Here is a 144,179-nt window from a genome sequence, read left to right as displayed (position 1 = left end):
ACTGCTCAAAGCCAATTCTAGCTCACCCTCTTCCTCCTATTTACATATAATGTATTGCTCACCCAGTGCCATTTGTTCTACTCTTGATCAAGGCTGAGCAAGTGAGTGTGTGAGTTAGATTAGAATACTTAGTGTGGAAACAGGCCCTTCGGCCCAATAAGTCCACACTGACCCGCTGAAGCGCAACCCACCCAAACCCATTCCCCCAAATTTTTACCCCTTCACCTAACACTACAGGCAATTTAGCACAGACAATCCACCTAACCTGCGCATTTTTGGAGTGTGGAAGGAAACCCACGCAGTCACAGGAAGAATGTGCAAACTCCACACAGTCAGTCACCTGAAGCAGGAATTGAACCGGGTCTCTGGCGCTGTGAGGCAATAGTGCTACCCATTGTGCCACCGTGCTGCCCATGGAAGTGCAGAGGCATGCTGTGACAGTACTTGCTCAGGAACATCTCTCCCTGCCAAGGAGATTGATGTTGCCTGAGTTGAGCCTCTCTAAGATCTGCAGCTGATCCTTTCCTGATAGGGAGGACTTGACCTACTCAGCAAGTGACACTTCAGATCCAATCCCATTAAGTGACAATGGGTGTAGAACAACAGTGTATATTGGGCAAGAGTATCCACCATACACTTCACCTGGAGGTTGAGCTACTAAATGACACTGTTTGTCAGAATCCCAGGGTGACTCATCACTCACCTTTCAAGACCTTATGATATCATTGAATTGTTTTTTGCACTGGATCCACATCAACTGTTGTTGACCTCTCTTAGCACTTCTATCTCGCCTCTCTCGGTATCTTCATGCATGTTTCTTCTTCTAGATGCTAAGAAGTCGTAAATGGCAAGACTCAACATTGGTGCCATTCACCTTTTTGAAATGGCTCTTGGTACCTATATCTCACCTCCATACTCCTCCCGTGCTTCCAATGGGGACAAAACCCATCCCATAGACCATTTAAACACTTTGCAAATGAAAATCATGTCAATTCTGCTGTTCTGATGCAGGGTTAGTGCTCAGTAATAATTCAGGCATCAGGTCTGCCATCCTGGGGTGAAAATCTGGTGAGTCTCTCTGTTAATCCTAACACTAAAACCAATCTGCTGTTCCTGTTCACTCTCGCCTCCTGCAGAAACACATCTAATGAACTGTATTTGAAGATATTAGGAGGAGGCTACAAAGGAGACATTAGAGGTAGGTTCTTTACGCAGAGAGTTGTGAATGCATGGGATGTGTTGCCAGCTGTGGTGGTGGAAGCAGAGTCATTGGGGACATTTAAGCGACTGCTGGACATGCACATTGATAGCAGTGAGTTGAGGGGTGTGTAGGTTAACTTACTATATTTGACATTAGGATTAAATCCCGGCACAACATCTTGGACCAAAGGGCCTGTTCCGGGCTGTGCTTTTCTATGTTCTACGTTCTATGTATTTCCCAAGCATCTGCACAACATTTTTTCTGGACAGCAAGTATCTTACCTTTCCACTCTCACTGTATTTTTCTAACTTTCTTGCTGGGCAGAAAAAAATAATCTGATTCCCACTTAAAGTTTCAACAGCCAGATGTAAATCTCACTAGTGAGCAGTGACTGATCTACTTGCATGTAGAAACATCACATTATGACTTCATCTCACCTCATTTATGTGTAGCTGACTAATCTCTCAGGTACCAGTGAGAAAATAGACAGTGCCAACCCCGACCTAAAAGTCAGAGTCGTAACTTGGTGACTGCAGCTTGCCCACATCTTTTCTGGGTATCCATTAAGGTGGCATTCCCTAACACCTCAGGGCATGCTTCATGGACAGCGACTGCCTGCACCCCTCATTCATAGAGGTTGGCATCAACAAAGTACCAACCTCACCACATTCACTTGGAATTGGAGTGGCTCAATGGTTAGCATTACTGCCTCACAGTGCCAAGGACTCGGGTTCGATGCCAGTCACGGGCAACTATTAGTGTTGAGTTTGCACGTTCTCCCCGTGTCTGCGTGGGTTTCCTCCAGGTGCTCCGGTTTCTTCCCACAGTCCAAAGATGTGCAGGTCAGGTGGATTGACCTAACCATAGTGTCTAGGGATGGAGCAAAGTGGGTTGGCTGTGGGAAATGCAGGGTTACTGGGATGAGATGGATTTGGTTGGGGTGCTCTTCAGACGGTCGATTTGGACTCGAGGGGCTGGATGGCTTGCTTCTACACTGTAGGGATTCTATGTATTTGGGGCAGCACAGTGGCTCAGTGGTTAGCACTGCTGCCAGGGACCTGGGTTCAATTCCTGACTTGGACAACTGTCTGTGTGGAGTTTGACATTCTCCCTGTGTCTGTGTGGGTTTCCTTTAGGTGCTCCAGTTTTCTTCCAAAGATGTGCAGGTTAGGTGAATTGACCATGGCTATATTGCCCATAGTGTTAGGTGCATTAGTCAGGGGTAAATGAGTTTGGGTGGGTTGCTCTTCGGAGGGTGGGTGTGGACTTGTTGGGCTGAAGGGCCTGTTTCCACTCTATAGGGAATCTAACCTAATCATACAACTAAAATACAGTTCACCATTTCAATATTGTAAGTTGGTTCTCATCGACTCCTTATCTTATTCTGCTGCTGCCAGGGCACAGGGATAGGTATCCATCTTATGGATTAGAACAGGACTATCTCAGCTTTCTCTCTTCATGCTCACTTACTTTATGGATGCTCACAATATCTCTACTTTGTCTTGCTTTTTATCCCAGGTAGGCAACTTGTCATTTGTGCCAGTAATGAACAGTCAAGAGGATGACATTTTGCTGCATGGTACTGTGCCACATCAATGTTGCATCTCCAACATGTGTCAGCAGTTTACATGGAAAACATATGGAATGTGCTCCAATTAATCATGAGCCATCCTCAGTCTCAGCAAGTAGTGAGGTGACCCAAATGAATGAATAGGAAGAGCAGAGGGCAAGAATGTTTAATAATCTAGGGACTGGGTTTGGGACAACCATGAAGGAGAGATGCTGAATGCAGTATTTAGACTGATAGGCCTGAGGCTTTGGTGGGACATGGGCACGTTAGCAGAGTTAGAACAAATATAAGGTCACAGGAAGAAGAGAGTGGCAAGTTTTCTTGCAGAGCATAGAAGATTCTTAACCTCTTGTAGCACTCCAGGTCATGGTCACTGCACTAAATTGAACTAAACTGTGTGATTACTTCATAGTCTGGCAGTGTTTAACTTAATTTGCATCCAGGATTTAAATATAGCACTTGCAGCATGAATGCTTGAAGGCACTGCACATTTTTTCACCACTGCTGAGTGCAGGATTGCACAAAAGTGATACTGTGGACCTGGAATGCTTACTTATTAACAAAAGCAAAATTGTGTGAGAAAAGTCACCAGGTCTCACAGGGGGAAACCATCCATGAAATTCCCTGAAATTGACACTTAGCCAATCTTGGGAAAATGCAGCACCATGTTCTTATTAGCCCAAAATACTGCTCTACACCAACATTGTCAGTGCAGTCTCAATCAATGGGTGGGAATCAGATAGCTTCCCTGTAAGATTGGGAATCAGGCAGGGATGCCCCCTCTCACCCGCCTTGTTTGTGTGTTGCATAGAGCCATTTGCCGAATCCATCAGGAAGGATGCGAGCCTGAGAGGGGTGACTATTCCTGGCAGCGGGGGCCTGCAGGTTAAGGCCTCCCTGTACATGGATGAAGTCGCTGTATTTTGCTCGGATCCGACGTCCGTGCACAGACTTATGTGCATCTGTGACCAGTTCGAACGGGCCTCGGGGGCCAAGGTAAACCGAGGCAAGAGCGAGGCCATGCTCTTCGGGAACTGGGCCGACCAATCCTCGATCCCCTTCACCGTCAGGACTGACCACCTGAAGGTGCTGGGTATTTGGTTCGGGGGGGCTGAGGCGTGCGCCAAGACCTGGGCGGAGCGGATCAGGAAGATGAGACAGAAACTAGGCAGATGGGGGCAACGGTCGCTCTCCATCGTGGGAAAAAACCTGGTCATCAGGTGTGAGGTACTCTCAGTATTGCTGTATGTGGCACAGGTCTGGCCTATCCCCAGGACCTGTGCCGCCGCAGTCACCCGGGCCATCTTCCTATTCATTTGGAGATCAAAGATGGACCGGGTCCGAAGAGACACAATGTACAAAGACCGATGCAATGGGGGAAAAAACACACCCAATGCCACCCTCACCCTGATGGCCACCTTTGTGTGTGGCTGCATCAAGCTGTGCGTGGATCCCCAGTACGCAAACACCAAGTGTCACTACGTACTGAGGGTCTACCTGTCCCCGGTGTTGCGAAGGATGGGCCTGGCCTCGCTGCCGCGGAACGCTCCGAGTAGTTGGACCGTTCCGTATCACCTGTCCTTCGTGGAGAAATTTATGAGGAAAAACACCTTTGACCACAAGTCCATCAGGAAGTGGTCAGCACGTAGTGTCCTTGAGACCCTTCGGGAAAAGGAGAGGGTGGATCCTGTCGAGCGGTTCCCTGAGCAGACTGTCAAAGCCATTTGGCAGAATGCCTCATCGCCAGAACTTTCCAACAAGCACCAAGACGTGGCTTGGCTGGTGATGAGAAGGGCTCTGCCTGTGAGATCCTTCATGCACGCCTGGACTCTCTGCCGCACCGCACGCCGCCCTCGAAGTGGCTGCGGGGGGGACGAGACTGTCACACACCTCCTTCTGGAATGTGCCTATGCAGAGGAAGTCTGGAGAGGAATGCAGTGGTGCTTGTTGAGGTTCGTCCCGAGCAGCGCCGTGACGCGGGACTCCGTGCTCTACGGCCTGTTCCCGGGGACTCACACCGAGATGAACATTAACTGCGCCTGGAGGATCATCAACTCAGTGAAGGACGCTCTCTGGGCAGTCTGAAACCTGTTGATCTTCCAGCTGAAGGAGTTGACCCCGACTGAGTGTTGCAGACTGGCACATTCCAAGGTCCAAGACTACGTGTTGAGGGACGCGCTGAAGCTTGGGGCAGCTGCCGCCAAGGCGTGGTGGGGAAAGACCACCGTGTAAGATTGGCCTGCCTAAAGAAGAACAGGGGGCCCATGCGGACGTTTTTTGGGCTCTGCTGATGCCTCAGCCAAAATATATGTGCATAAGATTGAGAAATGCACAGACCTGTATATAGCAATGATAAATTCTGATCTGTGTATGCAAATGTTGACATATGTATGGCATGACCAAATGTACAGACCATCAAATCATTTTATGAATAAAGTATATTTTTGAAAAAAAAATACCCTGCATTTGATCTCTCTTACCCCAAATTAAACTAACCACCTGAACATTCAATTCCTTGAGTAATGTGTGTGTGCAGTTGTCAGTTTTGCAAGGCTGCAACCCTTCTGGTGTCAACCTTAGACATAGAGATGGATCATCTGATATTTTGGCTCACTGATATTTTCATTAGGTCTCATGGAGGGTTTCTCTCATGAAGTCCAGCAAGGTTTCTTGCATGATCATCACAAACCTACTTCATTAACTACCTACCCTGCCCCTATGACACCTTCTAGCCCAATTCTCCCACTCACTAGAACTGGAAATACTCATCAATTCCCTGTCACCAGTGCCAAGTCTGACTCCCAGATATACATTATCAAGTGTTGGCTATCAAGAGTTGCCCCTCACCGTCAATTTAATCAGAGAGCATCCACAAGCCAACACTTCTCATGGCATAGCAGACACTTCCTTGTACATATAATGGGACCTTGCTCCACCTACAGCATTATAAACCCCAAGGAGCTAGGCAGGCTGTAGAAGGACTTGGATAGGTTAGCAGAGTTGGCAAAGAAGTGACAGGTGGAGTACAATGTGAGAAAGTGTGATGTCATGCACTTTGGTAGGAAGAATAGAGGCATAGATTATTTTCCAAATGGGGAAAGGCTTTGGAAATCTGTAGCGTGAAAGGACTTGGGATTCTTAGCTCAGGATTCTATTAGTGTTAACACATAGGTTCAGTTGGTAGTTAGAAAAGCAAATGCAATGTTAGTATTGATTTCAAGAGGGCAGAAATACAGGAGTGGAAATGTACTGCTGAGGCTGTGTAGGGCTTTGGTCGGTCTGAGTTTGGAATATTGTGGAGAGTTTTAGACCTTGGAGAGATATATACTGGCCTTGAAGGGAGTCCAGAGGAGGTTCACAAGAATGATCCTGAGAATGAGGTCTTGTGATATGAGGAGCAGTTAAGGACTCTAGGTCCGTACTCAATGTAGATTAGAAGGACGAGGCAGGAATCTGATTGAAAGCTACAGAATACTGAGAGGTCTGGATGCAGTGGACTTTGAAAAGTTGTTTCCACTAGTAGGAGAGATTAGAACCTGGGAGGCACAGCCTTGGAGTGAGGGGATGACCTGTTAGAACTGAAATGAGGATGACTTTCTTTAGCCAGAGGGTGATGAATCTGTGGAACTCATTGCCATAGAAGACTTTGGAGGCCAAGTCATTGAATGCAGTTAAGACAGGGATAGATAATTTCTTGATTAGTAGGGGGATTTAAAATTGTGGGATAAGGCAGGAAAATGGAGTTGACAAACATATAAGCCATGAGCGAACGGCACAGCAAGCTCAATGGGCTGAATGTCCGAATTCTGCTCCTATACCATATGGTCTTATGTACTTTGACCTTGCTCCTTTTTCCAATAAAAATACCACTAGTCATGTCACAATGAAACAGTGAGACTTTGCAAATGTGGTATGAGCACTGGAGCCTTCCACTCCTAGTCCCACATCAACTATGAAAGATATCTTTACAAAAAGACTATCATACATTATATCTATTGATCAAGTTGAGAGAGAACCAGTTCCATGTCTCTCTGCAGCCTATGCAGATTTTTATTTGTTTTGTACTTTGTGGCCCTCAGGTGCCTCTTTTAAAGTTGCCTGGGATTTGTTCTGCTTTACAGAGATCTTTATCATCATTCTGCATGAACCAATGACATTGTCAATATTGCTAGTGATCAACATTTGTACCCCACACAGTTGTACACTGAATCTCATAACATCACACGACATGACTTCAATCTGCACTCTGCAAGTACATAATAGATACAAATGCCCCTTGAAGAACCACTCATCATTCACAACTGAAACCCATGCTACGGGGGCAAAAAAACAGCATAGACCATACCTACTCTGGGAATGATTGCAGCTATTTTCCATTTGTAGGGTGCACTTAGAAATGAAGATCTTGTGGAAGATAATGCAGGGCACACTAGGCATTGTGTGTCCTAGGTTTGGCTTGGTCATTATGCAGCTTCCCTGCATCTCTATGTCTTTTTCTACCCGTTACTCTCCAGATAGCCCATCCCAGCTGACCCCTCATTTATTCTCACCTGCCACCTGGAGGTACAACAGCAATTTTCATCCATATCCCCTGAGCCCATCCCTGCAATTTAGTCCTGCCCACCATTGTGTTGTGCATTGCTCCTGCAAAGCCATGGGAGTTAACCATAGCCCATAACACCCCTCCCTCAGCATCCCATGTACTATCAGCTCCTCCTCTTAGATGCTGAATTTTCTTTCATCAAAATCCTTGTTCCCTTCAGTGCCCCAGATTGTCACCTCCAATCTCAAGCCTTAATTGCACCTATTTCCCAACCACACCAGTGTTCCCTGTTACCAATTCCCTGCTTGATATTCATTGAACAAACTCCCAGACTGACTGTGGAGCACCACTGTGATTGATTTGGATGCACTGCCTGATTAATGACTGACCATACTTCTTAATGTCTCTGTGTAGATCCACAACTGATGAAATACACACCTCTGACTGCTTGTACTGGATCTGCAGGACTAACTGACCAATTCCCTAGACTATTGTGAGATGGAGATCTTAGCCCTGAATGCCCCACGTGAATTACTGACTATGGACAAGCCCCTGGACTGTCAGTGAACATTGCCTTTGACTGACTGTACCAGAACTCTCTGATTGACAGTAGCCCCCTTGATTTGACCACTTCCCTTCATGTAAGCTGTTGGCACAAAATGTAGCAAGGTGCCATGCAGCAACATGTTCACACTCCATAAAGGATGAATGCTGAGAACCATAACAGGTTGTTTGGATTTGTGTCTGCAAGACAGACTGTGAGCCTGGAAATTCTGGCTGACGGGGCAAAGTGCAAAAAGGCAATGAGGCAGGAATGCTGCAAATATTCGGGTTCACAGAGCGTGAGTGTGCAGAGCAGAGTGACCAGCCCTGAGATGCTCTCTGGTCCAGTCCTTGAACTGGATGCTTATCCAACATGGCACAGTGTCCTTCCAGCAGCAATGGAATGAGAAGTGCCAATGTGCTCCCAAGTGCAATACTAAATGCAGAGGGTGCAGTAAGTCAATACAGTATCTGTACAGTAAGCAGAGAGGCTGGCACGTATCAGATTCCAGCATCTGCTACCTAAGGACAATGCCCCAAGATGTTGTTGCCATGTGTCCAACATGGAGGCTAGAGTTGCCAGGAATGCACAGCGTCTATCCAGGCTGGAGGAAGAATGGGAGCCTGTATATTAATGAGGCAAGATTAGGTAGCAACGTGAGAGATCGTTAGTGATAATCTCTGTTCATAAGCCCCATGCAGTTCACTACAGAATCTGATCTGGACTTTATTAGACTCCGTTAGAATTGCACTTTTTTAGTCTGGATCTCGAGAAAGGCCTCCTTGCACATCTCAGAGTGTTCTCCCAAATTTCTTATCATGGTACACTTCCTGCAGGGTCAGTGAAGATTCCGCCTCTGGCGTTTAGATCCTTCCCCTGCGATGAAACAGGAGGACTGCTTCAAGATGGGCAACTGTTAGGTCAAATTCACGTCGGAATATCATTAGAATCGGGGAAATGTGCTGGTCTTGATTTGCCTTCATTGCACAAGTCACCACCAGATTCCAGAGACCTGATTACTAGAGTTTTATTAAAGATCCAAACTGCGCGGCTCAAACCACATTTCATTCAATTTATGAGGAATATAGAGCATGAGATCGAGTGTGTAATATGGTCGCTCGCAGTCATCGACTTTTCAGTATCACTTCTACAACTGGAAGCTGGGGATTTATGTCAGGTGTTGCGAGCCCGTTACTATTTCTGGCGATCTTATAAACGACTCCAGTCTAACGTGAAAATATTACACAATTCCAGCTGATTGTATTTTAAATCTGCAAATCGCCAGAAGAATGCGGACTTTTATTGACGTGTGCGGGGTCAATTCCAATAGGTTTATGTGTCACTTTCTCAATTGTGCTGCATTAAATCTCGAGGAGTCTCTTGCAGTGAAGTTTAGCAATAGGATACAGTAATTTTTCGACACCTACTAATGCACTTTCAAATTCCAAAACTCCAGAATGGCTTGACCTTCACTCACTCTTTTGGGATGAGAATCTTCAGCTGAAATCTCTATGGTGCCTTAAACAAGAGGGCCTCTTCGATTACCAATAGTTCTGCTGCGCAATTAGTAACCATGACTAAAATACTGCCTGCAAACACTGTCTCAAAGGCACTGATTTGGATGTATCGACGTATAGCATGTGCTTTTACTTTTTTCACGTGGACGTTCTGGCTGGGCCAACATTTATTGCTCCTCGCTAAATGCCCGGGAAAAGGTGGCGGTGAGCTGACCTCTTGAACCGCTGTACTCTTTGGGGTGCAGTGCGGTTAGGAAAAGAGTTCTTGGATTTTGACACGTGACAATTGGAATATGTAAACAGGTGAACATTAGAAACCCAATGAGTTGCTTTCCATGAGAAATGTGATAAAGCAATGGGAGGGGGCGATGGATGGTGATGGGATTAATGAGGACAGTACCGGTACAGCTCTCTCTCTCTCTCTCTAGCTCATTCAGTTGTAACGAGACGCTTTGGGCATTCATAACCATTAAATGATGTTGCATTCTCGTTTGGAATTGGTAAATAAATATTTGAAAGAAAATCAATAAGATGTAACTGTTTTGCAAATGGAAGGACTATTTTGTCTGCGTTGAGCCATGAGCATTTAGCGTCTATTCTCACACCACTTAAACTAAGGAACGGTGTTAATTTGGAGACAATTAGAGGAGGATGTCTGAGATTATCTATGAGACGGAGGAATTGTCTTATGAGCAAAGGTTAAACAGGGTTGGGCTCATGGGAATTTTGAAAAATGAGAGATGTTCTCATTGAAACGTTTAGGGTCCCTTAGGGCCTTGTCAGAGTAAATGCTGAAAGGATGTTGTTTCAATGGGAGAATCTGGGATCAGAGGGTATTGTCTCAGAATTATGGGGGCACCAATTGAAAGCTGCGATGACGAGGAATTTCTTCTGCCAGATGGTTGTGAGTTTGTTTGGAACTTCTTGCCACAGAAAACTGGAAGGTGAGGGGTGAGGCAAAGTCCTTGTGTACGTTTAAGGCTGAGCTAGCTTCTTGATCAGTGGGAAAGTCAAGGGTTATGACAATAGGGCAGGAACGTGGACGGGAGGTGTATCAGATCAGTCATGATCTTACTAAACAGTTTATTCCTATTCCTATTTCCTACTGTCTTATGGTCTGAAATACCACTTACAGCAAAGAAATAGCTAATTCAAGCCTGACAGTGTTTATGACCCGCACGAGAATTAATCCACTGTTTATTCCATCTCACTCTCTGTGTATCCATCGCCTTGTCTCTTGTGTTCTATCCAACTTTCCCTTAAATCTGGTCCAAATTCAACACAGACATTTGAAATGGATATGGTTCGATCTTGTGTGAACATTTTGAGTTAGGAGTTAACATTGTGAGGGCCTCCATTGACCTCACACTCCCAGGGCCGCACGAAAACATGCCACTTTAGTACCAAAACCTGTGACTCTCCGATACAGATAGCCGTTTTGCCACGAAAACGTTCCATTGATCATCGAGGGAGTTACCGTGTTCTGACGGCTATGTGGGCCACCGCTCATTCTCTGCAGCTACAAAACCTTTCAAGATTCACCAACTGCAGGCTCGGAACAAGGGTTCGCAGATCTTCATCTTTTGGAAAATCGTTTCCAAGTTATGAGCAGATTTGGGGGAGTGGAGAGTATTTGTGGTAAACCAATCGGCGGAAACATCTGGCGGAAGAAGCGGGGTTGGAGATGAGGGGTTGCACCGAGCGGTGAGAGAGAGAGAGGGAGCCCCATGATACAGGACAAGACGAACCCGAGCCTCCTGCTTTAGAAACACTTGTGGCTGGCTGAACCAGTTGAACATCGTTTCAAAGCTCTAATTGGTTTCAAATTTGTATCTCACAGCCCAATCGCCGATTGTTGTTTGGTTTGGCTGTGCTATTTATTGACTGACAACATAATTTAATACTCCTTATATGTTGAGTGGAATAGAATTTCTGAATGGTTTTCACCAACCCCGTGGCAGATCGTGACCGTTTTGTAAGTCGCACCGCAGTCTGTTTCTAAACCTAAAGAAAGTGGCAAGTAAACTGATTCCAGCCGAATGTCTTTAGCTTTACGCGCCTCCGACATTGAACAGAATACTCAGTCTACCTGGGCATATTAAGTGTGATAATCTTGTGGGTGAGTGGAGCTTTATCACGAGCTGTAGTGACACTAGATTGTTAATTGCCTCGCTTTCGTATTAGAGCTCTTGTGCTGCAATGGTAATGTCCCTCCCTCTAAGCCAGGAGGCCCAGGTTTAAGTCCCATCTTGCTTATATGTTGGCCATGTCTTAGATATCATGATTTCCTTCGCTCCCACACTCTGGAATTGCGTTTTGAAATCTTTTCTCTCTCTCCCTTTTCCATATTTTGTTCCCTAAATCCTCGGACCTTGACCGAGCTTTCAGTCATCTGTCCGAATGTGGCTGCAGTGATGCTCCACCCAGCGGGTATTTCCCCATATTAAATGGGGTGGTCACGGTGACTCAGTGGTTAGCACTGCTGCCCCATAGCGCCAGAGACCGGGCCTCGAGTTCCACCTCGGGAGACTGTCTGGGTGGAGTTTGCACATTCTTCCCCTTTTGGCCATGGTGCCTTACTAAGGGGTAAATATAGAGTAAGGGAATGGCTCTGGGTGCGTTACCCTTTGTAGGGACTCTAATCTAAATGCTCTAAAGGAATGTCTGCAGTGGTTCGCGTCCCAGCATCTGAAACAGAAACTTCGAATTCAAGTCCCATTCTACAGTTGACTGTCAAGGAAGGATATTCGTAATGTGTCGAAAAGTGTGGCACTGGAAAAGCACGGCAGGTCAGGCAGTACCGGAGTTTCGCGCATATTCCCTTCATCAGGAATGGTGGGGTTGTGGGAGGGGGTTGAGAAATAAATAGGAAGGTAGGTGTGGAGCAGGGAAGGCCATATGGATTTGGGGGCTGAGAGTGCTAGGTTGGAGCGGAATAGATGGGAAGGAAGATGGCCAGGAAGGACAGTTCAAGAGGGCGGTTGGAGGGTTACAGGGATCAGGTGGGGGAGGGGAGATAAGGAAACTGGTGAAATCGACCTTGATGCCGAGTGGCTGGAGGGCCCCAAGGAAGAAGAGGAGGGATGTCCTTGGCGGAGGGGGGAGTTAGAGTGGGGCGTTGGAGGAGGCTACAATGTGGCCAAACTGTAACTCCTTCCAATGTCCGCCAATCGTAACTGGTAAGAGCCGGAGAGATTCCTCATCAGCCATGTGATAGAAAGAAATTGGAGCCGATACCAACCACGTAACAGTGTTTAATTGCATCAGCCGGTCAAAATCCTCGACGGGCTGGATGCCGATCAGACTGGTGTTCGATCCCTATCCGGGCAGCTCTCTCATGATGGATATTATGACACTGTGGGTCAAATCTACCTTGAGGTGAACAGGAGAAGGTGTATTAACAGAAGGGGAAAATATCACTGCTCATGTTAAAGTTACCATCCAGCGTAAACGTGTGAAAATGGGAAATCCTGCGAGTTGATGGAGCATCTTTCACGCTATGGCCATGTCAGATAACTGACAGGAACACATTCATCTGCTCGGAGGTGTTGATGAAGGGATATTTGTTGATCAGGATACCATGAGAAATCCCCTGCTCTCTTTCAAACAGCACACGACACCAGGTTATATCAAACGGGTTGATTTTTGAAAACGCTAGGTTTTGGAGCGCTGCTCCGACGTCAGGTGCTAGCGAGAGAGGAAGATGAATTTATAAGGCGTGTGATTTTTGACCCTGTCCAACCAACCCAACCCCAGCACTTCGACATCATCTCTTTCAAATAGTGCCGTGAGATTTATTTTGACCTGGTTAATTCCTCGCCGCAGCGACGCAGTGAGAGAGTGGGGTGGCCGGCCTACCCGCTGTTCTCCGGTTCAACCTGCAACCCTTTGGGACTGACTGAAACACAATGAAGCCAGCCCACACACCGAGAACAGGGTGTTCTGCCCTGAGATCGGCTCCCTGCACCCACATTCTGGCTCAGCCATTCCTCACCCACGCCGTTGTTACATTGACACAAGACTATTCCTTCGAGAGTGTGGCGCTGGAAAAGCGCAGCCGGTCAGGCAGCATCCGCGGGGCAGGAGAGTCGACGTTTCGGGCATGAGCCCTTCATCAGGAATCCTTTAATGAATGGCTTATGCCCGAAACATCGGGCCTCCTGCCCGCGGATGCTGCCTGACCTGCTGTGCTTTTCCAGCACCACACTCTCGGCTCTGATCTCCAGCATCTGCAGTCCTCACTTTCTCCTGCAATACTATTGCTTCCCAACTGACCTCAACCTCTGCACGTTGCATTGGGAGCAACCAACCCTCTGCTGAGCAAAGACCGAGCCGCGGAGTTCCTTTATCCGTCACCCCCAATGTTTGCCATTGGCTTTCTGACCGGCATCTCCTTGATCTTAATATTCTCAGTCGTGCTCACAAATCTCTCCAAGGCTTTACCCCTCAGTACTCCCGCTGTGTCCTAGCCTCTCAGCCACCCCGAATGCGCTTGAGCCCAGTTACGGTGGCAATGCCTTCTGATGCCAACTTCGCCTTGAAGATTCCTCCCAAGACCGCTGTCTCTACTGGTATAATTGAGTCCTCTGAACTTTGACGAAGCCTGTCTCTTTGCGTGGCCAACTGTCACACATTATTTGTGAAGCACGCTGGGCTATTTCTGCCATACTCGAGGCACTATCCTGAATGCAGGTTATTGCACGTTTTCTGAGAAGACATTGAGATAAATATTTCGATTAGATTCGGGATTGAGAATTAGGCTGTGTTCAGTCGGGTTGTGGCGTTATTAAAGTGTCCCCCAGTCCTTTTTACCCGATGTGGGAAGATTAGTAGCTAGTTGGTTATTTGTGTCACGTTGGAGCGGCTTTATCCATAACAGCAATTTTGTGTCAGTGTCAGTTGCACTGTTCCATCGGATGTTCTAAAGCCGCTAGATTTATTCCCCCAAATCCAGTTTCCTGCCAGGGTTGTAGGTTTGAACCCATCCGGAGATCATTTCTGAATCCTGCTGATCCAGGATCTCTATACCAAGAATAAGACACAAATACCACGCAACAACGAAGCACTGAAAATATGGCATATTCTATATATTACACCCGACAGTGAATCATCATCGGTACGTCTGGCCGAATAGCTGCAAAAGCGCTTGGTGTTAGTCTCCATTGAAACAGCTATCAAGTGTTTCCGTCTGTCGGAAACCGTCAGCAGAGCCGAATGTCTGCGTTTTGGATAGTCACTGAGCACAACTTTGTCAAAATGCCGTCAAAGGACTTCAACGCTTGGAGCGAGGACAAACCAATACCTGTGTGCTGCAGCTCTTTGTGTGCTACCTGGGTACTGGATTAAATAATCGCACGTTTTACACTTACACAGAGTTTGCTCTTACATCGTCTGGTAACCCTATTGCTAGAAAGAAGCCGAGTCATACTTTCCATTAAATTGCTGACACGTGCCTTCGTTTTAGCTCCAAACCGCTTTCTTTTTGTTGCTACTGATTTTACTGCAATTTTACTTTTGCTTTTTTGCCATATCCTATGGTCCTTGAGTATGGTGGTTGGTTGGTTGGATGCATATCTAATCTAACGTCCTCTCCATTGCTGCTTTAAAATACCAGTGCCCAATGAAATAAGTCACCAAGTAGCCCACCTTGTCATTCCAGCCATTGACTACAGGGACAGGGTTTTTCTTTGTGTAGTAAAATGTGATGTTTAACTTGGAGAGCGCCCTTGTGCCCTCAGGCAGGGCGTACTTAGCCAGCTCCCCCGGGCGGCAGCAGGCACACAGCGGCCTGGGTCTCCCGGGGATGGTACTGGCGCTTGTTATACTGGGCCAGGCGGGAAATCTCTACCGCAATGAATATGAAAATATCGTAGACCAACGAGTTGATGACGCTGGTGACTTTGGAGGAGCTGTCGGGGTGACCTTGCTTCATCACTTTGTAGATGTGGATGGAGGGCCTTTCTTTCCTTGGACTGACTCCTCCGTCTTGCCGCTCTTGGCTGGCGCCCGCTCTCTTAATGCCCCTTCTTGGCACTTGTCCTTTCTTTCCCTCCGCCATTCAAACTCAAACGGCACAGGAGGCCGTCAGCACATACTGCCCGGGCCTGTGCGACCCAGTTAGACACGGTCCCCTGAACGTCTTCTTTTAAGCATTTTAAGCCTTTCAACACGACTCCCCTTACCAAATTGTCATATCGTCTGTCCCCACCATAGCTTTATGGAACGCATTCAAGATCATAACTTAATCATAACACTACCTTGGTCTCCCTTTTGTTGGTTCTTTTGCAAACAATATTGAATCTGTCCATCTGTGTCCTTTGGTTCTCCTCCAGGAGAGATTGGTTTATTCTAATTGATTTTAATTCTAATTGATCGAATCGATGAAACGCAGGAATAAGGGGTAGTCATTCACCTCCCGCAGCCTATTCTCTCATTCTACAGGATAATAGCGGATCTCGGTTGTCATTCACTTTGCCCACCCTTGTTCCATATTTCTGAATCCACAAGTCTTTCAGTTTTGATTTTAAAAAAATACATGGCTGACAGTTTTTTTTTGTGGCGGGGTGCAGTTCTTTCCAGATATCATTCTACCCTCAGTATGAAGACACGCTCCCTGACATCCCACCCTCATTGCAGTAAAGACCATTGCGATGGAAGACAGATTTTAAAAATCGTTACTGGAGGGATCGAGCATTTCCGATGGAACAACGGGACATTTGGACTTGTTCAATGCTGATGCATTGCCAACAGTAAACAGTCTGCTTTTTTAGATCTACATTGTGAACGTGAGAATATAGGGCTATCCATTTAAAGAAATCCTATCTCTTGGAGTCACAAAGGACGCGGACATTGGATGTGGATGCGTGCCCTTTGGAGTGGTGGAGCAATTTCCACGCAGACGGTTTCCAAAGCAGCGGTTATAGTTCATGAGAATGTCGAGCCTGGGACGGGTACAGCGTGACCCGTGTAATGGGCTCGATTCCGAATTTGTTACCATGAAAGAAGCGTGAAACAGACAATATCACAGATTCTCCTCTCTGGGGCACTTTCTGCGCAATTATCAGCTGTACTTCCCCCGCCTTTATTTTGTTTTGTAGAGGGGGTGAGAAGGGAGTTGAGTACTTCTGTTTCATTTAACAAGAGTCGGTAGTTTCACACTGACTATTTAAGGCCAGCAACATAATTTTATTTCTGCATATGTGATAATTATGTATACCTTGAGAAATGCATACATTATGGAGGGATATGTACATATCTGCTCAGACAAGGGCACAATATGGTAATTACAGACATACATGTGGGAATCATACCTTTACCTTTCAGCCAACATTCGTTAACCCTTTAAATAGTGAACAATTTCATTTACAGGGTATTGGACTTGGTGTTCTCTATGTTACGCGCAATAATGTACTAGGGGGCATCACTGTGGCTGTATATTTTTTCCGGTGGCTCGATTCACTGTGATATTACAATTTTCGGAATTGATTTTAAAACAAGAAATTCCCGTAAGTTTGTTTTTTTTTCTGCCTATGGCACAATATGGACGTTTGGATTGTCGTTTGGAATCGATGCCGAAAACATTTACAAACGCCTATCTTCCTTCTCCAAATTCCATCACTCGGCAAAGGAGGAGGATCTGGGTTGCTAGGACATCTGGGGTCTGTGTCCTCAGTCTCCCAGTTTTGAGTGGGAGCCGCACCTCTTTCTACTGTGAGAGAAAGGTCAGGAACCCGGGAGACTCAATCCTCCAGACCGCTCCTGAACAGACTTGCGCAAAATAAAAACATTAAAGGAAAATACTGTAACCAACAACTCGTAAAAGACGCGTCAACATTTAATAGTCATTAAAAACATGTTCACGAACGGCGTGGGTGCGGAATGCAGCAGTTTAAACAACTCTATCAGCAGCATTTGGTCAAATGTATTGCGTGAATTTAACAAATTGAGAAATCTGGGTAGGAAACAGTCCAACCAAACTAGATATCCCAACCCAATCCAGTCCCACCTGCCAGCATTCGGCCCGTATCCCTCCAAACCCTTCCTGTTCAAAACAAATCGGGTTAAATACCATAGTGCACGTGTTTCTTAAAATACGATTGTATTCCCATAGCCGAGAGTGTGCTGCTGGGAAAGCACAGCAGGTCAGGCAGCATCCGAGGATCAGGAGAATAGACGTTTCGGGCAAAAAACTCTTCATCAGGAATGGGCTACTTAAAATCACCACATCACCAGGACTGAGTCTGATGGTCGTGAGGAGATTGAGGAAGTTAGGGTGAAATCTACAGTGGCACTGCTGATAAGCTTCCAAAACCCTTTAGATATTCAGCTAGTGCCAGAGAACTTAAAAATTGCAAATGTTCCTTTGCTCAAGAAAGGCTGTTAGGATAAACCGAACAATTACATCAGCCAAATCACAGATGGAAAAACATTTACAAATAATGATCTAGAACAAAACTAATGGTCAATTAGTCAAACATGGATTTTTTTTTTAAAAGTTCGTATGGATTTGTTATGGGCAAATTATGTCCAACTAATATGAGTTATTTTGTTGAAGTAACGGAGAGGTTTGATGGGGATAATATGGTTGGTATGACACATATGGACTTTTCAAGAATCAGTTGATAAAGTGGCCATATAATAGACTTGCCAGTGAATTTGAATCCAATGGAATAAAAAGAATCGTGGCAGCATGGATATAAAATTGGCTAAGTAACAGAAAACAGATTAATAGTATATGGTTGTTTTTTAGATTAGAGAAAGGTATGTTGTGGGGGTTAGCAGGCGTCAGCATGAGGACTACTGCTTTACTTGATAAACCTTACTGAACTTGCACATTTGCAGAACTTGAACGTATTGTGGACAGAATTGAGGATCGTGATAAATGTCAGGTTGGTGGGATGGGCAGACAAATGGCAGATGAAATGTAATATAGTGAAGTGAGAAATTGTACATTTCGTGCGGAAGCATGTTAAAGGTAATATAAAGCAATGAGTACAATTCCAAAGAGTTTAGAGGAGCAGATGGATCTTAGGATATTTATGTATTGAAGGTGGCAGGACAAGCTGAGAAAGCAGTTATTAGGTTATACAGGATCCTGAGCTAAATAAACAGAGGCATCAAATAGAAAGGCACAAGGCTTGTGATAAACCATTATAAAACATTGGTTCAACCTCAGCTGGAGTATCATGTCCAATTTGGACATGACACTTTAGGAAGGATGTGAAGGCATTGAAGAGGTTGCAAAAAGATTTCATGGTTCCCTGGATGAAAGACTTCAAGTATGTGGGTAGACTGATGAAGCTCAAGCTTTTTTGCATTATAATATTTCCACTTGTCAATTTTTGGTTGCTTCAGTATCTCCTCTTCACTCTGACTTTGGCAACTTTTTTTCATTTATAAAGAGAAATGCGAATGAACAATTTAATACCTTAGCCGTGCTCTCTGCCTCCATGCATATACAACCCATATGGTGTCTAATCTGCCTTCTCCTGCTTTTGCCATTAAAATTCCCCTCACCTATCAAACTATCAAACTTCCATTCATAGAGTCATAGAAATGTACAGCATGAGAACAGACCCTTCGGTCCAACTTGTCCATGCCAATTAGATATCCCAACCCAATCTAGTCCCACCTGCCAGCACCTGGCCCATATCCCTCCAAACCCTTCCTATTCATATACCCATCCAGATGCCTTTTAAATGTTGCAAGCATACTAGCCTCCACCACTTCCTCTGGGAGCTCATTCCATACTCATACCACCCTCTGCATAGAAATGTTGCCCCTTATGTCTCTTTTATATCTTTCCCCATGCACCCTAAATCTATGCCCTCTAGTTCTGAAATCCCCCACACCAGGGAAGAGACTTTGTTCATTTGTCCTATCGATGCCCCTCATGATTTTATAAACCTCTATAAAGTCACTGTTCAGCCTCCGGCACTCCAGGGAAAACAGCCCAGCCTATTCAACTTCTCCCTACAGCTCAAATCCTCCAACCCTGGCAACATCTTTGTAAATCTTTTCTGAACCCTTTCAAGTTTCACAACATCCTTCCAATAGGAAGGAGACCAGAATTGCATGCAATATTCCAACACTGGCCTAACCAATATCCTGTACAGGACCCTTCATCAGGGCTCCTGCCTAAAACATTGATTTTTCTGCTCCTCAGATGCTACCTGACCTGCTGCGCTTTTCCAGCACAACTCTAATATTGACTCTAATGTCCAGCATCTGCAGTCCTCACATTCGCCTAACCAATGTCCTATGCAGCCGCAACACAACATCCCAACTCCTGTACTCATACTCAGACCAATGAAGGAAAGCATACCAAATGCCTTCTTCACTATCCTATCTACCTGTGACTCCACTTTCAAGGAAATATGAACCTGCACTCCAAGGTCTCTTTGTTCAGCAACACTCCCTAGGACCTTACCATTAAGTGTATAAGTCCTGCTAAGATTTGCTTTCCCAAAATGCAGCACCTCGAATTTATCTTAATTAAACTCCATTTGCCACTTCTCAGCCCACTGACCCATCTGACCAAGATCCCATTGTAATCTGAGGTAACCTTCCTTGCTGTCCACTACACCCTCAATTCCAAATCATTTATACAATTGATGAAATGTAATGGACCCAGCATCGATCCTTGTGGCACTCCACTGGTTACAGGCCTCCAGTCTGAAAAACAACCCTCCACCACCACCCTCTGTCTTCTACCTTTGAGCCAGTTATGTATCCAAATGGCTAGTTCTCCCTGTATTCCATGAGATCTAACCTTGCTAACAATCTCCCATGGAGAATCTTGTCGAACACTTTACTGAAGTCCATATAGATCACATCTACCACTCTGCCCTCATCAATCCTCTTTGTTACTTCTTCAAAAAACTCAATCAAGTTTATGAGACATGATTTCCCATGCACAAAGCCATGTTGACTATCTCTAATCAGTCCTTGCCTTTCCAAATACATATACATCTGTTCCTCAGGATTCTTTCCAACAACTTGCCCACCACTCACGTCAGGTTCCCTGGTCTATAGTTCTCTGGCTTGTCCTTACCACCCTTCTTAAACAATGGCCAACCTCCAGTCTTCCGGCACCACACCTGTGACTATTGATGGTATCAGTATCTCAGCAAGGGGCCCAGCAATCACTTCCCTAGCTTCCCACGGAGTTCCAGGGTACACCAGATCAGGTCCTGAGGATTTATTCACTTTTATGCGTATCAAGACATCCAACACTTCCTCCTCTGTAATCTGGACATTTTTCAAGATGTCATCATCTATTTCCCTACATTCTATATCTTCCATGTCCTTTTCCACAATAAACACTGATGCAAAATATTTGTTTAGTATCTCCTCCATCTCTAGTGGTTCCACACAAAGGATCATTAATCCATACTTGCTCCCATGTCCTTTTTTCAAACACACCCCCATGGCATCATGTCCCTTACCATCTTTGGAAGATATTTTCAAAAAGAAGTTAATAATTATCCGAAGGAAGAAGATTTGCCAAGATATAAACAAAAACATGGGAACTAACTGAGCAGCTCTTATGGACAGCCAGCATAGACATGACAAATTGAATGGCCTCCTGAATTACAACCATCTTATCATCTTAAAATACAAATTAAGATACAGGCAGCAGTGGTTCTATGAACATATGTTTGCTGGGGTTGCTGGGGCTAGGTCAGCTAGAGGTATATTGAAATAGTCAACATGATTGTAACAAATACATTGGTGAGGATGAGCAGCACATGATAATGGATAGAGCCTGAAATGGTTAATGTTACAGAGATGTTATAGCTCATCTTGATAATGGACAAGATATTTGTTTAATAATGGTTAAATAAAAAAGAGGGTGTAGGTTTAAGATATAAAAGGGACCTAAGGGGCAACTTTTTCATGCAGAGAGCTTTGCATATATGGAATGAGCTGCCAGAGGAAGTGGTGAGGCTGGTATAATTCCGACATTTAAAAGGCATCTGGATGGGTATATGAATTGGAAGAGTGTCGAGGAAAAGGGTCAAATGTTAGCAAATGGGACTAGATTAATTTAGGATACCTGGTCAGCATGGACGAGTTGGACCAAAGGGTCTGTTTCCATGCTGTACAATTCTATGACTCTCTAAGTTATCCGGTTTAGCCATTGACTGTGGTCAGGGAGAATAACAGACCCAATGGCTACAGGACAGAATTATGGGATGAAGCAAAGCTAGTTGTTTCAGTTTTCCCATGCTTAGTTGGAGAAAATGTCTATTTGTCCAATACCTAAAATCAGGTGAGTAGTGCCATAAAAACAAAAGTGCCATAAAACAAAAGGGGTTAGTGAGTTCGCTTAACATGTTTTTGGATGGTACTGCAGAGTGGCAGAATGGAAGAGAAATAGGAAGAGCAAGGAAAGGTTGCTTAGAATGTTGTAAATCAAAAAGAACAATTGTAAGTGATTTTCTTGCACCTTTCGGACTGATAGGAATGAAATCAGGCAAACGCATCCCATAAATCCAGCCAAAGAAAGAGAGCAGTTGGAGGAAGATGAAATGGTCAGTAATGCCAAAATGTACAGGCAGGTTAAAAAGGATGAAAAATGACCATTTGCTGCACCATATTTACACAAACGTAAATATATATGAACAAATGAATTCGGAACAGCAGGGCACTTGGCCACTTGAACATGCTTTGCCATTCAATAAGATAATGGTTGATCTCATTACTCCTCATTCCTGCACATTCCCATAACATTTCACTCCCTTGTTTATCAAGAATCTATCCACCTCTGCCTTAAATACATTTTAAAACTCTGCATCCATCGCCTTTTGAGAATCTTGAGAACAAAACAATTCCTCATCTCTGTCCTAAATGGGCAAGCCCTTATTTTTAAACAGCAACCCTTCATTTTAGAGTCTCCCAAAAGAGGCGTTCTCTTTGTCTGAATCCACCATTTCAAGTCCCCTCAGGATCTTATGCATTTCAATCAACTTAACTTCTACTCTTCTAAACTCCAAAAGGATAAAGACCTACCCTGTCAAACGTTTCTTCATAAAAATAACACATTCAATTTATATGTTTAGTTCACCTGATTCAATTGATTTTTTCCCCTGATACAATTAGAGACAAACCGAATAAATTGCTTCCAATTTATATCCTTCCTTAAATAAGGTGACCAATACTGTACGCAATACTCCAGGGGTGGTTTCACCAGTACCCTGAAGAACAGAAACTCATATACATGTCACTTCAATACCTGGACATAAAATAATCAAAACTAATTGAAATAAAAGAACCCAGGGTACATGAGGAAAATTTATTTTACCCGCTGCTTGAGGAGGAGGCGCCTTCAATGCCGACCCACAAATGAACTTTAATCTGAAGAAAAATCAAATCCCAGGGAGTGACTAACTGAGTTGCTCTTGCACCGAACCCATATCAAGACAACGGGACGAATGGCCTCCTCCTACGCTGTTACGCTTCTATAATTTTAGGTATAATATGCCGCGCACGGATGATGTGATTGAACACGATTAATTAAAAAAACGTATTTAATTGTATGAGCAATAAACTTATCAAGTACTCCTGCTTGTCGACATGTAGGTAGGTATTTTTAAAACTGTCCATTAATACTCCGAACGAGGTGTCACTTTATTGTACACGAATAAATTGATAGGTTCCCATCTTAAATACACCATTCGGATTCAGAATCTTCCAGTTGTATATTAAATGCCCCAATTCCGTCGCCACGCGCTGCGGAGACATGGCTGGGAAAGAACAAAGTGTTTGGGTTGTTGAGGGCTGGGGGTGGGAAGTGAGATTACATTGCTATCCTCCATGATCTAGGAAGACGAGCAAAGCTGTAGAAGTGAGACAAATCTTCTAATTTGCTGTCCCTGTTCGAAAATTGTACATGATAAAAACGTTCCTTTAAAAGCCTGATTCAATTGATTTTTTCCCCTGATACAATTAGAGACAAACCGAAATGAATTGATTTCTGAAAGCAGGCTCCAAGACACTCAGAAACTATGATGTAATGGACACTGATAGAAGCTGTGACAAGAAGCATTCGGTTTTAAATGGGACACTACTTTAAAGTTATATGCGTTACGGACACACCTTTCAGAATGGTCTGAAATGTGATTATTTGCTTCCTTCAGGTCTGAGCTGAATGTTTGTCCATAACAATAATGATAGGGACAGTGTTGCAAAACTTCAAACGACATTAATTAATGCAGAATTTGAAAGTACTACTGTTTTTATGTATGGATTGATCATTTTTAATTTACTATGCTCTCATAAATGGGATACAATTTACAAAGTCGAGCTGTCTTATCATGAAACTCAAATCGATGGTCGGTATTTTATTGCATCTGTACTCTGCAGACAATACTAATTGATTCAAGAACTCCCACTTTCATACTCAGGCATCATTCTAATCTTTTTTTTGTCAGCCCAGCTTTACACAGGGATTTTATATCTGTCAACCTTAACTTGGAGAAAGGACTGCAATTTCTCTGTAACCTGAAGTTAAATAAGAATTACTCCGAGACCGAAAACCTACGGTTTTCCCCAATTCTAACACCAATCTAATGATAGCCTTAAATGAACAGCGAATTCTAATAAACAAGATGCAACACTGAACCTAAAGACTTCTGCATCTCCTAAGAATAAACGTAAATAAGAACTAATCATAAATCTAAACAAGACCTAACCATAAACATAACTAAACCTAACCCCAAACTTTAGGATGGCAACACCTCCGAACCGAAATCTAAATAAAACATAAAGCTAAACGCTCATTGTTGTAAACCAAAATAACTCTTAACCATAAACCGAAACCCACACCCCCACCTAACACAAGGCCTATAGAATTAACTCAAAAAACCTATACAGGAACTTAAACAAAATTAAAACAGTGTTTAACTCTATACCTAAACAAACCTGATTTCTAAACGTTGGGATGACATCTTCACCTAATCGTAAACTTAAAGAAACCTGTAGGTATCCCAAACCTAACTTTACCCTAACTCTAAACAAGCGGAAACTTCACCTAGCCTGAACGAGGAATAACCCTAACCTAAATAAACCGATAACCTCAACTAATCTGAAGAAGATTTGACCATAACCTAGTCAAGCCACAACCTCAACTATTCTGAACAAGGAATTATCCTAACCTAAACAAGCCGGCAGCTTCAACTAACCTGAACAGGATATAACCTTAACCTAAACAAGCTACAACATCAACTAACCTGAACAAGATATGACCATCACCACGACAAGCCGGCAGCTTCAACTAACCTTAACAAGATATAACCTTAACCTAAACAAGTCATAACTTCAACTGACCCGAATAAGGTATAATCCTAACCTAAACAAGCCGGCAACTTCAACTAACGTGAACAATTTATAACCTGGACCTAAATTTAAAAAAATAACCCGGATTTAAACAAGGTCACAGATTCTACTTGCCCTCGTCATGTGCTAATTCTGATGTGTTAAGTTTCTTTCGATGCAAAAACCTAATTAGCTACTGACAATTCCAAAGCAATTTAAGTTTACCCTAACACTTGCTTTAAATAATGCTGCGGGAAAGCTTCGCTCTTTTGTTTGCGCTGCTAACTTTTACCTAATTCTATATTTTAGTAAAACTAAGTCTAACTTTTGACTCCAGGTGCTATATTGCTAAAATCTGTATATTTTACAAGGCTGTGGTGTTTGAAATGCATCAATGCAGACATTGTGTCGCTCAAGTTTCCAGATGAAACATGCGAAGGGCGATGTTGATGCCTGAAATTTAGAATTATTTTTGTTAGTAGAAATTAGGTTCAGACTGTGTATTTCAGAATTTGCCAATGTTATAAGATTCACTACTCCACTGCAACAAAATCGGCCTACTTTTTCTGTTACCTTTAACCGTTCCTGAATAAGGTTAGCATTTTTGCTGTTCTTACCCCTAAATAAGCAGTTTTGGTCATCGTTCATTTGAAAGTGGGGAGGGCAACTACGACATACCAGCAATTCGTGACTATAACTACACATACATCATTAAAATGTAACTGTTTCGCTCAACCTCTGGCGTGGACGGCATCACTGATTTTCAGGCCTTTTTGGAGATATCACTTAAAGTCGCGCACTCCCTCTAATTTGCTTCCTTTATTCCACAGAATTCCCTCGAGTGCAATCGAGGACAGAGCTCGAGCACTGAAAAGTGGTCGCCATCTTTTACTTGTGGACGGTTACAATGACTGAAAATCTATTCACATTTGCTTCTCCTGCTATGTTGGTGAAAACGTTTCTCCAAAAATTTCTTCCGTCCCTTTGGAATCTCGCAAGTCCTGTGAAAGAGAGCAGGGATCCTGTCTACTCAAAAAGCTTATTTTCACATATTCAGATAAGAATTTGCGCCACCCCTTTTCTGCCCGATCCGCGTTTAAAGTCTGCCTCACAGTCTGGCCGATGCCACGCAAGGTCTGACCCTATAACTTTGACCCTCTTAGGTCAAAGAAATCTTTCTCAAGACGTAACGTCATGTTCATTCAACAATATGTGTTTCTCGCACGGCTGTAGTTTATATCTTGTTAGCACTTTTATTGCAATCATCTTGGATATGTTTCCTGAATATATTTTACGCATTCTGTTGTTAGAAAATGGATCCCGCTCGTATTTTTGCGTGCCGAAAGCGGGAATGCTTTGTCCGCTTTGCCGTGATGTTACCCACTCCCCCTCCTCCCCCCCACCCCCAAATCCCCCTGGAACATTCACTCGGACTGCTGCTTGCTGGGGCTAGAACTGTTCTGCTCAAAAGGTTTTAATATTCGTGTAAAAGACCCTCCCCCCTATCCCCATACTCAATTGTGAAGGAGCGTATTCACTCTTTTGTTGTAGTTTGTGTTGGGGGTGGGGAGCTAGAGGCGACAAGAGGAGTTTGGTTTTGCCTGTTCGAGGTGGGGGTTGGGTTCATAATAATAATTGAAACAAATGTATCCTTATAAATCAAAGACAACTACTGGTACATGTGTAGCGTTTTAAAGCATACGAATGATATTTTTCCCCTCAGCAAGACGATTGTAAAAGTGAATTGCTGTTTCAATTTCTAAAGCAGTTATGTCGCATTCACTTGCTATAGTCCACTGAAACCCTTGCGGCCTCCGTAGCGCTCACTATATTGTGCAGCTTTGTGAATAGCCCCATATCCAGTTGCAGTGCACAGACTACACGTTGTTGAGATGGCATTACCTCTTTCTGGTCCAGACTATACAACCTCCCCGCCCCCACCTCCTCCCCCGCCCGTCTAATCGCGGACTTCCTGGGAAAATCAGGCAGCGTTCATCCTGAAGTGAGTATTTAAATTACAGGATTTGACGAGCTCCGGATGGGAAAGTAACCCCCGAATGCCTCTAACTAAACTCCCGTCTTGGATCTTAACCCCTCGGCTTCACATCTGTTTCAATGGAGAAGGGCGCTTGGACTCAGAAACGGAAGGCAGATTATGTGAGTGAGACATGGCGGACATTTCTTTTTGGGAAAAAAGCTTTCCCTGAACTATCGTACGTAAGCTCACATTTTGCATCTCCTGGTTAAGAATCTCATCTCTAATTTAAAATGTTCCCATTTCAAACAACTCTTCTCTATGCCACAAGAGTTAAAGACACCACTCAGACAACATAGAGAGATGCGTGGCATGTTTATTTAGAAATTGACAAGAATAAAGTGAAAATTAACATTTTTACTGACTTTTTTTGTCTCCCCCCTCGCATACATAAAAACATAGACAGTGCTTTCGTGTTGGGATTTTAGAACTTATTTGCTAGCTCGTAATTTTCAGTGTTTGGAATAATGTTTTGGATGTTTTAGTTACGTTTGGTGCGTAGACACGTCTAGTGTACGTAAACTAGTTTTTAGTAGATTGGCGCTCAATCTCCTTCCCCCGTTCTCTTTTGTAGTAAAACAGGGACTCGGTGATTAGGGTTCAGTTCCAGCTGATTTTATTTCCTTCTCTCAGAAAAAAAAAGACTATTTACAAGAGTATATCAACAATCTGACAGGCAGTGACTTGACACGATTAGCTGGCATGACCTTCAAAAAAAAATTGTTGAGGCATGATCATCTGACAGACTATACACAGTATATTGCACAGGATGGATGAAAAATTTAAAAATAATTAAAATAAAAGATTTTTTAAGAACCCCTAACAATCGGGTAGCCACCAAGATTTTTTTGTTTTCGTGGTAGCTACCTTAGTGCCTGTCACGGTAGTTTGGATACAGAAGAAACACACAGTCCTTGTGTTTTTTATATAATACAGATTTAAATGTACAAAGGTGTTCTCACTTCTCTTGCAAACCCCTCTCCCATCAAAATAAAACACAACAGCTAAACCTGATTTCGGAATTATATATGCTAGCTTCATGCCAAAACAATATATTCAGCCGACAAGTTAATAATAATTATCATTATTACAGCATGAGAAACGCAGCATAGTGTCGCGGACTCAAATCAACATCTTACATCCAGTAGTTGAGCGCTATTTAAGGAGCGCCAAATAATTGGTGCGAAGTTGCAGCATCCTTTTTTCTTTGTGTTGGTGCTCAACTTCAGAAGGATCGTAACAATTACAAAATCACTGTTCACCTACTCCCCTTAATATTTTGCTACTATTTATATATACGTGGAAGATGACTGCAGCTATTAGAAATTGTAAAAGGAAGCTTTAATGGTCATCTGTTTCTGGGTAAAAGAATGGGTTCCCATTTTAAATACTATCAAGTTGGCATTTTTTTAAAGGCTACAGTGGGCGGGAAGGGACAGTGTAGGTTTTAACATCAAATATAGTCCCAACATAAAGGTAACCGCAGCCTACAAAACCTGCACACTGAAGTGTAAACATGTGGAATAAAAAAAGAGGCATCGCTCTGGCATCGACCTCTTTGTTCATAATCAGGAAATCCAAACAGCAATAAACACCGATTAACACCCCCTTTATATTTTTTACAAAAATACACTGAGAAAATAATCAAACGTCTCATCTTTCTCTGTCTTTTTTTAAAAGTGTCAAAGTCTACATTTAAATATAAAATTAAAAGTTTAACTCTAGCCCTTCAGTGAAGGAGATAAAACGGTGCAGGTAATTAACAGGCCTACGAAAAAAAAGTCAAAATGTTTGGCCAGTATAAATACATCCATATAAAATGGTTTCTGGTTGCATTTACAAGGGAAACAAAACAAACGAGGATGAAACATCGGTGATAAGAAGTTCATGTTTGTTGTAAATTGTTGTGGAACATGGAACTTTTAAGGAATTTTGGTCCAGAAAATATAGTCCAGCGCAGATTGGAGTAGGGTTAGTGATAAGGGGTAAAAGAGCTGGTGACTTGGTAGGAATCATACACAGCGCCATCTATCTGATTTGATTCGCCCTAACGCTAGTTAAGTGTTCAAGTCTGTACAGAATCTGGAACGATACAGCACAACATGGTATGAACCCAGCGAAATACAGTAATCCATCGCCACCATTCTTCTCATGAAAAACTCTTCGCGTGTAGATCTCCTGACTTCGCGTGTTTGTCTCTACCAATATAATTTGATTTGGCGATTTCATTTAACCCCACAGCTTTAAACCTTCTGTCTTAATGCGAAGCCCACGTTCCCTCCCGTACGTGCAAATCAATTTCAGGTTTTCCTTTTCAGTCCAGAATCGAGACTGGGCATTTTATTTTCAATGGAATCTCAGTCGCTCCTAAAACACGTCGGCACATTTTCTTACATTTTGCTGAAGACTTGCGATCACACGTTAGAATCACGCAATTTTGCAGCAGTTGGATCACAATTATTTTATCTCACGATCCCTTTTTCTCCCCCTCCAAGATAAAACAGCAACAGTCCGCTTCTTTCACTTGTCGCTTTCTAATACGTGAACACTAGGTTTGAAATACTCGACTCCAGCCAGTCGCCTGAAATCATTTCGCTCACCTCTGGCGTGCAGTAGTCTGGGAACTCAAAGTGAGACGCAGACTCCTGCTCAAAATTAAACTCCAGATCTCGATCCAGGGACGAACTCAAGTTGCCCAGAGTCATGCTCTCGAAAGTGGGGCTGGAACTAAGGTCCATGAGGTCGTCCTCAAATTCTTCGTCGGAAGACGAGGCCATAGACGAAGACGAGCTGGAGTGGGAGGTGGAGGGGGTCGGTGAGATGGATCGCAAATTGCCAGGGTGCTTGCGCTGGTCGACGGGTGAATCTGGGACCCGCACCCTGGTCCCACCTACCAGATCTTCGTAGAAACTGACCGGGTCGCTGGGCTCGGCTGAAGAACTGAGGGTCGGGCTGGCTGGCACGGCGGCTGGAGAGGTAGTGCCCTGGCCCCTGAACGACCGCCTCTCTTTCAGTTTCTTATCTACAAGGTGCTTGGAAGCGGGGCTCGTCCGCGCTTTGTAAACCGAGTGTTGGTTGGTAGTGTTTATGCTTGTAGTGCCTGACTGCGAATGCTGGTGAATGATCGGAGACTTGCTGAGCGCACCCAGGATGATCTTGTGCGTTTTGCTAGGTTTGCTAATGCTACTATTGCTGCAACTGCTCTTTTTAGCTGAGGGTTTAGTGTTGATCTTTTCGCCTTTCTCTCCGGGTTTGCTGCTGGCACTTTTTGCCTTCTTTCTCGGTCTGTATTTATAATCTGGATAGTCCGCCATGTGCTTCAGTCGCAGTCTTTCGGCTTCACGGATAAAAGGGATCTTATCACTGTCTTTCAGTAACTTCCAACGCTTCCCCAAGCGCTTCGAGATCTCAGCGTTGTGCATGTCCGGCGACTGCTCCATGATTTTCCTTCTCTCGATCTGCGACCACACCATAAACGCATTCATGGGTCTCTTGATGTGCCCACTGGCGGTCTTACACCAGCTCGGCTCGTCCGTCTTCTCCCCATCCGATGCCACTGAGTCCGCCGCGGGTGAACAAGCTATGCCCAGATCGGAAGAGCCGGAGTCGGTCGACTCTCCGGCAAGCACTGCTTCCGTGTTCTCTGCGTTGTTCGTTTGCTGCACCATGCTTTCTCTTTTTTTTTGTTTATATATATATAGAGGGCACTGAGGGGTAAAGAAAAAGGCTTTTTTTATACTGTAGCAGTTTGGTTGGCTTGTACTTTTGTTCCCTGTTATCACAGAGGCTGCTGTGCTTTGAAAAAAAAAGCTGCTCCTCGCGTTCGCAGAGAAGAACCTAGTTTCTTGTATAAAATGTGTATGTACTTTGGCACAACCTTCCTCCCCCTCTGACCATGCGGGAAGACTGTGTTATATAAAAAACTTGTGTCTGCTGCTTAAACCAGACTCGAACTCGCTTCCCCTTCTTATCCAGTCCCAGGCATTGTGACGTCCGGTTAAAGGTGTCCCGGTCCCAGCCAATCAGAGGCCGTCGCTCACTCGGATCGCGTCTGTTTCCAACGCTTCCATCAGCCTACCCCGCCCCCGCGCACGCTCATTGGCTGATGCCCTCGCGGCGCGTGCAATGAGAAGCGCCGTGGCTGACCTCATTCGAGTTTACACTAACAACTTAAAGGGGGCATGGCTGTAAAATGCACTCCCCCACCCCCCCCTCCTTCAGTCTTCCCTCCCTCTCTCCCTCCCCGCTGGCATTACATTAAAGCTGCATTATGCCTTTTTCCTCTCCCCCAGACTGGCATTTGTCCGTCCTACCGACTCAGGCACGAATCAGCCACAAGCTGGATTCCTTTTTTTGTGTGTGTTATATTTTAACACGCACACACAAGAGTTTTCTACCTGGATGTCTCTCTCGCTTTCTTGCACACTTAAATACACCCTAGTCGGCTGATGTTAAGTTTCAGGCAATTGACACGATACTGTGTCTGAGTTGCTACGCTGCAGTTTCGCGTGAGCGAATGCCAGACACTGAAACTGATTCACAAAACACTGCTGAGGGAGACTTGCCATTATCTCGCTATGCCTGCGTGTATGTCTCCCGTTTTGATTCGCGAGCCCGCTCAGTCACTCTTTGTACAAGATTCATTTCTGCAGTCCAGTATTATATAGTATGAAACATCCTGAGCACGTTGGCTTAGACATCTGTGGATTGATCCATCTCCGCCGTTCCGTATAAGTGGAGAAACGCTGGCAGTAACATAAGAAGCACATCATGTGGGCTGGGCATGGTAGAAGGGGCTGGTCAAATACATTCGGGTGACGACCACCTTTTACCGTATTGACAGTTGCAAGATTAAACTAAGGTACATGTGGTGTGAATATATATTCGGTAGAAACGAATATATATATACTGGTTTCTTTCATCGCACCATCGAAAATAATAAATATGCCGAATTCTTTCTCGTAAAAATATGTTTAGGGCTCCCGATAAACGAACCAATTCGGATTCAGATTCTGATCCAAACAGAAGCCTATGTGTTATCCACATGTTTAACTTACTCTAGAAGTTACATATGTCGAGCTATATTAACTAAGGTTTCAACTTGTTTGTATATAAGCACAGGCACGTAAAAAAAATTGAATCGAGAATGTGATACATTGAGATTGTACATATCTTTTAACACTTAAGTTGCGTTGACTCCAATATACAACGCTAGGTGGCGGCACTGTAACTATATAGTTATCAGGCAGTCGTGGTTATTTTGGGGAGGGAAAATAAGGTGAGCTAGCGATGCTTTTTGTGTTGCCTTATGAAACCAAAAGACAAATAAGTAGCTTCTTCTGGATTTTCCCAATTTACCTTTGCTTGCCAGCCACTCCTCCTTTCATTGTCACTATGGTTTACAATTTATGTGGCATTCTGTGTTAGCTAGGTTTGATCAGAGCTGCTTTGTTTATGCTATGGTCTTGCTCTTCAAAAAAGGTGAGAGACGGGCACGTGCACGTGTTGCTCTAAAATAATCCTCGGATCTCTCGAGGACTGTACCTACCAGAAGAAGGCTGCGTTTTCCCTGTAGCAACAAAAAGCAAAAACATCGCCCCTCAAATAAGAGGCTGGTTCCTGCTGATTCAATCTTGCCTGTAAAACAAGTTGGTCCTTGCCTAACTTGCCAAAGCTATAGCGGAGATATTTGCCAATATTATCATCAAGTAGATCTAATGATCCGTACAGCCCAATAGAGCACTCTTGAAAAATAACAGGTGCACTTGGTTCGGGGTTCAATCTGAAGTGATAGGGATGTGTGAAAAATCCATGCGCTGATCTGAACGGACTCATCTATAAACACGTTTTATTAGTTAGACCGCGAACATGTTTCAGTACAATGTGGTTCTCGACTATTAATACGTGTTGATTGATGTCTTTAATGGATCAGCACTCAGCAATTTAAACAGCACGGAAAGAGTTAACGTCTCGTCCGAACCCCACAGGTTGAAAAGACGAGCAGAACGTCTTCAGGGCTTTTTGTTGAATGGGGTCTGATCGCGGCAAATGTGGTCTACAATATTATTCAGAGGCGCGTAAATCAAACAGGGAGGTGAGGAATGTTCCCGGTGAAGGAAGTAGATATTGACTCCGAAAATATCAGCAAGGTTGTCGGAGATTAAGAGGGATATTTGCTAAAACTGAAGTACATTTCGCCTGTGATAAGGCGTGTTCGTTTTAACACTAACACTTAATTATTAGCCTTAAAGGTTATGGCAGAGAATATCGGAGCGGGGGAGTAGTAAAATATGATTACTCTGCTATCACACAACAGTGATTAAAAAGAACTGGGAATGAAAGGCTGACATTTATATAAAACAGTCATCAGAATATCCCAATGCCTTTTAAAACCAAGAAAGTGCTTTTTAAATGGTACACACTGTTTCAGTATTGGAAATGTGATAACCGATTTGTGCACAGTAAGACTCCACAAATCAACAATGTGATGATTTGACAACTGAGTAGTTTTAAAACGGCCTTAGATTTATGCAGTGCTGTTCATAATCTCAGGATATCCCAATAAGTTTTACCGTGAAAAAAACATTTTTGAAGTGTTGTACGAAGTAGGGCCAGCTCACACAAACATCAGGACGATAATGGCCAGATAATCTAAAGAACGAAGACTCCCCAAGCCATTACATGACAAATTACCCTCTATTCTTCAAATGTATCCTCAGCGCCTTTGTTGTGGACAGCCTGAATTTAAGATTCGTCGAAAACATTAAACCTCTGTCAGTACAATACTCCTTTAGTTTTACACTGGGAAACCAGCCTAGATGAATTCTGCAATGGGGTTCTTTTTTATTCTTACATGGGAGACGGCCATCATTGGCAAGGTCATTTGCTTCCTCTCCCTACTTGCTTTTAAGCTGAATGGTTGACTAGGCCATCGCAGAGGACAGTTAAGAGTCAACCACCTTAATGTGAGTCTGCAGTCACATGTAAGCCAAGCTGAGCAAAGATTACAGATTTCACTCAAAGACCATTGGTGAATTAGGTTGGGTTAAGGGCCTGTGTCTGTACAGTATGACTCTATGACGCTATAATAGTTGCCTTGATATCTATTAAAGAAATGGCTCTATATACCAGATTTATTAATATAATTTAAATTCTATATAATTTGAATCCATGCCCTCAAACTATTGGACTCCTCGATTACTAGTACACATCAGTACAGCATCACCATCTCCCCAATATGCCAGTGATCATGACCGTTATTGTTGTAAAAAGTCATCTGCGTCACTAATGTCTTGTAGGGAAGGAAATTTGAAGGGCTTTTGCCCTAAACATCGATTTTCCTGCTCCTCGGATGCTGTCTGACCTGCTGTGCTTTTCCAGCACCACTCTGATCTAAACTCTGATTTCCAGTATCTGCAGTCCTCACTTTTGCCCAAGGAAATTACCTGCCCTGGCCTACATATGATTCCACACCCATAGAAATGAGATTGACCCTTAAATGCTCTCTGAAATGTCCCAGTGATCCACTCAGATGAAGGTGAATTATAAACCAATAGTCAGTGCTGGCATGTCCCATGAAAGAATAAGCAAGTATGGCACAAATGCCACTAGGGTCACAATCAAGAGCATAATCAAAAACTATTGAAAACCTCCATCAAAATTAGAAACACTGCTCTGATGATTATAGACTTGCAACATATATATAGAATTATGTATAAATGAAGAAATCACTTTAATAGGATCAACCTGGAAAGTTATTCTAAGTTAAATTCAAATACTTTGAGGAAAAGTGAAGGAGCACAGTCACACTGAGACTGTGTGTTGCATGCTCACAGTATTTGCACGGTTACAGAACGTGTTGGCAGCTCATTCAGAGCATACATGCAATACTTGCCTTTGTCAACAGGGACATTGAATACAAAAGCAAAGATATCATGATAAAACTTTCCAAATCACTGTTTAGGCCCCAGTCAGAGTTTTGCGGCCAATTAGGGACACCATACTTTAGCGTGAATATCAAAACTTAAGAGAGGATACAGTGGAGGTTTACATAGATGGTACCATGAGAAATGTTGGTTATCTGAAGACATTCAAGAAGTTGGGATCATTCTCCTCAGAACAGAGAAAGATAAGGGGATCCCTGACAGAAAATTTCTAAATCATGAGTGGTTCTTCAGAGCAGAGCATGAATAAGGATAAATTCTTTCCACTGGTAAATGGATTTGTAACCAAAGATCAGTGGCATAAGATCCAGACATAAATTTAGAAGGATGTTTTCCACACAAGAATTGTTAAGATCTAGAATGTACTATCTGTAAGCGTTTTGGAAGCAGATTCAATGGGGGTATTCAACTGGCAGTGTTAAAAATCACACAACACCAGGTTATAGTCCAACAGGTTTAATTGGAAGCACACTAGCTTTCAGAGCGACGCTCCTTCATCAGGTGTTTGTCGCTCTGAAAGCTAGTGTGCTTCCAATTAAACCTGTTGGACTATAACCTGGTGTTGTGTGATTTTTAACTTTGTATACCCCAGTCCAACACCGGCATCTCCAAATCATGACAACTGACAGTTGGTAGCGACTTTGAAGAGAACCAAATTTGCAAAGTTATGGGACCAAAGCCGTGGCTTTGGTCCCATAAAAAAATCCACATTATAGGCAGTCAACAAAAAGTTTTTAAACATTCCTTTCAATCAAAGAATGGTTGTTAATCCATATGAATGAAACCTTGAGATACAAAGTGAATCTTGCCTTCAGTCAACTGGCTCGTCCTCGTTCCCGCCCCCACTCTCCCCAGCTGTAACTAACCAAATTTTAGCAGGTGAAAGCATTGTGGACCACCCACATTTGTAACTGTATATCCAGAGTATATTTTTTTAAAACCAGAAACCTTATTTCGGTGTTTCTAACTGCAAGCAAGTAATGATCGAATCATACCAATTGTGTATTCATGGAGAAATATAAGTACGTGGAGTGTGTTGCCGTTCAAGGCTCAATAGTTCATGGGAGGACAAGCGCATTGCTGCTTTTGCAAATCAACCCGAGAAACGCCAGCAGAATTTGCCTCAGGCAGCATTTGATATCCACAAAGGATGGACGGACTCCTGGTAAATGCGATAAAGAAAGCAATTTGTGAGCTCAAAATGAACGAACAACCTCAGAATTGGCTCATTCTGGAGCCTTTTCTTGAAAGCTCAATCAGAGCCGCGCGCCTCTCCAGAGAATGCTGATCACTAACAGTGACTTATCCACAGTCAGAGCAATGACCTCCAACCGAAATGACAATTAACAGGCAAGAAATACACTCCCCGCCTCCAGCCCCCTCCCCCCGCCACCCCCACCATCCGCCGACCCCATCCGAACCAGAGAGACCGCGAACAAATTAATTCAACCCTTAAATTCACATCGCTTCCTGCAAAGGCAGAGCCATGCCAAGAAACCTAATGCTGCTCCAGCAAGCCAGAGTAATGAAACTGTAGCGTGGATTCAAGTTGCATGCATAAATGTAAATTCCGGAAAATTGAATGTTTTTCAAAAAAAAGACAAAACACAAATGTCAGAAGAAGAAAAATGAACGAGGGCTCGGGGCTAACTTTCAAAGAGAACGGTTCACAAACACTTGCTTTTTCCATTATTAAATGGCAGGATATTAAACAAATGTCAAGCAGTTATAAGCTCCAGTTATTGCCGCTAAGGTGGATCACTGAAGTGGAGGACATCGAGAGCTCGGGGCAGTTAGCAGATATATCCTGGCAAGGTGGGAGGGTAAATCAGAACCTGCTTGGTGAGATGGTATCCTTTGCTGGTAACAGTTTTTTAAAAAAATTCTGGTTATGAAGGATGCTTCTGGCGAAGTTAGTAAATTGGATTATCTCGAAATAACAATGTCACACTGCATCTGCGAGAATTTGTATTTTGGAGACATGCCTGTCCATGGTGCATTAGGAGGGGCAAATCTAAGAGATGCCAAACGAGTGGTTTGATACATCAACGTTGATTTCCTATTCAGGGAAACAAGTAACTCCTGGGTTTAAGAAGCACACAGAAGTTGTTTTTAGAGTTCTTTGAATTCAACCCTCAATCAATTTATATTGCCTCTTACAAATTACAGCCCGACAAAAGGATGGTGGGGAAGCAGGCGCTTGGCAGACAATGGCAACCTTTGCTTGCGGTTGCCGAGCGCCCTTGTGTTCAGCTGTTGCTGCTTGTGTGTGTGTGTGTGTGAGAGAGAGAGAGAGAGGAGCAACAAGAGGCTGAGCGGCAGCTGACACGCGAGACCTGTCAATCAAAGAGGCACGTGCGGTCCAAGCAGCGACAGGTGCGTAGCGCACGGGGCGGGGCCAGCAGGTGCGGTGCTGCACGTGCCAGCGCGCGCCGCTCGCCTCACCTGGGGACTCAGCCGGCGGCGCCCGCCAGCTCAGGTAAGCAAGCAGTGCCCATCTGCTCGGGGCTTATCTGCTGGAGTCAGAGGTGTTCATTTGTTTTAGATATTTACTCGCATTTTTTTTTAAACAGCCGCGTTCCAAACAATGCTGTGTCTCCAAGAGATGAGCTCCCACTCCAAGGTGCTACCAGAGTAAATGCAACGCGTTAGGCGTTTAGATCTTAAAAGTACTGAGTTCATAAGAAAGTGAGAGTACTTCTGTCCTCTCCCCCTCCACCCCAGCTCGTGCAATAATATTTAAAACTCTAATTTCTGAACCTTAGAGTTACAGGCTCTCAAAGTAGCATTTTGGCCATTAAATCAAAAATCACTAAGTTGGTGAATTTCCTAACCATCAGACAGAAACAATGTTATAGCTTTTTTAAAAAATGCTTTTCTCTCGGTCGTGTACTGATGTGTGCAATTTGCAGAGAAAACACGGTTTTTCCAACCTTTGTATTATTGGCGATCTTTGTCTTCTGCCTCAGTACATCTGTTGCAGAGACCCACACTTCTATGGTTTGTGGGCTTTCAGATTCTCTGCTATCACTCTGGCATCCCTTCCCCCAACTCTCATTCATCTTTAGTTCTGTGACCTCTTCCAAAAGCCCTCAACACTGTGTCCAATAAACCTCCAAGTTCTCAACACACTTGACAATTTTAATGTTGATGCACCTCCCAATTTCAATCTCCTCCCTACTGGATTTGTGTACATTTGTGTACACCTTCCAAGAATAGTGAACTTGACCTGATGAAGAGGTTTGTGCCTTCAAGCGACCCCTTGAGTCATGCCATCAGGAACTCCTTGATACCGGCTGGGCCATCATGGAGGCAAAAGTGGGTGAGGAAATAGGTAAAAGAGCAGTTCAAAAGATCCTCAAGAACTGAACACAAGAAGGAAGACTCTGTATCTCACAGACACCATAGTTTGAAATATCAGCAAAATCTGATCACCATCCAGTGAAAATAGTATTGACAATGACAGTGCATCAAGATCTGCATATTAAATTAAGTTTAAACAAAACGTGCGCAGGCATCTACCAAGGCCCATTTACCAAACTGTTTGGTAATGGAGAATTGGTGACAGGGATAGGGATGTGAACCACGGAGTTCCTTGTCAAGAACCTGTATACAGACAACAGATCTTGAAAGTCACTGATCTGTCTAGACTGCAAGCTCAGAATTCCATCTCTAAATTTCTCAGCTTCTCTCCACCTTTAAGATACTCAGCTTTTGGTCATTTATTCTCCTTCTTTTGATGTGACTTCTCTTTTTCTGTAGCATGATACAGCATGTTTTTTTTAGATTTCACTTTTAAAATGTTCAAATGTTCCTCCTGTTTCAGTTACCATCAATCATAATCAGTTATCTTGACTACATGGCAATTTTCCTGTTAGTTTGTGGCATTTTCATTGATAAGTACTAACAACGTAGGACACAGAACAATAAAACCATTATGTTTCTGTAACTTCTTCCACAATATACAACCCTAGTATTGAGAATGCCACTAATGATATTTAAACTTATTAGAAAAGTGTCTCACTACCTTCAAACCAAAGTCAAACAAATCTTAAGGATGCATTTCTAACATTTTTCTCATTATTTATGATTGCAAATGTTTTAAATAAATAGACAACTCTGAAATGGATAATTAAAATGGAAAAGTTACATTATTTCCAGTGAGTCAGTTCAAGGCATGGTCCATAGTTCAATATTAGATGACCATAACACCACAAGAATTTGGAATAGGAGTCAGCTGTTCAGCTTATTTTGAGTGTGTTCTGCTACTCAATAAGACTATGGCTGATCTGATAATCCTCAATTCCACTTTCCTGCCTTTCCCCCATAATCCTTGATTCACTTGTTAATCAAAAATCTGTCTTTCCTCATCTTATATCTACTTATTGACTCCGCCTCGATAGACCCACAGTGATAAAAAAATGTCATAGTTGGCCTAAAATGTGAGATACATAACTTCTCCTCCCCTCTATAATAACTGGGTGACCCATTACTCTGAGATTGTGCTCTTCTATTTGCAGTCTTCTACACCTAATTGAGTAAAAGCCAAAATTACTGAATGTCTTCTCATAAGACATTAATCCATACCTAATCAACCTCGTGAACCTTCTTTGGACTGCCTCCAATGCCAGTATATCTTTCCTTAGCTAAGGTGATCAAAACTATTTGCAGTCTTCCAGATGTAGTCAAGCTTTTGCCTTGCATGGTTTTAGCAAGCCCTACCTATTTATACTCTGTTTACTTTGAAATAAAGGCCAAAGGGTTGGATGTATTGGATGACTGGTCAAGATTGTTTTGCATATTGTTTGCCTTAAATAGATATGTCCCATGTTATGTGATTACATTCTATAAGTGTTGTATCCAGAAGTAACATAATCAATTTTCTATTTGGTGATTGATAGAAATCACATCCTGTGCCTGTAAGTTATGGCACATTCTACTGAATTACATAGCTTAGTGTGTAGATAATCTCAAATTGTTTTGGACAATCTTCTGCATTTTAGTCTCTGGCAAACATAATAAAGTATATGTAATCCCATTTATACATAGAACAATTTTTGATTCTGCATCTGTACTACTAAGCACAATACAAATGCATTACAGTGAGTCCTCAAGTAAAGATATAGTTATATTCCAGAAAAGTGCAACTTTAAGTGAAATTGCTTTAAGCAAATCACATAATCTTACTAAGCTGATGTAAAAGCTAAGTAAGGTCCACGAGTACTTCCCTGATGAGAAAATGAATACAGTAAAATAATATATGCTGTATGTTGAAATGCTTTTATCACTAACTTACACCTTGGAAAATCAAAAACCCCTGTAACATGTAAAATGAAATAAAATTTTAAAAGTATTTAAAACATACACTCTAATAGCTTGCTACTTACCACAAATCTGCTCTCGATCTTGCTTCCAGACTCTTGTGTTCACCACATATCCTGCTTTCTGATGCCCTGTCCTTTGTAGAGCCTTTCTGTCACTGAGCCATGATTCACAGTTTCTCCCAATCCCGAATTCATTCTCTTGAAACTGAGTCTCCAATTGACAGACTTTCCTGCACTGTAACCCAGTGAATCCACCTACTTGCTGCAATCCCTTCAACTAGTGGCCTCTACCAGTTCCTGACTCACCCTCTTTCTCTCATCGAACCTCCTAATCCTGGACTGACACATTCTCAGCTTTGTTCTCTTGAACCATTGCTGTGAGTGAGGGCTCTGGAAATGAATGGTGAGAAGCAAAACAGACATATTTGAAGCTCTCAATGAGTGTTTGGGAAAGTGAAACATCAAATGTGAGAATCAGGGAACAGGAGGTTCAATGAGAGGCAGGGTCAGCAAGACTGTGAATTAGGGAGCAACAAAGGCTGCAAGTTAAGGCCTCAGTAGCAAGAAGGAGGGTTTGGGAGTGGAAAATGTGACAAGCAGAATGTTTAGTAGCAAGAGAAAGGATCTTTGACCGGGGAAGACCATAAGTCATAGTCTTGGTAACAAGAAGATGGACGAATGATTGGGAGAGGCTGTGAGTTGGCAGATCAGCAGCAGGAGAAAGATACTTGACCAGGGATAGTCACAAGCCAATATTGGCAGCAAGAGGATAGGTTAATGAATGGGGGAGACCACAAGTTGAAACCAATCGTGTGGAGATGGGTTAGGAAGTGGGAGAGGCCACAAATTGGAAGGTCAAAAGCAAGAAAAAGGATGAGGGAGCAACCAAAATGGTGAAACTGTCAATGCTAAATGAGAATATAGGCCCCATTAACTGGTAAATGCTAAAGCAGAACAGTGTGAAACAGGGCAGTGAAAAGCAGAACTTGATCAAAAATTAAATTTTAATGTGAATAATTATATTAAGCTGTGGCTGTGGGAAATTGGCGTAAAGTGTCAGAGGAATCACAGATATATGTGGGCAGGGACTGAACCTTGGGAGAAAAGACTGAGTCAAGGTAGGCTACTTTTTGTATACTTTACCCCAAAATTGTATTTTGACTATTCATACTATTTTTGATTTAGCTGTGCAAGTTTTGATTTTGAACTAAGGGTATAATCACATATAGTCAAATTCACCAATATCAATTTGTTCTACATTTAGCCATCGCTATTAACTGTGTTCACACTTTCTTTGCTAGAAACTTCTGCTATGCATTGACAAGCAAAGCCTGAAGATGTTTCCATGTTCAATAGCACCAAAGTGATAACAGCCTTAATCACATCCTGCACCTCACCCCAGGAAAATATGAATATAGGCATTCTGAAATTAAGGCAGAAACTGTAAATGCTGAAAAAAATACAGGGAGTCAGTCAAATCTGCAAGTTTAGTTTTAATCCTTTATTAATCTAATAAAATAAGCTTGGCAATTTCGTTTATCATCACACTGTCAATTAATTGATCATTTAATACCATCAGCAGTTTCAGGTACTTTGCATTATTTCAGCTGTTAGGAGTGATGACATCTAATACAGTGCTAGTACTAGGGTCTATCATTGTTGAAGATAAGTAAGTTTTGAGTTTATATTCAGTGTCACTGATCATCAAATGAGTATAGATATACAATTTGCAACAATGGTTCTGCATGCTGATTGGAGAGCTGATGGAACCCCATGTTGCTTCTTTCTGGGAGGTCAAGGCAATTACAATGTAATCAAATCGTCACTTGAGCAGCCTTGCCAATATGGCTGGCAGCTCTCCAGTGCTGCCAACATCACTGGCAGTAATGCTGCTGGCTGTATTGAGCTCACTGGATCATCACTGAATCCTGAGGTAGATGTGGGTATGGGCAGGATAGGGGATTGCATGGTCACCAGCAAGGGCGGGTACGAGAAGTCAGAAGCCAGAGCAAGAATTGGCTTTCAGGGGGTCACTTCCCTTCCTTGTACTGGGTCCCTTAATTAACACAGTGCCTGTGGGTGAGGTCACCAACCCTCCTCCTAAACTCCCACGAGGTCGTGGGCAAAAGGATTTACTAGTTGGGCTTTCCATAAGTTCTCTGCCTGCTCCTGATTGAATACTGAATGGGAGGAATACCCTCCATCCTTCCTGCCTGAGTTCAGTGTACAGAGGTGGGAAGGTGGCAAAGTCCCCAACCCCACATCCTCCCATCCACTCAAACACACCCTTTGTCTCCAAATCTGTACATAATTGCAAATTTAATTTTATATATTTTTAGACAAATTCTGCATTCCGTTCAGATGATATCTCCTCTTAATGGTTTCTGATTCTCAAGTTTTCAGCTTCCCCTCCCTCCATGTTTCAGTCCTGTTAGAGGGTTGTTGTATATGTGGTGAATGAACAAATGGCAAGAAGATTTAATCAGATTTCTAGTGAAATATTATGTCCAAAATTTTCAGATGCAAATTCACTTACTGTCTGTACTTTTATTTTTATTTCAGATTTCTGGGCTTCACAGTTTTCTTCTTACTTGAAGCCATTCACTGGTGAGTTCAGGAACAAAAAAAGGCAAATATAATTTCTTATCCATTTAGCAAAATTGTATTTTTATAGAACTGGGCTATCGACCCCTGTTAGGACAATTAAATGTTAAGCGCTCCTGCAGTTATTCAGCTTTTTCATGGATCACTAACTCAGGCATTCAAAATAAGTTGACAAGCCAAATCCAAAAGTGCATACAAGTTCTGTCCATTTCACTGCAGTGGTTCCTTAACAGTGGAATAAAAACATTTGACAGTGAGCATAATTACAATGAGCTAATATGTTAATTATTTTTCATCTGGGAGACAGAAAGGGTGTTTATGTTTAAATTTCTGTTTTGCAGAGAGTGAAGGCGGGCTTGATGCAACTGAATAGGAACAAAACGTCTTATTGTGTTAGGGAAGTCAGGCTGGAATCACACTGAAAAGAACTCCTTGTCACGAAAAGTACTCCATCTGCAATCAGATGAATAGGCTGCATGCGTATGTGTCTCAGCCTCAGGTCTAATAGACTGGCAATCTGATTTTAACTTGTAATTTGTGTTTTCTTCTGTTGCCAGAACTGGCAGATGCAAGAGGGTGTCCGTTAATGTTCAAGTTCATTACTCCCTTCCAAAAGACGTCTGAGCTGATCATAATTGCAGAAAGAGTTTGATCTTGAACTCTTTATACCTGCATTACAGCTTGCCTTCATAGCTTGGTACAATTGTGGTTTTCTTTTTCAGCTTTTTTAAGACAGAAACTGCTGCTTCAAAGTGAAGTGTTGACCATCACTTGCTAAATCTACAATGTAGCAATAATGCTATATATTGTTATAAATAATCTATATAAAGTTTTTTTTGTGAATTGTCAGAACTTTTATTGACATTAAAACATTTTGAAATCAACTGCATAAAATGAGTAATTTAGGTATGCAGGTGTCTGAAGGATTGGTTTCCTATATTTAATACCATTCATAGCTAGCCCTCTTCACTTAATTGTTACCAGAATCATTATAACCAAAATCAATTTAACCTGTGTACCGAAGATCAAATGCTTTAAAATGTAGAAGTAATTTTTTTTACCATTGTGGAGGCAAAAGAAAATGTCAAGTGCTAGGAATCCAAAATAAAAATTGCACGTAGAAGAAGACAAAGGTAATCCAATCAGAATGCATGTTGAAGTTACATATTCAGTTAGCTTTTCTTTCAGATTTATTTTTATTCAAGACCATTTTTTATTTTTGATTGTATTGTTTTCCTGTATGCTGCGATTTTCTGTAATTAAGTTTCAGTTCCCTAGCTTTGATTATTAAAAAAAGTGTTTATACAATATTTTCATATTCACAAAAAAAACTTTTGAATTGTGGTAATTGTTTTGGTAAATCTGGCAGAAAGTCAGCATGCAGCCAGATCAGACAACTAGCACAAAAAAATCGTGGCCAAGGTACAGGAGACTTCTCTTCTTTGAATAATGCCATAGTGTCATTAACATCCATGTAAACAGGCAGACAGGGCCACAAGTTTTAATGTTTCATCCAAGTGTCAGAAGCTCTAACAATTCAGTATTTCCTCAGTACACCTCTCAATAAGGATCTTGTAAAATTGCAAAAATTGATAACTGCAAAGTGATAACTGAGAACTGACAATTTATACACATGTGTTAACGACAAAATAACAGGAAACAGTGACAGGGCTAGGTTTGACTGATGTAGTAGAAAAGGAACTGAGCTGTGAATGCAAAAATGTCAATTTACTCAGCCTAAAGATTGTGTAAGGAACTAAACCAACCTGGATGCAGAGATGATTGAGGGTCAGGGTTGCGTGGTATAATAGAAGTTGCATGAAATATAATAAAAATGGTCTTCCAAATCCATTTTGACTGATCTCAAAAAGATCAAAGGGAAGGTGGAGGAAGGGGATGTAGGCCCAGGCCTTGACATCCTCCCATCCACAACATTCCCACTTGCACAGCCACTGAAAAAGTTTGGTAATCTTTTGAGTACTTAGAAGGTGGTGGTGAGCCACTTCCTGGGACTGCTGAGGTATATGGGGTGTAAAAGTGAAGCAGCTTGTAACATTTCAAAGATGTGAAAAGTACTTCAATCCTCTAATCAGATGGAATTATTTTAACATATATTATAATGAAGCTACGCAATACAGAGAAGAACAGTCTAGTGTAAAATTATTTATTTGGAGAGTGGCTAATTGCAGTGGAGTGAGATCATAACTCTGCCAGGTAAATAAGATTAAAAGATTAACAAGCAGAATTGTAAAAGAACTATAGGTTCTCTTTAAAAAGGCTAAAATTCTGGTTCAGTTAAGGTTCATTCCCATGAAGGTGACAGATGAGCCAACTAAGAGAAAGTGAGGACTGCAGATGCTGGAGATCAGAGCTTAAAAATGTGTTGCTGGAAAAGTGCAGCAGGTCAGGCAGCATCAACCAAGAATTCTGTACATAACACAAAAGGTAGAGAATAAGATGAAGCAGAAAGAGAATGCATATGACAGATGCCAGTTTGGTAATTAAGGTGAGAACCAAGTTCATTACAAGAACAGAGGAAAAGTGCAAAAGTGAAACAGGAGAGGCTGATATGAGAAGAAAATTAGCAGCTGACATAAAAAAGGAATCTGAAGTTTTCTATAGGCATTTAAATAGTAAAAAAAAGTAGTAAGAAGAGGGACAAGAGTGATTAGGAACTATAAAGGGGATCTACACATGATGGCACTGGATGTAGCTAAGGTACTCAGTGAATTTATTGTATTTGTCTTTACCATTGAAAAACTACCTTGTTTGTACAACTGAAAGTCATACACAGAGACCTCCCACCTGCAAACTATGAAAGCTCTGACTCAACTAACATCCAAAAACCAAAGAAAAACAAGTTATTGTTACAATCTGAGTGAAAACACAAGCACAACATGAAATCTTAATGTCTTCCTGCAAATACTACTGAATCAAAGTGAACTGTGAATGTAAACTCTTAAATATAATAATTATCCAGAATTGTCTTCTTTGCAGTGCTTGTCAAGACAGTGGTGACTAATTATACAAATCAAAGAATGTTTGTATTTATAGTATTTTAAATGCTAAAATTATACCTTTAGATAAAGTACACGTATGATCTTGAATTCTATTTAATTGGCATATGCTCATTTTTGTGACCTGACAGTTCAATTGATATATTTATTAAAATGGAAACCAAGTTTTAGAACTTGCAGGATTGAAAACCCACAACCAAGAATCCAGAATTGATTTGATCTAATTGTACACAAACCCCATAAGGTCATTTACTGGCAGCAACTTTGTAAAATACCTGTGATTTGATTGAATACTTTAGATTTCCATACTCAAGTGTTGATACAAAACAATTAGAGATCAGATTTTTGGGAAATATTGCATGTCACTTAACCTACACTCCAAACTTACTCGAGCATTATCAGATCATGGAATAGTTTCAATTCAAAGTTTGTGACAAGATTTGTAGCTCGGGTGCTCGTTGTGGTTCTGTTCGCCGAGCTGAGAATTTGCGTTGCAGACATTTCGTCCCCTGTCCAGGTGACGTCCTCAGTGCTTGGGAGCCTCCAGTGAAGTGCTTCTGTGATGTTTCCTCCGGCATTTATAGTGGTTTGTCTCTGCCGCTTCTGGTTGTCAGTTTCAGCTGTCCGTTGCAGTGGTCAGTATATTGGGTCCAGTTTGATGTGCTTATTGATTGAATCTGTGGATAAGTGCCATGCCTCTAGGAATTCACTGGCTGTTCTCTGTTTGGCTTGTCCTATAATAGTAGTGTTGTCCCAGTCGAACTCATGTTGCTTGTCATCTGCGTGTGTGGCTACTAAGGATAGCTGGTTGTGTCGTTTCGTGGCTAGTTGGTGTTCATGGATGCGGATCATTAGCTGTCTTCCTGGTTGTCCTATGTAGTGTTTTGTGCGGTCCTTCCATGGGATTTTGTACACTACATTGGTTTTGCTCATGCTGGGTATCGGGTCCTTCGTCCTGGTGAGTTGTTGTCTGAGAGTGGCTAAAGAACTACAGCAGAAACTGAAACACCTGATCAGTGGATCCAGACACTCTATACAATCAACACAGGAATTCTTGGACATCATCAGAAATATACACATAGACAAGGAAGAAACTATGGTCTCATTCGATGTAACGGCACTGTTCACCTCTATTGACAAAACCCTAGCCAGAGAAACAATAGCCAACCTGCTGGACATACAGAACAGACAACAGGATGGTGAACCTACCCACAAAGACGCAATACTCAAACTACTGGACCTGTGCCTCACAACACACTTCACATTCAACAACCAAATATATGAACAAATCAACGGCACACCCATGGGCTCACCTATCTCTGGACTCATAGCAGAAGCGGTAATATAAAGATTAGAACAAACAGTCTTATCGCAAATTCAACCCAAACTCTGAGTCAGATATATGGCTGACACCTTTGTAATCATTAAAAACACAGAAATAGAGAACACACCGGATCATCAACGCCACACTCACAGGAATCCGATTCACTAGAGAGGAAGAAAAGGACAACCAACTCCCATTCCTAGACATGATGGTACAGAGAACACCAAACTGAGAATTCACCACAAAGGTATACAGGAAAGCCACACACACAGACCAAGATCTGAACTACGAAAGCAACCACCCCAACACACACAAAAGAAGTTGCATCAAGACACTGTTCAAAAGGGCTACAACACACTGCAGTACACCAGAACTGCAAAAAGAGGAAGAAGAATATATTCGCCAAAAACGGATACCCGCGCAATTTCATCAACAGATGCCTAAGGGAAAGACAACGGAACGAGGACATGCCACACCCCAAAGGACTAGCCACACTACCATACATCAAGAGCATTTCCAAACTGACAGCCAGACTACTGCGACTACTAGGACTCATGACAGCACACAAACCAACAGCCACTCTCAGACAACAACTCACCAGAACGAAGGACCCGATACCCAGCATGAGCAAAACCAATGTAGTGTACAAAATCCCATGGAAGGACTGCACAAAACGCTACATAGGACAAACAGGAAGACAGCTAACGATCCACATCCACGAACACCAACTAGCCACGAAACGACACAACCAGCTATCCTTAGTAGCCACACACGCAGATGACAAGCAACATGAGTTCAACTGGGACAACACTAATATTATAGGACAAGCCAAACAGAGAACAGCCAGGGAATTCCTAGAGGCATGGCACTTATCCACAGATTCAATCAATAAGTACATCAACCTGGACCCAATATAACAGCCACTGTAGCGGACAGCTACAACTGACAACCGGAAGCGGCAGAGACAAAACCACTATAAATGCCGGAGGAAAGATCACAGAAGCGCTTCACAGGAGCCTCCCAAGCACTGAGGATGTCACCTAGACAGGGGACGAAATGTCTGCAACACAAATTCCCAGCTCGGCGAACATAACCATAGTTTCAATTTGGAATCAATTTAAGAATTGTTTAAAAATCTTCATCATATTTCTAGATTGCATCAGCTCATTTTCATCAAGTACAACAAAGTATTTTGTCATATGTTTTATGCACCATATAATAACATATAGTTGCAAAAATACAAGTACTTATATAGCACCCTAGACGGCAGCAGAAAGGAAAGTTTGGGCCTTAAAACAATGAGGTGATCCTATTAAAACATATAAGATCCTCAGGCAAATAATAAAGGGATGTTTCCCCTTGTGTCAGAGACTAGAACTAGGGATTGCAGTTTTAAAACAGAATAGTTTCTCATTATAGATAGAGAGAAGATTTTTTTCTCAGAGAGTCGTTTTGTGGTTGGATTTTAATTTCGCAAAGATCCGTGAAAGAAGATTCATTGAATGCCTTTAAAGCTGAGTTGTTTAGGTTCTTAGTTGAAAAGGGAGTCAGGGTACAGACATGTAGAGGCCTTAAACAATTCAACCATAATCTAATGGAATGGCAGAGCAAGCATGGGGAGATCAAATAGACTCTTCTTGCTCTCAATGTATATGTTTTTAATGTGCACAAAAAAAAACACAACATCGACACAAACAGCCAATATGAGTTGTATTGATACACGTCATCTGCAGGCATGGATTCCAGCACTATATACCCATTTTATCACACCATATTTCAGCATAAAATAGGATTATAAAAAAGACAACTGCTGCCAAGCCTGTAATACAATACAGCCATTGTACGAAAACATTATCGCATATTGATGCATAAATCAACCCAAATAAACAGGCAATCAAAACTATAAATGCTAAGTCTTCGTATGTAATAACCTTTGAATGAATTTGGTCGTAGAGTCCTACACCATGGAGACAGGCCCTTTGGCCCAAACTGGTCCATGCCAAACAAAATTTACGTTTACCCTAACACCTTTTTCCTGCACCTGACCCCTATCCTTCTAATCCTTTCTTATCCATGTATTTGTCCAAATGCCTTTTAAATGTTGTTAATGTATCTGCCTCAACCACTTCCACTGGCAGCTCATTCCATGTGTGTACCACCCTCTGATTAAAAATAAGTTGCCCCTCAGATTCCCTTTTATTTTTTTCCCTCTAACTTTAAACTGATGCCCTCCAGTCTTCGATTCTCCAAACCTGGGAAAAAGATTGAGTGCATTCACTCTATCCATGCCTCTCATGATCTTTTATACCTCTATAAGGTCCCCCTCAGTCCCCGACGCTCTAAAGAAAAAACGTTTTAGCTTGTCCAACCTCTCCCTATAACTAAGACCAATGAGTCCAGGCAACATCCTTGCAAATTTCTTCTGCACTCTTTCCAGTTTAATAACATCCTTCCTATAGCATGATGACCAAAACTGAACACAATACTCCAAGTGCAGCCTCACCAACATCCTGTATAACTGACATAACTTCCCAACTTCTATACTCAATGCCATGACTGAGGAAGGCCAGTGTGCCAAAAGCCTTCTTCACTACCCTTTGTACCTGTAACTCCACTTTCAAAGAACTGTGAACCTGAACTCGAAGACTCCTCTGTTCCACTACACTCCTTAAGTCCCTACCATTCACCATGAAACTCCTACCTAGAATTGACTTTCGAAAATGCAAGACCTCACACTTATCTATATTAAACTCCATTTGCCATTTCTCAGCCCACTTCCCCAGCTGATCAAGGTCCTGCTGCAATTTCTGATAACTTTCCTCACTGTCCACGAGACCATTTATTTTAATGTCATCTGCAAACTTAGTAATCATGTCTTGCGCATTCTCATCCAAATCATTGATATAGATTACAAACAGTAATGGGCCCAGCACTGACCCCTGAGGCACTTCACTAGTCACAGGCCTCCAGTCCGACAAGCATTCTTCCACTATTACCCTCCGCTTCCTACCATTAAACCAATTGTGTATTCAATTTGTCAGCTCCCTTTGGATTCCATGCGATCTAACCTTCCAGAGCAGCTTACCATGTGGAACTTATCAAAGGCCTTACTGAAATTCATATAGACTCTGTCTACCACCTTGCCCTCATTAACCTTCCTGGTCACTTCATCAAAGAATGCTAACAAATTTGTGAGGCATGATCTCCCACTCACAAAGCCATGCTGACTACTCCGAATCAAACCCTGTTTACCCGAATGCATGTGTATCTTACCTCTCAGAATCTTCTCAAGTAACTTACCGACCACAGATGTTAGGCTTACTGGTCTATAGTTCCTAGGTTTTTTTTTGCATCCCTTCTTGAATAATGGCACAACATTCGTTATCCTCCACTCTTCTTGGATCTTGCCTCAGAACAAAGATACTGATCACTATTCATCACTTGTTCTAAATAACAATTTTTCAACGAAGAAATAATTAATAAAATTTGAGTAACATTAACAACATTTAATATATGCCAACTTTTCAATGTTTTATGATGTCTACTGTAATATTGATTTGGCCTGAAAACTTACTTGAATTTGTAAAACTGTCTTGCTAAAATGTTGTGCTCAAATGATCCTTCCCTTCCTCACTTTTCTTCAGCTCAGATACTAGCAGTTGGCTTTGAATGAAAGAACATAACAATTTGCAAACAAGTGGTATATTATAATCCAACCATCATTGTAGGTTATAGCACCTTTGTCATAAACAGAGGATCCTAAGTTCAAATCACAGTGGTGCATCTCTCACTGTCCTTTGAAGAATGGATTGAAAGGGGCTCCTGTGACACAGTGATAGCATTGCTAACTCAAAGTATTACCTGCCCCGGAGATATGTCTGAATGGATTAACTTAAAGTTATTTTTAATAATATATCTGTTAGTATTTATATAGCAGGAATCTTTTGTTCAAGTATACAAGTTATACAAATCAGATGCATATGATGGAATTTAAGGCCCTCCACTGTGGTGAGTTTAGTGTTGAAGGTTTTAATTAGGTGGGAGAATGACCAGTGTGGTTCCCATGTTTTTCGTGCCTCTATTGAGAATATTTGTGCATGGCAATTAATAGCACTTAAGGGCTACAACCCGTAGCTGGTGATATTAACCCAGTAGTGGGCAAGAGGGCTATTATGTGGACAGCATGACAAGAAAACCCATGCAATGTTGCTTGTGGTCTTCTGGGTGGGGAGAGTGAGTGTGCCTTTATTCAAAAGCACTCAGTGCATAATCAAGGGACCCTGTCTGAGGAGGTTGGTGCACCTACTGATAATCTCCCCAAATCCCTCTCCTGCAAATATCCTTCTGTTATCACTCATCTACTGCTTGGGATTCAGAAACAATACTTGGTCTTGGGTCGCTGCAATATTCGCAACAGCCACTGTTCCCCAGTAGCAATGTTGAACAATAAAACTGGGGGCTTCTGGTTTGCTAGCAGCACTCAGGGTTTGGGACTTCCACTCCGGAGTCTTGGATCCTGGGGAAAGGCTGGCAGTGTCTTGCCTGATTTGCACTTAATATGGTAAGCTTTCCTTAAAGGAGAAATGTAGGGGCCTTGCTGGCTCTCCAGCCTATGGTGTGATCCTGGCCACCTCCATTAAATATGGCCCATGTACTGCTTGATCACTTTGAGCTTTTCACAGTGTTTTCTATTTCATTGGAAGAGGAATAGGCTATTTAGTTAGATTATGTTTAATCTGTACCTTAACTTGATCAATACTCCTTTCTCCTTTGGATCTTAATACTTATCCATATTGTTACACTTTATTAGTTGTTAAACTGGCATTTACTCATAGAACTGTCAATGAATTCTGCAATTCTTTTGTGTTATTCTCAAAACAAATCCACAAAAATACAATCTACTTGGAAGGTTGAGAGTTCAAAGCAATGAAATTCCATGTCGAAAGGAGGTTGTGTTCTCCCATTTTTCAGCCAGAAACCTTGGACTTCTTAGTTACAGGAGACATCACATATCCAATGCGGCTCAAATATAATTGTTCAGTAGCTTCAAATCTATGGAGAAAAATGATGACCTGAAATTCTGTGTCCCCTTATTATCCACCAGCGTAAATCCACAGAAATGCAAAAACGTCTTGAAAACAAAAGTGCCTTTCAGACACTGAGGATCTGTTGAAGTTCTTTGCAACCAATTAGATATGATTTTGAACTATAACCACTGTTGTAATACAGGAAATATGACAAACCATTTCTGGATTATCTGCTTTATTAATGTTGTTTTAAATACATATATTGGCTACGACAATGGAAGAACTACCCTGCACTTCTTTTAAAAGATGCCATTGCATCTTTTATGTCTACCTGAGAGGACAGACAGGACCTTGATATGATTGATGCGGTGCTCAAGTAGGTGTTAATCACAGAACCAGCTGTCTCAGGGGCAGGAGTGCCACCAACTTGTAACACCGCTTTCCCATTAGCATTTTTACTGAGGTCACTGCTGAGCTGCTGCTGGAGTGACAACAGACTGGTCAGCTATGAGTTTACTTTGATACAACGAATAACTTTGAGATGCTTCTGTTTGTTGAAATGATGATGATAAACTAAATAAGATACATTTTGCCATTAGGGTAGCATGTCTTGCAGCCCACACAATTTTCAATCAATGATTTTGATGGAATGATATGTGTGTTGTATAATAGGACAGAAAAGTCACATCAATATATTGCCACTCTGGGAATGAAGACACAAATTTACTCACAATGAATTCTGAGCCCAAATGGACAGAGATTGAGCCACACAAAAAGTGAACTGTCTGTGATAAATATCTAGGAAACTATGACCAAGGGTAATTAATCCCTTGGTTGTAGGGTGTAGAGTTGATGCTGAGAAACTTCAATGAGTCTTGTTGGGGACAGAGTGACAACTTTTTTTTTAGAATTATACCTTGTTCTTTTGCATGAAATCTCTATTATATCTTGACAAAACTATTGACAAGTATTTGGTGGCATGGTGGCTCAGTGGTTAGTACTGCTGCCTCACAGCGCCAGGGACCCAGGTTTGATTCCAGCCTTGGGCGACTGTCTGTGTGGAGTTTGCACATTCTCCCCATGTCTGTGTGGGTTTGCTCCCACAATCCAAAAGATGTGTTGGTCATTCTAAATTGCCCATAGTGTTAGTCAGAGGGAAATGGGTCTGGGTGGGTTACTCTTCAGAGGGTCAGTGTGGACTTGTTGGGCTGAAGGACCTGTTTCCACACTGTAGTGAATCTAATCTAATCAGTTACATTATTACATTTGAAATAAGTAGACCACTATTCCACACAATAACTTTCAGGTAAGTATTTATTGATCAACTTGCCTTATCAGTGCTAGTTATACATCATAATTCATTTTCAATTTATGTGGGACCTATTGAGTTACTAAATATACCAAACACAGTAATTGTGGAGCTGCTTAAAATTCTCTTCCAAGAGAAAATACTTAAAAATATTGGAGATTTTATTAAATTTCAATATTTAGTATTACAACATGTTCTGATGTCAGGTTAAAAAACTTCATACTCCATAAAAATAGTGGAGGTCTGCATGTAAGGAATATATTCAAGTTTTTAACCATCTCCTAAAATATAGTTCTACTGAAAGGTCTTGTGATTGGCATTTAGGAAGACCACAACTCCCCATTAAAAAGTAAATCTTGGCTGCTAACTTTCTTTATTCTTCACATTTATTTATTCATTAAATTTTATATACAGGCGAATATACCTCTCATAATATTCTACTCTTATTCAGTTCTCTATTTAAAGGCAGGTCTGACCCAAATAGCCAGGACTTCCTCCATAGATATGGCAAGGATGGAAGAACTCAAACTCACCCCAGCTAGAACAAAGATTGAACTGTACAATGTTGGCAAAAACCTGATCTGTATAGACCAAAGTGCCAACTAAATTAAGAATCTCTGTCCCCTCAGAAATGATTGAGTTGTTGTGGCAACATACGCTTTCTCATGCATCCTGCAGCTACAAATAATGATGATAGAAGTTTCAATTTTGTTTCCATCACATGACTAACAAGAACACTCTCCCATACTTACTGCCAGCCATTTACAGGTAATACTACACCTATTTGGCTGGTTTTTTTTAGATTAGATTACTTAGTATGGAAACAGGCCCTTCGGCCCAACAAGTCCACACTGACCCGCCGAAGCGTAACCCACCCATTCCCGTACATTTACCCCTTTACCTAACACTACGGGAAATTTAGCATGGCCAATTTACCTGACCTGCACATCTTTGGACTGTGGGAGGAAACCGGAGCACCCGGAGGAAACCCACGCAGACACGGGGAGAATATGCAAACTCCACACAGTCAGTCGCCTGAGTCGGGAATTGAACCCAGGTCTCTGGTGCTGTGAGGCAGCAGTGCTAACCACTGTGCCACCGTGCCACCCTGTGTTAATGCTTGGTCATCAAGTTATGGAATCGGCACTACCAATACTCCACAAGGCCTCCATCTCTCATATTTTAACATGACATATTCATTTCTTGCCAAGGTGTTTTGAAAATTCCTTAATCAGGAAATTATATTTCTTCAGCTGGAATGATTAGGCATTTTTACTTCTCACTAACAAGGTATAAGTACTGTATTTCCAACATGTTCAGTTAAACACTTAATCATTTTACAGATCTAATAAGGCTCCTAAAATGAATTGACAATAACAAATTGTTCTTTTTATATGCAAGAAAAAAACACTACTACAATTTAAGGAAAATTTATTGCAATATGTACTTTGTTTGATATCTATGACCATTCTATGAAGTAGAATATGGATCAATATTCTCGTAAATTGGAAAGAAAAAATGCTTGGAGAAGGATTATCCATAATAATATGCATAAAGTAATGATGAATCTAGATAATCAACCATGGATTAAATATTTGTTAATTTCCTTTGAAGTCAGAGAATATTAACACTCAGATGAGCATGGCTAGAAAGCACACATCAATTGTCAATGTGTATTTTACAATTCAAAACAAGGTACTAGCTAACAATCAAATTAAACATAATGTAAAAAATGAACTGAGTTAGCATTGCAATGAAACCTTGGAATTCAGAGGGCATGTTCGAAATTGTGTGGGCTTCACCTGCACACTTGTATTAAATAGCACCCTTACTCGTCAGCCTTATTGTCAATAGTTATTGTCAGAAATAAGAGGACAATGGTTAGCACAATTATTTGTCCTAGATAATTTTATTTATTGAAGCTAATTAATAAATAAATGATTAATAATTTGTTTATAAATAATTATAAATAATTTATTTATTGAAGCTAATTTGTTAAAGAGGCATCATTGTCTTTTCATCTCAAAAATACTTCATCAGTTAACAAATAAATTAGCTTTCATTGTAGTAGGATTAACATAACATCTTTCATTTACATAGGACATTTAACCTAATAAATAAGCCACTTCACAGGAGAGTTATCAAATAAAAATTAACAGGACATGAAAGGAGAATTTAGAAAATGTAAGTAAAAGTTTGACCAAAGAGGTAAATATAAAGAAACATCTTAAAGGAGGACAGGCAGAGACATATAGGGGAAGGAATTGTATATCGTACAGCCTAGGAGGCTGCAATCACAGCTGCCAGTTGTGGACTGAAAAAAATGACAGGGCCTGAATTGAAGAAGCCAAGATTTCAGAGGATTGTAGGGCGAAAGGAGCTTACAGAGGTAGAGAGTGGTAAAACCATGGAGGGATTGTAAATCAAGGATAAAAATCTTAAAGTCAAGACTGCCAGATCTGAAGCTAATGTAGGTCAGCAAACATGAAAGTGTGTTGAGGGGTAGGGGGTGAATTGCAAATTAGGCAACAGGCAGCAGAGTTTTCAATGAGTTGACATTTACAAAGGATACAAGGTGGAAGGCTGAACAACTGTGGCAGTTATCTTGTCACTTATTTCAGCATTATTTAATGAGATAGCATTGCCGATTGATTAATCTTTGTTATGTTTGCCTCAGTGGAGGCTCTCTTGTTTCTCATTTGGAAATATTTGCATTCAGTCCACATGCTGCAATTTAAGGAGATCATCTTGAATTAATATTTCAGTGCTACAATTAAGGGAGTGTTGTGTTATTCAACATGAAATCTTTAATGTGAGACTCCTTCCCCTTGTTGAAAAAAATGTGGCATTTATCAAATAAAAACGGTAAATTCTTGAGTATTCACCTCATAGCCATGACAACCAAAGACATTATCCGATTATTGATCCCAATTACTATTTGTGGGATAGTATTGTGTTTTTCCAAATAAAGTAAGTTACTATACTTTAATAATAATTGAAGGATTGTGAGATGCTTCCAGATGTCATGAAGAGTTGAAAGACATAAAATAAAATTTTATGTCCCTTAATTATAAATAATTACAAGTTATTTTCTAGTACAGTATTGCTAAACATTATATGGACCTGCTCCATTATAAATTGATGGGATAACCTTTAAAGTCAAAAAACAATGTAACTTATACAAAAATAGTAAAACTAACGAGAAAACTGGATTTGTATTTACAATACAATGAAATCCTCATTCAAACTAAGATCCTTAACAAAAAAGGAGACACTCACATTTAGGTTGTACATTATCACATTGCTCAGAAACAGAAACCTCTCAAAGCACTTTATGTGAATGGACTTATATATGCAAACACTGCACTCAATTTATATACAGCAAGATCCCACAAATAGCAATTAAATGAATGACCAGTAAATCAGAAATTGGTAATAATAATTGAGGAAGAGATACTAGCCAAGATTCATGGAATCATTTGCTGCACAGGAAAGGTCATTTGGCCATCATGTCAGCTTCTCAAAGAGTAATCCAGGTCAGTCCCACTCCTCTGCTTGATCCCTATAGCCTTTCAAATCAATTTTCTTCAAGTGCCCATTTAATTTTTTTTGTGGGCACAAGTTTCCAGGTCAGCACAGCTCACATATTTTTTCTTCAAATTCTGTTTGCATCTCACGTTTAAAATCTTAAGTTTGTGCCCCCTATCCTTGTACAATCAGCTCATGAAAAGAGCTTTTCATGTACACTCCATGAAATATTTCCTCAATCTCCTTGACTCGAAGGAGAACAATCTCAGTTTTTTAACACAATCTTGTAAGAAAAATACCGTCCTTGGATCCTTTCTAATAAATCTCCCCTGGATCCTGTCAAGAACTTCCACATAGAGTCATAGAGATGTACAACATGGAAACAGACCCTTCGGTCCAACCCGTCCATGCCAACCACATCTTTTCTAAAGTGTTGTGACCAGAACTGGCTCGCAGAAGCGCAACCCACCCAGACCCATTCCCCTACATTTACCCCTTCACCTAACACTATGGGCAATTTAGCGTGGCCAGTTCACCTAACCTGCACATTTTTTGGATTGTGGGTGGAAACCGGAGCACCCAGAGGAAACCCATGCAGATACGGGGAGAATGTGCAAACTCCATACAGAGAGTTGCCTGAGGTGGGAATTGAACCAGGTCTCTGGCGCTGTGAGGCAGCAGTGCTAACCACTGTGGCACCATGCTGCCCATGGTCTCACAGTGTGGCATGGAACTTTCCAAAGAGGTCACTGTCATGCCTCAATAAGGAGCTCTGAAGTATATGTCTTTTCCAAATGCACAGTAAAGAACCAAAGTGTCTATACTCCTTTGCAAGTAGACCTCTGCCAGTATGTCACTGTGAGATCCCCACCTCCCTCCCACATCATAGCTCACATCCTTGCAGATTTAATTGCCTGTGTGAGGATATGGCAGCTGTGATGCATTGTCTTCTTGTATTTGCTGCAGTTTGTTTTTGCCAAACGGTAACAAGTGATTTAGCTTTAAAACACCTTATTACGGTAAAGTGTGTTGAGCTTACAAAACAAGGAGATAAGCAGTAAGCACAATGCTATGTCCATGATTGAGGTCATGATTTGTTCCCTGCATTCTACGACAATCACTGACGTCCAGATGAAGTGAGAACTGGGCAGATGGGTAACATTGCTTAATCATTGAAGGAAGATTGACTTATTGCAGGGCCTCAAAATGAATGTTGCAAACTCTGCACCAATTGGAAGAAAAATAAGTAACTTACTCATCCCACTTTGAATGTGGTCCAAGCCGTTTTATGAATTCATTGTACAGTTGACTTTCAGTCCCACAAGGCGCGGTTCCAACATTGTGTTTGTGTGAATGTCTTGCAAACTCTGCCTGTGACCCACAAATTATTTCCCTCCCCCCACTTTCTTTATGTTCCCTTTTGAGTTCCTGTTTCTGTGGACACCACCCCACTAAACACCCCCCCCCCCTTTGACTTTCACACTTCACCACTTTCTCCATGTGTTGTGTTTCCCATGTAAGATGCTGAGACATGCTGCAGCTCTGACATTGATGTAGTGCCAGTGGTGATAAGTCATCCCCATCTCTTCCAAGCTCCAAAGGGCCATGAGCTGCCTGCCTTTTCTTCTGCCTGCATCTAAAGCACTTCCAAAGATCTTCTGCACTAAAAAACTAGCTAAGACCCATAATATGCTTTCATTCTAAGTAAGTGCTAAAGACTCAATGCACTAAAAAAACAGACTGAGGTCCAGCAGATGCCTGGCTCCATGTCAGCCCTAGATTTCTGACTGTACTTAAGCACAAAGTGTTTTGCCAGAAGCATGCAAGGCCTGACTGATCCTTACCTCCAAAGTATATCATTAACTGCTGATTTGGGCTGAGACCAAGCATGATATTGTTGTGAGGGTACTGCTTTGCTAATGCCAAGTTGCATGGATGAAGAGGACAGGAAGAGCATGCACATTGATCATTTTGAGCAGGAGATTTGGTTTCTTATGAGAAGCTAGATAACCTGCACAGCCTTTGCATGAGCTGCATTGGATACTGATAAGACAATTTGTGTTGCAGATGTTTCGCCCCTGTCTGAGTGACATCCTCAGTGCTTGGGAGCCTCCTGTGAAGCACTTCTGTGATCTTTCCTCCGGCATTTGTAGTGGTTTGAATTTGCCGCTTCCGGTTGTCAGTTCCAGCTGTCCATTGCAGTGGTCGGTATATTGGGTCCAGGTCGATGTGCTTACTGAATGAATCTGTGGATGAGTGCCATGCCTCTAGGAATTCCCTGGTTGTTCTCTAGAAGCGGCAGATTCAAACCACTACAAATGCCAGAGGAAAGATCACAGCAGCACTTCACAGGAGGCTCCGAAGCACTGAGAATGACACCTAGACAGGGGACGAAACGTCTGCAGCACAAATTCCCAGCTCGGCGAACAGAACCACAACAACAGACACCTGAGCTACAAATCTTCTCACAAACTTGAACTGATAAGACAAGTTGTAAGGTACCCATTCTGCTTCACCAGTAGAACTTTGGCACTGTCAAGTGTCTCGCTTGTGGATTCAAAAAATTACCAGTGCAATGTTACTTCATTGTGTTGTACTAATAATGAAAAGCAAATACATTGAAATAAGCTTTTTGCCACCAGCTATCTAGGTGAGTTTTACTCAACTTTGAGAATTTGATATTTCAATTCTCACCTGATTAAGTCATCTCACTCACCATTACTTCCATCACCTCAGCACCTACTGTGTCTGTTTTGTATATTTTGATGACATCACCTCCAATTCTTCTATCATCCAAGATTCAGATCTCACCCCATGACTTGAATACATAAAATCAAGGCTTTTTCTGCAATGTAGGACTGACAGAGCACTGTGCTATCAGAGATACTGTATTTTCAATGAGACATTAAACTGATGTGCCACCTACTTGCACAGTTGGATGTAAAATCGTTTTGCAGGCTCTAATGGAAGGAGCATTGGGGCCACTGAACTCATTCCTTGAGGTCATGTCTCTCTGAACCATAGCAAGGGAAGTATTCATTCCCCCATGAATCAAGGCAACTCATACCAGTCACAGTGTGCTGAGTCTCCACTTCACAATCAGCACTGTTGCTGTGGAAGAGGAGAAATTCACAATGTAAATTATGAGCAACAGATTTGGGAACCACTGGCTGAGGGATTTGATTCATCCTTACCATACAATATAAAGAAGTTGCATGGGTGGACATAATAATAAGCAGGAAAGGCATGTGCTTTGGCCATGAAATAAATACCAATGATATATATGTGTTCTATCAAATATCAGATATCAAGTAGTGACTTCAAGACTGTAACCTAATCTGAGGGTTGAATAAATGCTTGCAAGCTGCTGGGATATTTTATGTCATTCTGAACCATTCTGTTCTAGTATCAGAAATCTTTATAGGTTGTGCTCCATCTGTTTCTCATATTGCAGCCTCAATATTTTCTGCCTAAGTCACATTTAAAATCTATAGTTTTTTTTAAAAATCAAATAAATGAAGATATATCTTACTATATATCTATTGATTCAAAGCAGAGTTGAATTGATAATCCAGACATCCAAGAACACTTTGGTGTGGAATAATAGTAATGTGTAAATGAGGGTTTAAAGTGTGTTTGTGACTGACTAGCCATATAAACAACCAATTCGAATAGCTTTGTAGGGTAACTAGTTAACCATTAACAGTTGAGAGGTTGGACAGTGTGGTTTCTATCTGAGTAGGCTGATTATCTATTCATTGTTTTCCATAATGCAAAATCAAATTAGGAACTAAATTAAAGCAACTATCCTGCCAAAATACTTTCATACTTATGTGCACACCTGCACACTTTTGTCTTCTAAACTTTTGTGCACTCCTGTGAAGAAATAATAAAATAACAGTAAAACCAGTTCAACCACTCTGCGTGTCAACCTAAAAAAAAACCTATTCATAAAACACAATGCAAATTTTAATCTTAATCACAATACAACCCTCAAAATGAGCAAGTACAGAAGGTAGTATCCAATAAAAAAAATGCCTTCAGGAAAAGTATTTTAAAAAACTGAATCTTTATTATGCAGTAAAAAGCAAAGCTAATTACATAGATTCATATCACTTTGTGTGTTCAGCTGTTGCTAACTTTAAACCAGATGTAAGTACTGAATAACAAATATTTTATTGAGAATGCCCACATTAAAGTTTTTTCAGATTAATCTTAGTTCGTTAAAAATGTAACACCTTTATTGAGAAGTATAACTTCAAGTGCTGTGGAGTAGATAGCCTGATTTGTTTACACATAGCAGGTGTACTATGCTTATCTTATCTGTAATATAATACATAACAGCTGTGGACATCTGTTTCAATTAATAATTTACCAGTATTACAAGATACTTATTCAAATATTTTGCTCTGTGTTCACTGAATAATGGAGTGGTTTCTTTTCAAACAGCCTTATCAGCACTGTGGCCTGAGCAAGGTTGTGTTAACTGGATAATAATAGACAGGAACAATATTAAAAGGCAAAAGCCATTCAGGTACTAAATAACTACAGTATAGAAATCCAAAAGAATAAATATATCTACACATCATAGGATTTTTATTGATATTCAAAAATTCTAAAATAGAGGCTGGAAGATTCACAGCTGGTTACCAATAGATGGCCAGCTGTCAGCTCCATTCAGCTTTGTCCAGCATGGTGCTGAGCAAGATCAAGTCAGACTGCCAGGCCAAATACACCTGAAAATGATTTGAGTCCAAGATGACATTGTAGGGAGAATGTGACAATTTCATTTGGAAAGAGGTGTGTTTAAAAATAAAGTTCAGGAAAGAAAGAAAAGATTTCCATTTACATAGTATTTCTCACAACCTCAGGATGTCTCAATATGCATAGTGTGCTGAAAGTATTAGCTTTACATCACTTTTAATAAAGTGTTTTGTCAAAGTTTTTTAGAATAGATATGCATTTTGTTTCCTGGCACACAGTTCAGCGTGACAATAACAAAGAAATGTTTGTTCCCCTAACCATTTTCAGTTCTTCTAAGGAAGCTTTCTTGATAGCACACACTAGTTATTGTGTGCACATCCTGAAATAAATAGAGTAGAATCTTACCAGCCCCTGAACTATGTTGACCACGGCAAGAAAGTTTAGAAAATCGAGTGAGTTTCTCAACATCCAGAGCAAAAACTATCCAATTTTTGAACCAAGTGTTGGTAGCAAGACAAGATTGTCATTAGTCAATAGCAGAGGCCTACTGCCTCCTTATTGCTTATACTCACCTTGTTACTATGGAGTTTCTTATTCTGCTGCCCACTACAAAAGAACTAGCCAATGAGAATTTGAACATGATAGTATGAGCAGGTATCTGGAGATTCAGGAGATCTTCCATGGTACCCACACACCCCATGATTATGTATATCAGCCTTTCTGCATTATCATGGCACATGTCTTACAGTATGCTTCTGCACTTTAATGCTACACTTTGGAGCGCGCTGTCACCTTTCATTGAAATGCTGTGGCAAGGCCACTTTACATACAAGGAGACTCATGTATTAGACCAAGTTACAACTCAAGACTGCCCACTTGCTCTCTCAGCACTCATTCACTTTGTGCCTACTATGATGCATATCTGCCTTGCCTTTTTGCATTTTGTCCCCTCAGCCAAAGCTGAAAAGCTCACAGTATATTTATCCTGCTTTGTCTTTCAGCACAGACACAAAGCAGGCAGCTTGTAATAATTACCAGTAATCATCACTCAGAGAGGTGAACATGTTGCTGTACAGTATCAATCTCACATTTGCATCATTCACCAGCCACATATGAGTCCAACACATTGCATGTGTGTCAATCAAGGAACTATGTGTCAATGTCTAAGGGATATAGTCCTCTCAATCAAGCCAAGAGAGACAGCCTTTGGTCAGTCGGGACAAAGACTCCAATATCAGTCCAGGAGTTTGGACATGGTCAGTAGGCTGCTCTGAATGATCACTGTCAAGGGTCTGTACCTCTACAGTTTGGAGAGTTGGCCATAGTCAGCCCCGTGGGTCCAATCCAACTAGTCTACCCAAAGTTTGTCAACCATCCACAAGGCAGAAGTCAGGATTGTGATGGAATACTCCCCAATAACTTGGCTGAGTGCAGCTCCAATAACACTCAAGAAGCATGACACCATCCAAGACAAATCAGTTGCTTGATTGCCATATGACTAATATCCACTCCCTCCACCACTGTAGCTATTTACAGCAGTGTGTACAATCTACAAGGTGCACTGCAGAAATTCACCAAAAACCCTGAGACAGGACCTTCCAAAATTATGACTTCTACCATCTACATGGACACGAGCAGAATATAAAGTGAAATACCATCACCTGCAAGTTCCACTCCCTGCCAACCACCATTCTAACTTGGAAACTTATTGTTGTTCATTCAATGATGTTGGGTTGAAATCCTGGAATTATTCCCTAACAGTCTACCTACAATACGTGGACTGCAGCAGTTGAAGAAGGCATCTCACCACCACTTTCCATGTTTCTTTCCATCTTGATGTAACTAACAAGTGTCACTATATTTGGAATGAGTGGGTTAAGTATCTCATTCTGTGAGGGAGGGGGCTTCAAGTGAGGACAATATGAAGACCTTCAAAGAGGAATAGCATTACACGGACACTCAAACACTGAAGTTGAAACACGCCTGTAAGTAATACATGCTTTGTGAACTTTAGGTATTAATCTCCTATACACAATGTAAATGTTCACCCCAGGCACTCTTCACCACTTCACACAGTATCAGAAATCAATTTCAGTAATGGCTGAAACATAGAAAATAGAAGCAGGAATAGGCCATTCAGCCCATCCATTCAAAGTGATCATGGCTGATCATCTAACTTGGTATCCTGCTCCTTTCTCCCCATACTCTTTGATCTCTTTAGCCCAAACTCCATCTTCAAAATATTTAATGTTTTAGGCTGAACCCTTTTCTGTGGCAGAGAATTCCACAGGCTCACCAGTTTCTGGTTGAAGAAATTTCTTTTCACCCCAGTCCTACCCCATTTTCTTAAACTGTGACTCCTATTTCTGGATTCCCCCACCAGCTCAAACATCCTTCCTGCTTTTATCCTGCCTAATCATGTTAGCATTTAATAGAGTTCTATGAGATGCCCCTTTATCCTATCCAGTGAATATAATGCTAACTAATGCGATTTCCTTCCATATATCAGTCCTGCCATTCCAAGAATCAATCTACGAAACCTTTGTTTCACTCCCTCCATAACCAAAATTTGTTTCCTCAGATAAAGAAACCAATACTGTACACAGTGCTCCAAATGTGCTCTTACCAAGGCCCTGTGCAGTTGCAGCAAGACATCCTTGCTCCTGTACATTTGCCTCCATGCAGCAGCCATATGCAGACTCAAGTGGGCCTAGCATAGATTTGAGCGAGGCATATGCAGACTCGTGGAGGTGGCTTCGGAGACAAGTTTGGGTTCACAGCGAGTTCTGCATCAACGAGGCAGTCCTGGAGCTGACTCATGGCTGCTGCAGTGGAGGTGAGTTTGGCTTCATGGTGGTGTCTGTATCCAGTACAGATTCATGGAGGCAGCGGTGGAGGAGAGTTTAGACCCAGTACAAGACCTGGCGGCACCGGAAATGACTGCATTGGTGAGGTGGGCCTGAGGTAGACTCATGGCAGTGGCGGAAGCAAATTTGGGCCAGTGCAGTATTTGGCAGCATCAGTGGAGTCTGCATTGGCAAGGTCCAGCAAGAACTCATTGTGGCGAGGGCATCAGTGGAGGCGAGACTGCACTGAAGAACGGGGGCAGGTGCCAAAGCTTCCTTCATGGTTTCTGTGCTCTCTTCCTGAAAGGTGGATGAGGCGATATATTGCAAAGCCTGCTTCTGTCCATGGAGACTGTAGTAATGCCACTCATACCAACAAGAGACAAAAGAGAGAAGGCATCCTGGACAAGGGGTAGAAGTTGTGGCCTATTAAGAATACCTGCACAGTGCGGCTAATGGGAGAGGAGCACAACAATCTAGAGCAATACTTCTTACTTGGTTACTGAGACATGGATGTTTCTGTGTCACCACAGAATCAGTCCTAGATCTTGGTGGCAAGACCCAGGATCCTCTCTTCATAAAATGTGAGGAGCTGAATCCCCTGCCTTGTTGGGATGTGAGTGCAATATCAGGGAGAAGATGGTGAAACTTAACCAGGCAGAGAAGGTCATTGGCTTTCTTATGGCATTGCTGCATGTTTCTCTGGACCTTGGAGACTGCACTGAGCCAAGTAGCATCCTCACACTAGCTGGCAGAGTTTGTTGTTGTTCCATCCTCTATTTCTCCTGGAGGCCCTCGTCTGTATCACCCAATGAGAAGAACTTCCAGGTTCCTATCTGCAAAACAGTGTGGGAACTTCCCTTATTTGCCATGTCTTGGCCAAATGTCATGAACCGTTCAGAGTAGCCCCAGACTGCCAGCACATGACCTTGTGCAAAATGGTCTTTAAAATATTGTGCTGGTGTCAAAGATTCTGGTAATGGCAAATACGTCTACCTATGCTGACTGGGAGATTTGGGTTACCATAGACTAATAGGGAATGTGAGGGGCATATTAGGTCATTAATGAGGTGAGTTGGGGACAATAGCACAACAAAGCTCACTTGGCCTTGTGGAGAGAGAGTCTCATGAAACTTGACATAAATGATGCTTTGCCAATTTCTGGTCACCTTCAACCCAAAGTATTTCCTGGTATGTCAGTACATAAAGGCACCACTATCACTTAATTTCCTTGTTCCTCAATGAGGAAAGCAGCCTTCAAATTCAGATTCCATTCTGAAACTGACTTACACTTGATAGCAATGAGACTCAGAATTCAGAGAACAGCATTGACTCCTGATTTACTTGTGCTTAACAGCTGTCTTGTTCCTGATGCCAAACTTAAAACTGCTTATTTCAATGTTCCGTGCAGTCTATTTTTATAATTTAGAATTGCAAAGAAAAGAGGGAGGGGTACCTGTGTAGTCAGTTAGATTCATGCAAAATAAAAAATATATTACACACTGAATCATCCAAACCAGGAGTGTCTTCATCTAGAATATCAGTGGGTTGTTATTAATTGCCTCAGGCCAGAAGGTTACGTGTGAGGAGAGAGGCGGGGAAATCTGAGAGGATCCACATTTGCTATTGTCATCTAGAGACTTGTTGGAAAATGAGAACCGAATCAGTCTTATCTTTAAAGTATCTTTCTTCCCCAAATGAAAGTTTGTCAGAGTAACATTCTGGGGTCACAAACAAAGAATGGCCTCCTTGTGCAAGATAGTCCAGGTTCCAGCATTTTTGAAATTGTATTCAGCATGAGTCAGCAGCAATGGGAGATCATTACAATGATATGAATACACTGTCTAAGAAGGTAGTGGGAAGAGATTTAATTGTAACTTGTAAGAGAAAATTAGATATAAAGTTGAAAAGGAAAAAAAATGCAGGGGATAAAAGGAAAGGGCAAAGAGCGGGACTAATCGCCTTTTCAGAGAGCGAACACAAGCATAACGGCTCTGAAAAACAGAAAAACTGAATAATAATATTAAAGTTCCTTCTCTGTTAGTTTGCATACCTCTGAAAAATTATTTATTGAGCAAAATCTGTACTAAGAGTACAATTTTACTTTGCTTTCTAAAAGATATATACTAGGAATGTTAAAAAGTCTCAGAAAAGAGAGCCTGTCAGTCCAGTACAGAGCAGACGCGTAGTCTTCATTTCTGCAAAACAGATTGCAAACCAGATGCCCTATAGTTTAACATGTGTAATAACTTGAGCTGTTGAGTTGCTGCTGTCTTGTCACTTTGCTATAGACTAACTCATGGGATTAAACTTGGCTTTTTTTAAAATTGAAAATAAATCAAACACAGGTTTGAAAAAACTCTGCTACCCAAATACATTTAGCTTGAACAGTTTTTTAAATAGATTTTTTATTGAAAATTTAACATGTTTTTACAAGTTTACAAAAGAAAACTAAAAAAAACAAGTATAAACATTGATATACAGTTAAATCTTAAATAAATGATAACCAAAATCTATCAAACAAGAAAACAGAAATACCAGGAGAGAGAAAAAGACAAAACTCAACTAACTACTCATCTAACTTACAACTAACCAGAGTGTATCATTAAAATTCTTACATTATTCAAGAGAAAAAGAACCCAACAGATAACACATAAATTGAGCAGTGATATACATGCTCGGAACGTGTTAACATCAGGTCACAACAAAACCTGTATTTATCCAAAACATCCCGAGCATAGAGCATATAAAATTCACAAAAATAAAAGCTCTTTAGTACATTCAGATCAATATAATAAAAAAGGTAGAAAACGTATTTAAACGGAAATCTTCCCCCTTATTCCCAGGGGGCATCACTTCCTTTCCAAAAAACCCATCCTAACCTCTCCCAACCAGTGCCCCACCCTTGACCCAGGCACCCCACGATAGGATAAAGAAAATTCAAGTATACTACTGAACTAGAACTAACAGTGAGTACCCTATCTCCCACCCCCACCCACACCAACACCTGGATATATTTAGTAATGTTAATACCATGTATGAACATATATGGCTATAAAATTACAGTCTCAGCAAATAATAATTAAATATATTAATACAAAATAACAGGGGAAAACAACCCCGCACCCAAGGACAAAGATAAAATAAAATAAGGTAGCCACCTTCCCCCCATCTACTTTAACCAGACCCCCTGGCCTATATATAAATATATATATATATAAAAGGGAGGAAAGAAAATCGCTAAGTAAAGGATGAATAAATAAACCCTTCTTCCCACCCCCCCGGAGATAATATTAAACAGTAAGGTAATGAAAGGAAAAAAAAAGGTGGATAAACCGGGGTGGGGGTAGGGCAAAACAACATCAATTAACTCTTATAATTTGTCTAAGAGAGTCCAAAAGTTCCTTGGCCTTCTCCGGTGATCCAAAGTTATACACAGACTCTTCATGGTAGTATAGCAGGGTAGCGCAAGGAGTATTGAATGTTTAAATCCCTTAAATGCTTCTTTGCTTCATCAAACGCCTTCCTCTTTTGGATCAAAGCTGGGGAAAAGTCCTGAAATAACATAATCTTGGATCCTTTATAAGTCATGGCTTGGGGATCTTTCCCAAGATTTCTAGAGGCTTCCAAGAGCTTATGGCTCTGCAGCTGGAACAGGACCGGGCGGGGGCACTGGTCCGAGCCAGGCCTGCGTATTGCAACCCGGTAGGCCCATTCCACCCTTACCTGGCCTGATCCAGCCTCCAGATTCAATAACTGCGGAAGCCATTGTTCAAGGAACTTTGTAAGTTGGCCTTCTTCTTCCCGTTCGGGAAGGCCCAGCAAACGAGTATTTTTTCGACGACCTCGATTCTCAAGGTCATCAACGTGATTCTCTAAGGTCCAGACTTGCTGTTTGAGAGTCCGGACCTGATCCACAGCCGATTCTGCAATGGCCTCGGAGGTCGTGGCCTTTAGTTCTGCCCCTCCAACTCGGCGCTCGATTTCCTCGCTGTCTTTTGTAGCGCTGCCGAGAATGAATTCCATCGACTTCAGGACTCTTCAATGAAAGCATTGATCTTCGTGTCGAGTTTGTAGATTATTTCCACGAGGCTTGCCACCATAGGTAAGTCCCCCGGGGCGGCTGCGGACACCTCTGCTGCGGTGGGGGAGGGGCTCCTGCCTCCTGAGAACTGCGGGCTCCTTTCTCCCTAGTCATTTTTACAGGAGACTGAACTGTTAAATTTAGTACTCAACCACTAATTACATTAAGTAAAAACTATTTTTAATTGATTTGGTGAGTGTGGTGGAGGAGGGTGGCCCACTTTGCCTAGGTCTTGGGAGGAGCACTATAGACTCAGACTTGCTGAGTCGCCGCCATCTTGGATCTCCAGCTTGAACAGTTAAATTGGAAAGATTCCGTGGGAAATGTCAATTTTTTTTAGGCAAATTAATAAATGTTATTAAAATAGTTTTTAGTTTCTATGCAGTGCAATCTACCTTTAGCTACTTCCTTTCAGGAATTAACCCATTAATTTTATTTATTACCAATAGCCCCACTGTTCTTGTTGCAAATCTGAGCCTTTAGATGAAAATATTTTAGATCAGACTCTCTGCTTACAATAAACATCCCGGATTTTGCCATTGACAAGAAATTGAACTGGACTAACTGTATAAAAATTATGGCTACAAGAGTGGCCCAAAGGCTGGGAATTATGGGATGGGTAACTCACCTCCTCACTCTTCAAATTATATACAAGGCATAAGTCAGGGATGTGATGGAATACTGTTCATTTAGATGGATAATTCCAACTCCAACAACACTCAAGAAGCTTAATACTATTCAGGACAAAGCAGCCTGCTTGACTGGCACACTGTCCACCAATAACAACATTCATTCTCTCCATCACACAGCCAGTAGTATGTATCATGTACAAGATGCAGTGCAGCAACTCAGCAAGAACCCTTAGACAGCATTTTCCAAAGCTGCAGAGTCTACTACTTGAAAGCACAAAGGCAGCAGATACTTGTGAACACCAGTACTTGCAAGATTTCCTCTAACACCACAGACCATCCTAACTTGGAAATGTATCACTGCTGTTCCTTCACTATCACTGAGTCAAAATCCAGGAACTTCTTTCCTAACAGTGCTGTGGGTGTGCCTACACTATATGGACTGCAGTGGTTGGAGAAGGCAACTCACCAACTTATTCTCAGCAGCAATTAGGGTTGGACAATAAATGCTGGACCAGCCAGCAATGCCCAAACCTTAGAAATGAATTTAAGGAGTTAAGTCAATGGCTATCATTTCAGAAGGCAGAATATTTTACAATGTTAAATAGAAGATACGTGTATGTTCATTTAAAGCGAAATGATATTTTACATTGGAATCTTGAAATAAAGACTCCATTAATTACAGACCAGATCTTGATTTCTTGATTGCTGTGAAATCAGACAATAATTGGATAGTTGGAACTGACCCAAATAAGACATGTGATAAAAAGAACAGAATGCAGGAGGCTGAAAGTGGAAATAATTGTCAGAAGTTTGCACTTTCTTACAGCTACTTAGTTATCATGTCAAGTTTATATCCAATAATTGCTTTATCTTTCAGTTCATCTATTCTACTCCAACACCATCCATTCTTAGTGAATTTTGAGAAGATTTGTAGCTCAGGTTGAGGTTTTGGATATAGGTTGCTCGCTGAGCTGGAAGGTTCATTTCCAGATGTTTTGTCACCCTATTAGGTAACATCTTCAGTGGGCCTCAGGTGAAGCACTGCTGAAAATTCCTGCTTTCTAATGAAATGTTTGGGTTGGTGATGACATTTCCAGTGGTGATGTTATTTCCTGTGGTGAAATCACTTCTTGTTCCTTTTCTCAGGGGGTGGTAGATGGGGTCTAACTTGATGTGCTTGTTGATAGAGTTCTGATTGGAATGCCATGCTTCTAGGAATTCTTGTGTCCTTCCTCATCCGTATGTGAGGATATGAGTGAGAGAGGGTCATGTCTTTTTGTGGCTGGTTGGTGTTCATGTATCCTGGTGGCTAGTTTTATGCCGTTTGTCCAATGTAGTGTTTGTTACGGTCCTTGCACAGTATTTTGTAAATGACATTAGTTTTGCTTATTGTACTCTTTCACTAATATCCTCATGTACGGATGAAGAAGGACACAACTTTGACTGGGACAACACATCCATCCTAGGACAGGCCAAACAAAGACACACACGAGAATTCCTAGAAACATGGCATTCCAACCGGAACTCTATCAACAAACACATCGAGCTAGACCCCATCTACCACCCCATGACAAAAGGAACAAGAAGTGACTTTACCACATGAAATAACATCCAAAACCGTCCATTCTCTTAAATGCTCTGCTTCTCTGACTCCAGCTTTTTGTTCCAGTCTTCCTTCTTTTGGTCTGCAGTTTGTGATCAAGCTTTCACCTCTCCAGTTCCCGTGCTACAACATTTGTCTTCATTAAAAGTAATATGTAAATCCAAATTATGGTTATAATATTTAAATGGAATTATCTGGGATCTGTTGCAACTCTGAAGGAATCAAACTGGCAATGAATCTTGTGAGAAGAAAGGTCCAATCAAATGTTACAGAATAAATTTAACCATTATTAAGAAGCACACAATTAAAGAAAGTGTGTGATGGCATATGGCATTCATAAAAGTTTTAATATGTAGTAGATCTTCAGTCTAACTGCTCACAGTAAGAAATGGGATGGTTTACGTTATCTATGCCTGTCATTTGTGTGTTGCTGCTTTTCTCTCTTCAGATTCCGTCTTGCTTTTAATTCTTTGCACTTTGTATTTCCATTTGCTTCTGCTTTCTTGTTTATTTATTTTGACTTTTTTAAATTGACTGCATTGTTTTGCACCCTTATTTATTTTTCTGCTGTCTTTTCTTTTGTCAGTCAGACATTTGATGTCAATTGGTAGGATGCGCAGGCATTCATTGAAGGAAATAATTCATTCGGGATTATGCATCTGCTCTGGGGACAGAGTACTCCGAATTGTAGAGCAACTGGATGGTATTGTAAAGTTATATCAAATGACTGGTCTATGGATAAGTTTGCTTGCTGAGCTGGAATGTTTGTTTTCAGACAGTTCGTCACCATACTAAATAACATCATCAGTGACCTTCCAGTGAAGCGCCTGTGGTATGTCCTGCTTTCTACTTATGTGTGTAGGTTTTTTTGGGTGGGTGATATCATGTCCAGTTCTTTTTCTCAGAGGATGGTAGATGGGGTCCAAATCGATGTGTTTATTGATAGACTTCCAGTTGGAATGCCATGCTTCAAGGAATTCTTGTGCGTGTCTCTGTTTGACTTGTCCTAGGATGGATGTGTTGTCCCAGTCAAAGTGGTGTCCTTCTTCATCTGTATGTAAGGATACTAGTGACAGTGGATCGTGTCTTTTTGTGGCTAGTTGATGTTCTTGTATCCTGGTGGCTAGTTTTCTGCCTGTTTGTCCAATGTCATGTTTGTTACAGTTCTTGCAAGGTATTTTGTAAATGACATTTGTCTTGCTTGTTGTTTGTATCGGGTCTTTTAAGTTCATTAGCCATTATTTAAGTGTGTTGGTAGGTTTGTGGGATACCATTATGCCAAGAGGTCTGATTAGTCTGGAAGTCATTTCAGAGATGTCTTTGATGTAGGGGAAAGTGGCGATGGTTTCTGGGCGCGTTGTGTCTGCTTGTTTGGGTTTGTTGCTGAGAAATTGGCGGACTGTTCTTTTTGAATATGCTGTATAGGTATTTCTCTTCTACCTTTTGTAGTTCTTCAGTGCTGCAATTTATGGTGGCTCGTTGAAAAAATGTCCTAACGCAGCTTCGTTTGAGGATGTTGGGATGATTGCTTTTGTAGTTAAGAATTTGGTCTGTGTGTATTGTTTTCCTGTAGATGCAGGTTTGAAGTTCCCCATTGAGTGTTTGCTCTACTGCGACATCTAAGAATGGCTGGTCTATATTACACTTTCTGTTCTTTAAACAATATTTGGTCTCCTACTACATCCTCCTAATTCAATGTGTGACTCCCAGCATTCTGTTCCATTTGCATTCCACATCATTCATCATTTTGCATGCAATCTCAGACACTTCATCCTTCACCACACCCTTTTTTAACTCTAATTAAAATTCTCAAGCAATATCAGCTCAAAGCTTCCTGTTAGATCAATTTATGAACCTCCCGTCTACCCTTATCTCCCGTCTTCTGTCTACCAGTTTTCTGTCTTTATGCTCTTGTCTCAATTTTCTCTTATGTGTCATCACTGATAAAATGAAACAATGCTAAGCACTGTACAGGACATTGGTTAGGCCACTTTTGTAATACTGCATGCAATGCTGATCTTTATTCTATTGGTAGTATGTCATGAAACTTGAAAGGGTTCAAAAAAGGACATAAAAGGATATTGCCAAGTTTAGAGGGTTCGAGCTATAGAGAGAGGCTGAATAAGCTGGGGCTGTTTTCCCTGGAGTGTCGGAGGCTGAGGGGTGACCTTATAGGGGTTTCTAGAATCACGAAGGGCATGGATAGGGCAAGTAAACATGGTCTTTTCCCTGGGATGGGGGAGTCCAAAACCAGAAGGCATAGGTTTAAGGTAAGAGGGGAAAGATTTTAAAGGGATCTGAGGGACAACCTTTTCATGCAGACAGTGGTGCGTGTATGGAATGAACTGCCAGAGGAAGTGGTGGAGGCTAGTACAGTTGCAACATTTAAAAGGTATCTGGATGGGTTTATGAATAGGAAGGGTGTGAAGGGATATGGGGCAAATGCTAGTAAATGGGAGTAGATTAAAATTCTCAAGCAATATCAGCTCAAAGCCTCCTGTTAGATCAATTTATGAACCTCCCATCTACCCTTATCTCCCGTCTTCTGTCTACCAGTTTTCTGACTCTATGCTCTTGTCTCAATTTTCTCTGATCGGCATGGATGAGGTGGACTGAAGTTTCTATACTGTGCAGCTCTATGACTATCTGGACTGAGCTCCGGACTGCAATATTATGAGTGATGAACTAGAGTGTACAAAGAACGTTGATTCTTATCAAAATCTTCTTAACATAGAACATAGAACATAGAACAATACAGCGCAGTACAGGCCCTTCGGCCCTCGATGTTGCGCCGATCAAAGCCCACCTAACCTACACTAACCCACTATCCTCCATATACCTATCCAATGCCCGCTTAAATACCCATAAAGAGGGAGAGTCCACTACTGCTACTGGCAGGGCATTCCATGATCCTATGACTCGCTGAGTGAAGAACCTACCCCTAACATCAGTCCTATATCTACCCCCCCTTAATTTAAAGCTATGCCCCCTTGTAATAGCTGACTCCATACGTGGAAAAAGGTTCTCACTGTCAACCCTATCTAACCCCCTAATCATCTTGTACACCTCTATCAAATCACCCCTAAACCTTCTTTTCTCCAAAGAAAACAACCCCAAGTGCCTCAGCCTTTCCTCATAGGATCTTCCTACCATACCAGGCAACATCCTGGTAAACTTCCTCTGCACCCGTTCCAGTGCCTCCACATCCTTCCTATAGTATGGCGACCAAAACTGCACACAATATTCCAGATGCGGCCGCACCAGAGTCTTCTACAACTGCAGCATGACCTCAGGACTCCGGAACTCTATTCCTCTACCAATAAAAGCCAGTACGCTATAAGCCTTCTTCACTGCACTATTTACCTGGGTGGCAACTTTCAGAGATCTGTGTACATGGACACCAAGATCCCTCTGCTCTTCCACACTACCAAGTAGTCTACCATTAGCCCAGTAATCCATCTTTTTATTACTCTTACCAAAGTGAATCACTTCACACTTAGCTACATTGAACTCCATTTGCCACCTTTCTGCCCAGCTCTGCAGCTTCTCTATATCCCGCTGTAACCTGCCATATCCTTCCTCACTGTCTACAACTCCTCCGACTTTCGTATCATCCGCAAACTTGCTCACCCAACCTTCTAACCCTTCCTCCAGGTCATTTATAAAAATGACAAACAGCAATGTTCCCAAAACAGATCCTTGCAGAACACCACTAGTGACAGCACTCCAAGATGAACCTTTGCCATCAACTACTACCCTCTGTCTTCTTCCAGAGAGCCAATTCCTAATCCAAACCTCCAACTCACCCTCAATGCCATATCTCTGTATTTTCTGCAGTAGCCTACCATGGGGGACCTTATCAAACGCCTTACTAAAATCCATATATACCACATCTACCGCTTTCCCCTCATCTACCTCCTTTGTCACCTTCTCAAAGAATTCAATAAGGTTTGTGAGGCACGACCTGCCCTTCACAAAACCATGCTGACTATCCTTGATCACATCATTCTTATCCAGATGTGCATAAATCCTATCCCTTACAATTCTCTCTAAGACTTTGCCCACAACAGAAGTGAGACTCACTGGCCTATAGTTACTAGGATTATCCCTACTCCCCTTCTTGAACAAGGGAACCACGTTTGCTAGCCTCCAGTCCTCTGGCACTACTCCTGTAGACAAAGAGGACACAAAAATCAAGGCCAATGGCTCTGCAATCTCCTCCCTTGCTTCCCAGAGAATCCTAGGATAAATGCAATCAGGCCCAGGGGACTTATCTATTTTCACCCTTGCCAGAATTTCCAACACCTCTTCTCTACATATCTCAAAGCCATCCATTCTACTTATTCGTGCCTCAGTATTCATATCGACAACAATGTCCTGTTCCTGAGTGAATACTGACGAAAAGTATTTATTCAGCGCCTCCCCAATCTCTTCAGCCTCCACACGCAACTTCCCATTACTATCCTTGATTGGACCTATTCCTTCCCTAGTCATTCTTTTATTCCTAACATACCTATAGAAAGCCTTAGGGTTTTCCCTAATCCTACCAACTAAGGACCTTTCATGTCCCCTCCTTGCTGCTCTTAGCTCTCTCTTCAGGTCCTTCCGGGCTACCTTATAACTCTCAACCGCCCCTATTGAACCTTCACGCCTCATCTTTACAAAGGCCGCCCTCTTCCATTTAACAAGGGATTCCAACTCCTTATTAAACCACGGCTCCCTCACACGACCCTTTCCTCCCTGCCTGATAGGTACGTACTTATCAAGGACACTCAATAGTTGCTCCTTGAACAAGTTCCACATATCAATCTTGTGGATGAAAACTGTTCATCTCAGCACCTCTTTTTAAACTAGTGATTATTAATGACTGGTAAGAAGGACCCCAATAATACAAGAAAAAGTGAATGATGTCAGCATAGCAATAATAATCTAATCCAAGAAATTTATCAAATAAAATATAAGTTTAAACCGGAATCAGAGGTCACAGTCTAAGGACAGGCTTAGGCCATTTAGGACTGAGATGAGGAGAATTTTTTTTCATCCAGAGAATGATGAGCCTGTGGAATTCTCTGCCACCAAAAGCAATTGAGATATGTTGAGTATTTTCAAAAAGTACTTAGATATAGTTCTTAGTGCTAAAGGGATCAGTGTATGGGGAAGAAAACAGGAACAGGGTGCTGAGATGGATGATTAACCATGATCATATTGATTGGCAGAGCAGGCTTGAAAGGCTGAATGGCCTACCCATGCTCCTGTTTTCTATGTTTCTACATTTGTATGAAATTGAAAATGAATAGAACTAAAAGAATGCTCCTTCAGAACTTCTTCTGAAGAGGTTTCTCATGGTAGGACTCTAATACATTGTTGTGAATCAGCTACATTGGATTTCGACTCATTACCAATGTGTCATCATATGACGCAGATAAGTTATAATAGCAGATGTTTTTTCTTATATAATTAGAGTTGATTTTATCCTTTTCACTAACGTATGCACAAGAAGTTATTGGCCTATACATGTTTTTAAAATGATAGATTACACCACTTCCACATATTCGTTTTTACATGTCTAAAAAGGGCAGAATTACACAACCATCATGTTTGTTTTAATTATACAGCATTTTAAATGATATTTTCTTTTCCTGCTTATTATTCCTGGTGGCATAGAAACAGGGTGCAGCTGGAAGCAACAGTAATAAGGACAGATGTTCACAGAATTGGTCCTGCTAAAGCTGAAATCTGTCTAGATTCACTTCCACCTTTGCTGCCCCTCCCATGGCCCACACAATGTCAAAGAAAAACAGGAAATCCTTTAACTCCTAGTTAGGAACCAACTTTTTTGGCCATCAAGGTGTTTTTGAGGATGAGTCCCAAATGTATCTAAATTTCCATTCCACTTGGGATATGGGTCAGGTCCATTTCTCTAGGTTTTGTCAAGATTAGGCAGGAGGGAAGAGAAAGAGAGAATGTGAAACAGAGTATGCAACAAGGACTCCAGGAAAGCTACATCACACACCAGGCAGCTGTACAAAAATCACACACATACCAAATGAATCATAGCATGAAGCTCTCCATGATATAAAGCTAAGGCGACAGATTCTCGCTCTATTGCGCTTGGTTTGGAAGCTCCTGCTTCCTGCGTCCCTTTATCTGCTGCTGAAGCGCTCCAATTTGCTTTCATTTTTGTGAGACTCAACCATTCCAGTGCTTTATAGTCTGGCCTCCTACCCTCCACCCTCCATCAATAACAGCTCATCCAAAACTCTACTGATCAATATCATAATGAAAATAGGCAGCTATCCAAAGGAAGAGAACACATCAGTATCGGAGTGAGGGCAGAAAGAGAATTAATTGGTGAGCAGTTTAAATCATGAATACAAAGAGAATGAGAAGTGATTCAAGCATCTTGTTTATTTTCAAGTTTCTAGTTCCTCTTCAGTCTACCCAAGAAAATGTATTTCTCCACCTACTCCAACCTCTCTCTTTACATGAGTTCAGGGTTAATACATCAACTTCCAATACCCTTCCTGAGTGTACATTTTGAATTCACTTGTATGGATGATATCTACCAGGAGCCCATTCAACAATGAGGCATTGAAAAATAGTGATGATTCCAGTACTCACATCCATGCATGTGCATTTTGTAACTGTGAATAGGTTACAGCCAAACAGTGTGGCTGATCTTTCCACTCCCTGGGTTTGGAGGGCTATTTCAGAGTATTGCCCTGGCTGAGATGAACTAACACCAAAACAGATTTCTAATCATATGTGTAAATGCATACGATACTGCTTTATTCATAGAATAATTTCCATGAATTTTTAATAAGTATTTAAACTGCTGATTGTTTGGGTTAGAACATTAAAAAGGTCAACTTTGAGAAAAGGCAATTTGACTTCTTAGGAGATGAGTAGAGGAACACTAATGAAATTTCACCTTCCACACACAAGTGCAGTGTAGGACATACTCAGCCATATATTTGATCTTTCTTTCTTGAGCTGTTTCTCTCTGATAATCTTATATTTAAAGATTTCTGGTTTTTTTACGTCTTTTTTATTCATAGTCCAATTTGCTGCTGGTCCAAATTTCCATTGACTGATTTGCTTTCTCAGGTTGGAAGCTGAGTGAAAGAAAAATATCAGCATGGTCATCTGTAGATTTATGTACTTAGACTTCCAGGAAGCATTTCATAAGATGTCAATCAAAGGTTATTGTATAAGATAAAATCTCATGGTGTAGGGAATTATATCCAGACACTGATAGAAGATTGGCTGAATGGTAGAAAATAGAGTATGCATAAATGGATCATTGTCTGACAGCCAGGATGTGGTGCGTGGAGTCCCACAGAAGTATGTGCTGGGGATTCAAATTTTTACAATTTACATTAATGGCTTGGATGAGGGGAGAGAAGGCATGGTAGCTTAGTGTTAGCACTGCTATCTCACAGCACCAGGGACTCGGAGTTTGCACATTCTCCCCATATCTGTGTGGGTTTCGTCCAGGTACTCTAGTTTCCTTCCAAGGGGCAGTTTAGGTGGATTGGCCATGCAAAATTGCCCATACTGTGCAGGGGTATGTAGGTTAAATGGAGTAGCCATGGAAAATGTAGGGTTAATGGGATAGGGTAGGGTGATGGGTCAGGATGGGATGCTGTTTGGAGGATAGCTTTGGACTTGATGGTCTGGATGGCCTGCTTCCACACTGTAAGGATACTATGATAGTTAAATTCACAGATGACACTGAGGGAGGTAGAAAAGTATGTTTGAAGAGGACTTAGGAAGTTACAGACAGACATTGATAGGTTGAGTGACTGGGCAAAAATCTGATGATGGAGCATAGTGTAGAAAAGTGTGAAGTTCACTTTGGCAAGAATAATAAAAAATGCAGAATATTACTTCAATGAAGAATAACTGTAAAACTCTGAGATGCAGGAGGGATTTGGATGTTCTGGTACATGAGTCACAAAAGGTTAGATTCAGGTGCGATGCATACTCAAGAAAGCTAATGAGATGTTATCCTTTGTTAACAGAGGAATTGAACATAAAAGTAAGGGCATTATGCTCAAGTTATATAAAGCAGTTTACTAGATTTACATCTGGAATTGACAGATTGTTTTATGAGGATGAGTTGAATAGTCTGGACTTACTTTCACTGGAGTTTCAAAGGACGAGGTATGACTTCATTGAAGTGTGTATGATCCTAAACGGACTTGACAAGGGGGAATTAGAAAAGATGTTTCCACTGGTGGGTAAATCCAGAATTATGGGTTTAAAATTAGGGAGAAACATTTACTTTCAGAGGGTTGTGTAACTTTGGAACGGTCTGCCTCAAAATGTGGTACAGGCGGAGTCTTAAATATTTATCATTGAATCATTAAGACAGAGCTACATAAATAGATAGATTATTGTTAAGTACGGGAATGAAGGGTTAATGGGGATAAATGGGAATAGGAAACACAAACAGCCATTAACTATGAAAAATGCTTGCCATATGAATTACAGTGGTCCAAGAAGGTAGTTTACCACCAATTTCTCAAGGGCGAATAGGATGGGCAATAAATACTGGTACACCTATTGATACCTGCATTTCCTGAATGGATATTTAAAAATTATAGGCCCAAGTGCTAACTGGTCTACTCCTGCTCCTATAACTGGATTAGTAATCCAGAGGCCTGGACTAATGATCCAGACTCACAAATTCAAATCCCCAGCATGCCAGCTGGGCGAATTCAATTCAATTATTTACATAGCATTTTGAAATTAAAAGAAAACTAGTGAAAATAAGGGTGACTATGCAAAAACCAGATTGGCGTCAAAACCCACTTGCTTTGCTAATTTCCTTTATGTCTGGTTGATACATCACTTCAAACAACAGCAATGTGTTTGACTGTAGCCTGCTCTCTTAAGTGATATAGCAAGTTACTCAGATGTGATCGAGAGAGTGGCTTACCTCTTTATTCTAAACAGCAATCAGTGGCCTTACCAGTGACACCTATTGTAAATAAATAAATAAATAAATTAACAATAAAATTAAGGTGTCCTGGTAAATCACCTAGTCAGTGCAGTTGTAGTAGGCCTCATTAGTTATTGTTGATCATCTCTAGTGTTCTAAAGATGGAGAGCTGGAGAAAACAAATGGAAACAAAGAAATCACAATTGGCTGGCTGTGGGATGAGGAGAGTTGATAAGTCTCTCATGTGGGCTAGATTCTCCTGAGGCCCATATTATTAGTACACTAGTCTACTGGTATATTTTTAGAGCTCTTTATTTGTGATAATACTCATTGCTTGGAGCCAAAAGCAGTTTTTAAAAAGTGCTATGACTCTGTGCCAACATATCCAAGATTTTATTTCCCACAATTGTCTCTCAAGTGGTTCTTTTTTAAAATTTGTTGCGCTTTTCCTTCTATTTGGTTTGAAGGAATGCAAAGGGTCTTGAAACAGCAGGGTAAAATAAGACAACTTTTTCAGTTCAAATGTTCTAGTTCTTAAAGTGTGACCTCCTTCTCGATATAGTTTCCAAGGAAATTTCACAAGTTACAATGGAGTTTATATTGTTTCTATTGATTTCTTTTATATTGGATTCTGGAGAATTTATGAAGAGATTGTGAAAGACTAAAGGCTCAAAGTCTCCTATGACAACAATCTGGAAGGTAGAAAATAGGTTAGAAGCCTGACAACTTAGAATAAATCCAATTTGCTTTACATATATTTTGCCTTTCAAGTTGATGTATTTTGACCACAAGATATAAGAGCAGAATTAAGCCATTCAACCCATTGAGTTTTCTGCACTATTTGATCATGGCTTTCTCAACATCAATCTCCTGCCTTCATCCCATAATCTTTGATCCCTTTGCTCATCATGAACCTATCTATCTCTGAGTAAATATACTCAATGACTTGACCTCCAGAACCCTCTGTGGCAATGAGTTTCACAGAGTCACCAACTTCAAGCTGAAGAAATTCCTCTTCATCTCACTTCTAAAGGTGGTCTCTTCACTCTTGTCTCCCTACTAGTGGAAACATCTTCTTCAAATCCATTCTATCCAAGTCTCTCAGTATCCTGTTTGTATCAATCAGATTCACCCTCATCTTTCTAAACTCCATCAGGGACAGACTCAGAGTCCTCAAATGCGCCTCATATGACAAGCCCTTCATCCTTGGGATCATTCTTGTAAACTTCCTCTGAACCCCTTCTAAAGCCAGCACATCTTTCCTTAGATACAGGGCCCAAAACTGCTCATAATTTTGTAATCACTTTGGAATTCCTGGTACTCTGCAAATGAGAAGCAACAATAACAATAAAAAAAATGACGGAACATCTTATTTTTCATTTCTGAGCCCCAGACCTTCCCTGCAGTGCATAAACAAAAATCACTCATTCCACTATCATCACACAGTTCCAGCAGAGTGTTCCATCTATATGATCAACTGCAGCAACTCACACAACTTTCTTCAAAAGCATGTTTCCACACTTAGAAACACAAGAGCAGCAGATGCATAGAAACACCACCACCTTTAAGTTACCTTTAAAGCCACTCACCATCCCAACTTGGAACAATATTACCATTCCTTCATTGTTAGTGGGTCAAAACACAGGAACTGTCTTCCTAAATAGCATTGTGAAGTTACTGAGAGCTCATGAACTGCCGCAGATCAAGAGGCAGCTTATCAGTATCTTCTCAAAGGTAATTTGGGCTGAACAATGAAGGCTTACCTTGCCTATGACACCCACATTCCAAGAACGAATGAAAAGCTTGCAGCTCACTCATCCTTAAGAATGAGTATAATCAAAGGCTATCTGTTGACTGTACCAACACAACTAGAAATGTCCTTTCTTATGAGACTCGGATCATTCTTCTTTATCTTCTCTATAGTTATAATGTTTGCTAATTTTGGACATTTTATTAATGCTTCAGTACTTTATTCCATTTTGGTTGATATTGTTGAAGAAGATTTGGCAAACCTTCAATGATCCAAAGCTAATAGAAATGGAACGTATATTTAACAGTTGATCCTAGTATATCAGTAAAAGCTTTTCAATTGCTAACTGAGGCAGAAAATTTGTTTTAAAAGATGTCAACCCAAACTTCATGAACTTTTTCATCATAACATATTTTGGTCCATCAAATGGTAGAAAACAAAGTTGCATAGCCCTTAGGAACTAATATCTTTCAGATCGATATGTAGTCATATTTTCCAATTATTAAAGTTAGTTTGAATAATTTCAGGTTGATTTAATTATGTTTTAATATAAAACAAGTATATTTGAAAAAGTGATGATTCAAACAGTAACTATATGATAATCCAGTTTAAAACCTTCAAATGTCTTGGTTGATTCTAATCAAGTTGTTGACAAGATTAATTTCTTTAAAGTGATCCTCTCAGTTAAAAAATGAAACCAGATTAAGTTAAGAACCATTTGATCAGACCCAGTAAAGTGCCATTACACTAGATGGTAATCAAACAGAAGAGCAAAACAATTTCCTCTCATCATGTTACCTTGTTGTTAATTATATTGATTTTCTAGTTGCTGGATAAAATCAAAGCATATTTCAACATCCATAGAGATGTGGCACATGATCCAGTTCCAATCCCATCTATATATCTCTACTGTCTATTTGAGTCTCATGATGCTCTTATCTCAAAGTATACAATGAGTTACTTCTTTAAGGTTTTTATTGTTCTTAATGATCAAGACAGAGTAATAACTGAATTAAATTATGTTTTTCAATTTCAGTTAAATTACCAGGCATCATGTTTACGTAATGTTATCTGCATGTATCAATGTTGTATAGAAGTGAATCAGTTGCTTATTAATTTATAAGGAAGGTGTGGGAGAGAATGACAGTCCAGGAATTAAAACAATGGAGAGAAAGCAAGTAAGAGTGAGCTGAGGCAAATTAATACCAGAGAGTGGCAGCCAAGTATCATTGCAAAGGAAATAAGTAAGAAATGATTTTAAAAAAAGAGTAGGACTTGCCTGGAAATCAAAACCTAGGATGGTAGCAGTTTGAAAAATTAAAACAGGGAACAGCAGCAACCTGGAAAAATAAAACAAATGTATCTCTAACAAAATGAGAATTGCAAAAACTAAGCCCTAGAGGGAGATGGAGTGCACAGTAGTAGGTAGGTGTCTAGCAAGAAAGGAAATAGCTGAAGAAGAAGGGGTGGGATGTAACAAAGCAGTGGTAATATGATTGTTGAATTGAAACATCCTTAAAATAAAGTACCAAAAGCAAAGGGATCTTACAGCACACCCAGCTTCAGCATTCCAGCATTAATTTTGAATCTATGAAATTATTTCCAAATCTCAAGGTTTTTAAGGCACCAATTTACAGTCTTGATGCTTAAATTGATTTACCGAACCATGGCCAGAAACAACCAAAAACAATTAACAGACAGCTTTACTGTCGAAAAACTGTGCAGAACAGCAAATACCACATTTATATATAATTTGCATACATCTGGTCTGCAGTCACGGTAGAAAAATTATTTCAAGATTCAAATTTAATTAAAATGAATTTAAGCCTTTTGCATTAATGCCAGAAGAGAGTAAAATCAGACCCTTTTCTTTCTACAAAACAAATTGCTAAATGTCTTTCCAAGCATAAAGCAGTTTGTCAGGTTACAAATTGTAAGCATTTCATGTCATCTCTCTCCTCCAGCTTTGTTTATGTGGGCAAATTACCAATTCCATCAGGAGGAGATTCTGCAGGGCTGAAGCCTAGACAAACATTCTGTGACTGGTGCTATTTATACTCTCCTATGTCTGTTCAGAGCAAGTCTCTTCATACAACCACTGTGTTTTTTTTAGTTGGATTTTTGGCAATGTGCTTTCGTGACCGTAGCAGACCTTGTGCCATTTTTCTTGTGGTATTTTAAATGTAGACAGTATGTGCTGCATCCACAGGGTGTTGATAGTGTAAAGCTGTATATTGGATCAAGGACAGTGATCAAATTAAATGCTTGTTGCTTGATGATTTTCAGTTTTTTTATTGTTGTTGCAGTTATTTCTATTGAGGCAAGTTCCACGTACTCTGCTATTATTTTGTCATGAGGCACAGTGATGACAGATTTCAAAGGTCAGAAGGTAAGCCACTCATCACATATTACCCAAACTTTGCCTTAATCATGTATCAATGGTGGTGATGTGGCTGGCCTAGATATTCCTTTGGCCATTGATGGCCCCCAATGTCAACAATAACAGATGTGATGATTATGGTGCCACTAAAGGTTGAGGGGTATGATGGTTTGAAGACAGAACAGTAAGTGAACCTGATCATAGGATAGGAGGACACTTGTTGATGAAGCAAATGATGGTAGTTAAACTGAGGACATTTCACGGAGGAGTGCCCGTAGTAAAATCATGGGGCTGCAAAGATTGAGTTATGACAATCACAACTATCTATTTGTCTCAGTCACAAAAAACTTCCCTTTCATCACCATTAACCAGTTTGCTACGATTCATTGATCTTGTACTTGGCTTATTGCAGTCTTGAATCATAGAAGTAATGCATGAGGTTCAATATACTCTTTGGAAAAGCTATCTAATTGGTTTTAAGTGGAGGCCAACCTCTATGAAGAGAGGAAAATTGGAATGCTTTTTATTCCTGAGCCATTCTTGGATATTTTTGGTAACTAGCTCAGAACTGAATTGATAGGAGGTCTGGGAGTCAAGGACAAATATACTGTGTGGTAAAATGGGGTACAATGAACAAAAGAATCTCACATCCTGATTTGTAATGTTAGCGAATTGTGATTTCAATAAATTGCTACATAATTCAGTTTTTTCTTGTGGTACTTCAATACCCTTATAAATTCTTATTTTTTCTTATTTATTCGTAGGCTAGGCTCGCATTTATTGCCCATCCCTGATTGACCAGAGGGCAGTTCAGAGTCAATCACATTGCTGTGGGTCTGGAGTCACATGTATGCCAGACCAGGTAAGGACAGCAGTTCCTTCTATGAAGGATATTAGTGAACTGGATGGCTTTTTCTTGACCATTGATGTTGTTTCATGGTAATCATTAGACTCTTATTTCCAGATTTTTATTGAATTCATATACTACCATCTGCCATAGTGGGATTCAAATCCTGATCCCTAGAACATTCCTTAGGTCTCTGGATTAACAGTCTGGCGATAACACCACTAGGCTATCACCTCACCCAGTAATAAACATAAGTATAAACATTCTGAAGAAATACCTAATTTTTTAAAGAAATGGCACAGACGAAATAAGCTTACATTTCATATGTTTATTTTACTTCAATTGTTATTTTGCCTCATCTTTTTCAATAGGGTCACAATATACTTGTTGCACAAATATTTAACTAAGCTGTCTTTCTTCATTTTGCATTTGTGTGAATGAAAATCGAAACTTGCCGTCAGTGACAGGCATCTTTGTGAAGTCTATTCTCTCAAGTATAATATGAGGTGCATGATAAACAGACCATCTCCTTAAAAAGAACAAAGTCAAGCACTTGAATCATTTATTTTATGCATAGTTTAAACATTCTACTGTAAACCTTTAAGAATTGGCCCTCATTGGGAATTGCTATTTTAAACTGGACCAATTACAAGCAGCCAGCTGGAAATGGAAATTTATACTTTGATGCCTGCTAAAGGGTTACTGTAGCTATGGAAAATGCAGACAGGGACTGCACTGTGGTAAATAGGAGGACAATATTTTCTTCACATGCAATTAATATAGACATTTCACTGATGGAAAGGGGAAACTGTAACGTAGTTTTCATCCACATATTGTATCAACAGGAAGTAGAATCCACTTCCTTTGCTCTCCTGCCAAAAGTTATTTAAACTGATGATCTTGAGGCAAGTCGCAGCAGAAGCAAGCCAGTCATTTTGTGAGAGTACATAGCGGAGTCCATTTCTTCACCAGGGGTTACTCCTTTTGCACCAACTCGCGAACCAGTTTAAGTCTGCGTAGCACCACTGAAATGATAACACTGCAAAGTCAGCTGACTGCAGTGTCATAGTGCTGCTGGTTTCTTCACGATCGCAACTGCCAGAAAGCTAGCTCTTACTGCTGCAGATTTCCAGTCGCAGTGCGGCAAAGCAGACGCTGCAGCAGGCTCAAAGCAGCAATAGGATTCTTTCACCTGCGCCGCCGGTCTTATGGGAGAAAAAAGCTTATCGGGAGTGAAATAGCAAAAGAAACTGCTTACTAGATTTACAGGTTAATTTTCTTGGCATGCAGTGCTTTCAGTTAAGTAAAGGAACCACACAAAAGGTCTGTGCCCACAATGCTATGATGAGAGCCTTTGATGAAGGATGGCTTTGCGCTCCCTGGCTCTTTATTAATAGTTTCTTGTGCCATGCTAATGTACCTGCACGGTCGGGACAAAGGATACAGTACTTTTCATCAACCATTTCATCAAGGCCTTTTTCTTTGCAACCATGCAGCTTGATGTTCCAGTCTTAGCTCAAATCAAGAATGAATGCAATAACATGGATTGACAACAGTATCTGTCTCTGGCTTTGCACAGATCTCAAATTAGAGGCCAGACCTGCTGACCTACTTCACTTCAAATCATTCCTGGATACAGGGCAGCAGCTGTCTAGTATCAACATCACTAGCCATCGTGTGGAGAATCCCGGGGATTGCAGTACATGTCATGCTGGAGACTGAGGGAAATGGAGTTGTGCACATTTGTATTTCCAATTGCAGTTTCAAGCAGCTATAAAATCCAGACCGTCCAACTGCTTCATCGTTTGTTTGTTTTTTGTCGCTGAGTGTGGATTAAATTGTCTTTTAATATCAGCCTTCCTCTGAGCTTCAACCTCTGGAATAAGTGCATCAACCAGCTTGTTCTATCTAACGGATTTCACTGAATACATTCAATGCAGCTGAGGGCAAAAAATAGCTTCCAGATATAAAGTGTGTTGTGAAAACAAAGGAAGCACTGTACCATCACCTGGATTACAATATTTGCATCACCCCCTTATCCCTGATATAGCTTTACATTTTTCTACATCAGGATCAGGATCTGCAGACATTGCCAGGATGTGGTATCTAATGAGGCAAATAAAACGACAGCCGGTGAAGACTGCGGTATGAGACAGAAGCACATTTAGGATTTTGCCAATTTTATGCATGTGGTATGTGAGCCAGTGCCCCAAGGGACAGGCTCTTAAACAGGGAAACAGATCACAGTCGGAGGAATGAATAAAATGACAGGGGTATTGGAGAGTCTGCAGTGCAGAGTGCCACAGAAACCCTTCACAGTTGGCAATTCCAGCAGCCGCTTAAAACTGAATAATTCATGGATTAAATCATCCCGGACTCACCTTTTGGATAGGCTGGTATGATTGGAATTTTGAATATACATTATACATATATAAAAGATTTTGCATGTAAAATGTCAATTTGGATCTGAAGGGCTGTCAAAAGCTGGGTGCTTCAAATGAAAAAAATTCTTATGATCCTGTGACAATAAGACTGCTAGGAATGCAGTCACAATCTATCACAAGGGAGCATTGGGTGAAATTATATTAGCATGGGTAATCCTAGTGGCATTTTTTTTATTTGTTTGTTTTCCTGAGCTGAGTTCAGATGCTGTAGAGTTTGTAATTGTTTCCATTGCTCCATTACATTACTGCTGTAAGATTAACTCTTTTATTTTCAATGTCTGGTGAACGCATTTTCTGAAGTAGTGTCTGCATCTTTAAACATACAGTCATACAGTGTAAATGGGACCACATTAGCCGAAGAACTGAAAGAGTTAAATAAAATAATCTTTAAAGATTGTGGCACCATAGTGTTGCTTGGCAGTCACTTAAACACTCAGTGCAGACTAGCGCTATTGATTTCCATTGTTCTCATGAAATCCCACCTATAAGCAAAGATGATGGCAACAGCAACTCTTCATGTACAAAATATTTCCCATATTCAGATCTTCTGGAATCTGTCAGAATCAGAGCACTGCTCATTTTCATATAATGGTTTGTTACTTAAAATATTCATTTGTAAAAGTACAGAATATCTACATCTTCCACACATCTGCTTGGAAAGCTGCGCGGGTGAGATTTATCTTCATAAAAACCCTAAACGTTATTATGACAAAATATAAAATTTGCTTACAAGAGAGTAGGATCAATCCTTTGCCCACAAACAGTAAGTAAATATCCCTAATGTAAAGTTGTTTTAATTCTTCTGTTTCCTCTGTTTAATTTAATGCATGTTAACTGAATTATTAAATTCAAAAAGGTCTCAACTTTGGTTGAAAGTAGTTAAAGAAGAATTTAGCATTTATCATTAGCATACTAAAATCAGATTCCAACTTACTATACTGCAGCTATTGTAAAACCAAACAGATTTATCTCAAAACTGTAATATATATCAACAAAATATTATGTTTCTAGATTCTTGTATAATTTGCTATTCTATATTAAGCAAAGCAAATCCAGTATGATACCAAACGGCATTTATACGTAATTACATTTTACATTTAAATGGTGTGGTTTTCCCTCAGTACTAAGGGCAAATCATTCTCTACTGCTTCACAAACATTGGTCCAATTCTGTATTAGCTGCGCAGTTTAAAATTTTTGGCACTCCAGCAAGGAAACACATTCAATGGTTCTTTCATATCAATCAGGGTTACTGGAGACATTGTAATAACAGTATAGTTTGACAATTTTAGCAAAATTAACTTTGAATTACTTTGTGTAGTTGGTGCTACCTTAAATTGATACAGAACAAAAAAGAAACTAAATGATGCTGTCTAAATGTGTTTTTAGTTTTGCATTACATTTTCACTGGTTAACTAAAGAAAAGCTAAACTGATTACATTTTCATGGGATATAGACTGTAACTCATTGTGTGTCTGGAGTCACATGTAGGCCAGACCAGGTAAATACACCAGATTTCTTTCCATAAAGGACATTAGTGAACTAGATTCATTTTTTATGACCATTAACAATGGCTGTATAGTTATTGTTATACCAGCTTTATTAATTCCAGATTTTTTGTTGAGTTCAAATTTCACAATCAGCTCTGATGGGTTTCAAATTCATGTTCTCCAAAGCATTAGTCTGGGATTATAGCACAGTGACATTGCCACGAGATCACTACTTCCCCTAAACTGATTCAGTACTTCAGTGAAAATGGATAACTTGGAAACCTTTTTATATCTAGCTTAGATTTTCAGATCTGGAGTTCTAAATACCAAATGGTATCCATAAATCCTGGTAGGCCAAAAGTTTGCACCCATGTCCAAAAGAGTGAAAATGTTGATTTATGCACCTTCTCCATACTTTGACCTGGGGGTCAAGACTGGATTTTATGGTACTATCATGTTTATCTTTGCCTTTGTGCTTCTATTAGGCCTGGTAGGAGTAATTTACATAGCATAATACAACACAAGAGATAGTCATTTAGTTCATTACACCTGCATCAGGTCTTGGAAGAGTCAGTCGCTTATTCCCATCCTTTTCCTTTTCTACATTCCATAATTATTTCTTTCCTTTTCAGGTATTTATCATTTTTTCTCTTGGTCAATTCGCAACAGTTCTCATTGATATAGCATCTTCAATTTAGAAAGTATCTCTAATCACTTCATATGGAAGCAATGATAGAAACGAACAGTGGACCAATATGAGAATGTTAAGAGAGATGACCAAATGCTGAACAGAATCAAAGAATTGTTATGATGCAGAGGAAGCCATTTGTCCCAAGTGACTGCCCTGGCTATCTGAGCATTTAGACTCAGTGCCAAACTCCTGCCTTTCCACTATCACCTTGGACATGTTTCTGTTTAACCATTTATCTAATAACTCTTGAATAACTCTGCCGTCACTCCAACTTCAGGTCATGCATTCCAAACCCAGATCATTCATTTGCTTCTTTTATCAAATACTTTAAAACTGTGCCCCCAATTCATGATCCATTTATGAGTAGAAACAGTTTCTCCCTATCTACTCTGCCCAGACCCCTCGTGATTTTGAAAACTTCTGTCAAATCTCTGTTCAGTTTCTTAGCTTCCTTCTCACCAAGGCAAACTGTCCCAACTTCTCCAAAAATCCTCATAAATGAAGTTTCTCATCCCCAAAAGCATTTCTGCAATTTCTCCAATGCATTGTCATCCTTCCTATAGTGTGGTACCTAGAACTGTACACAATATACAGCTAAGACCTAATAAGTGACTGATATAGATTCAGTATAAGCTGAATAAGCATAAGCTCTTGCACCCTATTTTTGAAGCCTAGAATATTGTATGCTTTATTAACAGCTCTCTCTACCTGTCTTGCCACCTTTAATGATATATGCACAAATACATCCAATTCTCTCTGCTCCTGCATATCCTTTAGAATAGTACCCTTTCATACTGTCTCCTCAAGTTCCCTGTAAAAAGGTGTTCACCTCATCCCTCAGTACTTTGAACTTCATTGGCCACCTATCTGCACACTCCAGCACCTTGACATATTGTTTTTGAAGTTCTGCATTGTCCTCCTCACTGTTTACAATTCATCCAAGTTCTGTAATGTTCACAAAGTTTGAAATTGTCCCCATATACAAGAACATCTAAATTATTTATATATCAAGAAAAGGAACCATTCAAATATTGATCTCTGGAGAACTCCAATACAAACCTTCCTCTAGCGCAATAAATACCTATTATCAATAAATATTCTCTGTTACCCATCACTCACCAACATTTTTTCCATCTTGTTATTGTCCCTCTTATTCCAAGATCTCTCACTTTACTTACAAGTCTGTTATGTGGCATCATATTGAAGGCCATTTGGAAGTCCATGTACACCACATCAAAAACCTTGCCATTACCAACCCTCTCTATTACCTCTTCAAAATCTCTGTCAAGTTAATTAGACTTCATTTTCCCTTAACAAATTCACGATGACTGTGTGAAATTAACCCACATTTTACTATGTGAATATTAATTCTATGGTGAATAATTGCCTCTAGAACATTCCCCATTATCAAAGTTAAACTGACTAATCTGTAATTGCTAGACTGATCTTTACAACCCTTTTTGAATGGGTCAGATTTTTGCAGTTCTCTACTTCATCAACACGACCTATGAATCCAGGGAAGATTGAAAGATTGTTGACAGTGCCTTGGCAATTTCCATTCTCACTTTCTTCAAAATCCTTGGATGCATCTCAACCAGTGCAGGTGTGTTATCAACTTTATGTACTAACAGCTTATCCTATACCTCCTTATTATCAACATTAAACACTTAAAGTCAAAGGGTCAATAGATCTACAGCATAGAAAAAGGCTATGCAGCCCATCATGTCTGCACTGGTCAAAAACAACCATCTAACAATTCTAATCCCATTTTCCAGCACTTGGTCCATAGCCTTGTCTGCCTTGGCATTGCAAGTGCACATTTAAATACTTCTTAAATATTATGAGGGCTTCTGCCTCTACTACCCTCATAGGCAGTGAGTTCCAGATTCCCTGCCATCAGAGTGGTAAAGATTTTCTTCCATCTCCTTGAAAATGGAGTTGCAGATGGACAGATTGGTGAGAAAAGCATTTTTCGTGCTTGCCTTCAATGGTCAGTATGTTGAGTATAGGAGTTGGGACATTATGATGCAGGACATTGGTGAAGCCACTTTCAGAATACTGCATACAATTCTGGTCCCATTTCTATAGGAAGAATGTTGTTAAACTTGAGAGGATGGAGTAAAGATTTACAAGGATGCTGCTGGGACTGGAAGGTTTGAGTTCTGGGGAGAGGTTGAATGGGCTAGGGCTTTGTTCCCTGGAGCTTCAGAGGCTGAGGGGTGACCATACAGAGGTTTACAAAATCATGAGGGGCATGGATAGGGTGAATAGCCAAGGTCTTTTTCTTAGAGTAGCAGTGTCCAAAACTAGAAGGCATCGGTTTAAGCTGAGAGGGGAAAGACATAAAAAGAACTTGAGGGGCAACGTTTTCACGCAGAGGGTTGTGTGTGCATGAAATGAGCTGCCAGATGAAATGGTGGAAGGTGGTACAATTACAATATTTAAAAGCATCTGGAATTGTATGTGTAAAAGAAAAGTTTAGAGGGATATGGGCCAAATGCTGGGAAATGGGACTAGGTCAGATTGGAATGTCTGTTTGGCATGGACGAGTTGGACTGAAGAATCTTCTTCTGTGCTGTATGACTCTTATCTCCTCTAAACTTGCTACCCCTTATCTAAATCTATGCTCCCTGTCATTGAGCTATCTATCAAGGGGAAAGGTTTCTTCCTGTCTACCCTATTTATGTTCCTCAGAATTTTATACATCTCAATCATGCCCTGTCTCAATCTCCCCTGCTCTAAGGAAAAGAACCTCAGTCTGTCCAATCTCTATAACTGAAATTCTGTAGCCCAGGCAACATCCTAGTAAACCTCATCTTCACTCATGCCACTCATATAATATCTCTGTGAATTAATTTTTGAGAAACTACTTATTAGTGAGCTATTTATGAGTTTTGAAGTTATTTCCTCTAAGTGTGTCAAATTCATCTTCATGTTCATTGAACATTGTCTTCAGTATGTGTTGCATTACAGTTGATTTCTGCTAAGAGGGGTTGGGTTCCTTACACACTACTCAAAGCTTTAATGCCCTGAGATTTCTTTTGTGCAGAATTTAAATTTTCTTTCTAAGTCCATAATCCTTATAGTGACCAAGCTTCCTACCCTGTCACCATTGCCTGGGCAGCATCTAACTTGTAGGTAAAAACAGATACAAAGTGTTCATCTGACATCTCAGCCATGCCTTTGGCCTCAGTATAAGTTCCCTTTTAGGACATTAATTGTCCTCCTTTTACCACCCTTTTACTACTGATGTGCTTACAGAATTTCCCTTTAGGTTAGCTGCCAGTCTTTTTTCAAAATTCTTCTTTGCGTCTCTTATTTGCTTTTCACCTTCCTTCTGAGCCTTCTGTATTTTACTTGGTTCTCAGTTCTTTTCATTTTCGTATGGAGTTGACTTTAAGCAATATCTATAAGGAGAAGATAAAGGGAGGGAATTCCAAAGTATGTGGTTTTGATGAATGAAGGCAAGACCAATGTTTTGGGTAGCAGGCTGGGCAGGGGTGTGGGGCAGGGTGATGGAGTGGTGTTGCACTATTGGTCACAGTTACTTGAAATGGATTTGATTTTCTCTGTCATCAATTTTGAACTCAGTCGAAGCAGATTCTGTGGCAAATAGAGATGAAATTTTAGGATATCACTGATCTCTGCTTGCCCAATATGAAGTACCAGAGACACTCTCAATATTTACTTCTCAGGCCAGAAATGTCTTGAAACTTTAAAATTATTCACTTTCAGTCAAGGTTAATGAGTTTTGGGACCACATCTTTGTTTAGCAAATAATCCCCAAAGACCTGTCTTCAGATAGAAAACTGAAGAATTAGTCAGGGAAAGCTCTTGTTGTAGTTAGATTACTATTTACTTCATTGGGTGATGACATAAATACATCAATCAATTGAAATATTCTAGTTTTCACTTAACTATACCTAAAGTGGTACAGTAATGGATCCCTACATATAAGTTAAAATCAAAATAGGTATTCCTCACATGCACATCTGGTATATATTCTCACAACATTCTGTGTAATATTAACATTTCTTTGAGGAAGTGTTCCAAACTACAAGCACACCCATCGTGTTTGTATTAGAGATTTCAGCTATTTAGTGCTTGCAGTTGTGTTTAACCAAAATGATGGACTAATGAATTCTAGCTTTGCTATCATTAATTGAACAAACCCTTTTTGCATTCATTGATCATTAGACATGTTGCTAATCTGCATTCCAGTAAAATCCATTGAAGCTGAATGATAGACCAAAAAGTTAGTTTTTCAGTAAACCTGTTCCTTTTAGTAGAACCCTCATACATCCTTGACACACATACACAAACACACAGACACATGGAAAAACACACACATATCCCTTCTCTGTCCATCCACCTGGGCTGAAGCAGGCATTTCTGTGTATTGGCATTTAAATTACAGGGAGAAACAATATTGCTTACTTCCACAATAACATCCATTTCTGCTGAGTGCCTTATCCATGCTTAATTTAAGCCTTCGTGAACCTATAAAATTAGCTATGATTGGCAATTTCTATGAATGCCACAAGTCCTGCTCCACAAGGATGCACTGCAAATGAATAGCAACAATGATCTAAGACAATTTGTGAGGATCTTGTACATTTGTCTCTGTAAATTCTAAAGTATTCAAAATCAAGAGTGTCCAAATCATATATTGCAGTAAGTACCATTTATGTATTGCTCCACTGACAGAAGGGCTTTCAGTCACATCAGTTTTATGCTACAGATATCTCTCTGAAACCATCTACAACATTTTTCCTTCGAAACAGAATGTTGTGGGTACCAGTGTCATGCCAAAAACTTAAGCAGAAAGTTGAGCTGAAACTCAAGTGCAATAGTAAGGAATTGATCCACTGTTGAAAGTACTGCTTCACCAATGATATGTTAAACGCTGCCTCTGGTTGTCTCGTCAACTAGATATAAAAGATCCTATCTGAAGAAAATCAGGTCAGTTCTCCCAAAGCAATCTAACATCACTAAAACAAATTACCTGTTTATTACCTCACTGCAGTTTGTGGAACCTCTCAGTTTGGCCATCACAATTCCTATATTACAAAACTAACTGCACAGCGAAAGTAATTCACTAGCTGCAGAACATTTTGGAGTGTCTTGAAAATTTGAAAAGTGTCAAATAAATGGAAGACATTTGTTTGAACCTGTGAAAATCTTTACTGTGAACCATCTGTGAACAAGCAGCATGATGGCTCAGTGGTTAGCACTGCTCCCTAATGGTGCCCAGGACCAATGTTTGATTCCACCCTCAAGCAACTGATGGTGTGGTGTTTGCACAATCTCCCTGTATCTGCACAGGTTTCCTCTGTGTGGTCCAGTTTCCTCCCACAGTTCAAAGATGCGCAGGTTAGATGGATTGGCTATGTGATATGCAAGGTTATAAAGATTAGGTAGTAGGCAGAGTCTGGGTAGAATACTCTTCGGAAGGACGATGTGGACTCGATTGGCCGAATGGCCTGCTTCCATACTGTAGCGATTCTATCTTCTGCCATGCTGTCAATTACTACTCCTAACTCTCACTTCAACATCTTTCAAAATTTCTTGAAGATATGAACATCATGGTTGCAATTTCCTGATTTTCTTTTAAAGTGTGGGGGGCAGGTGGAAAATCCTTGCCTTTGCCTTTGATTTCCTTCTCCTTGCAACCCTACCCTGTGATAAACATAAAAGGTTTCCAAAAAGACTTACCGGGATATGGGGAGACAGTGGGAGCGGGGGATGGGGGAAATGGGAGTGAGGCATATGAGTGAAGGGTGGTATTAAGCATAGGGTGCAAACGTGCAAATCTCTTACTATGAGAAAGCCCGTTTGATTGCACACCAATCATGTCATCAAGAGTCGACAGGCGGAACATAAGTGAGTTTTTGATCCATCACAGGCCTTGAACATTGGTGTCCCCTGGTGCCAGAATCTGCCAGATTATCAGAAAGCGAGAACTTCTGGGTCCTATGTACCGCGGTTGAGATGTATTCCTCAGGGGATATAGCAGTGAGAAGGTAGTGATATAAATTCAAGATTTCTGCACATAAAAGCAAAAGTAAAAAAAAACTGCTCTATTTTATTGATGAAGAAAAATACTCACTGTGTATAATTTCAAGTCATGACTGTATAAACAGCGCATGTTATCATAAAGTAGTTCGGAAACTGAATGTTCTGCTGTGCCAACTCTACCTTGTTACTAAGTAATGATGATTAAGGTTTTCTAAAATCGTACATTAATGTGTCATGCAATTATTTGTACTAAACAGACTGGAAAATCCAAGCTATTTCTATGCTTTTTCCTGCAAAGTAATCTTTCTCCCTTTTTATGGCCTATTATAGATGGGTCCAAAGCAAGAGAAAAACTGTGGTCTTATTGACACACAGTCTCTTTATTTATTGTAATTTCTGCATTCTCTGATCTTGTACTAGAATACAGCGGTGACAAAGCTCCTCCTTCGTTTCAGTTCATACTCCAGTTCTACACCACAACGTCACTCTCCTCCCTGCACTGATGCAAAACTGCAACTAAATTAAATGAACAACACAGGAACAGGCCACTTGACCCAACTGCTCCATGTTACACCACTGCTCTGTACAAATTTCATGTCACACCTCCTTATTGAACCCCATCACCTTAAACTTCTATTCCTTTCTCCCTCCATATGCTTAAAAATATTGATGCTACTCATCTCAATCATTCATTCTGATGGCAAGTTTCACATTTGAATCACTGTCCAGCTGAAGAGCTTTGTTTTATTAGTGAGACCTATATACTTATGGTGCCCAGTTTTAGTTTTCCCATCTTTCCATATTAAATAACCCATGGCTCCAGCCCCAGCTGAAAAACTCAGGAACCATGTTATTTCATTAAATTACTGAAATGAATGAAGTAAAAGCAAATTACTGTGGATGCTGGAGATCTGAAACAAAAACAAAGTTGTGGAGAAACTCAGCAGTTTGACAGTGTCTGTAAAGCGAGAAATGGCCCAGGTCCTGTCTTCCGCATCCCATTTGAAAGTTGGCTGTCAATCAGATGGTTGTACACTCTCCAATCCTAGCACTTGGATATCTGACTACTGCTGGAACGATAACCATTTCTCCATGAGGAGCAGCATGGAGGCTGGAGTGTAAGTTAAATAGAGTAGTTTCACTAGAGGCCAGTGAATCAGAGTTGGTGATGGGATGGGAGTGGGGTCACAACCAAAATGCTCATAGGAGGGGAAGAAGCAAGGGCACCTGATAACTGTGAGTGACTTCCACAGGGCACAGGGTGCCTCAACAGGATTTCTAATTCCCTCCAACCCAAGACGTAAGTCAGATTACCAGGGTTTACCTAATGGTTTCACCACAAGGCACAGCAGCTGCACCATCTGTAAAATATCAGCACTGACAGCTGGAGACTGTCCAAGAAGAGGCCATTAATTGACCACCTGATTTGATGCTACCACCTCTGAGTGAGAAGGATGTATGTTCAAGTCCCACTTGAGGTTCTGAAAGCAAAAATCTAAGCTTTCTTGGCCAATAATTATCCATCAATCAACATTTCAAATGAAAAGGTTGTCTGGGTTTTATTACTTTGCTGATTGTAGGATTCTGCTGTGTGCAAATTGGCTGCTTCATTTCTCATATTGCAACAGTGACCACCTGCTAAAATATTACTTTTGTTTGAAGGTACTTTGGACATCCAGTGTTTGTAAGTTGTGCTATAAAAATGCAAGACTTTCTCTTTACAATTTTAGAATCTTAGATTATCCTACTTGTATTTTCTATTTCATTTATGTTTGAAACAGAGAAAACTTGCTTTTGTACTACATATGCAACAACCCAAGGTCATCCCCAAGTACTTTAGAGCCAGTTAATGCACTTTCAAAGGGTCGTCACTGTAATGATGTCGGAAATGCTTTTTACACAACAATTTGAAGACTCCAATGGAGGCAGATTTTATTCCATAGGCAATGCCCTCTGAACTATAGCAAGAAGAAAATCATGCTTAGAGGAAGTGTGTGTTAGAGGAAATCAGAGCCAATCCCAGTGATGTCCCTGCAGAGTGTTTACTTCATAATTGGCACTGCTGCCTTGGAAGAGGAAGAGCACACAACCAAATGCTCAGGGTAGGATGTCATGACCAATAGTTTTAGGAACCCGTGGCTTAAGCAGTCAATTCAGCACACAGTACACAGAATAGCCTTGAGACATCAAGTAAGAAAGGCTTCAGAAAATACAGGTGCAGGTTGCACACAGTTTTCAGGCTGCATAGTGTATAACAACAGACTGTACCATTTATCTCAACAACTTGTAATAAGTAGCCCAATATTTTAATCACAGACTGCCTCATACTCATTGAGATAGTGTGCTGGAAATCAAGCCTCTCTTGTCCTGGAGCCATCATGAAAGTTAAAGATTTTATGTTTATATATTTTGAATTTTTATATTTTCTTAAACATTTCAATGCAAAATTCCTTAATTTACCTGAATCCTTTTGCACTCAGGTTAAGTGAAAGCAATGACCATCTCCAATAAGACACAATCTAATCATCGCCCTTTGACATTCGTTGGTGGTGTTACAATCACTAAATCCACATTATCACCATCCTTGGGGTTACCATGTTTTGAATGTGCTCTTGTGTCAGTTAACACATGAAATGTGTGGTACGGAACACACCCAAACTGTGTCGACCAACTCTGCCCTGTTTCTGCTGGCAGCTTTCCTTCTAGAGAACACCAGTGTTCATCCCTTGAAGAAAGTTTTCACAAACTCTGTTGGGACACTACAGACAATTACTTTAGTAACCCCAGAAAATCCATCAGGACCTGTGTTGATGTCATTACGTCCCTTGTTTTCACTTCCAATGTTTCAGCAAAGTGCCTTGACTGGCTCTGACCTGGAGTCTGTCAAATTCAGCTGGTTTGTTACATCTTTGACGGTCACAATTGCTTGTCTGACTTTTGGATTTTGGTGCTTTTCAATGTAAAAATGGTTTTATTATTCTGACAACTATTTCAGAAAGAGCATTAACCACCTCAATCTGAGTAAAAGGAAGCACCATTCACTTTCAATAGGAAGTGGAGGTGTTGCAAAGGCTTGACCACAGTGTGAAATGATTAAGGTGTATTGTGTATGTGTCACCAGCAGATATGATTTAAAGAAGTAGAAAGACCAATTGTTGAAACTCTAATGTGAATGTGAGCCTCAAAAATTAATGATCAATTGAAAAATGCTGCATAGATCTATGGCTAATTCACTTCATTCACATACAGTAGCTGCTGAGCAGCACAACTCTGAGTAAATCAGCTGGAGTGCCAAAGCACTGCAACATTGCTCTGCCACAACACAGCAATGCTAACCAATCCTCGACCACTCTCCCCATAACGGTACCCACCATAATACAATATTCCCCACTCCCCCCCACAACCCCACTGAACCACAGACAGTTTTTACCCAACCTCCTGAACAATAGATGCTACTGAACCCTTCCCATACCCACTGCCCTCTCTCACATACCAAATCCTTTGGTGTCTGACAGTCAGAATCTTTTTATTCACTTGTGAAACATGGGTGTTGCTAGCTGCTCTTGAGAAGGTGGTGGTGAGCTGCCTTCTTGAACTGTTGCAGTCCACCAGATATAGGGTGACCCACAATGCCATTAGGGTGGTCATTTCAGGATCTTGACCCAGTGACAGTCGAAGAACAGCTATATATCTCCAAATCAGTACGGTGAGTGGCTTGGAGGGAACTTGCAGGTGGTGGTCTTTCCATATGTCTGTTGCCCTTGTCTTTCCAGATGGAAGTGTTCATGGGTTTGGAAGGTACTTCTGAAGGAGATATAATGAATTTTTGTAGTGCATCTTGTAGATAGTACACACTACTGCGACTGAGTGTTGGTGGTGGAGTGGATATTTTTGGATTATGGTGCCAATCAAGTGGGCTGCTTTGTACTGGATGGTGTCAAGCTTGTGTGTTGTTGGAGATGCACTCATCCAGGCAAGTGGGGAGTTATTCCATAACACTCCTAACTTATGCCTTGTAGATGGTTTACAGGCTTTGGGGAGCCAGAAGGTGAGCTGCAGCATCCCTAGCCTCTCACCTGCTCTGTAGCCACTGTATTCAGATGGCAAGTCTAGCTGGGTTTGTGGTCAATGGTAGTTTCCAGGATGTTGATAAATAGGCAATCACTGATAGTGGAGATGGTCATTGCCTGGCATTTGTGTGGCACAAATGTTACTTGCCACTTATCAGCCCAAGCCTGGATATTGTCCAGATCTTGTTGCATTTGGACATGGACTGCTTCAGCATCAGACGAGTCATGAATGTTGCTGAATATTGTGCTATCATTGATGAACATTCCCACTTCTGGCCTTATGATGGAGGGAAGATCATTAATAAAGTATCTGAAGAAACAAGGTAGAGTATAAACTTGGCAACTCTCAGGGCAGTGCCCTGCACACCCTCCAACATTTCCAATTTCCACCCCTCAAATTTTGTCCCTCCCTTAAGGCCGTTCAAGCCTCAGTACCAACCTGTGCCAGAGTAGTAGTGCCCTCGGTCTGCGCTTGTCAGAAGAATCGTTAAGTGACCATGGAGGTTTTATTTGGAATGAATGAAGGAGGACAATGATGTTGGGGTTTGGGTTGGGATGAGGATCATGATTATATTTGAGGAAAGGACATTTATCAGTATTGTGATGAAGAGGGGGATCAATGTCAGGGGATTGGGAATGTAATCACTATCAGGGAAAAGGAGAATTAATCATTGTCAGGGGTTTGGGGCATTGACCCACTGTCAGTTTTAGGGAGGGTTATTTGAGCTTTTAGTGCTGATCATCTGATCATCATGCTGAGTTTCAAACCAAAAATAAATAAGCCCTCAGAAGCTTCTCCTGGTGTGACATTTTCTGTTCAAAACTTTAGATCTGTTGAAATCCGGAGTCCATCATCATATTTTCTCAATGTAACCTGCCAAAAAAACTATCTCGGGTAATCACTGACTATTCTTTTTTTGAAAACCAAATTTATTCAAACTCTGATATGCAATTGATCCCAAGGCTTTTGGGCAAAGGATACCCAACCTATACCTCTAAGATTATAAATTAGTCTGTATAATAATAAGTGGATGGTCTGATTAAGTTATCATGGTTAAACATTTATAGTTTATTGACTTGGAGTAATTTCCAAGCTTATACTTTGGAACATGCAAGTTGGAGAGAATATTCAGAGGAAATGTTACTGAGGTTAGTTGAACATCATGCTAACTAGAGGGATCCAGCTATGTCTTCTTTACTTATGTCTCATTAAGTACTACCAGATAATGAAACAGACTGTTGAAGTAATTCTAGCATTTGGTCATCTATCACTATCATGTCATTTTTCGGTTCATTTCATTTTGGATATGTTATTTATAAAATAATTAATTGTCACTTTTTAGCAGCAATGTTGGCTATGCACCTGACTAGCAGTTAAACAAACTTCTCTGGGAGCCGAAGCTATTATCCTGTTCCAAGAATGAATTATTGTCATTTGAAAACTCACTTGTAGAAAAAGCCATTGTGATTATTGTGAACATAATTCCTGGAGTAATATGTGATGGCAATATCTAAAGACTGCTATATTTGAATTACGGTATACTTCCAACTAGAGGACATAGGTTTAGGGTGAGAGGGGAAAGATATAAAAAAGATCTAAGGGGCAAGTGTTTTCACACAGAGTGGTACGTGTATGGAATGAGCTGCCAGAGGAAATGGTGGAGGCTGGTACAATTGCAACATTTAAATGGTATCTGGATGGGTATATGAATGGGAAGGGTTTGGAGGGATATGGGCTGGGTACTGGCAGGTGGGACAAGATTGGGTTGGAGTAGCAGGTCGACAGGGGTGAGTTGGACTGAAGGGTCGGTTTCCATGCTGTACATCTCTATGACTCTACTTAATTCTAATTACAAGATAACTTGAAATATGTGATTATTAGTTTTATTTTATTTGAATGATATGACTTTGTTCTGTTAGGAATAGAATAGATTCCAATTCTACTTTTTTGTTAATATCTAATTTATTAATATAGTTCACAATGTCAATTGAACACCAATAGTTATTGCTAAAGCCATGTCTCCTCTGATAAATGACAATCAAAATTGGAGGTTCATAAAATTATACAGTACAAAAGGTCATCTGACCCATTATGTCTGTGCTGGCTCTTTGAACGTGCTATCCCCTGAAATTTAAGTATATTTCCTTTTCAAGAATACGTCCAATATCCTTGTGAAAGTAATTGTTGTTGTGGGAATCTATGCCCACTGTTGTTTTAGGCAATGCATTCTACATCATGAGCAACTTGTAGCATAAAATTAATTCTCTCCATTTCCCCCCGCAACTAATCCAGGTTCTCCTGCTAGCTATCTTAATTCTACATTGTCCAATTATCAATCCTGCTGCCAGTAAGAAACAGTTTGTTCCTGTCAATCCTATCAAAACTCCTTCTGCATACCTCAATGAAAACTCCTCCTTTAGGTTATCTGTGTCAATGAAACAATTCCAGATTCTCCAATGTCTCCAAATAAGTTCTGCATTCCTGATACTGTTTTAGTTTATCGTTTCGCCAAGCTATGCAACTTTATATAGTATTCTCTATTTAGCCTCAAACAGGAATGGCAAAATTCACAAATACTCATTAAATTTATTGGTACTCCTTGCCTTTCAAAAACCAATGTTTATGTCTGGTGTGCTGCTGACTACATCCCTTGTTAATTCAGTGGCCAGTGTATCATCTGCAGTGAACTATGAGTCAAACATGCTGGGCTGAATCTTACGTTTTTTTGGCTGAGTCAGTTTTCAATTTCACACTTCATGGGTTTTTCTCCACATTGCCTCGTGAGTTTTGCTTCATTAACTACCTACCCTGCTCCTATGACACTGTTCTCATATCATTGTAGCTCAATTCTTTCACTCACCATTGCCAGAAGAACTCACTGCTCCTTAGATATCCTGGAATGGATCTACACCTCTGCCACCATAGCCATCTTTAAAAGCCATGGTGCATCTGGGCAACTGATGTCAAATCCGGAGCTGCCCTGCACAGTTTGTGATATTTGCCTTGGACCTGACAGATAAGTGGAATTTGGCACCTCACTTTATGGATGAAGACCTGAAGATACTGATAGACAAGATGGTACAGAGGAGGACTGTCCTCTTCCTCCAGGATCAGCAAAGGAGACCATGACACGACATTCTACTGACCTGGTCTGAGATTACCATCTGGCTCAGTGCCTTCTTGTCTTCTGGAGGATTGCCGAACAGTGTTGGAAGCCTGTCAATGATTTTCTGTGCTCCATTAACGTAAGTGCCATCGTCTTGTCTCTGCTACGTATCACTGTTACTGTGCCCATCTCCATGAAAGCTCATGCCTGACCACTCTCATTGTATTCAGCATCTTCCCTCACTCACTCTCACCTTTCCTCAGAAGCTTCCACATTACTAACCCTGCATGGCCTCTGTGCTGCCTATTCACTCATCACCTGCACCAGTGTTATCAATTGTGCATATTGCTTGATACCTCCCTTTCTCTCATTTCAAAAGAAAATAGTCCACAGTAGGGCAGGTAGAGCCCTTCAAGCAGAGTATCCTGAGTGCAAGAATAGGGATGCTATGCTTTACCTATACAGGCCATTAATGAGATCGTGTCTGAAGAACGATGTATAGTACTGTTCACCATACATTCAGAAGAATTTCAAAGAAGGTTTACTAGACTAATACCTGGAGTGAGTGGATTGTATTATAAGGAAAGATTAGACAAGGCTAGGCCTGTATCCTCTGGAGTTTAGAAGAGTTAGAGGTGACTGAATTGAAACATAAAAGATCCTGAGGGGTCTTGTCCAAGTGGACGTTTCCTGCTATGGGAGAATCTAAGAATAGGGATCATAGTTTAAAAATAAGGGAGTGCCCATTTGAAACCAAGATAATGAAACATTTTTTTCTCTCAAATAGTTGTAAATCTTTGGAATTCCCTGAAAAGGCAGAGGATGCAAAGTCTATAAATATTTTTGAGGCAGATAGATTCTCGATCACCAGGGAGATGAGAGATTATTGGAGATATGCAGGAATCTAGATTTGAAATTAAAATCAATCAGCCATAATCCTATTGTACGGTGGAGCAGGCTTGAAGGACCAAGAGGCCTACTCCAATTCCTTGTTCATATATACTCTTGACCGCCCCAAATTGCTGACCAACCTGACAAAGCCCCTGCGCCGAGTGCAGACACTGCCCCTACCATATATTGCTGAAATACCTGACTGAAGGGCATCTCCCTTCTCTTAACTGAGGACTGCTGATAACCATGCCAGGGTTCCTGGCTTTGGGCCTGGGTTGAACAGTGAGGCAAGATAGGAGTTCTTTGAGCCTGGTAGCTCTGGCTGAGGGAGCAAATTGCAAAAAGCAAGGTAAGGCAAAGATGTTGTGAGTATCCAGATAGATTCAAGGTGGGTGAGCACCTTGTTGCCAGTGCACCCTGTGGTGCAACATGGCTGTGAAGCAGTATGTTTCAAGCATGCAGAGATGGGACACATTGATGCAGAGAGGCTAGCAAATGTCTGATGTGGACAAAACTCTATCACTCTATCACACACTTCTACCGCCTTCTCACCCCCGAATGAAAGTCACAGCTCCAAAACCAGTTTCTGTGAAAGTGGGCAAACAAAGCAGGGAACTCTCACTACCTGCCTCAAAAATAAAAATTGAGCCCCTAGTGTTTTGTATTCTCTTTCACCTCCAGTAATAAGAGAATGCTGTGGCATCAGAAGTGCCATTGTCTAAACCAAGTCTTAAACTAAGGTCTGATCTCTTCCAAGGTAGAGGTAAAAAGTTCAATGGTTCAAAGTTCAAAAGTTCAATGGCATTTTTGCTTCAGAGACCAAAGTAAAAATGGCTGATGAGCAAGATAAGGAGATATTGAGAGAGATGATCAATAACTTTGGGCAAAGGTGTAGGTTTGAATTAGATCTTAAAGGATGAACTAGAGGCAGAGACTGAGAATTCTAATACGTATGGTTTGGGCTGCAAGTAAAGCTGTAATGGGTGTTTAAACATGAGTATGAACAAGAAGATGAAGAAAGGAATATAGGTTTCAACGGTGGTGTTGGGGTACATGTTGTTATACAAGAGATCACAGAAATAAAGGAAGGTAAGGGCACAGATGCATGGGTTTCTAAATTCAAGACATTTACAAACTAAATGCCAATGTAAATCACTGAGGGTAGTCATAATTTGGAGTGAGGGAAGTGAGATGGACAAGTGGGACTTCATGGAGAATAAGGATACAAGCAGCAAAACTTTACAAAGACTGGCATTTGGGAGGCCAGCAGCAAAGAGAGCACTGGAATAGATTGGTCTGGGGTGACAAAGGTTTGGATGGATATTTCAGCTGCAGATGAACGTGCTACATGACTCTATGATACTGAGAGAAGTGATATTACAGAGGGAGATGTCAACCAAATGAAAGACAAGATGGGTTAACTCAAAAAATGGCAATGAGCTTAACATCAGATTTTGTGGATTGTGAAAGGAAAGGAAGTCTTAAGTCAGAAAATAATTTCATTGTTTTTTTTAAATTGTAGGAAAAGTTCCAGGTAAGAAATAGTGCAATGAGTCAGTTTCCACAGAGTACATAAATATTTTAGTTAGCAGTGACCCAAACTATGATATTGATTAATGCAATCCAAGGCTACCAAGTTTGCTACTGCTGGCAAATATCTTGTTTGTAGTATGCTAAGACCAGTTTTGAATCTTTTCCCTTACCTTCATGTCCTGGAAATGACATTGTGCAATAGTAGCATGGAAAAGATGGAGTAAGTTATTTACCAACTTCATCAGAGTTGCAGGAAAAATGTTTCATGTGAGTAAGCTAAGCGTTCAGAGGTTTTTAACTGCTCATTAATTTCCAGATCTGACTCTATCGCTTGGGAAGTTGGGGAAAGGTCTCAGACTGAGCAAATATCTAAGTGTGATCTCATCAGTGTCTTGTAGTGCAACCTTACGACTATATGTCTGCATGATCTACTTAAAGACTTATCTTTTATTTGCCTTACTAACCATTGCCATATAATAAAAATGCCTATCATGTTTAATCATCTATTGCTGTCAGCCATCACACCATGTCAGCTTTCTGCTATGTGAGATTGTGATCTCAATTCTCTTGCTATGGACCATGATTTTAAAAATGTGTTACTGGAAAAGCGCAGCAGGTCAGGCAGCATCAAAGGAGAAGGAGAATCGACGTTTTGGGCATAAGCCCTTCTTCAGGAATATGGACCATGATTACACACTTTTATTAGAAAGGAGGAAAAACAACTACTTCTTTGAATCTATACGATCTATTTCAATTGCATTGAAGAATTTGCCATACAATTATAGCAATACAAACACTTTTTTTCAGATTTTGAGATATATTGATATGCACTCGGGTATACAGTACAGGGCGTAATTTCAGAGTAAGATGATACAAAACTCATCATTTAGTCAAAAGTGAGGAGTATTGTTGAGACTTTAGAACAGTAATGTACATCAGATAAAATGTACCACAGAGAAGTATGATCCATTTCGGTAAGAAGGGTGTGGAGAAGCAATATAAATTAAATATTACAACCTTAAAGAGGGCTAGTAGTCCAAGGACCTGGCAGTATACATACACAAGTTGTTGAAGATGCCAAGTTGATAAGGCAACACAAAAGACATTGAGATCCTTGGCTTTATAAATAAATGTATAAAGGCAAGGAAATTTTGCTAATCCTTGATAAAATATTGGTTAGAGTTATTGGGCTGAATTATAATTCAAAAGGCAAGTTTATATTGAGGCACTTAAAATTCTAACCTGTTGATTGACCCAAATCCACTTCAAAAATGGCCCAATTCTGACTTTAATTAGGCTGAAGTTTGGGCAAATTGCCAGCCAGACGTGGGTTGGAACTTTAAAACTTTCAGATTTTGAGGTTCATTGCCATGCCGGTTTTCAAATTTAGCTGCTGTATTGGGAAACCCAGCAATTTTATTGAGCTGGATCTGCAAAGTATTATTTTCATTCCTACCTCCTGCACCCAGGTATTTGCCTGAAAAGTCTTCAAGGTTTTCCAAGGACTCCGATGATCAACACAGACCATTGATTCCATCCCCTATCATAAGGTCTCTGACAAGCACCCCCAGGCTGCTGAAATGTCAGTCCACCACCTCCTCCCCTGTCCAATTGGCCCCTTTCTCATTCTGATTAATCACCCTCCCAAACAACCACTCCTTCACACCCTGGATTGACACCCTGGGTATGGCTGTGGACAATGATCAATGACATCTGTGACAACCAGGTGAAAGGAGTGATTGGCTCCTCTCTTTTTCCTCTTAACTAGCTCCAACAAAATTTTGATTTCATTTTTGGAAAGGAAGCTAATAGACTAATAATTGTCCATGTTTAATTGATCCAAAGTAAAGGAAAACCAATTCCAAGATTTTAAATGAAAGAGAATGGAGATTTATTACCTATTAAACCTAAGAAAATAAGAAAACTCAACATCAAACACATGCACAAAAACATAGGTATTAAAGCTTGCTAAGAAGAACAGGGGTGTGTGGAGGGAGGGGGGATTGTCTCGTTGAAACAGTAAGATAAAGGCAGTTGCAACTTGAAGATTTTAGATTCCTTAAGTTGCAAACATTGCGATGGAATACTCCCCATTTGTCTGTATAGGTGTAGCTTCAACAATGCTCAAGAAACTTGACATTATCCAAGTCAAAGCTGCCCGTTTGATTGGGACTACATCCACAAACATCCACCTCCTCCACCACTGACCCTTAGTAGCAGCTGCGTGTGCCATCTACAAGATGCGGTGCAGAAATTTGCCAAAGCTCCTTACACTGCATCTTCCAAACCCATAATCATTTCCATTTAGAAGGACAAAGGCAGCAATTACATGGGAATACCAACAACCTTTGCTCTATCCTGACTTTGAAATATATTGCCTTTCCTTCGGTGGCACTGGTTCAAAATCCTGGAACCCTATCCCAAATATAAATTAAATATTACAGCCTTAAAGAGGGCAAGTAGTCCAAGGACCTGGCAGTATACATACACAAGTTGTTGAAGATGCGAAGTTGAGAAGGCAACTGAGAGTCTAACTTCAGCACATGGACTGCAATGTTCAAGAAGGCTGCTCACAACCACCTTCTCAAGGGCAACTAGGGATATGCAATAAAATGCTGGCTCAACCAGTGTAGCACACACCTCAGAAACAATTTTTTTTTAAGTGTGAAATACGAGTCCTTCCCAGGCTGTTGTCCTGTCTTTCAACAGTGGCAAACCTTGCAGATCAACTTGGTTTGTTAGTAAATGGTGGTTTTTCAACTGCTGCTGATTTCTTAAACTGCAAGAGAGATGGACAGAAGAATTTTCAGTATCCTTGCTATCGTCAGTTCATGTTTTTTTCTCTTTCCTTTGCTACTCAAAACAAGCTACTACAATATGGTTATCTATATTCCTTTGCCTTTTTCAAATCAATATTCTGCGGTTAACTTCACATATTCGAGATGAAAAGTTGTCATTCAAGTGTAGCTGAAACAAGAAATGCAAACTTCTTAGCACCAACTAGGTTTCACTGCCTCTTAATTAAAATGCAACTGGTTTTGTATATTCCATGTGGTTTGCTTAGGCTTGTCAGGTGATCACACTTAAAATTTAAGACTAGTTGCGTTCTTTTTTGAAACAATTTTTAGTTCATGACAGTCTCATATAAAAGACAAATGGTGAAAGCTGCATATAGATAGTTCATTTTCACTACGACTGTAACAACAACAATCACATTCACAGTTTGCAGTGGAATCCCAAATTGCAAATCTCTCAGGACTTTCTGATTGACCCATTCCCTGCAGATCTGCTCAGGACAAAGTCTGCTCTTTTTTATTTCTGGACTTGGAACTTCAGGTAGAATGACAAGCTCTTGGGAAGGATACAAAGGAGATTTACTTGTGTGGTTCCAGCAGTGAAAACCTTAAGTTATATGCCACCTTAGGGCAGGAAAGGTTAATGGGAGATTTTCTAGAAGAGTTCAAAAACAATAAGGTTAACAATAGAATAAATATGGAGAAACAGATTCCAGTGGCAATAGGGTTGGCGGTTGAAGCACACAGACTTTATTGGCAAAAATAAGCAGAGCAGCATGAGGGAAAAACAATTCACAAAAGAGGTGTCAACAATTTAGAAAGCAATATTCGGAGAGCAGTGGAAGCAGATTTAATGAAAACTTTCAAAACAGAATTTGATAAATATTTTAAATAGAAAACATTGCAGCACTAAGAAAAGAGCAAGGAAGTAGCAAAAGAGTCAGCACAGGCACTGTAGCCCAAATGGCCTCCTTTTGTGCCGTATGATTCAATGACATGATAGCAGAATTGGAAAAGAATTCAAACACTGCTCCTCACTGGTGACAACTATGTTTTGTTTTAAATGATCAAATAAAGCTGACTAGATAATCAGTACATCACAGTCAATAAATAGGAACAATGATTTAGAAAGTTACAGTAGTTTGGCAGATGCTTTGCTCAAGTCCCTTTTTTTATTATAACCAGGTTTCTTTTACGCTTCCTGCTCTGAGACCATGAGGTTTGTTTAACCCAAGAATGAATAGATTTGATCTCTGACCCTCATCCAAATATCTGACTTCACCACCTTCTTTAATTTGCCTCCCAGTTCGCAGAATACCCAAACATGCCTGCTCCAATATAATATCCTAAACCTCCACAATGTATAATTCCCCTCACTTACCTGGCATCTGCTCCTCAGCTACTGTCCCATTAAATAGGCAGTCATACTGTTTGGCTGTCTGTCAGTTGGAAACCTACTGAACAATTTGATGCCCTGCCATTTAATTTTTTGGGATGTACAGGAACCTACGCTTCCAGGTTTTCCAACAAGAAATTTTAACCTCCTCAACAACACTTTCTCTTCACACACCCAAATAAGTACTGGGGACAAACTGTTTCAAGGTGATTTGTCTTCCATGAGGGCAGCACAATGGCTCAGTGCACTTCTGCCTCACAATGCCAGGGACCCTGGTTCAATTCCACCCTCAGGCACCTGTCCGTGTGGAGTTTGTACATTCTCTCCGTGTTTGTGTGGGTTTCCTCCAGGTGCTCCAGTTCCTTCCCAGAGTCCAAATGTGTGCAGGTTAGGTGGATTGGCCATGATAAATTGCCATAGTGTCCAGGGATGTACAGGTCAGGTAGAGTAGCCATGGGAAAAACAGGATCGCAAGAAAAGGAGAGGGGGATGGGTCTGGGTAGGATGCTCTTCCGAAGGTTGCTGTGGACTAGATGAACTAAAGGGCCTGCTTCCACACTACTGATTCTGTGTGGCAGATTCAAGTCCCTGTTTTTGCATATTTAAGGTTTTATCTCACAGTGAAATCTCAGGTGGGTGATTAACCTGGGATTTTCCTAATGTTAGCAGTAGAGTTGTTGTCCCCTAAGCAGCACTTCATGAATTTATATCAGAGGATATCTCTAGGGAATGAATTCCTTTCACATTTCATGGGCTACTAAGTATCTGCCAATTGCAGCAGTTTCAAATCTGCTTTTGTGTTCTTTCACTGAGTTGTATAGAACGTATATGCTTGCTGAGGTCCGAATTTGATAGCAGTGTACCACTATTCAAGGCAGCTGAGGCAGCCCTGACCAACATGTCAAAGGAGTCAGTTTACCACATGATTACTTCCACTTGTTCTTTTTAAAAGTTCTCTCTTTTTGGAAATCCCATATTCTCTGGCTGATTCAGTCTCCTACCCTTCTCCTATAGCTTCTCCATGTTTCACCCCATGAGAACTGCAATTCTCTTGGAAAAAAGAGTATAGAGGCCGAATCAATACCAAAGCAGAAAACATTTAAAAAGTGAGCAAAGAGAGCACAAGTGGCATTGTTGGAGGTAATTTAAGACAGGAAATAACAGCAGTGAAGGAGAAATGCCACAAGCACAGTTAGAAGAGAACTGAAGGCTGATATTCTTTCGGTGTATCTCATCAACTTATTTCAGAATATCAAATCAAATAGTTTCGTCAGTTTGAATGAAGTCACTTGTACAATGCATGCATGAAGGCATACTTGATGTTCTTACTGTGTTTTTTGTTGTTGTGTGCTTTTGTGATGCAAGTCAGAAGAGCTGGTTCATTATAAATTATATGCTATGACACATATTACATCAATGTTTCTGGTTTACAGCGTCTACAGTTCTTTCAGTTTTTATTTAGTAAATCTGTGGAATTCTTCACTGCAAAACACTGTTGAACCAGGTCATTGAGTATATCCAAGTCTGAGACAGACAGATAATTAATCATTAAGGGAATTCAGGATGTGGTGAAAAGGCAGGGAAATGGAATTGAGGATTATCAGATCAGTCATGATCTCATTGAGTGACGTAGCAGCCTGAATGGGCCAAATGGCCTACCCCGTTCATATTTCGTTTGGTGAAGTTTGAGTGAAGCTTTAAGCTTTGTGTGTTGATGGTATCATACATTGTCAGAGATTGTAACAGGACAATGTATTACACTGATATAGTGATTGAAGGGTTATTTTAAAAATATTTTAAAATCTCAACTTATAAACGCTTTTTACACCAAGAAGAATGTGACTCATATGCTACAATAATGTAATTCCTCATTACAACTCGGCAAAATGAAGAAGACTATTTAAGCTTGCTAATTTGGCATCCACATGCCACCATTAAATTCAGCTGCTGATGCATTAGCTTGGAGATGGAACAGCCATGGGTGTAGGTTTAATTGAAAACACAACAAAATACAATGTTGTGACATTGGTGTTTTACAATCTTGTTTGTGCTAACATTTAGTATAGAAAATAAGCTGCAACTTACAGCATTCATCTTAAAGTGCATCATCTTCACAAAGTGTTTTTGTTCTGACATGGGAAGAGCTCAGAGTAGCAAGTGTCATTTACAATATTATTTATATTTTTTGTCAAAACAATAATTTTTCTCAATAGCTTTTCAAAATGATGGTACCTCCTTAATGAGCACCTTGCTCAGAGTATACAAATTTCATTTAAAATTGTTTTTGAGTACGTTGAATTACTTTGAATGTCTTTGGATTCATATGCACTTTACACACGCACAGTTTATATGATGCTATGACTATAAGACCAAACGAAATATGAACGGGGTAGGCCATTTGGCCCATTCAGGCTGCTACGTCACTCAATGAGATCATGACTAATCTGATAATCCTCAATTCCATTTCCCTGCCTTTTCACCACATCCTGAATTCCCTTAATGATTAATTATCTGTCTGTCTCAGACTTGGATATACTCAATGACCTGGTTCAACAGTGTTTTGCAGTGAAGAATTCCACAGATTTACTAAATAAAAACTGAAAGAACTGTAGACGCTGTAAACCAGAAACAAAAGCAGAAATTGCTGAAAAAGCTCAGCAAGTTTGGCAACATCTGTGAAGAGAAAACAGAGTTAATGTTTCGGGTCTGGTGACCCTTCCTCAGACCTGCTAAGCTTTTCCAGCAATTTCTATTTTTATCCACTGAATTACTACTGTCCAAGAGAAGAAATTCCTCCACATCTGTCATAAGTGTGACCTTAATTTGAGATGATGCCCTCTAATCATATACTCTTCCACAATAGGAAACAATCTTTCCACATCCACCCTGGCAAGTCCCCTAAAATCCTGTTTGTTTCACTATGGTCACCTCTCATTCATTTATATTCCAACAAGTACAGGCTCAATCTACTCAACCTGCCCTCATAAGACAGTTCCTCCATACCTGGTATCAGCCTAGTGCACCTTCTCTGGACTGCCTCTATATCTCTCCTTAGATAGGAGGCACAAAATGATACACATTATTCTGGATGTGTTCAGACTTGTTTAGTTTCAGCAAAATCTCTCTAGTTTCATAATCCATTCCCTTTGAAATAAAGGCCAACACCATTTGTCTTTCATATTACCCATTGAACCTGAATGTGAGCATTTTGCGATTAATGAACAATGATTCCCAAATCCCTTTATTCTGTAACTTTCTGCAGTTTTTCTCCATTTAAATAATATTCGGCTCCTCTATTCTTTCTACCAAAGGGCATAATCTCACAATACTCCACATTCTATTATGATATGCTTCGAAACTTTAAAAGTTTTCTGGTTTTGAAGAGCTCAAATCAAGAAGCATGCTGAAAAGGTGTAAGGTATTCCCACCTGTGGACAATGGCAAGAACATCTGTGTTGTCATGGGAAGACTGTTTGTCCCCAGCTGAAAGAAACTGTTATGATTGGCGTATTTTATAGTTATAATTGTTGTTTAATTCCAATGCTGATTGGAGTTAGGAGTGTAGAGAATAGCTCTTGGATACTTGGATAAAAGACCCATGAGTTTCACATTGCAATAGATATAGGTTATTAGGAGGGGAAACATTTATTAAAAGCTATTGTAGTATCTGGCTACTGGTTTCCCATGATATTCCTGAAACTTACAATTACACATGATTCTGTGAGAATCTAGCAGAGACCGAGCAGAATGTAGAGATCCTGCATCTGAAACAGAGAAGGTTCTGATCCTATTGTTCACCATGCAGAATGTGTGTGCAAATTCATGTTCATATTGGTGATACCACATTAGTAAAGATTCAATGTAGGCTGGAAGATCCACCTACCTTGTGCCAGAGAGAAAGAATTTCCATGTAACTCTCAATGTAAATGTTAGGTCCAGGATTAGACTTTACCAAGCTAGAAAGTGAAAAAAAACAACTGGCTATGAAGGGCAGCCTTCTGGATAAATGCCTTGTCTATTTAAGGGATAATGTAAAGTACAACTGTAATGGGAGATCTTTGAATATGCTAAAGGCTAAATGGGGGAGTTTCCATTCTAAAATCTAGAATATATATTGCTGAAAAAGATGTCTGGTTAATGTTGCATTTATTTTATTTTTTTACAGCAAAAGTCTTGATACTTGAAATCTTGTTCTGTGATCTTTTCAGCTAGTCCCTAGCATTGGATTTCCAATATGTTTTTTAAAGTTACTGGACTCTAGGGGACTGCTATACCATCAATGGCATTTCACACAATGACTCAATGCGTTTTGGAGCTGACTACATTTCCACATTACTGCATTTTATGAAACATCTTACCAGAAAAGAGTTGATGCAGTCAATAAAAATGCAATCCTTCCATGTGGTATGTAAAAATTAATAAGAATTTTTTTGCTTTTCTTCCATTTCATTTCTCTCCCCCACAATACCTTCCCTAACTGGTTGGACCTTCAACAAAGAAAACAAGAATTTTCATTTATACACTGCCACCCATGATGATAGAACATCCCAAAGTCGCTTTCTAACCAAAGTAATACTTCTGCTGTAAAACCAATGATGTAATGTTGGAAAAGTGACAGCTAATTTGTAAAGTGCCACAAACAATGATTATTGAAATATGGCAGCATTTGTCAAGAGAGACACAGAGTCAAAGTTTTGAATCCAGTATGACCCATCTTCAGTCAAACTTTACATGTTCACTGTTTCTCAAAAAAGTAAGATATATTTTGATTTTCTTTGCTGGCCCTGCATTTTGGATGACAATTTTATAGGAAGGTTCTAAATTTACCCATCCCATGATCTACTTGAATCATTATTCCAGGATGAGAGGAGAATAGAATTTTAGAATAAGCAGTGAATACATCTCCAGGTATAATATTTGTTCTAGAAGGAACAATGACTAGGTAATTATGAGTGAGTGCATTTAATCCACACCTACTTGTATCAAATCCAACATTGCAACCAAAATGCTCACAATTTCCATTATTCATTGTTATTTCTAGAATCAACTTTCAAAATAATATCACTAACATGGGAGATTGGATTTGTGTGTGATGGTGAGGCAAAGTGACTTGAAGGATCTATTATGATCGATCAGATTATTTCATTTGCTCTCGCAGTCGTTTGCCCACCAGAAGGGTCAATAGTGGCAGCAAAATCATAAACTATACAGCCAAAAAGCTATGCAGATTGAAAACGTAACTAAAACTATATAATAATTGAAACCATTATCCTGTGTTTGAAAAAGAATGAATAGATGCAGCATGTTTGAAGAATCAATATCTCACTGGTAAATAGCGATTTAGGTTTATGGATTTATGAGATTATGTCACCAATTTCAGAATTTTTATAGAATTCAATCTAATTGCATTTAGTGTGTAATCTAGTCAAATGCAATATACAATACAATACAGATAAGAAACAGGCAAAGACTGCACTGATTCCTGACTCTTATTTTGACCCCCGATTTATTGCCCGTATGTAGTTTCTGTCTCTTGTTCACCTCCCATTCATGTGTCTATCAAGATACACCTTAAATGTTGCTAATGTTCCTGCTTCCACCACCTCCACTGGCATTCCAGGCACAAATATCTTGAGATAATGCTATCCTAATATATTATTAATCTATCAGCTCTTCTGGAATGTCTAGATTACCACCTAAACTGCAAGCAAATTGGTAACATGTCAACAAGATTGAAGAAGTAAACGTGCGGCTCAAAGAATGGTGTTGGAAAACAGTACTGGGGAGGGAGAGAACTGTTCCGATGGCATGGGCTCTGCCTGACTCATGCTGGGACCACAGTCTTGGCACATCACAAAACTAGTGAGTGTGAGTGTATGTGGAGGAGTTCAGTTGCATGGAAAGCTGAAGGGGGAGGGATTTAGCAGAGATTCCAGAATATGTAACAGGATGGAGAGTGTGGAAAGGATCAGGAATCCAACTTCAGGCACAGCAGATAAGCAGACGGTTATGGGGCGGGAGGGGGGGAAGTGGTGGAGGGAAGTGAGCTGGTAACGCAAGACTGAGGAAGTTGTACTTAAATGCACACAGTGTATGAAATAAGGTAAGCGAGCTTGAAGTGCAAATTGAATTCGGTGGTTATGATGTTGTGGATATCAAAGAAACATGGCTACACGGGATCAGTACTAGGAACTAGATATCCAAGGATACATATCCTGTCCAAAGAATGGATGATGGGCAGATGAGCAGGGTTACCTTGTTAGAAAGAAATGAGATTAAATCAATAGCAGGAAGTGATATTGAGTCAAAAGGCATAGAATCTGTGTGGTCGAGTTGAGGATCCACAAAGGAAAAATGACCCTGATAGAAATGGTGTACAGGCCTCTGAGGCAGTTGTCAGGATGTGGAGAAGATCATAAATAAGGAGATTAAAAAGACATGTAAGAACGGTACTATTACAATAATCGTGGGAGACTTCAATATGCAGTTGCACTGGGAAAATCATACTGGAAGTGGATCTCAAGGAAAGGAATTTGTGGAATGTCTGTGAGATGGTTTTTATTTGGAGCGGCTTGTGATACAGCCGAACAGGGAACAGACAATTCTGGATTTGGAGATGTGTAATGTGGCGGACTTGATTACAGAGCTTAGATTAAGGGACCTGTGCGGGGCAATGACCATAATATGATAGAACTCATCCTGCAGTTTGAGAGGGAGAAGCTGGAATCAGATGCAACGATATTATAATTGAATAAAGCTAACTCCAAAGACATGAGGAAGGAACTGGCCAGAGTTGATTGGAAGGTAAGCCGAGCAGGGAAGATGATGCAGCAGCAATGGCAAGAGTTTCTGGGGATAATTTGGGAGGCACAGCAGAAATTCATCCCAAGAGGGGACGATGAGACAACCATGGCTGAGAAGGGAAGTAAGGGACAGCATAAAAGCAAAAGAAAAACATACAGTGTGGTGAAGATTAGTGGGAAGCCAGAGGATGATGAACCGTTTAAAAACTTACAGAAGAAAAAAGCAGTAAGGGAAGAGAAAATGAAATATGAGAGTAAACTAGATAGTAAAGTAAAGGAAGATTGCAAGAGCTTTCTTTTAGATATTTAAAGGTATGATAGGCAAAAGTGAACAATGGACCACAGGAAAATGAGGCTGGAGAAATAGTAATGGGGAAAAAGGAATGGCAGATGAACCAACCAGGTATTGCATTGGTTTTCTCAGTGGAAGACCTGAGCAGCATGCCAGAACTTGAAGAGGGTCAAGGCAGAGGTAAGGGCAGTGGCCATCTCAAAAGAGAAGGTGCTCTGGAAGCTGAAAGGGCTGAAGATGGATAAATCACCCAGACCAGATGGACTGCACCGCAAAGTTCTGAAGGAGATAGCTGAGCAGATTGTGGAGCCATTGGTGGTGATCTTTTAACAATCCCTGGATTTAGGGAGAGTCCCTGAGGACAAGAAAATGGCTAATGTAACATCCCTCTTTTAGAAGGGAGGGAGGCTGAAGCCAGGAAACTGTAGGCCAGTTAGCCTGGCCTCGGTCATTGGCAAGATTTTAGAGTCCAATATTAAGGATGAGATTGCGGAGTACGTGGAATAGTAAAGTAGGGTTGAGTCAGCATGGTTTTGTTAAGGGGACGTCATGCCTGACAAATCTGTTAGAATTCTTTTACAAAATAACAAGAAATTTTTAAAAAGGAGCACGAGTGGATATGATCTATTTGGATTTCCAGAAGACGTTTGACAAGGTGTCACACGGGAGAATGCTCAATAAGGTAAGACCCCATGTTGTTAGGAGCAAAGAACTGGGTATGGATAGAGGAATGGCTGACTGACAGAAGACAGAGTAGGGATAAACATTGTAATTGTACCCGTGTCTACCACTTCCTCAGGAAGTCCATTCCACACAATGACCACCTTTGTATAAAAAAATTGCCTCTTATGTCTTTTTTAAATCTCTCCTCTCACCTTAAAATTATGCCCTCTCGACTTGAAATTTCCCATTTAGGAAAAAGACAACTACCATTAACTCTATCTATACCTCTCATTATTTTATAAACTTCTATCAAGTCACCTCTTAACCTCGATACTGCAGTGAAAAAAGTGCCAGCCTATCCAACCTTTCTTTATAACTCAAACCTTCCATACCTGGCAACGTCCTGGTAAATCTCTTTCAAACGCTCCCCAGTTTGGAGAGTGGCAAGGAAGTGCCAAATGGAGTACAATGTAGGAAAGTGAGTGCTAATGCATTTTGGTTGGAAGAATAGAGACAAAGACTATTTCTAAATGATAACGGCTTCGAAAATCTGAAGCACAAAGAGATTTGTGAGTCCCAGTCCAGGAGTATCTTAACATTGACATGCAAGTTCAACTGGCAGTTAAGAAAGTTAATGCTATGTTAACATTCATTTCAAGAGGGCTAGAATGCATAAGTAGAGGTTTACTGCTACGACTGTATAAGGCTCTGGTCAGACTGCATTTGGAATATTGTGACCGGGTTTGGGCCCCTAATTTAAGGATGTGCTGGCACTGGAGGGGGTGGACAAGAATAATCCTGGGGATGAAGGGTTTATCACATGGGAGCAGTTGAGGTTTCTGGGTCTGTACCCAATGGAGTGTGGAAGGATAAGGGTGGATGTGATCGCAACTTACAGAATACTGAGAAGCCTGGATAGAGTGGATGTGAAGATGATGTTTCCACTGGTGGTAGAGACGAGGACCCAACAGCACAGCCTCAGCCTGAAGGGATGGTCTTTTAGAACTGAGATAAGGAGGAATTTCTTCAATCAAAAAGCGGTTAATCTGTGCAGCTCAATGTTATGGAGGCCAGATCATTGAGTGTCTTTAAGACAGAGATAGAAGGTTCTTGATTGGTTAAGGAAGCAGGCAGAAGAATAAGGTTGAGAAAATATCAGCTATGACCAAATGGCGGAGTAGACTTGATAGGGTGAATGGCCTCCTTCAGTTCCCATATCCTATGGTCTTATAGGCTTTAACCCAGTTCACTCTCAAGGCCTAAATTAATGTCAAGGCTATTGAAAAGTAACTCCATTAATTCCTTTGCCCCCACTCTCTATAGTTTATGCAGTTATGAGAAGAATATGAATTACTGCCTTTTAATTAAATATACGATTGAAAATATTTTGCTGTGCTTTTCTGAAGGCGAAAAGTTAACATTGTAAATCATACTCTAAGAGGATGCCGATGCTGGCTCAAATCCTAGAGGGCTGTAACTCCTTCCTAAGTCATAACAACTGCCTCTACCACTTAAACTGTGGAGCCATGGTAAGTAGTTTGTATTGAGATACTGGCAGTTAAAGACAAGTTACCAATGCCTCAGAAGACCAGTGTTTAGTTAATTATGGTCAGCACAGGTTACCAGATGAAATTACAATCCCTATTTCAGGGAAAAAGCAGATCACCACAGTGCTGGTCATGAACACAACCTGGATTACAGATACATTAAACTGAATGGTTTTGTTAGAAAATTTAATTTAGGTGTAGCAATGCATTAAATTTACCAACCTAACTGCTAATGAGACAAGTTACTGCCCCCAATCGTATTGTTTAATATCTCATACCTGATTATACTGAAACAGTTTTGTTCATCCAGGATCTTATTTTGCTGCTATTAAATCTGTAACACAAAAAGACATGGACCTGTTCGATCCCAGCAGTTAAATTCTTAACAAGTATTGTCAGATGAATCCTCATCACTCATCATGTCATGTGAGATATTTGGTAGATTTGCTGTCACTATCCTTTTTTTGAGAAGGGAACTGTAGAGTCTGCTTGGATTTGTGTGATAGAGAAAAGTCAGTTTAATCTAGTGACATTAAACAAGATGTAGATTATTGTATGACAGCAACTATGTACAAGTTACACTAATGTGATAAACATTTTAACAGAGACTGTGACAAAGACCCAGACAGTACATCTTCCTCCTTCAAGATCCTAAATTGTTCTCTCAATAAGCCTTTATTACATTATCATAGTGAATGGTGCTTAAGGTACTCTAAAGCATCAAGGTTTTAAGACCCTTACAGAAGAACAAGCTTATCTAAGAATCTTCACTCCTTTAATTGGTAAAATAAATGCATATGCCTTTAGTCTACTGGCATCTAAATTACTAGTTGACAAGTGAAGTCCCATTTCTTTTCTACCTTGCTTATGGAATTAAGATGCAGTCCCACAGATATTGTGACTGTCCTACACAGGATACTTCAAGGAGAATCCAATATTGTTCTTGACCAACTTAAACACGTGCTGACTTTCCAGCAGATAGCGAAGGGCCTCAAACATGAATGAAGCTGATTTCTAGGTCAAAATCAGCTAACTCAGCATCAACAAGAATTATGTTTGAAACATTCTAAAATTTGTATAGTTGGTTTTGTGAACACTGACATGTAATAGTTCATTGAAAATAAGTTATCATGTAGCACCACTCCAAGCAATCCAAGCTAAGAAAATGTTCTGCATTGGCAAGTTAGGCTCTGAAAGTGGCTAAGATTGTCTTGTCAGACATCTGTGTTATGTATCACTAACATTCAATCTGGATGAATCCTTTATGCTAAACCATCTGTAAACCTAATGAAACATCTGTTGTCAAATTCATATTCCTTGGTACCCTTGACAGCATAGCACAACACAAATTTCTTTCTATTAACCCTTGGAGGTCTTTAAATCATTGCATAGTAAAAGTATGACAACCTTCTTACAACTTGTCATTATTCACACCATCATTCTTACACAACAATAAGAACTAGGTACCAATGAGGTCATCTTATCTTGATTACAAATCAAACACTTCCTGACATCTGAAGACAGCCTGAACAAACTGTTCACAATGGAACAGGATTTTCTGTCCTTATTCATAGATATGAAAAAAAACACTTGTTGACTCATAAGCAACATGAAAAAGAAAGGTTGAAAGAATTCTGTCTGATGACAAGTGCCCACAAACTTGAATTGGCAAAAACTGAAAGAGGATTGCACAATCTATTGCAGTCCCACCCATTTGCACAAACAGAGCTCTTAGGTCCTCAGACAAATCCAGCAAGTGAAAAAGTAGAATGCTTTGTACATGCATAACCAGCTATTCACTCATGCTAGCAAAGTACATTCAACGGAATGAATGTAATTGCCCAAATTTCCACCAAGCATTATGATTCCTTCTCATAATGATGAAACATTCTAACTTAACAAACACTTGGTACATTTTCTCAGCACTGAAATCCATGAATGTGGCCTTCATGGCAGAAGGCAGACTTTCAATGCCACTTTCCTCCACCAACCAACCCAACAAATGTGACTTAAGGCATTGTGGCAATGATCCAAACCTAATCGAATGCATTGAGGCTGAAACAGTATGTAATTAATTCTTGGCTTAATGTCAACATTGGAATATCACATCATCATTAAAGTTCACATAAGCACAAGCAGTAAGGCTCCAAGTACTAATTTGAAATTAAGTCATGAGGGCATAACCAAAGTAACTAAGCAGTCCAAACTAGGGTCTTTTCTTTATTTGAACCCAACTCCAACTCAAACATCTCACCTCAGAAGAAACAATAAATCCTCATGCTAGTTATCTGCCAACCAGTAAAATGTGTATGTGAGAGATCATCCCGAAATGAACTCTACCATCTATAACTTTATCAACAATGTTGGGTGTGGCTTCCTGTAATAGTCTGATCAATAAAGACATCAGTACTACTAAACCTGATGTAGTCACAGATGCTAGGTTTACTTCCTGTGCTGTTTAGCCAAGCTCAGGCAGCACAATACATGGATGGTGACAATGAACCTCAATATTTTTGGACTATGGGGTATAATAAATTAGTTACATGTTTCAATCTAATTGGAAAATTCCAAGTATAGATGCTGTATGTGGACATGATCCAGCCTGCCAGTGGTTCTGTCCCTGTAAAAAAAACATCAAGCAATGGACTATGCTCCATTTCAGTGCAACTCCAAACACTCAAGAAATGTTACAGCGTACGGTACAAAATAGCACACGTGCTTGCCTCCTTATCCAGCACTTCCAATATTCACTCAACCACTGATTTTAATGGCATCTAAGAGAGGTACTGCACCAACTCACCAAGGGTCCTTCGATTGCACCTTCCAACCCTGTAATCTAACTAGGACAAATACAGCAGATACATGGGAACACCACAATATGCAAGTTTGCCTCCAAACCTCACACCATCCTAACATGGAACTATATCACCATTCTTTCATTGTTGCTAGGAAAAGCCCTGGAACTCATTCCCTAATAGCATTGTGTATGCACCTACATTACACGGACTGCAGCCATTCAAGGAGGTCGTCCACCACCACATTCTCAAGAACAGATAGGGATGGACAATAAATGCCAGACTAGCCAACAATGTGCACATCCCATTAATGATTTTAAAAAAAACTGATTCAACATTTGGTCTAACAAAAAGGAATTGCTACCTGATATTGCTTGAAAAGACTGTCCATGGAATCATATCCCAATTGGATCTGATAACATCAGGAAAGGAAATAACAGGTTCATGAATATGCCACAGATAAAAACAATGAAAGTTATAACAAGTAATTAACTCAGACAGAGAAACATGCTGCCACTACAAACTTATAATAGGACATAGCTAAAGTCATTAACTTCATATCAGTGGGCATGCAATTTAGAATAAATTAATTAATTCTGAATATTTCCACCATTTTCTGCTTTTATTTCATATAAACAGCATCTGTAGTATTTTAATGTAAATTCACCACAGCTAATCTTTCTTCCAGTTAAGATAGAGTTATAGTTGATTGCCACAAAGGTTTATCACAAAGTACCCATGTTGAAACTCTCCCAATCCATCCAGTTTTGCTGAAAGAATACCACAGTATTATTGATTTTTGGTATTGCAAATGTCCTTGTAGAATAAACATGACTGGCTGAACTTGGATTGGGAAGCAGTACACCTCTACTTACGTATTCTAGCTCTCTTAAAATGAATGTTTACATAGCATTAATTTACATTGCTGAGCAAGATTATATAACCTTTCCAGACATCAATAAGGAACCCATTTCTATATTTTTCATACAACTTTAGAGTCCCTACAGTGTGAAAGCAAGCACTGCGGCCCTTCAAATCCACACCAATACTCTGAAAAACATCCCTCCTATCCTATCCCTGTAATAGGGATAGACACACCTCCTATACTATCCCTGTAATCCTGTAATCCTCATGGCTAATCCACACAATCTGCACATTTTTAGACTAGGAGGAAACTGGAGCACCTGGAGGAAACCTCCACAGACACAGGGAGAATGTGCAAACTCCACACAGACAGTCGCTCGAGGGTAGAATCAAATCTGAATCCCTGGCGCTGAGGTAGCAGTACTAACCATTGAGCCACTGTGCTGTTTTGTTAAAAGAAAGCTAATTATTCTTGCAAACTACCTGACAGCAGCCTGTTATGAGAGATTTGTGCTAATCTAGTCCTATTGAATTAGTAGAAAGCCTTTCTTTCAACTTTGTTCTTTAGTTCATCAACCTTGTTGCAGGCAAGTTCAAACAGGGCCATCACAGCAAAGCGCTGCAACTGGGAATTGATGTGGTAATTTACATTTCTTGACTTCTTCAGCTTATCAGTCTAACATTGTTTTTTATACCTTAGGGAAAACATTCTTTCACTTCATAATTACAGCTGATTGCTTTGTATATCTGTCAAGCCTAGCACTAGTCTCAAAGACACTCTTTTATTAGAAAGGGGACAATGCAGAAGGTTTCTCTTGTGGCTTTTCACAAAATACCTGGAGGGAGGTTGTGTACTGAGAGGGACAGCTTGAAAGCGTGTGGCTGGCGAATGACTAACATGTGAGACCAACAGATGGTGGAGTATGGTAAACTAATCCATTAAAGGATTACTTGCAGAATTCTTTTTTCCCTGCTAAAAACATTGCCAAGGTTGGAATTTTAAATTTTGTTCAGGTTTTCTCCTCACTATTTTGTCATTTCATTCAATTTTGTCATGAAAATTATTCTAGCAGAGTTCCAAAAGAATTGTCGTGTTTTCCTATAATTGATGTGAGAGCAAAACAAGTTCCACTGCAGTATCAATTTCAATCCATCCATGCAGCAATATCAGTTTAATTGCACATACAGTATAGTATTCAAAATCAACTAACCAATCACCTATTTTTCTCTCTTTCACTACAATTGGGTTAATTGAGAATGAGAAGTATATGTAAATAGCATATGAGCGTTCCACAAAGGTTAAACAAACAACTCAGTGGCAACACCCATTTTCAAGGTTCTGGGTTCAAGTACCACTGCAAGTATTTGAACCCAAAGTCTAGGCCAGGGCTTTCTAAACTGGGGCAAAATTCCAGCTAAAATCTTGGAATCAAGAGCTTTGAGGGCAGTCATAGATCTACAGCTGAGGTGGAAGAGCCATGTTCCTGCTTTAACAAGTTCTCACTCTCACAGATCCTGCCACCTCCCGCTGCTCTTACAGTTCTCACTAACCAAGGGGGTCATGACAATTTTCAAGACTTGAAATAAGGTCACAATGGGATAATGCTTGGCTAACCCAACATTCCAGTGCACTGCAGGAGGTGCTGTCATTTAGATGAGATAGCATAATGGAAAGAAGAGATGAAGAATTTTCTCTAATATTTATACTGCAACCAGCATCAGTAAAACAAAAACAAATGATCTGGTCATCTTTTTTGTGGGGTCATGCTGTGTTTAAATTGACTGCTGCTTTTAATAGATAAGTGACTACAGTTCAACAATAATTTGTTATAAAATGTTTTGAAGATATGAAAGGTGCTGTGCAAATGCAATGACACCTGTTTTTCCCTGCGAGGAAGAAATGTTGGTCTTTGTTTGATAACACCGAACAAGCTAAAAATAGATTTTCAGCTCATCATGATAGTCATCCATTTCAAAGCATAAAAAACGAACACCAAGTTGTAAGTATGACAAACACTGATTTGTTACTTTCTCTTTCCAGACTGCCACAGAGGATGGTTCAAAAAGATCCTAGCATTAAGGAAATCACCACAGGAAGTGACTACAAATTAAGTATTTTGATAATTATTTATGAATCCTTCCATAACCTCGTCCAGAACTCCATAGTTTCAAGAATTCCATATTTCAACTAATTTGTGTCTGTTATGCACCCTCACTTTTTTTATTCTGTTCACCATCGGCTGCTATGCCTCAAATTTCCTATGCTCTTAGTTCTGGAATTCCCTGTATAAACCTTTCTGTCTGTCTCTCCTCATTAAGATGCTCGTTGACTCTTTGACTAAGCTTTTACACACCTGTGCTTATATTTCCTCATGTGGCTCAGTGTCAAATTTTGCTTGATAATTAGACCAATACAGCAGTCAGTTCAATATGTTAAAGTTGCTATGTAATTGCAAGCTCTTGTTGCTCTTTTTCCATTGTGTGTATGCCCCAGAAATTGTATCTTGCTATCATTACTCCCACCACTCTGCACATGCCATTTCACAGCAGCAAATAGTTGTGAAGAGAATCGGCCACTAGCAGTCTCACTGCTGTGTGAATGAATCATGTTGGAAATATGCTTCAACATTATGTAATTTACACAGTTGAGATTCTCCCTTGTGTGACTGGATTTTGTTTCAAACAGTCACTGGATGACATCTGGAGGTTTACAGCTTCTTATTCCAACAGACAAGAGGTGACATGAAGTTTTCAAGTCCCTCTACTGTTTTTATTTGAAGCGTGAATGCTGTAAAACTAAAAGGTTCAGGAATGGTGGTAACACTGCAACTTCATCAGTGTTATTGCTTTATTGCCAACAGCCAGCATATTACATGTGACCTCTGACCTTTTAGGAAGGGAGCTCAGATTACACCAGATTACCTGCAACAAACAGAAAGCTCCAACTCATATTTTAAAGTAGTAAGGGAATGGATGAAAATTTCAAACCATGATGGAATACCTTCAACTCAAAAAAAAATGCTTTTTGTCAACATTTAATTGCACAATTTCCTTAAGAAAATCTCTTCAAATCAAGTTTGCATTTTTAAAGAAATCATGATATGCTCAGTAGATTTAAAGAACAAATGGACAGAGGCACATTGATAGTATGAAAGGCCTCAGGTTTCATGCACACCTGGTCAAAGCTGGCCTTGCAAGTAGGTCAAGTGGCGTAATCAGTGACCACCATGGAATCGCCCAATCCAAGAGGTGGCAAACATGAGGACTAGAAACTATTGTAGATAGTGTGGTGGCATCCCAGACACCACCTTTCTTCCAGCCTCTATCTAAACTAAGTTCTAGGTGGGAAAGCCCAGGCTCAAAATACCTGTTTCATTGCCACCTGAGGTCTCTAAGTAGTCAATTAATGACGATTTAAGGACCAATTAACCTACCTGTGTTGTAATTATTTCATCCCGTGTGTCAAAAAGTCTGCCCATCTGAGTGGTAGATTAGTGTAGGCAGCCTATCAATTGAGTGGAGGGGACCTTCGATATGCACTAATTTGTGCACAAATGAAGGATTAAATATAGGGCAGAGGATGGCTACTAAGAGATAACTTCTAGTCCTTACTTCCAGCTCCACTGACCACCCAATCCCAGAAAACTATCCCATCCTGAAAAAGTAGTTGCTTGACACCTTGGTCATCTAATGTCGGTTATCTGCCTTCTGTAGCCTTCTTAAAAGCACTGACGAATGTGACAATTGACAGTCTCTGATCAGCCCACAGCATTTACTGAGCAGAACATTTGCAGCCCCTCCCCCAAGCTTTGTTTTCAAGAGTCAACTTGGGTGACTTGGCGAGCCTTTCAGCAAGTGACTGAGCCCTCTAATGAAAATTGAAACTTTCACTCCTGAGCTAGAAACAGGAAATGATAAGTCAGTGCTTTTGTTCATTTTCTTGATCATTATCCATAACTTCTGCTGGACGAGTGCATGTTGGTCTAGAGTGAGTCACAGAATCAGAAAATGGAATCAGAATTCCAGACATGACTGCAATGCCTGGTACTTGTGTGGCCTGCTCAAACATGAATAATGATTATTTGCATTATGATGGAGCAGACAACTGATGCCCATGTAAATGGACCAGAAACAGACATTCGTACTTGGGTAGAAATTGGGCCAGTGACCCACTTTAAAATCAGTGCAACAGGGATCAATTCCTGAGTCCTGAATCATGAGTATCAGAAAGAAAAACTGAAATTGCTGGGAAAAGTCAGTGGGTCTGGCAGGATCTGTGGAGACAAAGCAGGGTTAACATTTCGGGTCCAGTGACCCTTCTACAGAACTGCCAGAAACCTGCCCTGAATTTGGCTTGGCTATTTTTCAGATGCAGTGGAACAACTACCTGAAACAGGTATCAGTCCTTGAACATAACACTGACATGGCTACGGCCCACTTTAAAATTCTTCTGGTTCAGTAATGAACAGACCAGACACCGCACCTGCTCTCCTCAGATTTGGCTTCAAAGAACAAGAAACTGCCACCAAAAAGGTAATTTTTGATTTTACACAGGTTTGACATGGACTCAGAAAGAGCAGGGCAGCTGCTGCTGTCCACAACCGCCCCGCCGCTCTGCGCCCCCGCCGCCTGGATAGTTGGCTTATAAAGTAATGTGATGCCAACAGCATCAGACAGTTTGGGTACTGAACTGAGATTACCATGAAGGACTCTCCCCAATCTTTTTCCCCTCACTTGAGGTATGGTGGCCCTCAGGTTAAATCACCACTACTTGTCTCTCTCTCGAATGAGAGAGCAACTCTATGGTCTAATCAGACTATGGCAACATACTGATATTTTCATTTTCTTTGAAGTTTTTTCTTAATGATTTAGAATTGCATCCTCTCAAATCAGTTAATCTTAAATTGTACTGAGATAATGCAGGGCTGGTTGTGGAAAATCTGTCCCATATGGCACTTACAGCTCCTATAGGGTTAACTTCTATTGCATTTTCTTGGATCATTGAGACACTGCCTTTGTGAGATAGCTAGGTTTACATGGAGTGCATGTTGTACATTTTACCTGTTTCTGAAGGTTTAATTACATTGGGAAAATCTTAGTCCATTCAAAAGCAGCAAACTCAAATGGGTCCAAGTGCAGAATGAGAAAGCAAAATTTATTGCAAATGTTGGAAATCCTGAAACATAAGCAGAAACACACAACAGATTATGTCAGCATCTGTTAAAAAAAAGGACCCAGAAAAGTCAGCATTTCAAAACAGAAAACTTGTTTATTAATATGTTTAGAAAATGAGAAAGTAATATTGTAAAACAAAGAGAAAACCATACACGAATAAGAGGAATTATGTAACTTCAGTCCAATGATGTACAGAAATCTTAACTCAGTAATGACTCAAAAGGAGTGTAAATAATCAAGGATTTGGGAGGCCTCAGGAAAAAAAAAGACTGCTGGAAAACAGGCAAATTTGGGAATAGTGTATGAAAGTAAAACCAGCTTGAAAAAGAGGATGGAATCATTGATCAGCAAATTGGGTGTAAGGTGTTTTGGAAAAGAAAGTATTAAATATTGGGCTCAAGTTTAGCTAAGTTTGAGTTGTGCAAATATTTTGCAAGTATTTTTGCTGCAAGACCTAGCACATTCTCTCATTATGTCTTACTAAACTCGCCACTTTAATTATCTATCACACCCCTGTGGCATCGCTCGCATCCGGTTTCTGCCTTTAACACCTACCATTCACAGAATGACATGCCACTCAGCAGATATCTGCCAAAAGACCAGCATTTAATGCACCTGCACCATTTTTGAAAGCCTGTGATGCACCCAAACAAACACTGACAGTCGGAACTGCTGTGTACAGTTCCTGACGTTTCTCCAGAATGGTGACATTGGCACCTTGTGATGTGAGAAGGGTCTTTGAGGTTCTACTGGGTGGGGTGGTAGAACTTACTACTCCCTCAGGACTAGAAGTAGAGATCACGGCACCAGACAATGTTACTCTGCTCTGAGGTTGCCACCTTGGTTAGAACAAACTCAGCTGCCTGGAAGAATGCACAGCACTGTAGAAAGCAGTTCAATGACCTTCTCCATTCTCTTAGGCTAAGTGCCACCAATTCCTCTCTGATACCTCACACTATCTTTGCTACTCACTGCCTATTTAGGTTCATAATCCACTACTTTCACTATCACATGCAACATCTTTGCTCAATCATTGTCACCCAACCTATCCCCTGACACCACTAACCCTTTGTGTGCCCACTCTGTCTACATCACTCACTTACTCAGGACACTTCCCATTCACACTAACATTAATGACTATTCCACTCACTTTCAATCGCCATAAGACCTGTCTCTCTTATTCCAGGAGGAAAACTGACCATTCTCAGATGGGAAGAGTCAGGGTGGGTAGTGGGCTGCCCAATATTCAGCTCCTCATCCCTCATAAGGAGATAATTATGGTCTTGACCATGCATGCAGCCTTTATTAGGAGATTGCCTTGGGTTTCCTGTGCCAGACACCCCTAAGCAAAGGCTATCCCCCTTGATTTGAATACTGACAACCATGACAAGCCTCCTGTCTTTGTGTCTATGTTAAACTGCAAGGCAAGACCGCAGTAATGTGAGCTGTAGGGGCAAAGGCAAAGCAATGCAATACAGAGATGCCGTGAGCATCCAGGTGAGATCAGAGTAAGAAGGAGATATGACAGTGAGTGAAGAGCTGGAGCTGGCCCCTGCTCCACTCGATGAGCTGGGTGTGTGTTCCTGAGTGCACAGCCTCCTTCTTTCAACATTACAGCCATAGTTGCAAGTGCAGCGTTGAAGTGCAGAAACCTCCTGTAAGTGAATTGGAGTTGTGCCATGATGGCATGTATCAGATGCCAATGCATGTGGATGTGGATGCGTGTGGCCGGTTCATATGGAGCATGCCTGAAATGTTAGTACCCAGTTTCCAACATGAAGATTGTTCGAGCAAGTGGTGAGCTGAATCCACCAAGTACTTGCTCTGGTTTCTTATTGAGATTTCTGACATTGAGCTCATAGTAAGGTTCACTAATATCCTTTACGGAAGGAAACTGCCATTCTTACCTGATCTGGCCTATATGTGACTCCAGATCCACCATAATGTGGTTGACTCTTAACTGCCCTCTGAGCAATTGGGGATGGGCAATAAATGCTGGCCTGGCCAGCAACACCCTCAACCTGGGAATGAATTAAAAAAAGGGAGGCCAAATATTAATGAGGTGTCTTGGCCATTAACAAAGCATTTAATTAGCAAAGCTCACTGTCAATTGGCAACTTGCCACTGCCTGTTGAGAAATTCACCGTACGCTTGTGAACAGCATAAAAGAATGGCACAGATTGCTCCTGATGTCAAAATGGACTTTGCTGAATTATCACCCAATTCTGTCAAACAATTTTCCATAGCCCACATCAATCAGATCCTTATACGATCCTGCCAATTGTTCTTAAAACATGTGTTACAGTTTATTGGAACTATTGTATAAGCCATTGACAGACAGCTCAAAGATGGAATGGGAGGAGGAGACAAAGTTCTGAGGGACAGGAAACGTCTGTCTTTCTCATTTCCTGTTATTTTCCAGCCATGCAGATCAGTTTGGTTCAGTAATAGCAGTCTCATGTTTGAGTTAGGACATTGTGGTTTCTATCCTTATTATAGACTTCTGCATGTAATCCAAGCTGGTTCCTCACTGTTGTTGATGTGTTTTCTGGGATCATTATTAAACTTTTTGCCAGCTCAGATGAAAATAAAACTCTCATGGAATTATCTAAAGAAGAACAAGGAGCTTTCTTGATGTTTTAAGTTTTCTTCAGAACAATAGAAAGTCATATCAGACTGGAAATGTTTCTCTTCCGGCATAGGCTGCCAGCCCTACTGAGTTTCTCCAGCACTTTTTGTTTTTATTAATGTACCTTAAAGGTTCCAATTATGCCATTACCTTCAATTGCAATTTATTGTTTCTTCAAATTTAAATAATGTTTCCCATTATTGTTGTGCTGTATGAAAGGCCAGTCTCTCTTATATCACCTTAAACATTTTCCGAAAATAGAGCCCTTTAATTTGAAATCTGGTTTATTAACAGCATTGTAATGGATGTAATGGAACTTCCCTATTTCCTTAAATTCCTCAATTGGTGTGTTATTGAACAAGTACTGAGATATCTCAATGTGCGGCAATTGACTTCAGTAGTTGGCCAGCACTGAAAAGGGAGAATATTGTTACACAGAGACTAATAGACTTTTACAGGTTTGGGGAACGAGGTGGTGAGATACTCATCACAGTATTCCTAGCTTCTGACCTGCTCTTGTAGCCACTGCATTTTTCTGGTGAGTCCAGCTGTGTTTCTGCTCAATGGTAATTCCCAGGATGGTATATTTCCTTCCCTAAAGGCCATTAGTAAACCACATGGGTTTTCACAAAACTTGACAGTGGTCACCATTAACCAGCTTTTAATTCCAGATTTTCATTGATCCAAATTTCACCTTCTGCCATGGCGCTACTGGAACCCATGTCCCCACAGCATTAGCTTCAGTCTCTGGATTACTGTATTTGATGTCAATACCATTATGCCATAGCCTCCCTGTATTACTGAGCAGGACAGTTGAAGGAAATGGGTAATATAATTAAACCTTCGAGAATATCTCCAACTAGAATTGGCATTGCTGTCAATAAGGTGCCAAGAAGCGAATGTCAGAGTGTACACACATTTTTGAACATTTTATTCAGGATCCCAGAATTTGATGCTGTTAGGAAAAGGAACCAGTCAACTACTCATAAATCCCATTATACAACAGAAGCATGGTGAGTAAGAGACCCCCAAATAATGTGCAACAAGACACTGACTGGCATAATTCCCAAATTGGGGTGGGTGGAATCGGGTTGCCAACTCCCACTGGGGCAGATAGCTAGGATCATATCACCTGACTTCCTCTTCCAAACCCACAATCATGTTGTTGTTGATCCAACATGTTCAAGCTCACACAGCGCTCCTTAGACCTTATTCTCAGTGAATCAGCCTTTTCACGTATCTCCAATGCTTTTTGCAACTAGTAAACAAAAGTATTCAAAGATTCTTTAAAGAAAACACATTTGCTTTTATTGTCCCAATGCTTTGTTCTCTGTGTTGCTCATAGCAATTTCTGTAGATGGATCTCTATTTCCCAGAGAATCTGGGGAGAAGGCTGTCACATACATGTTAATGTAGGTAGGACTGAATACAGAATCAAGGCAAGGAAGGGAGAGTTCAGAGACAGGCAAAAATTCTGTCCCACCCTGCTTTTCCAATCTCATTCAAGGAAGGGTTAAAGTGAGGGAATGGAAAGCTTAGGTCAGAATATTCCACATCAAAAAGGAATCACAAATTATTAAGAGTTTATAAAGCATGTCAAAGTCAGTTTTCAAGACAAGTTTTGATAATACTTTTAAAATTCCAAAAGGCATGGGGCTGATGTTTATAAGGTGGACTTTTTGAACTGTTTGCAATAAAGAGATAATGATCAAAGTAACTCCAGCTATTTGCAGAGTGGGAGGAGAAAAATAGAAAGTTGCATGCAGACAAAACAGCAAGAAGATAAAAGGGAAGATATAGTTCAAGAAAATCTTGTGGATGACATTTGTGATGACAAGTTGTCGAAACAAGTCAGACAAACATTATTATTACAACCATTCTGGGTGTTAACTGTGGCCTGGTCTTTCGGAATTGCACATACGATACAGGAGCAAAAGTAATGTTACTCAGCCCCTCTCTTTCACCTGAATGAGAATGTCATGTGAAAATTCAAGTAACAGGTATTCCCTTAACATTTAATAACCTGTTTGAAGATTCAGAGTTGATGACTGCTATTTAATTTGTAAGCAGCAGCTCAAGATGAGACATTGTGACAATTCTGTCATCCATACCTGATCTTGCCTACATTTGACTCCAAACCCACAGGGCCCTTTACTGCCCTCTGCACAATTAGACATAAACAATTAATTCTGGTTTAACTAGTGATGGTCAGATCTTGTGAATGAATAAAAATAGCTCTCAGTGGTAAAATAGCAAAGGAAGAAGAAATATTGAATTACCTTCTCCACGTTATTTAACTTGAATGTGTGCACGATCTGGAATCAAGCTCAAAACTCTCAGCATTTGTATTGATCCCCGTTTTAAGCTTTACTAGCAGACTGGATGTCTATTACTTGTCCATTTTATTGTTATTTCTTTCATGCTTTGGATGCAGACTTGTATGTTCTTTGGCCAAAACCATTTTAATCATTAAGGCCACTAACTTGGGACAACAGTGAAGTGTTCATTTGAAAGTCCAGTAATAATGAGATGCAGGTATTTTGAGACTTTGTTTTAATTGGCTGAAAACTCTTTCTTCCAATGATAGTTAACAGCCTATCACCAGCATTGTTTTTGCCTTGGATTTTTAAAAAATCCATTACTAAGTTTCCCAAGAGCAGTAAAAGCAGGAAAGCTAGTTCACAAGGATTCATAGATGTTAGGTGCCAACAAGATTATGTATTTAAAAAAACTGAAAGAACTGCAGATGCTGGAAATCTGAAACAAAAGCAGAAATTGCTCAAAAATCCCAGCAGGTCTGGCAGCATCTGTGGAGAGAAATGAGAGTTAACGTCCAGTGGCCCTTCAGGTCAAGATTATGGATGCGTTTAGGTACATGTAAAAACCAAATCAAAATACCAAGATTGCCAATGTTGATTTTAGTTTTCAAATTTCCCATAGTGACTGAGGTATATTGGTACATGTACAAAATTGCTTTGCTGACCTGTACAGATACCTTGGTCATTCAACTGGAGTGACAAGAAACATAACGATCACCTTCTTTTCCAACAGCATTTCCACTCCTGTTAATATTGCTTTTTGGGGTCATGGGTTCACTCTGTGTTATTGGTTCAAGACCTGCTCTACAAGTAGAATGTAGCACAGACTCCAATACAGTACTGAAGATATCTCTTGGAAGACACATTAAGCTTAAAGTCCATTTGTCCTCCAAGGGACAGTGACACTACTCACAGAAATTCAGGACAATATTTGCAAGTCTTCTCACTGTTCTCTGACTAGACCTCAGGTGAGCTTCTCCAACATTTTATGGTTGCAGCTGGGATACATCAAGACACTAAGCTCCCAGGTGAGGAGGGATGAACTGACTCCTTGATTATTCACCCACTTCTTTGGTTAGTCATATAAAGGTTAATTCAAAAAGAATCCTTTCCTTGTAGATACATTCCCTTAGACCTAATGAACTTATGTTTTTAAAGAAGCCATTTAAACCAGGCTTTCTTGAAGCACAAAAAAGTATAAGTTTATTAATTATTACATGTAAGAAATAGTGTCAACACACAAATGCACAGAGTAGAAATTAGATCTGAATACAAAAAGATGAAAGACAAAGAAGAGAGTTTTTGAATTATTAGTGATAAGAAAAACATTGCAGCTGTTCCTGGATGCCTTGATTTTGGTTGTTGAGCAATTGATTATGACATTCGTGGTTTTGTCGGCTGAAATTCCAATTGTACTGGCTGCAACACTCAGAGTGAGCGACAGTTGTTCTTCATTTTACCTGCTTTGCAGGTGTATTTAAATGACTGTTCTCAAAGCAGTAGCCCTCGCAGTGCTCTAGTTCACACACTAAAACGTCCAGACAACACACGGCCTAGTATTACAATGAGTTTTCAACACTTATGTATATTTCTAGAGGGTAGAACAAACATTTTGGCAAGCACTGTCTTTTTGCTGGGAACAGGGGTATACTTAGTCTCCATATTATCATAACCACCTGATGAAGGAGCAGTGCTCCGAAAGCTAGTGCTTTCAATAAACCTGTTAGACTATATAACCTGGTGTTGTGTGATTTTTAACTACATAGTATTTCTCCTTGTTAAATCACTCCCTGTTTAAATTTCCCCAACTCTGTACAGGTGTGATATTCCAATGGCCTAAGCCACACTGTAACTAAATTTACACGGGCAATTTTTCTTTATCTGTAGCACTTTTTTTGAAAAGACATATTTTAGAATTAAAAGCTATAACATGTTTAAAAAACCTTCCTGGTTTTGATTCATCATTGTGACTATTTATCCCTCAAACAACATCAAACAGTTTACATGACTATCATTTATTTGTAATTTGTGAGGTCTTGCAGTGTTTTCTGCATTAGATCAGTGAGTGAAATAGCTTGTTGGCTATAAAGGGAACACCCAGAAGTCATGATAGGCATTAAAGAAACGTAAGACTTTCTTTTTCACTACATGTTGGTAGTTTCTGTGTCTGTTTGAGACACTTCATGCTCTGATTTATTCATTTTACGTGACCACCAACATTACACTGTCCCAGATACCAACACGGTAAATATTCTAATTGAATTAGATTCAGCCTTACAAAATCTGCTGCTACATTGCTGCCTGAAGGCTTTACTGTCACCAGTCTCAGATGGGAAAGGCCCCAGAGCAGCACTTTGCACACTTTTCAGTCAACTGTAATCAAGCCAAAACTTCAGTTATAGCTTCAACTAATCAAACTTGCTTTGATGGTTAAGCACTGAAACATTAATAGAAGAGTTGGTGAAATGGCAACAGGTGTTTCTGTTCAAATATTGGCATGACATCAAGAAATGCAAATGCAGTACTGCTCAAATTTTCAGAGGTACTTTATTAACATGAAAGGAAAATTTCAGATCTGTTTTTTCCCCTCGTCCAACCTGAAGTTGGTCAGAGCAGGGCATTCCAACCACGGCCCAATTTGGCCATGATTCCAACCCATTTTTTCTGGCTCAGGTTCAATATATACCCTAGTCATTGAATATGGAACTTGCCGGTACAAAGAGAGAACAGCCTGATATGTTGCACTTCACAGGCTATTAAAGAGGGCAGAGCCTCTTCCAGGATAAAGGATAAATCTAAATTCATCTGAATCAGCCTTTCTTATTTGCAGTTGACGACATTGAAGAGAGAGTGGAAAAGGAAGAAAAAGCAGCTTACTGATCAGTACTTCATCTATTACCTTCATCATCATGGCAGCAGTGCATAGCAAGAACAAGATACATTGCTGGAATTCATCCAGGTTCCTTCAGTGGCACCTACTATTTCTGTGACCTCCACCACTTAGGGCAGCAAGCAAATCGAATCACAACCACCTGCACGTTTGCTTAAGGTCACACAATGTTTGATTTTGGGGATTATATTGCTATTTCTTCACTGTTACTTAGTCAAAATCCTGGCACTCACTCTTCAAAAGCAGTGTAGATGGCACATCACCTGGACTGCAACAATTCATCAAGATGGCTCATCACCACATTCTCATGAGCATTTAGGCAGTTGACAAGTGCTGGCCTTGCCAGTGATATTTCCATCCATGAAGAGAAAGTCCACCAAGTTATGATTGCATGACCCCTGTATCCAATGAACAGTGTGATTTGTGATAATCACACACAGCAATCTTTCAAATAAGATCACAAAGTTTTTATTCTCTCTGCATTATATTGAATGGACATGGCTTAATCATGCACTGTGATCTGTGGACCTGTTTCAGGGTCTATTTAATTCAACACTTTTGTTGGTTAGAGCTTGCCCTTTCAATCAAGCACCTGACCAAAGATTTATTCCATGAACATTAACCTAGTAGGGGGAGGAACAAGTCATAACTCTTCATCGATTAAAAAAAAAAGACACCGAGTTTTAATAAATTTCATAAGGCAAATAACATTTTAGTGTTTCACCAGCACACTTGCAATTGGTCAGTGGGATGAGGAACTGTCCAATCATTACACATCTGGGTATCCTAACCTAAGTATTGTACATACTAGAATCTGAAATTTAAAAAAACTAGAATATTGCACACCAGAAAGCATCAGTGGCAAGTAACAGAGTTAATATTCCAATTCAGTGAAAACCTTTCATCCTGTTCTTGGTGAAGAATCATTGACCTGAAACATTGACTTTATTTCTCTCCACAGATATTATGTGATACACGAAGTGATTTGACCATTTTCTATTGTTACTTTTCCGAGTTCCTAAGTTGGATTCTAGTTGTGCAGTGATTTAGATACCTTGGTAACACAAGGGCAATAAACAATCTCAATACCCATTAGCCAAAAGGGGAAAGATCAAGATTCTCACTGTCAAATGATTAAAAATATGCACACGCCTCTTGAGTTTTGTTATTTATATAATATGGAAGAAGGTTGCTAGAAACTGTCACATTAGAATTGTTGCATATCGCATTAACATTTACAATAAAAAATTAATATTTAATCTGTTTAGTGTTGGCTTACAGATGAAAGGACCTGGATTTATGGCTCCCTGTCACCACATTCACAGGCAGCAGAACTCCTCTGGAGCAGAAGTGACCTGTACAAAAGGGACGGGTTGCACCCGAACTGGATGGGACCAATATCCTGTTAACGAGATTTACTAGAACAACCTGGGAGGGTTTAAATTAGTCTGGCAGGGGGGTAGGACCATAAACAGTCATGAGGCAAGACAGAAGTTTGAGGTACAGCAGTTAAAGAGAGCAAGTTAAATAGACAAGGAAGGCAAGAGCACAGTTGGGAATGAGGGAAGGCTGATGAATTAAACTGCATTTATTTCAATGAAAAACCTTGAATAGGTAAGGCAGATGAACTCAGGGTGTAGGTGGGAACATGGGCCTGGGATATCATAACTATTACAAAAACATGGCTAATGGAGGGCCAGAACTGGCTGTTCAATGCCAGGAGTACAGATACTAGTAGGAAGGAAAGAAGGTGAAGCAAGAGAGGAGGGGTTTTTGATGAGGAAAAACATTATGGCAGTACTTAGAGGATATTCCTGAGGGATCACGCAGTGAAGCTCTACAGGTAGAACTGAGAAGCAAAAAGTGGGTGATCGTTTTGATAAGATGATACTATAGGTCCCCAACAGTCAATAAAAAATTGAGGAGCAAATATGTATGGAGATCACAGATAGTCATGAGAATAATAGGGTTGTAATATACAGAATTTTAACTTTCCAAACTGCTACATTGTTAAAGGGTTTGGTGGGGAGGAATTTGTTAAGTGTGTTCAGAGAAACTCTCTTTATCAATATGTAGATGGACCTACTAGAGATGGGGCAAAACTCAACCTCTTCTTGGGAAATAAGGCAGGGTAAGTGACTGAGGTGTTAGTCACGGGGAAGCAGTTTTAAAATAGTTATGAAAAAGGATAGGCCTGGTCCCCAAGTTAATTTTCTAAATTGTGGCAAGGCTAAGTTTGATGTATTAGCTAGGGACTTTCAAAAGTTGACTGGGGGAGGCTGTTCACAGGTAAAGGGACATCTGACAAGTGGGAGGCTTTTAAAAGTGACATAACGAGAGTTCAATGCCAACATGTTCCTGTTAGTGTGGCAAGAGTAGGGAACACTGGGTGACTAGAAATATCAAGGTTTCTGGTCAAGAAAATGAAGAAAGCATATGTCAGATATAGACAGCTGGGATCGTGAAACCCTTGATGAGTATGGGGGGGCGAGGAGTAAACCTAAGAGGGAAATCAGAGGGCAAAAAGACATGAAATAGCTTGGCAGTTCAGGTAAAGGAGAATGTTGTGCCGCTTTTTAAGAAAGGCGGCAAGGAAAAGCCAGGGATCAAAGAGCCTGGTGAGCCTAATGTTAGTAGTGAGTAAGTTATTGGAAGGAATTCTGAGAGACACGATCAACATACATTTGGAAAGGCAAGGACTGATTAGGGATAGTCAGCATACAATCAACATTACAATATCCTTTTATTGTCACAGGTACTTCATTGTTGGACTACAATGAAGAGCTTTTACAATGTCTGCCTTCTTATGGTGACTTCTTAGGTACAAGTATCTATGTTCTTGGATAAAACAGAGGAATAAAAGTAGTTGCATTACGTAGAGTTGAAAAATATGTTAAAAATAGGAGAACATTAAAGGGTTGACATTACTGTTAGGATGTTTCAAATACACATTACAGTGTTGCAGCTCAGCACAAGGCCTCTGCACATGGTCTGACCGCCCACGGCAGACCCCAGTTTAACAACCGTTCCCCCTCCGCTCCAAATCCCAGTCCGCTCCATACCGGCACTCAGTTACTCCAAGGTAAGTGGCAGGACGGCTTCCATCACACCAGTCTCCTCCCAGGACCCACTGCCTGTGCAATGCTTCAGGGCTCGCAACCCATGCTCTGTAACAGGGCTCGTTGCTCACTGTGTTCCGGGGCACGTAGGGAAAAGATTTAAGAAGGGACCTGAGGGCAACTTTTTCACACAAATAGTGGGGAAAGACATAAAGAGATATAAAAAGGGTGAATATTAAGGTGTGAAAGGGAGAGAATGAGTCCTTGCTATTAAATGCAAAGTCAACAAGATAAAATATGACTTCACTCTGGGGGAAGAATGGGAGGATTGAGACCTTGAGGTTGTACAGTTCCTTAAGGAGAGGATGAGGTGTTGTTCCTCCATCTTGCATTATATTTCATTGGAACACTGCAGCAGGCCCAGGACAGTAATATTTGCATGACAGCAATATGGTTTACTAAAATGGCAAACAACTGCAAGGTCAGGTTCTGCCTGAAGAAGGGCTTATGCTCCTGCTCCTTGGATGTTGCCTGACCTGCTGCGCTTTTCCAGCAACACATTTTTCAGCTGCGAAATAATCACCCAAGCTGTGTTTGCTGTTGTCAGTGTAAAGGAGGTTGTACTGTGAGGAGCAGGTGCAGTAAAAAGAGATTGAAAGAAGTGAAAGGAAAATGCTGCTTCTACTAGAAAGTGTGTTTGGAGCCTTAGTGAAGAGGAAGGAGGTGAATAGGCAAGTGTTTCACCTTATGCAATTGCATGGGAAGATGCGATGGGGAGTGAGGAAGCATGACGAGTGATGAAGGATTGAATGAGAGTGCTATGTAGGGACAATCCTTGCAGAATGCTGACAGTGGGTAGACGGAAAGATGTATTTGGTGGCATCATCCTGCAAGAAGTGGTAGAGGATGGTCCTTCTTTGTGGAGACTAGTGGAGTAGGTGCACAGTAAGGACAAGTGGAACCCCATCATTGTTCTAGGAGGCAGGGGAAAGAATGAGGGCAGGAGTGCCGGAGATGGGTCAGACATGGCTTGAAGACCCTGTTACCAAGATGGGGGAGGCCATGGTTGAAGAAAACAGTGGTCATGTCAGAGGGCTCGTTGGAAAGGAACATCATCAGAACAGATGCAATAGAGAAGAAACTGGTAGGATGGAATGGAATCCTTGAAGTAGGTAGAGTATGAGGAAGTGAAGTCATGATAACTGTGGAAGTTGGTGGATTTGTAATAGATATTGGGGAACAGCATATCTTCAGAAATGGAAATGGTGAAGTCAGGAAGGGAAAGAGTCAGAGGGACCAGATGAAGGTGAGACAGGGTGAAATGAAAGGTGGTGAGACTCCAGTCAGAAATCAGAAACCAAAAATAAAACATTTAACATACTCTTTGAAAAATATCATCCTTATTATTTTATTATAAAGTTGCCAATCTAACATAGGCAATGAAAGCCCCACTGATAAAACCTTTAACCTAATTCAGACTTCAATCTTTTTTGAAATAAACACAGGCATTGAAGAACCACTTCAAACACAGATCAAGCTATTACAAGGTAATAAAGCTGTCAATCACATATAACTAGTAATCCCTTTTGCAACTGTATAAAACATGCTTTTGCTGGGTTGAGTCTATTAGTTATTCTTGGAGGTTTGCCAAGCACTCATAAAAAGGCTTCTGAAGAGGGTCACTGGACCTGAAACGTTAATTCTGATTTCTCTTCACAGATGCTGCCAGACCTGCTGAGATTTTCTATCCAGTTTTGTTTCATAAAAAGGTTCCCTGGCAAAACAGATTTCTTGCCATCTAGTCAGTCTCCTATTGTGATAGAATTGCTGAATTTTATTACAGAACTTTATAATAGATATGCAGTGAGTGGGTTGGGAGAGCAAGGACCAGAGGGCTGCTGGGAAGGTGAGTGAAACCGTTTTATTTCAGTAGCGGCTGAACCGGAGACACTACACTTTGATCAAGTAAGATTTTTCTATTTCTTTTTTTATTATTGTTTTGTCGAGTGATTTGGTGAAAACTTTCCTTTTTTGTTTACCTAAAGTAAGACTAAAGTTAAATTTAAGGTTAAAAATGACAGGAGATCCTAGACCTGTGTAATACTCCTCTTGCTCAATGTGTGAGCTCAGGGACGTGGCTGATGTTCCTGGCTCCTTCACGTGCAGGAAGTGTGTCCAGCTGCAGCTCTTGTTAGACCGCAAGATGGCTCTGGAGCTGTGGATGAACTCATTTTGGAGCATACACGATGCTGAGGGGACCATGGATAGCACGTTTAGTGAATTGGTCACACCGCAGATTAGGATTGCTGAGGGAGAAAGGGAATGGGTAACCAAAAGGCAGAGAAGAGCAGGAAGGCAGTGCAGGTGTCCCCTGCAGTCACCTCCCTCCAAAAACAGGTAGACATTTTGGATACTGTTGGGGGACATGACTCACCAGGGGTAGGCAGTAGTAGCTAGGTTCATGGCACTGTGGCTGGCTCTGATGTTCAGAACAGCAGGAAAAAAAGAGTGGATGGGCCATAGTCATCAGGGATTCAATTGTAAGGGGAGTAGATAGGCAGTTCTGTGGTCGAAGATGAGACTCCCAGGTGCACAGGTCAGACATGTCCTGGATTGGCTGCAAGACATTAAGAAGGGGGTGGATGAACAGCCAGTTGTCATGATGCATATTGGCACAAACTATATGGGTAAAAAATGGGATGAGGTCCTATAAGCAGAATTTAATGAGTTAGGAGCCATTTTAAAAATTAGGACCTAAGAGGTAGTAATCTCAGGGTTGCTCCCAGTGCCTGCGCTAGTCAGAGTGTGATTGATAGAATGAGCAGGATGAATGCGTAGCTTGAGAGATAGTGCAGGAGGGAGGGGTTCAGAGTTTTGGGACATTGGGACCAGTTCTGGGGGAAGTGGGACTATTACAAATTGGATGGTCTCCACCTGGGCCAGACTGGAACCGATGTCCTTGAAAGCGCTTTTGCTATCGCTGTTGGGAAGTATATAAACTAATGTTGCAGGGGGTTGAGAACCAAATGAGGTTAGAGGACAGTAAGGAGGGAGTAACTAAAGCCTGTAAGGAACTAGATAATGAAGTCAGCATGACTAAGGGGAAGAGGAAGCAGAGAGCAGATGATGAATGCAAAGGGACAGGTGGTCTGAGGTGCATTTGTTTTAATGCAAGAAGTGTAGTAGGTAAGGCAAATGAACTTAGGGTTTGGATTAGTACCTGGGAGCATGATGTTATTGCTATTAATGAGACTTGGTTGAGGGAAGGTCATGATTGGCAGCCAACCATCCCAGGATATTGATGCTTCAGGTGGGATAGAGAGCGAGGTAAAACAGGTGGAGGAGTTGCATTACTGGTCAGAGAGAATATCACAGCTGGGCTGAAGGAGAGCACTCTGGAAGACTTGAGTAGTGAGGTAATATGGACAGAGCTCAGAAATAGGAAGGATGCGATAACAATGTTGGGGCTGTACTACAGGCCTCCCAACACTGAACATGAGATAGAGATGTAAATATGTAAACAGATCATGGAAAGATGTAGGATCAATAGGGCAGTGGTGATAGGAGATTTTAATTTTCCCAACATTGACTGGGATTCACTTAGTGTTAGAGGTCTAGATAGAACAGAATTTGTAAGGTGCATCCAGGAGGCTTTTTGAGGGCAGTATGTAAATAATCCAACTCGGGAAGGGGCCAAACTGGACTGATGCTGGGAAATGAGCCCAGCCAAGGGTTGAAGTGTTAGTAGGGGATTACTTTGGGAATAGTGATCACAATATCATAAGTTTTAGAATACTCATGAACAAAGATGAGAGTGGTCCTAAAGGAAGAGCGCTAAACTGGGGGAAGGCCAACTATACCAACATTTGGCAGGAGCTGGGGAATGTGGATTGGGAGCAGCTGTTTCAAGGTAAATCCACATTCAATATGTGGGAGACTTTCAAAGAGAGGTTGATAAGAGTTCAGGGTGGTATGTTTCTGTAAAAATGAGGGGTCGAAATGGCAAGGTTAGAGAACAATGGATGACAGGTGAAATTATGAGACTAGCTAAGAGGAAAAGGAATGCGTACATAAAGTCTAGGCTACTGAAGACAGACAAAGCTTTGGAAGAATATTGGGAATATAGGACCAATCTGAAATAAGGAATTAAGAGGACTAAAAAGGGTCATGAGATATCTTTAGCAAACAAGGTTAAAGAAAATCCCAAAGCCTTTTTTTCATACATAAGGAGCAAGGGGAAACTAGAGAAAGGGTTGGTCCACTCAGGGACAAAGGAGGAAAGTTATCTGTGGAGTCAGAGAAAAATGGGGGAGATTCCTAATGAGTACTTTACATTGCTATTCACGGAGAAGGACATGACGGATGTTAAGGTTAGGGATAGATCTTTGAGTACTGTAGGTCAAGTCAGTATAAGGAGGGAGGAGGTTTTGAGTATTCTAAAAGAGAGTAATATAGACAAGTCCCCAGGTCCAGATGGGATCTATCCCAGGTCACTGCAGGAAGTGAGAGAAGCAATAGCTGGGGCTTTAACAGATATCTTTGCAGCATCCTTGAACACAGGTGAGGTCCTTGAGGACTAGAGAATTGTTAATGTTGTCCCCTTGTTTAAGAAGGGTGGCAGGGATAATCCAGGTAATTATAGACCGGTAAGCCTGATGTCAGCGGTAGGGAAGCTGTGGAGAAGATACTGAGAGATAAGATCTATTCCCATTTGGAAGAAAATGAGCTTATCAGTAATGGGCAGCATGGTTTTGTGCGGGGGAAGGTCATGTCTTACAAAGCTAATAGATTTATTTGAGGAGGTGACAAAGGGGGAAGGGCTGTAGATGTCATATACATGGACTTTAGTAAGGTGTTTGATAAAGTTCCCTATGGTAGGCTGATGGAGCAGGTGAAGTTGCATGGGGTCCAGGGTGTACTAGCTAGATGAATAGAGAACTGGATTGGCAAAAAGATACAGAGTAGTAGTGAAGGGGAGTTTCTCAAAATGGACAGCTGTGACCAGTGGTGTTCCACAGGGATCCATGCTGGGACCACTGTTGTTTGTGATATTTATAAATGATTTGGAGGAAGATATTGGTTGCCTGATTAGCAAGTTTGTAGATGACACCAAGATTGGTGGAGTAGCATATAATGAAGGAGACTGTCAGAGAATACAGCAGAATATAGATAGATTGGAGAAATGGCAGATGGAGTTCAATCCAGGCAAAAGCGAGGTGATGCATTTTGGAAGATCCATTTCAAGAGCAAACTACACAGTAAATGGAAAGGTCCTGGGGAAAATTGACATACAGAGAAATCTGGGTGTTCAGGTCCAGTGTTCCCTGAAGGTGGGAATGCAGGTCAGTAAAGTGGTCAAGAAGGCATACAGCATGCTTTCCTTCATCGTACAGGGTACTGAGTACAAGAGTTGGCAGGTCATGTTACAGTTGTATGGGACTTTGGTTTGGCCACATTTGGAATACTGAACACAGTTCTAGTCGCTACATTACCAGCAGAATGTGGATGCTTTGGAGACGGTGCAGAGGAGGTTCACCAGGATGTTCCCTGGTATGGAGGGCTCTAGCTATGAAGAGAGGTTGAATAGATTAGGATTATTTTCATTAGAAAGATGGGAGGTTGAGGGGGGACCTGATTGAGGTCTACAAAATCATGAGAGGTGTAGACAGGGTGGATAGCAAGACACTTTTTCCCAGAGTGCGGAACTCAATTACGAGGAGTTACAAGTTTAAGGTGAGAGGGGAAAGGCTTGGGGGAGATATGTGTGAAAAGTTCTTTACGTACAGGATGGTGGGGGCCTGGAATGCGTTGCCAGAGGTGATAGGAAAGATAGCATCATTTAAGATGTATCTGGACAGGTACATGAATGGGCAGGGACCAAAGGGATACAGATCTTTAGAAAATAGGCAGCAGGTTTAGATAGAGGATCTGGCTCAGTGCAGGCTTGGAGGGCCAAAAGTCCTGTTGCTGTGCTGTAATTTTCTTTGTTCTAGTATGAAGATGAGAGGGATTTGGAGGTTGAGGGTGAAGTGAAGGAGGTATGGGATTAGGTGTTCATGGAGGTTTAAGAGATGATTTTGGCATGAGGGTGAGGGTGTGTAAGGAAGTGTTTGA

General features: G+C 40.7%; 1 protein-coding gene and 1 long non-coding RNA gene across 5 annotated transcripts; one reads left to right on the top strand and one right to left on the bottom strand.

Annotated features, from left to right (window-relative positions):
• Positions 1-26,566: 26,566 nt before the first annotated feature.
• Positions 26,567-136,158, top strand: LOC140465070 (uncharacterized). Of its 4 annotated transcripts, XR_011955065.1 has the most exons (8): positions 26,567-26,850; positions 42,558-42,602; positions 83,676-83,758; positions 84,514-84,611; positions 113,239-113,434; positions 124,036-124,106; positions 126,364-126,527; positions 134,947-136,158. It is a non-coding gene; the product is annotated as an uncharacterized lncRNA (long non-coding RNA). The 4 variants fall into 4 exon arrangements; XR_011955064.1 differs by lacking the exon at positions 113,239-113,434; XR_011955062.1 differs by lacking the exon at positions 113,239-113,434 and having other exon boundaries at positions 124,036-126,527.
• Positions 27,025-30,867, bottom strand: sox4b (SRY-box transcription factor 4b). Its single transcript, XM_072560916.1, has one exon. It carries the CDS (start codon positions 30,394-30,396, stop codon positions 29,263-29,265), a length of 1,134 nt encoding a protein of 377 aa, XP_072417017.1. The 5' UTR covers positions 30,397-30,867; the 3' UTR covers positions 27,025-29,262.
• Positions 136,159-144,179: the final 8,021 nt, after the last annotated feature.

This window comes from Chiloscyllium punctatum, chromosome 41, assembly GCF_047496795.1.
Source record: "Chiloscyllium punctatum isolate Juve2018m chromosome 41, sChiPun1.3, whole genome shotgun sequence".
NCBI classification, from domain to species: domain Eukaryota; kingdom Metazoa; phylum Chordata; class Chondrichthyes; order Orectolobiformes; family Hemiscylliidae; genus Chiloscyllium; species Chiloscyllium punctatum.
This window is presented reverse-complemented; position numbering and strand designations above follow the sequence as displayed.

Coding starts and splice junctions, on each gene's coding strand:
- sox4b (XM_072560916.1), bottom strand. CDS start 30,396: ATGGTGCAGCAAACGAACAACGCAGAGAACACGGAAGCAGTGCTTGCC.